The following is a 136505-nucleotide window of genomic DNA, read 5'->3' as shown; positions in this document are numbered from 1 at the left end:
TCTGGCTGGGCATGGCCCCCACTGAGCACCCCCTGGAACCCCTGGAGCCCCCGGAGCACCTCCAGAGCCACCCCCCACTCTCCCCAGATTCTGCCCGGGGAAGGGCCACTCTGGCTGGGCATGGCCTCCACTGAGCACCCCCTGGAGCCCCCGGAGCAACTCCAGAGCCACCCCCCACTCCTCCAGACTCTGCCCGGGGAAGGGCCACTCTGGCTGGGCATGGCCTCCACTGAGCACCCCCTGGAGCCCCTGGAGCCCCCGGAGCACCTCCAGAGCCACCCCCCACTCTCCCCAGATTCTGCCCGGGGAAGGGCCACTCTGGCTGGGCATGGCCTCCACTGAGCACCCCCTGGAGCCCCCGGAGCACCTCCAGAGCCACCCCCCACTCCTCCAGACTCACCCCGGGGAAGGGCCACTCTGGCTGGGCATGGCCTCCACTGAGCACCCCCTGGAGCCCCCGGAGCACCTCCAGAGCAACCCCCCACTCTCCCCAGACTCACCCCGGGGAAGGGCCACTCTGGCTGGGCATGGCCTCCGCTGAGCACCCCCTGGAACCCCTGGAGCCCCCGGAGCACCTCCAGAGCCACCCCCCACTCTCCCCAGATTCTGCCCGGGGAAGGGCCACTCTGGCTGGGCATGGCCTCCACTGAGCACCCCCTGGAGCCCCCGGAGCACCTCCAGAGCCACCCCCCACTCTCCCCAGACTATGCCCGGGGAAGGGCCACTCTGGCTGGGCATGGCCCCCACTGAGCACCCCCTGGAACCCCTGGAGCCCCCGGAGCACCTCCAGAGCCACCCCCCACTCTCCCCAGATTCTGCCCGGGGAAGGGCCACTCTGGCTGGGCATGGCCTCCACTGAGCACCCCCTGGAGCCCCCGGAGCACCTCCAGAGCCACCCCCCACTCCTCCAGACTCTGCCCTGTGAAGGGCCACTCTGGCTGGGCATGGCCTCCACTGAGCACCCCCTGGAGCCCCCGGAGCACCTCCAGAGCCACCCCCCACTCTCCCCAGACTCACCCCGGGGAAGGGCCACTCTGGCTGGGCATGGCCTCCGCTGAGCACCCCCTGGAACCCCTGGAGCCCCCGGAGCACCTCCAGAGCCACCCCCCACTCCTCCAGACTCACCCCGGGGAAGGGCCACTCTGGCTGGGCATGGCCCCCACTGAGCACCCCCTGGAACCCCTGGAGCCCCTCCAGAGCCACCCCGCATTCCCCCAAACTCAGTCTGGGGACGGGCCACTCTTCCCCGGGTTGCAGGCTCTGGGACTCCGGGGATGACCACCGGGGACCAGGCCCTCCCTTCGAACCCCGGGACCCACACTTAAGCACCCCCACACGGGCTACACACCCTTGTTTCAGCCCCCTGGAGGTCCGTGCCCTTGGTACTATACCATGGAAGTCCGTGCCCTTGGTACTCCGACTGGAGTACCAAGGGAACGGCCCAGCACTCACCACAGAGGCTCGCGCCGGCCCCGGCCCACCTTTCGTCCCCGGGTACCCACACTTAAGCACCCCAACACGAGCTACACACCCTTGGTGCAGCCCCCTGGAAGTCCGTGCCCTTGGTACTCTGAGCCACTTTAAAAGATAAAAAGCACCAGGACCCCAAGGCCCTGGCTCCCCTGTCCCCTACACCACACTTGGAGGCAGGGCCCTTGCCCTCCACTGGCTGCCCCCGCGCCCAATGTACTCCATAACCGAAGAAGAGAGGGGGACCCGGAGGCCGGCCTACTAGGGTAACAGGTTTAATTTAGAGCCGGGGCTCTGGACCACAAATGCCAACAACCCCGCAGTGCGCAGGAGCCTTCGAAGCTGGATGAAACCAGAACGGGGCCCTACGATGGCGGTGACCAGCCAGTTGATAGCAAAGTGAGCCCTGGACAGGAGCTGCATTTGACAAACTCAGAGACGAGGAAGGGACCGGAGTCGGACCAAATATATCATCTGGCGCTGTGTCCAGCGTGAGGGTGAGCCAGCGCAAATCAGGACCACAAATGCCAACAACCCCGCAGTGCGCAGGAGCCTTCGAAGCTGGATGAAACCAGAACGGGGCCCTACGATGGCGGTGACCAGCCAGTTGATAGCAAAGTGAGCCCTGGACAGGCGCTGCATTTGACAAACTCAGAGACGAGGAAGGGACCGGAGTCGGACCAAATATATCATCTGGCGCTGTGTCCAGCGTAAGGGTGAGCCAGCGCAAATCAGGACCACAAATGCCAACAACCCCGCAGTGCGCAGGAGCCTTCGAAGCTGGATGAAACCAGAACGGGGCCCTACGATGGCGGTGACCAGCCAGTTGATAGCAAAGTGAGCCCTGGACAGGCGCTGCATTTGACAAACTCAGAGACGAGGAAGGGACCGGAGTCGGACCAAATATATCATCTGGCGCTGTGTCCAGCGTAAGGGTGAGCCAGCGCAAATCAGGACCACAAATGCCAACAACCCCGCAGTGCGCAGGAGCCTTCGAAGCTGGATGAAACCAGAACGGGGCCCTACGATGGCGGTGACCAGCCAGTTGATAGCAAAGTGAGCCCTGGACAGGCGCTGCATTTGACAAACTCAGAGACGAGGAAGGGACCGGAGTCGGACCAAAAATATGCGCCGGCCCTGCCCCCCGCCCCGCGCAGAGCCATCGGACACGTTGAGGCTGAAGGGGACTGGCGCAGAGCCCTTGGGCCCAGGGGCTAAGCGCAGCCATCATCCTTCAAGCCGCGCCTCCTGCTGCGCGGGGGTGAGTGACAATGGGCTCGGACTGTGGTTCCGTCGGACGCGTTGAGGCTGAAGGAGACTGGCGCAGAGCCCCTGTAACAGGGGCTAAGCGCAGCCATCATCCTCCAAGCCGCGCGTCCTTCAGTGCGGGGGTGAGTGACAGTGGGCCTGGACTGTTGTTCCACCGGACGCGTTGAGGCTGAAGGGGACTGGTGCAGAGCCCCTGTGCCAGGGGCTAAGCGCAGCCATCATCCTCCAAGCCGCGCGTCCTTCTGCGCAGGGGTGAGTGACAGTGGACCCGGACTGTGTTCCCACCGGACGCGTTGAGGCTGAAGGGGACTGGCTCAGAGCCCCTGGCACAGGGGCTAAGCACAGCCATCATCCTTCAAGCCGCGCGTCCTTCAGTGCGGGGGTGAGTGACAGAGGGCCTGGACTGTTGTTCCACCGGACGCGTTGAGGCTGAAGGGGACTGGTGTAGAGCCCCTGTGCCAGGGGCTAAGCGCAGCCATCATCCTCCAAGCCGCGCGTCCTTCTGCGCAGGGGTGAGTGACAATGGACCCGGACTGTGTTCCCACCGGACGCGTTGAGGCTGAAGGGGACTGGCTCAGAGCCCCTGGCACAGGGGCTAAGCGCAGCCATCATCCTTCAAGCCGCGCGTCCTTCAGTGCGGGGGTGAGTGACGGTCCCATCTCCGGAGACAAGGGGCCAGGCGCGGGGGAAGCCAGTCAGACTGAAGCCCCGCGCCTGGTGGGACCTCTGTCTCGGCCTCGCTTCCAACGTGTCCGGCGTGAGGTTAGCCGGAGCAAACCACAGCCGCAAAATGTAAACAAACCCGCAGTGCGCAGGAGCCTTCGACGCTGGATAAAACCAGAACGGGGCCCTACGATGGCGGGTCTTGAGTGCCAATAGACCAAGCTCCTTGTCTGGTATACATAGAACCATGATTTGTACCATTTTCATGGTTGATTCATGGATGATCCCTGCTCCGCCTCACACGAGTTGGACGGCTGGGTGCCTTTTATCCATGAGGCACTGCACTGCCTCCGGCAGCCGAGTTCGGGGCCCGGTGAGGGCTCCAGGCTCCAGGGGCTCCGACCCGGAGCCTCCGACCCGCAGAAGGTGCTCCCTGGCCGGGCAAAGTCTGGCCGTGTGCGGGGTGGATGGCCCTGGGTCTGGGCGGCGCTAAGATCACGGAGCGGGTCACCTCCGCGTACAGCCCGTGGTCAGCGTGACACCGTGCTCTGCCCCGAGCAATCAGAGCAAACATGAAGCTTCTGGAAGTGCCCGGGAGTCTGGTAAAATCAAGCCGAAAATAGACCCTCTCATGCCGGGTCTGAGCGGCGCTTAGAGCCCGGAGGAGCGCGGAGCGCGGGGCTCCATTCAGAGCCTCCGTGATCCGCCTTACAACCAGCTCTCACCTCCGCGTACAGCCCGTGGTCAGCGTGACACCGTGCTCTGCCCCGAGCAATCAGAGCAAACAGGAAGCTTCTGGAAGTGCCCGGGAGTCTGGTAAAATCAAGCCGAAAATAGACCCTCTCATGCCGGGTCTGAGCGGCGCTTAGAGCCCGGAGGAGCGCGGGGCTCCATTCAGAGCCTCCGTGATCCGCCTTACAACCAGCTCTCACCTCCGCGTACAGCCCGTGGTCAGCGTGACACCGTGCTCTGCCCCGAGCAATCAGAGCAAACAGGAAGCTTCTGGAAGTGCCCGGGAGTCTGGTAAAATCAAGCCGAAAATAGACCCTCTCATGCCGGGTCTGAGCGGCGCTTAGAGCCCGGAGGAGCGCGGAGCGCGGGGCTCCATTCAGAGCCTCCGTGATCCGACGCTCACCTCCGCACCTCCGAACCATGACTTGACATTACGGCTGTGAAGGAGCCTTGGAAGCTGGATAAAACCAGAACGGGGCCCATCGATCGCGGTTCTCGTGTGCCCGTCAAACGAGCTCCTTGCCCGGTAGCCGCACAACCAGGAAATGTACCTGTTTCGATTGCGAAAAACGTCATTCTCAAAAACCGCCCGCCCCTCCCTCCCAGCATTACCATTTTGCACATTCCGCGTGAGAGCAGCGTAAGAATTTCTCGGGAGCAGCGTGATTTAGACCGGGAATTTTGAGCTGAACGCTTATTCCCACGAGCCCAAAAAACGACTAAGTCCAACGGTATATAGTGTACTATTGCCGAAAAACGACAGAGTCGCTCGGGTATAGTGTACTATTGCCGAAAAATGACAGAGTCTTTTCAGGTATAGTGTACTATTTCGGTTTTTACTCTAAGTCCCTCAGGGGCATATGGTGCTATACTATGATGGTCAGATCACCTCCAGGCCCCAGGGGAGTGCTTTTCTGGGGGCAAACAGTGCACTGATGATGGGGGATTATTTCATTTTGCTCATTTTGGTGTTTTTTCACATTTTAACCCATTTTCACCCCTTTTGCTCACAACTTCATACTACGGCCCGGAAAAACGACAGAGTCGCTCGGGTATAGTGTACTATTGCCGAAAAATGACAGAGTCTTTTCAGGTATAGTGTACTATTTCGGTTTTTACTCTAAGTCCCTCAGGGGCATATGGTGCTATACTATGATGGTCAGATCACCTCCAGGCCCCAGGGGAGTGCTTTTCTGGGGGCAAACAGTGCACTGATGATGGGGGATTATTTCATTTTGCTCATTTTGGTGTTTTTTCACATTTTAACCCATTTTCACACCTTTTGCTCACAACTTCATACTACGGCCCGGAAAAACGACAGAGTCCCTCGGGTATAGTGTACTATTGCCGAAAAACGACAGAGTCCCTCGGGTATAGTGTACTATTGCCGAAAAACGACAGAGTCCCTCGGGTATAGTGTACTATTGCCGAAAAACGACAGAGTCCCTCGGGTATAGTGTACTATTGCCGAAAAACGACAGAGTCCCTCGGGTATAGTGTACTATTGGCTGGAAGCTCGGTTTTTTTTCTAAGTCCAGCAGGGGTATATGGTACTATATTCTGGTGGTCAGATCACCTCCAGGCCCCAGGGGAGTGCTTTTCTGGGGGCAAACTGTGCACTGATGATGGGGGATTATTTCATTTTGCTCATTTTGGTGTTTTTTCACATTTTAACCCATTTTCACCCCTTTTGCTCACATCTTCAAACTCGGGCCCTGATTACAAGTTCTGACCAAATGATGACAAACACGGTATTTATTATGTATTTTTTTCATTTTTTTTATTTTTCCAACTTATACATCCATCATTGGTGCCAGGCAGGTTGTGGAGAAAGCAGTGAAGAAAGGAGAGAGCCATCACAGAAAAGATGTCCATCCAGGGTCAAGGTACCCTGCACTTTTACATATCCAAATGACAGCATTTAAAGTTTTTTAGCGTATGGTATCTCTCGTTGCATGGAACCGCACAGAGGCCAACGCCACACTGACGGCACCTGTACTTTGTTTGCCGCCTGCCTTTGGTACGAGAGCGGTCAGAGCACACGGCGCAGTCTGGACGTCCCTCTGCTTGACAAAGCCAATGACGCTCTGTGAGTCTCTGTGGCATTTCACCCTCCGGTCTTGAGCGCCTTTCTTGTTTTTTGGAGTGATCAGCCAGTAATGCATCAATAATGTTCTGAATGTAAACCTTTAAAGGTTTGTGTGGGCCTGGAGTGGATTTGGTGTATATGATGTGTGAGTTGACAATACTTATGCTTATAATGGCATTGAATATGCGATGATACCATTTCCGGGACCTGTGTGGAAAGAGGTATGTCTTCATCCTCTGGTCAGCAGTGTCCACTCCACCCATGTAGGCGTTGTACTGGTCGACACATACAGGTCTTTTGATGTCACGGAAGCCAGTGTCATCTGTCTTGGATCGGATCCTCCTCTGAACACAATCATTTCCATGGACTGTGGACAACATGGTGAGACGTTTAGTATCGTGCCAAGCACAAGCCAGGAGTTTTCCCTTTCTGCAAAAAACTGGGTCATCTCCTTTTTTCAGCTGTAAGACACTTTTACCAAGGCATTTTGGCATCCCCAACCTGGTAATCCTTACCGTTCCACACAGTCCAGTTTCCAAATCTGCTAATTCATTTGCAATTACAGGCGAGGTCTAGTAACTGTCCATGTAAATCTCGTGTCCTTTGCCCGTAAAGGGAGAAACCAACTCACGGACAACTGCGTGTGTTGCACTGATGTTGCTTGCATTATTTTTGTACTGTCCAGTGTGCATTGACCAGCGCAAAACATACCCTGAACAGCTTTCACTCAGGGCATACACTCTATAGCCATATTTGTCAGGTTTATTCGGAGAGTAACATTTTAGTGAAGATCTCCCCTTGAAAGCTATTGTCATTTCATCTAAAGAAAGCTCCTTGATTGGACTGTAAACTGCTGCAAATTTGGGAATAATCAAATCTATTATTGGGCGGACTTTGAACAGTTTATCGTGCCCGGGCTCGCCTGTTCTCACATAATCATTATTGTTGACAAAATGAAAGAACGAAAGAATGATTTCAAATCTGTTTCTTGACATTACATTTCCAAATCCAGGCGTTTGTGTAAGCCAAAATGTTCCCCAGTAATCCTCGATTTCAGGTTTCTCAACAAGGCCCATGGAGAGATGCAAAGCGAAGAAAGCTTTCATTTCGGTGACTGATAGATCATACCACTCAAGAAATCTTGAATGTGGCTTCAGAATCATAGGTGCCATACACTGATGTGCATATCTATTTGTCTCATCAGTAATGAAAGTCCAAAACTGATCGGTCAGAAAGAGTGACAGAATATCAAATGGATTAGCATCCGTCAGATCCATCTCTCCTGTGTAGCCAACTGGGTCTTCAAAAGGTTTGATCCATGCCTCAAATACCTCGACCTCTCTCAGCATGTCCCAGCTCTCATCCACCGGGCAAGTTTTACTGCAGCCACTGGTTCCACTGGTTCCTCGCCTCCGTCTGTCCTTTGCACCTGTCCGTTGTTTCGAAGTCCCTTCATCTCCACTTGGAAATCCATCGTCACTCTCGGGGAGATAATACCCTTCAGAGTCAGAATCTGCTGTAAATTGCATGCCACGTGTACTTCCTCCAGCCATTTTTTTCCTTACCGGATCTGCCCTGGATCATACCTGGCTAATAAAGGGAAGTTGCACCGAACCGACCAATGACTGAAGTGATTCATTTTCTACTATTATTTCATTAATTTCCTTGTACGGTAAAGTTGCATTTCTGCGACTTTGGCGCTTAAAGGGCCGCCATCTTCTGTATTTTTTGTAAATAAAGGTGGACAAAAATAAATAAATATTTGACAAACGCCAAGCCTAGCCCCAAGCCCCAAGGACTGATAACCCTTTAGGCGCCAGAGATTATGGATGAAATAAATGTATAAATAAAAAACTCCCTGAGATACAGAGAACTGAAGCCGGGGCACAGCTCTGGGTCGGCAGTGCCCCTGGAGGCCCGTAGAAGCTCCACACTCCAGTTGATTCTTGGATAAAAGGGCACCCAGCCGGTCTCGAACTCGCGTGAGGCGGAGCAGGGATCATCCACCCCGCTCACGGCCAGACTTTGCCCGGCCAGGGAGCACCTTCTGCGGGTCGGAGGCTCCGGGTCGGAGCCCCTGGAGCCTGGAGCCCTCACCGGGCCCCGAACTCGGCTGCCGGAGGCAGTGCAGTGCCTCATGGATAAAAGGGCACCCAGCCGGTCTCGAACTCGCGTGAGGCGGAGCAGGGATCATCCACCCCGCACACGGCCAGACTTTGCCCGGCCAGGGAGCACCTTCTGCGGGTCGGAGGCTCCGGGTCGGAGCCCCTGGAGCCTGGAGCCCTCACCGGGCCCCGAACTCGGCTGCCGGAGGCAGTGCAGTGCCTCATGGATAAAAGGGCACCCAGACGGTCTCGAACTCGCGTGAGGCGGAGCAGGGATCATCCACCCCGCACACGGCCAGACTTTGCCCGGCCAGGGAGCACCTTCTGCGGGTCGGAGGCTCCGGGTCGGAGCCCCTGGAGCCTGGAGCCCTCACCGGGCCCCGAACTCGGCTGCCGGAGGCAGTGCAGTGCCTCATGGATAAAAGGGCACCCAGCCGGTCTCGAACTCGCGTGAGGCGGAGCAGGGATCATCCACCCCGCACACGACCAGACTTTGCCCGGGGAAGGGCCACTCTGGCTGGGCATGGCCCCCACTGAGCACCCCCTGGAACCCCTGGAGCCCCCGGAGCACCTCCAGAGCCACCCCCCACTCCTCCAGACTCACCCCGGGGAAGGGCCACTCTGGCTGGGCATGGCCTCCACTGAGCACCCCCTGGAGCCCCCGGAGCACCTCCAGAGCCACCCCCCACTCTCCCCAGACTATGCCCGGGGAAGGGCCACTCTGGCTGGGCATGGCCTCCGCCGAGCACCCCCTGGAACCCCTCCAGAGCCACCCCCCACTCCTCCAGACTTTGCCCGGGGAAGGGCCACTCTGGCTGGGCATGGCCCCCACTGAGCACCCCCTGGAACCCCGGGAGCCCCCGGAGCACCTCCAGAGCCACCCCCCACTCCTCCAGACTCTGCCCGGGGAAGGGCCACTCTGGCTGGGCATGGCCTCCACTGAGCACCCCCTGGAGCCCCCGGAGCACCTCCAGAGCCACCCCCCACTCCTCCAGACTCTGCCCGGGGAAGGGCCACTCTGGCTGGGCATGGCCTCCACTGAGCACCCCCTGGAGCCCCCGGAGCACCTCCAGAGCCACCCCCCACTCTCCCCAGACTCACCCCGGGGAAGGGCCACTCTGGCTGGGCATGGCCTCCGCTGAGCACCCCCTGGAACCCCTGGAGCCCCCGGAGCACCTCCAGAGCCACCCCCGACTCTCCCCAGATTCTGCCCGGGGAAGGGCCACTCTGGCTGGGCATGGCCTCCACTGAGCACCCCCTGGAGCCCCCGGAGCACCTCCAGAGCCACCCCCCACTCTCCCCAGACTATGCCCGGGGAAGGGCCACTCTGGCTGGGCATGGCCCCCACTGAGCACCCCCTGGAACCCCTGGAGCCCCCGGAGCACCTCCAGAGCCACCCCCCACTCTCCCCAGATTCTGCCCGGGGAAGGGCCACTCTGGCTGGGCATGGCCTCCACTGAGCACCCCCTGGAGCCCCCGGAGCACCTCCAGAGCCACCCCCACTCTCCCCAGACTATGCCCGGGGAAGGGCCACTCTGGCTGGGCATGGCCCCCACTGAGCACCCCCTGGAACCCCTGGAGCCCCCGGAGCACCTCCAGAGCCACCCCCCACTCTCCCCAGATTCTGCCCGGGGAAGGGCCACTCTGGCTGGGCATGGCCTCCACTGAGCACCCCCTGGAGCCCCCGGAGCACCTCCAGAGCCACCCCCCACTCCTCCAGACTCTGCCCGGGGAAGGGCCACTCTGGCTGGGCATGGCCTCCACTGAGCACCCCCTGGAGCCCCTGGAGCCCCCGGAGCACCTCCAGAGCCACCCCCCACTCTCCCCAGATTCTGCCCGGGGAAGGGCCACTCTGGCTGGGCATGGCCTCCACTGAGCACCCCCTGGAGCCCCCGGAGCACCTCCAGAGCCACCCCCCACTCCTCCAGACTCACCCCGGGGAAGGGCCACTCTGGCTGGGCATGGCCTCCACTGAGCACCCCCTGGAGCCCCCGGAGCACCTCCAGAGCAACCCCCCACTCTCCCCAGACTCACCCCGGGGAAGGGCCACTCTGGCTGGGCATGGCCTCCGCTGAGCACCCCCTGGAACCCCTGGAGCCCCCGGAGCACCTCCAGAGCCACCCCCCACTCTCCCCAGATTCTGCCCGGGGAAGGGCCACTCTGGCTGGGCATGGCCTCCACTGAGCACCCCCTGGAGCCCCCGGAGCACCTCCAGAGCCACCCCCCACTCTCCCCAGACTATGCCCGGGGAAGGGCCACTCTGGCTGGGCATGGCCTCCGCCGAGCACCCCCTGGAACCCCTGGAGCCCCCGGAGCACCTCCAGAGCCACCCCCCACTCTCCCCAGATTCTGCCCGGGGAAGGGCCACTCTGGCTGGGCATGGCCTCCACTGAGCACCCCCTGGAGCCCCCGGAGCACCTCCAGAGCCACCCCCCACTCCTCCAGACTCTGCCCTGTGAAGGGCCACTCTGGCTGGGCATGGCCTCCACTGAGCACCCCCTGGAGCCCCTGGAGCCCCCGGAGCACCTCCAGAGCCACCCCCCACTCTCCCCAGATTCTGCCCGGGGAAGGGCCACTCTGGCTGGGCATGGCCTCCACTGAGCACCCCCTGGAGCCCCCGGAGCACCTCCAGAGCCACCCCCCACTCCTCCAGACTCACCCCGGGGAAGGGCCACTCTGGCTGGGCATGGCCTCCACTGAGCACCCCCTGGAGCCCCCGGAGCACCTCCAGAGCCACCCCCCACTCTCCCCAGACTCACCCCGGGGAAGGGCCACTCTGGCTGGGCATGGCCTCCGCTGAGCACCCCCTGGAACCCCTGGAGCCCCCGGAGCACCTCCAGAGCCACCCCCCACTCCTCCAGACTCACCCCGGGGAAGGGCCACTCTGGCTGGGCATGGCCCCCACTGAGCACCCCCTGGAACCCCTGGAGCCCCTCCAGAGCCACCCCGCATTCCCCCAAACTCAGTCTGGGGACGGGCCACTCTTCCCCGGGTTGCAGGCTCTGGGACTCCGGGGATGACCACCGGGGACCAGGCCCTCCCTTCGAACCCGGGGACCCACACTTAAGCACCCCCACACGGGCTACACACCCTTGTTTCAGCCCCCTGGAGGTCCGTGCCCTTGGTACTATACCATGGAAGTCCGTGCCCTTGGTACTCCGACTGGAGTACCAAGGGAACGGCCCAGCACTCACCACAGAGGCTCGCGCCGGCCCCGGCCCACCTTTCGTCCCCGGGTACCCACACTTAAGCACCCCAACACGAGCTACACACCCTTGGTGCAGCCCCCTGGAAGTCCGTGCCCTTGGTACTCTGAGCCACTTTAAAAGATAAAAAGCACCAGGACCCCAAGGCCCTGGCTCCCCTGTCCCCTACACCACACTTGGAGGCAGGGCCCTTGCCCTCCACTGGCTGCCCCCGCGCCCAATGTACTCCATAACCGAAGAAGAGAGGGGGACCCGGAGGCCGGCCTACTAGGGTAACAGGTTTAATTTAGAGCCGGGGCTCTGGACCACAAATGCCAACAACCCCGCAGTGCGCAGGAGCCTTCGAAGCTGGATGAAACCAGAACGGGGCCCTACGATGGCGGTGACCAGCCAGTTGATAGCAAAGTGAGCCCTGGACAGGAGCTGCATTTGACAAACTCAGAGACGAGGAAGGGACCGGAGTCGGACCAAATATATCATCTGGCGCTGTGTCCAGCGTGAGGGTGAGCCAGCGCAAATCAGGACCACAAATGCCAACAACCCCGCAGTGCGCAGGAGCCTTCGAAGCTGGATGAAACCAGAACGGGGCCCTACGATGGCGGTGACCAGCCAGTTGATAGCAAAGTGAGCCCTGGACAGGCGCTGCATTTGACAAACTCAGAGACGAGGAAGGGACCGGAGTCGGACCAAATATATCATCTGGCGCTGTGTCCAGCGTAAGGGTGAGCCAGCGCAAATCAGGACCACAAATGCCAACAACCCCGCAGTGCGCAGGAGCCTTCGAAGCTGGATGAAACCAGAACGGGGCCCTACGATGGCGGTGACCAGCCAGTTGATAGCAAAGTGAGCCCTGGACAGGCGCTGCATTTGACAAACTCAGAGACGAGGAAGGGACCGGAGTCGGACCAAATATATCATCTGGCGCTGTGTCCAGCGTAAGGGTGAGCCAGCGCAAATCAGGACCACAAATGCCAACAACCCCGCAGTGCGCAGGAGCCTTCGAAGCTGGATGAAACCAGAACGGGGCCCTACGATGGCGGTGACCAGCCAGTTGATAGCAAAGTGAGCCCTGGACAGGCGCTGCATTTGACAAACTCAGAGACGAGGAAGGGACCGGAGTCGGACCAAAAATATGCGCCGGCCCTGCCCCCCGCCCCGCGCAGAGCCATCGGACACGTTGAGGCTGAAGGGGACTGGCGCAGAGCCCTTGGGCCCAGGGGCTAAGCGCAGCCATCATCCTTCAAGCCGCGCCTCCTGCTGCGCGGGGGTGAGTGACAATGGGCTCGGACTGTGGTTCCGTCGGACGCGTTGAGGCTGAAGGAGACTGGCGCAGAGCCCCTGTAACAGGGGCTAAGCGCAGCTATCATCCTCCAAGCCGCGCGTCCTTCAGTGCGGGGGTGAGTGACAGTGGGCCTGGACTGTTGTTCCACCGGACGCGTTGAGGCTGAAGGGGACTGGTGCAGAGCCCCTGTGCCAGGGGCTAAGCGCAGCCATCATCCTCCAAGCCGCGCGTCCTTCTGCGCAGGGGTGAGTGACAGTGGACCCGGACTGTGTTCCCACCGGACGCGTTGAGGCTGAAGGGGACTGGCTCAGAGCCCCTGGCACAGGGGCTAAGCACAGCCATCATCCTTCAAGCCGCGCGTCCTTCAGTGCGGGGGTGAGTGACAGAGGGCCTGGACTGTTGTTCCACCGGACGCGTTGAGGCTGAAGGGGACTGGTGCAGAGCCCCTGTGCCAGGGGCTAAGCGCAGCCATCATCCTCCAAGCCGCGCGTCCTTCTGCGCAGGGGTGAGTGACAATGGACCCGGACTGTGTTCCCACCGGACGCGTTGAGGCTGAAGGGGACTGGCTCAGAGCCCCTGGCACAGGGGCTAAGCGCAGCCATCATCCTTCAAGCCGCGCGTCCTTCAGTGCGGGGGTGAGTGACGGTCCCATCTCCGGAGACAAGGGGCCAGGCGCGGGGGAAGCCAGTCAGACTGAAGCCCCGCGCCTGGTGGGACCTCTGTCTCGGCCTCGCTTCCAACGTGTCCGGCGTGAGGTTAGCCGGAGCAAACCACAGCCGCAAAATGTAAACAAACCCGCAGTGCGCAGGAGCCTTCGACGCTGGATAAAACCAGAACGGGGCCCTACGATGGCGGGTCTTGAGTGCCAATAGACCAAGCTCCTTGTCTGGTATACATAGAACCATGATTTGTACCATTTTCATGGTTGATTCATGGATGATCCCTGCTCCGCCTCACACGAGTTGGACGGCTGGGTGCCTTTTATCCATGAGGCACTGCACTGCCTCCGGCAACCGAGTTCGGGGCCCGGTGAGGGCTCCAGGCTCCAGGGGCTCCGACCCGGAGCCTCCGACCCGCAGAAGGTGCTCCCTGGCCGGGCAAAGTCTGGCCGTGTGCGGGGTGGATGGCCCTGGGTCTGGGCGGCGCTAAGATCACGGAGCGGGTCACCTCCGCGTACAGCCCGTGGTCAGCGTGACACCGTGCTCTGCCCCGAGCAATCAGAGCAAACATGAAGCTTCTGGAAGTGCCCGGGAGTCTGGTAAAATCAAGCCGAAAATAGACCCTCTCATGCCGGGTCTGAGCGGCGCTTAGAGCCCGGAGGAGCGCGGAGCGCGGGGCTCCATTCAGAGCCTCCGTGATCCGCCTTACAACCAGCTCTCACCTCCGCGTACAGCCCGTGGTCAGCGTGACACTGTGCTCTGCCCCGAGCAATCAGAGCAAACAGGAAGCTTCTGGAAGTGCCCGGGAGTCTGGTAAAATCAAGCCGAAAATAGACCCTCTCATGCCGGGTCTGAGCGGCGCTTAGAGCCCGGTGGAGCGCGGAGCGCGGGGCTCCATTCAGAGCCTCCGTGATCCGACGCTCACCTCCGCACCTCCGAACCATGACTTGACATTACGGCTGTGAAGGAGCCTTGGAAGCTGGATAAAACCAGAACGGGGCCCATCGATCGCGGTTCTCGTGTGCCCGTCAAACGAGCTCCTTGCCCGGTAGCCGCACAACCAGGAAATGTACCTGTTTCGATTGCGAAAAACGTCATTCTCAAAAACCGCCCGCCCCTCCCTCCCAGCATTACCATTTTGCACATTCCGCGTGAGAGCAGCGTAAGAATTTCTCGGGAGCAGCGTGATTTAGACCGGGAATTTTGAGCTGAACGCTTATTCCCACGAGCCCAAAAAACGACTAAGTCCAACGGTATATAGTGTACTATTGCCGAAAAACGACAGAGTCGCTCGGGTATAGTGTACTATTGCCGAAAAATGACAGAGTCTTTTCAGGTATAGTGTACTATTTCGGTTTTTACTCTAAGTCCCTCAGGGGCATATGGTGCTATACTATGATGGTCAGATCACCTCCAGGCCCCAGGGGAGTGCTTTTCTGGGGGCAAACAGTGCACTGATGATGGGGGATTATTTCATTTTGCTCATTTTGGTGTTTTTTCACATTTTAACCCATTTTCACCCCTTTTGCTCACAACTTCATACTACGGCCCGGAAAAACGACAGAGTCGCTCGGGTATAGTGTACTATTGCCGAAAAATGACAGAGTCTTTTCAGGTATAGTGTACTATTTCGGTTTTTACTCTAAGTCCCTCAGGGGCATATGGTGCTATACTATGATGGTCAGATCACCTCCAGGCCCCAGGGGAGTGCTTTTCTGGGGGCAAACAGTGCACTGATGATGGGGGATTATTTCATTTTGCTCATTTTGGTGTTTTTTCACATTTTAACCCATTTTCACACCTTTTGCTCACAACTTCATACTACGGCCCGGAAAAACGACAGAGTCCCTCGGGTATAGTGTACTATTGCCGAAAAACGACAGAGTCCCTCGGGTATAGTGTACTATTGCCGAAAAACGACAGAGTCCCTCGGGTATAGTGTACTATTGCCGAAAAACGACAGAGTCCCTCGGGTATAGTGTACTATTGCCGAAAAACGACAGAGTCCCTCGGGTATAGTGTACTATTGGCTGGAAGCTCGGTTTTTTTTCTAAGTCCAGCAGGGGTATATGGTACTATATTCTGGTGGTCAGATCACCTCCAGGCCCCAGGGGAGTGCTTTTCTGGGGGCAAACTGTGCACTGATGATGGGGGATTATTTCATTTTGCTCATTTTGGTGTTTTTTCACATTTTAACCCATTTTCACCCCTTTTGCTCACATCTTCAAACTCGGGCCCTGATTACAAGTTCTGACCAAATGATGACAAACACGGTATTTATTATGTATTTTTTTCATTTTTTTTATTTTTCCAACTTATACATCCATCATTGGTGCCAGGCAGGTTGTGGAGAAAGCAGTGAAGAAAGGAGAGAGCCATCACAGAAAAGATGTCCATCCAGGGTCAAGGTACCCTGCACTTTTACATATCCAAATGACAGCATTTAAAGTTTTTTAGCGTATGGTATCTCTCGTTGCATGGAACCGCACAGAGGCCAACGCCACACTGACGGCACCTGTACTTTGTTTGCCGCCTGCCTTTGGTACGAGAGCGGTCAGAGCACACGGCGCAGTCTGGACGTCCCTCTGCTTGACAAAGCCAATGACGCTCTGTGAGTCTCTGTGGCATTTCACCCTCCGGTCTTGAGCGCCTTTCTTGTTTTTTGGAGTGATCAGCCAGTAATGCATCAATAATGTTCTGAATGTAAACCTTTAAAGGTTTGTGTGGGCCTGGAGTGGATTTGGTGTATATGATGTGTGAGTTGACAATACTTATGCTTATAATGGCATTGAATATGCGATGATACCATTTCCGGGACCTGTGTGGAAAGAGGTATGTCTTCATCCTCTGGTCAGCAGTGTCCACTCCACCCATGTAGGCGTTGTACTGGTCGACACATACAGGTCTTTTGATGTCACGGAAGCCAGTGTCATCTGTCTTGGATCGGATCCTCCTCTGAACACAATCATTTCCATGGACTGTGGACAACATGGTGAGACGTTTAGTATCGTGCCAAGCACAAGCCAGGAGTTTTCCCTTTCTGCAAAAAACTGGGTCATCTCCTTTTTTCAGCTGTAAGACACTTTTACCAAGGCATTTTGGCATCCCCAACCTGGTAATCCTTACCGTTCCACACAGTCCAGTTTCCAAATCTGCTAATTCATTTGCAATTACAGGCGAGGTATAGTAACTGTCCATGTAAATCTCGTGTCCTTTGCCCGTAAAGGGAGAAACCAACTCACGGACAACTGCGTGTGTTGCACTGATGTTGCTTGCATTATTTTTGTACTGTCCAGTGTGCATTGACCAGCGCAAAACATACCCTGAACAGCTTTCACTCAGGGCATACACTCTATAGCCATATTTGTCAGGTTTATTCGGAGAGTAACATTTTAGTGAAGATCTCCCCTTGAAAGCTATTGTCATTTCATCTAAAGAAAGCTCCTTGATTGGACTGTAAACTGCTGCAAATTTGGGAATAATCAAATCTATTATTGGGCGGACTTTGAACAGTTTATCGTGCCCGGGCTCGCCTGTTCTCACATAATCATTATTGTTGACAAAATGAAAGAACGAAAGAATGATTTCAAATCTGTTTCTTGACATTACATTTCCAAATCCAGGCGTTTGTGTAAGCCAAAATGTTCCCCAGTAATCCTCGATTTCAGGTTTCTCAACAAGGCCCATGGAGAGATGCAAAGCGAAGAAAGCTTTCATTTCGGTGACTGATACATCATACCACTCAAGAAATCTTGAATGTGGCTTCAGAATCATAGGTGCCATACACTGATGTGCATATCTATTTGTCTCATCAGTAATGAAAGTCCAAAACTGATCGGTCAGAAAGAGTGACAGAATATCAAATGGATTAGCATCCGTCAGATCCATCTCTCCTGTGTAGCCAACTGGGTCTTCAAAAGGTTTGATCCATGCCTCAAATACCTCGACCTCTCTCAGCATGTCCCAGCTCTCATCCACCGGGCAAGTTTTACTGCAGCCACTGGTTCCACTGGTTCCTCGCCTCCGTCTGTCCTTTGCACCTGTCCGTTGTTTCGAAGTCCCTTCATCTCCACTTGGAAATCCATCGTCACTCTCGGGGAGATAATACCCTTCAGAGTCAGAATCTGCTGTAAATTGCATGCCACGTGTACTTCCTCCAGCCATTTTTTTCCTTACCGGATCTGCCCTGGATCATACCTGGCTAATAAAGGGAAGTTGCACCGAACCGACCAATGACTGAAGTGATTCATTTTCTACTATTATTTCATTAATTTCCTTGTACGGTAAAGTTGCATTTCTGCGACTTTGGCGCTTAAAGGGCCGCCATCTTCTGTATTTTTTGTAAATAAAGGTGGACAAAAATAAATAAATATTTGACAAACGCCAAGCCTAGCCCCAAGCCCCAAGGACTGATAACCCTTTAGGCGCCAGAGATTATGGATGAAATAAATGTATAAATAAAAAACTTCCTGAGATACAGAGAACTGAAGCCGGGGCACAGCTCTGGGTCGGCAGTGCCCCTGGAGGCCCGTAGAAGCTCCACACTCCAGTTGATTCTTGGATAAAAGGGCACCCAGCCGGTCTCGAACTCGCGTGAGGCGGAGCAGGGATCATCCACCCCGCTCACGGCCAGACTTTGCCCGGCCAGGGAGCACCTTCTGCGGGTCGGAGGCTCCGGGTCGGAGCCCCTGGAGCCTGGAGCCCTCACCGGGCCCCGAACTCGGCTGCCGGAGGCAGTGCAGTGCCTCATGGATAAAAGGGCACCCAGCCGGTCTCGAACTCGCGTGAGGCGGAGCAGGGATCATCCACCCCGCACACGGCCAGACTTTGCCCGGCCAGGGAGCACCTTCTGCGGGTCGGAGGCTCCGGGTCGGAGCCCCTGGAGCCTGGAGCCCTCACCGGGCCCCGAACTCGGCTGCCGGAGGCAGTGCAGTGCCTCATGGATAAAAGGGCACCCAGACGGTCTCGAACTCGCGTGAGGCGGAGCAGGGATCATCCACCCCGCACACGGCCAGACTTTGCCCGGCCAGGGAGCACCTTCTGCGGGTCGGAGGCTCCGGGTCGGAGCCCCTGGAGCCTGGAGCCCTCACCGGGCCCCGAACTCGGCTGCCGGAGGCAGTGCAGTGCCTCATGGATAAAAGGGCACCCAGCCGGTCTCGAACTCGAGTGAGGCGGAGCAGGGATCATCCACCCCGCACACGACCAGACTTTGCCCGGGGAAGGGCCACTCTGGCTGGGCATGGCCCCCACTGAGCACCCCCTGGAACCCCTGGAGCCCCCGGAGCACCTCCAGAGCCACCCCCCACTCCTCCAGACTCACCCCGGGGAAGGGCCACTCTGGCTGGGCATGGCCTCCATTGAGCACCCCCTGGAGCCCCCGGAGCACCTCCAGAGCCACCCCCCACTCTCCCCAGACTATGCCCGGGGAAGGGCCACTCTGGCTGGGCATGGCCTCCGCCGAGCACCCCCTGGAACCCCTCCAGAGCCACCCCCCACTCCTCCAGACTTTGCCCGGGGAAGGGCCACTCTGGCTGGGCATGGCCCCCACTGAGCACCCCCTGGAACCCCTGGAGCCCCCGGAGCACCTCCAGAGCCACCCCCCACTCCTCCAGACTCTGCCCGGGGAAGGGCCACTCTGGCTGGGCATGGCCTCCACTGAGCACCCCCTGGAGCCCCCGGAGCACCTCCAGAGCCACCCCCCACTCCTCCAGACTCTGCCCGGGGAAGGGCCACTCTGGCTGGGCATGGCCTCCACTGAGCACCCCCTGGAGCCCCCGGAGCACCTCCAGAGCCACCCCCCACTCTCCCCAGACTCACCCCGGGGAAGGGCCACTCTGGCTGGGCATGGCCTCCGCTGAGCACCCCCTGGAACCCCTGGAGCCCCCGGAGCACCTCCAGAGCCACCCCCGACTCTCCCCAGATTCTGCCCGGGGAAGGGCCACTCTGGCTGGGCATGGCCTCCACTGAGCACCCCCTGGAGCCCCCGGAGCACCTCCAGAGCCACCCCCCACTCTCCCCAGACTATGCCCGGGGAAGGGCCACTCTGGCTGGGCATGGCCCCCACTGAGCACCCCCTGGAACCCCTGGAGCCCCCGGAGCACCTCCAGAGCCACCCCCCACTCTCCCCAGATTCTGCCCGGGGAAGGGCCACTCTGGCTGGGCATGGCCTCCACTGAGCACCCCCTGGAGCCCCCGGAGCACCTCCAGAGCCACCCCCACTCTCCCCAGACTATGCCCGGGGAAGGGCCACTCTGGCTGGGCATGGCCCCCACTGAGCACCCCCTGGAACCCCTGGAGCCCCCGGAGCACCTCCAGAGCCACCCCCCACTCTCCCCAGATTCTGCCCGGGGAAGGGCCACTCTGGCTGGGCATGGCCTCCACTGAGCACCCCCTGGAGCCCCCGGAGCAACTCCAGAGCCACCCCCCACTCCTCCAGACTCTGCCCGGGGAAGGGCCACTCTGGCTGGGCATGGCCTCCACTGAGCACCCCCTGGAGCCCCTGGAGCCCCCGGAGCACCTCCAGAGCCACCCCCCACTCTCCCCAGATTCTGCCCGGGGAAGGGCCACTCTGGCTGGGCATGGCCTCCACTGAGCACCCCCTGGAGCCCCCGGAGCACCTCCAGAGCCACCCCCCACTCTCCCCAGACTATGCCCGGGGAAGGGCCACTCTGGCTGGGCATGGCCTCCGCCGAGCACCCCCTGGAACCCCTCCAGAGCCACCCCCCACTCCTCCAGACTTTGCCCGGGGAAGGGCCACTCTGGCTGGGCATGGCCCCCACTGAGCACCCCCTGGAACCCCTGGAGCCCCCGGAGCACCTCCAGAGCCACCCCCCACTCCTCCAGACTCACCCCGGGGAAGGGCCACTCTGGCTGGGCATGGCCTCCATTGAGCACCCCCTGGAGCCCCCGGAGCACCTCCAGAGCCACCCCCCACTCTCCCCAGACTATGCCCGGGGAAGGGCCACTCTGGCTGGGCATGGCCTCCGCCGAGCACCCCCTGGAACCCCTCCAGAGCCACCCCCCACTCCTCCAGACTTTGCCCGGGGAAGGGCCACTCTGGCTGGGCATGGCCCCCACTGAGCACCCCCTGGAACCCCTGGAGCCCCCGGAGCACCTCCAGAGCCACCCCCCACTCCTCCAGACTCTGCCCGGGGAAGGGCCACTCTGGCTGGGCATGGCCTCCACTGAGCACCCCCTGGAGCCCCCGGAGCACCTCCAGAGCCACCCCCCACTCCTCCAGACTCTGCCCGGGGAAGGGCCACTCTGGCTGGGCATGGCCTCCACTGAGCACCCCCTGGAGCCCCCGGAGCACCTCCAGAGCCACCCCCCACTCTCCCCAGACTCACCCCGGGGAAGGGCCACTCTGGCTGGGCATGGCCTCCGCTGAGCACCCCCTGGAACCCCTGGAGCCCCCGGAGCACCTCCAGAGCCACCCCCGACTCTCCCCAGATTCTGCCCGGGGAAGGGCCACTCTGGCTGGGCATGGCCTCCACTGAGCACCCCCTGGAGCCCCCGGAGCACCTCCAGAGCCACCCCCCACTCTCCCCAGACTATGCCCGGGGAAGGGCCACTCTGGCTGGGCATGGCCCCCACTGAGCACCCCCTGGAACCCCTGGAGCCCCCGGAGCACCTCCAGAGCCACCCCCCACTCTCCCCAGATTCTGCCCGGGGAAGGGCCACTCTGGCTGGGCATGGCCTCCACTGAGCACCCCCTGGAGCCCCCGGAGCACCTCCAGAGCCACCCCCACTCTCCCCAGACTATGCCCGGGGAAGGGCCACTCTGGCTGGGCATGGCCCCCACTGAGCACCCCCTGGAACCCCTGGAGCCCCCGGAGCACCTCCAGAGCCACCCCCCACTCTCCCCAGATTCTGCCCGGGGAAGGGCCACTCTGGCTGGGCATGGCCTCCACTGAGCACCCCCTGGAGCCCCCGGAGCAACTCCAGAGCCACCCCCCACTCCTCCAGACTCTGCCCGGGGAAGGGCCACTCTGGCTGGGCATGGCCTCCACTGAGCACCCCCTGGAGCCCCTGGAGCCCCCGGAGCACCTCCAGAGCCACCCCCCACTCTCCCCAGATTCTGCCCGGGGAAGGGCCACTCTGGCTGGGCATGGCCTCCACTGAGCACCCCCTGGAGCCCCCGGAGCACCTCCAGAGCCACCCCCCACTCCTCCAGACTCACCCCGGGGAAGGGCCACTCTGGCTGGGCATGGCCTCCACTGAGCACCCCCTGGAGCCCCCGGAGCACCTCCAGAGCAACCCCCCACTCTCCCCAGACTCACCCCGGGGAAGGGCCACTCTGGCTGGGCATGGCCTCCGCTGAGCACCCCCTGGAACCCCTGGAGCCCCCGGAGCACCTCCAGAGCCACCCCCCACTCTCCCCAGATTCTGCCCGGGGAAGGGCCACTCTGGCTGGGCATGGCCTCCACTGAGCACCCCCTGGAGCCCCCGGAGCACCTCCAGAGCCACCCCCCACTCTCCCCAGACTATGCCCGGGGAAGGGCCACTCTGGCTGGGCATGGCCCCCACTGAGCACCCCCTGGAACCCCTGGAGCCCCCGGAGCACCTCCAGAGCCACCCCCCACTCTCCCCAGATTCTGCCCGGGGAAGGGCCACTCTGGCTGGGCATGGCCTCCACTGAGCACCCCCTGGAGCCCCCGGAGCACCTCCAGAGCCACCCCCCACTCCTCCAGACTCTGCCCTGTGAAGGGCCACTCTGGCTGGGCATGGCCTCCACTGAGCACCCCCTGGAGCCCCCGGAGCACCTCCAGAGCCACCCCCCACTCTCCCCAGACTCACCCCGGGGAAGGGCCACTCTGGCTGGGCATGGCCTCCGCTGAGCACCCCCTGGAACCCCTGGAGCCCCCGGAGCACCTCCAGAGCCACCCCCCACTCCTCCAGACTCACCCCGGGGAAGGGCCACTCTGGCTGGGCATGGCCCCCACTGAGCACCCCCTGGAACCCCTGGAGCCCCTCCAGAGCCACCCCGCATTCCCCCAAACTCAGTCTGGGGACGGGCCACTCTTCCCCGGGTTGCAGGCTCTGGGACTCCGGGGATGACCACCGGGGACCAGGCCCTCCCTTCGAACCCGGGGACCCACACTTAAGCACCCCCACACGGGCTACACACCCTTGTTTCAGCCCCCTGGAGGTCCGTGCCCTTGGTACTATACCATGGAAGTCCGTGCCCTTGGTACTCCGACTGGAGTACCAAGGGAACGGCCCAGCACTCACCACAGAGGCTCGCGCCGGCCCCGGCCCACCTTTCGTCCCCGGGTACCCACACTTAAGCACCCCAACACGAGCTACACACCCTTGGTGCAGCCCCCTGGAAGTCCGTGCCCTTGGTACTCTGAGCCACTTTAAAAGATAAAAAGCACCAGGACCCCAAGGCCCTGGCTCCCCTGTCCCCTACACCACACTTGGAGGCAGGGCCCTTGCCCTCCACTGGCTGCCCCCGCGCCCAATGTACTCCATAACCGAAGAAGAGAGGGGGACCCGGAGGCCGGCCTACTAGGGTAACAGGTTTAATTTAGAGCCGGGGCTCTGGACCACAAATGCCAACAACCCCGCAGTGCGCAGGAGCCTTCGAAGCTGGATGAAACCAGAACGGGGCCCTACGATGGCGGTGACCAGCCAGTTGATAGCAAAGTGAGCCCTGGACAGGAGCTGCATTTGACAAACTCAGAGACGAGGAAGGGACCGGAGTCGGACCAAATATATCATCTGGCGCTGTGTCCAGCGTGAGGGTGAGCCAGCGCAAATCAGGACCACAAATGCCAACAACCCCGCAGTGCGCAGGAGCCTTCGAAGCTGGATGAAACCAGAACGGGGCCCTACGATGGCGGTGACCAGCCAGTTGATAGCAAAAGTGAGCCCTGGACAGGCGCTGCATTTGACAAACTCAGAGACGAGGAAGGGACCGGAGTCGGACCAAATATATCATCTGGCGCTGTGTCCAGCGTAAGGGTGAGCCAGCGCAAATCAGGACCACAAATGCCAACAACCCCGCAGTGCGCAGGAGCCTTCGAAGCTGGATGAAACCAGAACGGGGCCCTACGATGGCGGTGACCAGCCAGTTGATAGCAAAGTGAGCCCTGGACAGGCGCTGCATTTGACAAACTCAGAGACGAGGAAGGGACCGGAGTCGGACCAAATATATCATCTGGCGCTGTGTCCAGCGTAAGGGTGAGCCAGCGCAAATCAGGACCACAAATGCCAACAACCCCGCAGTGCGCAGGAGCCTTCGAAGCTGGATGAAACCAGAACGGGGCCCTACGATGGCGGTGACCAGCCAGTTGATAGCAAAGTGAGCCCTGGACAGGCGCTGCATTTGACAAACTCAGAGACGAGGAAGGGACCGGAGTCGGACCAAAAATATGCGCCGGCCCTGCCCCCCGCCCCGCGCAGAGCCATCGGACACGTTGAGGCTGAAGGGGACTGGCGCAGAGCCCTTGGGCCCAGGGGCTAAGCGCAGCCATCATCCTTCAAGCCGCGCCTCCTGCTGCGCGGGGGTGAGTGACAATGGGCTCGGACTGTGGTTCCGTCGGACGCGTTGAGGCTGAAGGAGACTGGCGCAGAGCCCCTGTAACAGGGGCTAAGCGCAGCCATCATCCTCCAAGCCGCGCGTCCTTCAGTGCGGGGGTGAGTGACAGTGGGCCTGGACTGTTGTTCCACCGGACGCGTTGAGGCTGAAGGGGACTGGTGCAGAGCCCCTGTGCCAGGGGCTAAGCGCAGCCATCATCCTCCAAGCCGCGCGTCCTTCTGCGCAGGGGTGAGTGACAGTGGACCCGGACTGTGTTCCCACCGGACGCGTTGAGGCTGAAGGGGACTGGCTCAGAGCCCCTGGCACAGGGGCTAAGCACAGCCATCATCCTTCAAGCCGCGCGTCCTTCAGTGCGGGGGTGAGTGACAGAGGGCCTGGACTGTTGTTCCACCGGACGCGTTGAGGCTGAAGGGGACTGGTGCAGAGCCCCTGTGCCAGGGGCTAAGCGCAGCCATCATCCTCCAAGCCGCGCGTCCTTCTGCGCAGGGGTGAGTGACAATGGACCCGGACTGTGTTCCCACCGGACGCGTTGAGGCTGAAGGGGACTGGCTCAGAGCCCCTGGCACAGGGGCTAAGCGCAGCCATCATCCTTCAAGCCGCGCGTCCTTCAGTGCGGGGGTGAGTGACGGTCCCATCTCCGGAGACAAGGGGCCAGGCGCGGGGGAAGCCAGTCAGACTGAAGCCCCGCGCCTGGTGGGACCTCTGTCTCGGCCTCGCTTCCAACGTGTCCGGCGTGAGGTTAGCCGGAGCAAACCACAGCCGCAAAATGTAAACAAACCCGCAGTGCGCAGGAGCCTTCGACGCTGGATAAAACCAGAACGGGGCCCTACGATGGCGGGTCTTGAGTGCCAATAGACCAAGCTCCTTGTCTGGTATACATAGAACCATGATTTGTACCATTTTCATGGTTGATTCATGGATGATCCCTGCTCCGCCTCACACGAGTTGGACGGCTGGGTGCCTTTTATCCATGAGGCACTGCACTGCCTCCGGCAGCCGAGTTCGGGGCCCGGTGAGGGCTCCAGGCTCCAGGGGCTCCGACCCGGAGCCTCCGACCCGCAGAAGGTGCTCCCTGGCCGGGCAAAGTCTGGCCGTGTGCGGGGTGGATGGCCCTGGGTCTGGGCGGCGCTAAGATCACGGAGCGGGTCACCTCCGCGTACAGCCCGTGGTCAGCGTGACACCGTGCTCTGCCCCGAGCAATCAGAGCAAACATGAAGCTTCTGGAAGTGCCCGGGAGTCTGGTAAAATCAAGCCGAAAATAGACCCTCTCATGCCGGGTCTGAGCGGCGCTTAGAGCCCGGAGGAGCGCGGAGCGCGGGGCTCCATTCAGAGCCTCCGTGATCCGCCTTACAACCAGCTCTCACCTCCGCGTACAGCCCGTGGTCAGCGTGACACCGTGCTCTGCCCCGAGCAATCAGAGCAAACAGGAAGCTTCTGGAAGTGCCCGGGAGTCTGGTAAAATCAAGCCGAAAATAGACCCTCTCATGCCGGGTCTGAGCGGCGCTTAGAGCCCGGAGGAGCGCGGGGCTCCATTCAGAGCCTCCGTGATCCGCCTTACAACCAGCTCTCACCTCCGCGTACAGCCCGTGGTCAGCGTGACACCGTGCTCTGCCCCGAGCAATCAGAGCAAACAGGAAGCTTCTGGAAGTGCCCGGGAGTCTGGTAAAATCAAGCCGAAAATAGACCCTCTCATGCCGGGTCTGAGCGGCGCTTAGAGCCCGGAGGAGCGCGGGGCTCCATTCAGAGCCTCCGTGATCCGCCTTACAACCAGCTCTCACCTCCGCGTACAGCCCGTGGTCAGCGTGACACCGTGCTCTGCCCCGAGCAATCAGAGCAAACAGGAAGCTTCTGGAAGTGCCCGGGAGTCTGGTAAAATCAAGCCGAAAATAGACCCTCTCATGCCGGGTCTGAGCGGCGCTTAGAGCCCGGTGGAGCGCGGAGCGCGGGGCTCCATTCAGAGGCTCCGTGATCCGCCTTACAACCAGCTCTCACCTCCGCGTACAGCCCGTGGTCAGCGTGACACCGTGCTCTGCCCCGAGCAATCAGAGCAAACAGGAAGCTTCTGGAAGTGCCCGGGAGTCTGGTAAAATCAAGCCGAAAATAGACCCTCTCATGCCGGGTCTGAGCGGGCGCTTAGAGCCCGGTGGAGCGCGGAGCGCGGGGCTCCATTCAGAGCCTCCGTGATCCGACGCTCACCTCCGCACCTCCGAACCATGACTTGACATTACGGCTGTGAAGGAGCCTTGGAAGCTGGATAAAACCAGAACGGGGCCCATCGATCGCGGTTCTCGTGTGCCCGTCAAACGAGCTCCTTGCCCGGTAGCCGCACAACCAGGAAATGTACCTGTTTCGATTGCGAAAAACGTCATTCTCAAAAACCGCCCGCCCCTCCCTCCCAGCATTACCATTTTGCACATTCCGCGTGAGAGCAGCGTAAGAATTTCTCGGGAGCAGCGTGATTTAGCCCGGGAATTTTGAGCTGAACGCTTATTCCCACGAGCCCAAAAAACGACTAAGTCCAACGGTATATAGTGTACTATTGCCGAAAAACGACAGAGTCGCTCTGGTATAGTGTACTATTGCCGAAAAATGACAGAGTCTTTTCAGGTATAGTGTACTATTTCGGTTTTTACTCTAAGTCCCTCAGGGGCATATGGTGCTATACTATGATGGTCAGATCACCTCCAGGCCCCAGGGGAGTGCTTTTCTGGGGGCAAACAGTGCACTGATGATGGGGGATTATTTCATTTTGCTCATTTTGGTGTTTTTTCACATTTTAACCCATTTTCACCCCATTTGCTCACAACTTCATACTACGGCCCGGAAAAACGACAGAGTCGCTCGGGTATAGTGTACTATTGCCGAAAAATGACAGAGTCTTTTCAGGTATAGTGTACTATTTCGGTTTTTACTCTAAGTCCCTCAGGGGCATATGGTGCTATACTCTGATGGTCAGATCACCTCCAGGCCCCAGGGGAGTGCTTTTCTAGGGGCAAACAGTGCACTGATGATGGGGGATTATTTCATTTTGCTCATTTTGGTGTTTTTTCACATTTTAACCCATTTTCACACCTTTTGCTCACAACTTCATACTACGGCCCGGAAAAACGACAGAGTCCCTCGGGTATAGTGTACTATTGCCGAAAAACGACAGAGTCCCTCGGGTATAGTGTACTATTGCCGAAAAACGACAGAGTCGCTCGGGTATAGTGTACTATTGCCGAAAAACGACAGAGTCGCTCGGGTATAGTGTACTATTGCCGAAAAATGACAGAGTCTTTTCAGGTATAGTGTACTATTTCGGTTTTTACTCTAAGTCCCTCAGGGGCATATGGTGCTATACTATGATGGTCAGATCACCTCCAGGCCCCAGGGGAGTGCTTTTCTGGGGGCAAACAGTGCACTGATGATGGGGGATTATTTCATTTTGCTCATTTTGGTGTTTTTTCACATTTTAACCCATTTTCACCCCTTTTGCTCACAACTTCATACTACGGCCCGGAAAAACGACAGAGTCGCTCGGGTATAGTGTACTATTGCCGAAAAATGACAGAGTCTTTTCAGGTATAGTGTACTATTTCGGTTTTTACTCTAAGTCCCTCAGGGGCATATGGTGCTATACTCTGATGGTCAGATCACCTCCAGGCCCCAGGGGAGTGCTTTTCTGGGGGCAAACAGTGCACTGATGATGGGGGATTATTTCATTTTGCTCATTTTGGTGTTTTTTCACATTTTAACCCATTTTCACCCCTTTTGCTCACAACTTCATACTACGGCCCGGAAAAACGACAGAGTCCCTCGGGTATAGTGTACTATTGCCGAAAAACGACAGAGTCTTTTCAGGCATAGTGTACTATTTCGGTTTTTACTCTAAGTCCCTCAGGGGCATATGGTGCTATACTATGATGGTCAGATCACCTCCAGGCCCCAGGGGAGTGCTTTTCTGGGGGCAAACAGTGCACTGATGATGGGGGATTATTTCATTTTGCTCATTTTGGTGTTTTTTCACATTTTAACCCATTTTCACCCCTTTTGCTCACAACTTCATACTACGGCCCGGAAAAACGACAGAGTCGCTCGGGTATAGTGTACTATTGCCGAAAAATGACAGAGTCTTTTCAGGTATAGTGTACTATTTCGGTTTTTACTCTAAGTCCCTCAGGGGCATATGGTGCTATACTATGATGGTCAGATCACCTCCAGGCCCCAGGGGAGTGCTTTTCTGGGGGCAAACAGTGCACTGATGATGGGGGATTATTTCATTTTGCTCATTTTGGTGTTTTTTCACATTTTAACCCATTTTCACCCCTTTTGCTCACAACTTCATACTACGGCCCGGAAAAACGACAGAGTCGCTCGGGTATAGTGTACTATTGCCGAAAAATGACAGAGTCTTTTCAGGTATAGTGTACTATTTCGGTTTTTACTCTAAGTCCCTCAGGGGCATATGGTGCTATACTCTGATGGTCAGATCACCTCCAGGCCCCAGGGGAGTGCTTTTCTGGGGGCAAACAGTGCACTGATGATGGGGGATTATTTCATTTTGCTCATTTTGGTGTTTTTTCACATTTTAACCCATTTTCACCCCTTTTGCTCACAACTTCATACTACGGCCCGGAAAAACGACAGAGTCCCTCGGGTATAGTGTACTATTGCCGAAAAACGACAGAGTCTTTTCAGGCATAGTGTACTATTTCGGTTTTTACTCTAAGTCCCTCAGGGGCATATGGTGCTATACTATGATGGTCAGATCACCTCCAGGCCCCAGGGGAGTGCTTTTCTGGGGGCAAACAGTGCACTGATTATGGGGGATTATTTCATTTTGCTCATTTTGGTGTTTTTTCACATTTTAACCCATTTTCACCCCTTTTGCTCACAACTTCATACTACGGCCCGGAAAAACGACAGAGTCGCTCGGGTATAGTGTACTATTGCCGAAAAATGACAGAGTCTTTTCAGGTATAGTGTACTATTTCGGTTTTTACTCTAAGTCCCTCAGGGGCATATGGTGCTATACTCTGATGGTCAGATCACCTCCAGGCCCCAGGGGAGTGCTTTTCTGGGGGCAAACAGTGCACTGATGATGGGGGATTATTTCATTTTGCTCATTTTGGTGTTTTTTCACATTTTAACCCATTTTCACCCCTTTTGCTCACAACTTCATACTACGGCCCGGAAAAACGACAGAGTCCCTCGGGTATAGTGTACTATTGCCGAAAAACGACAGAGTCTTTTCAGGCATAGTGTACTATTTCGGTTTTTACTCTAAGTCCCTCAGGGGCATATGGTGCTATACTATGATGGTCAGATCACCTCCAGGCCCCAGGGGAGTGCTTTTCTGGGGGCAAACAGTGCACTGATGATGGGGGATTATTTCATTTTGCTCATTTTGGTGTTTTTTCACATTTTAACCCATTTTCACCCCTTTTGCTCACAACTTCATACTACGGCCCGGAAAAACGACAGAGTCGCTCGGGTATAGTGTACTATTGCCGAAAAATGACAGAGTCTTTTCAGGTATAGTGTACTATTTCGGTTTTTACTCTAAGTCCCTCAGGGGCATATGGTGCTATACTATGATGGTCAGATCACCTCCAGGCCCCAGGGGAGTGCTTTTCTGGGGGCAAACAGTGCACTGATGATGGGGGATTATTTCATTTTGCTCATTTTGGTGTTTTTTCACATTTTAACCCATTTTCACCCCTTTTGCTCACAACTTCATACTACGGCCCGGAAAAACGACAGAGTCGCTCGGGTATAGTGTACTATTGCCGAAAAATGACAGAGTCTTTTCAGGTATAGTGTACTATTTCGGTTTTTACTCTAAGTCCCTCAGGGGCATATGGTGCTATACTCTGATGGTCAGATCACCTCCAGGCCCCAGGGGAGTGCTTTTCTGGGGGCAAACAGTGCACTGATGATGGGGGATTATTTCATTTTGCTCATTTTGGTGTTTTTTCACATTTTAACCCATTTTCACCCCTTTTGCTCACAACTTCATACTACGGCCCGGAAAAACGACAGAGTCCCTCGGGTATAGTGTACTATTGCCGAAAAACGACAGAGTCTTTTCAGGCATAGTGTACTATTTCGGTTTTTACTCTAAGTCCCTCAGGGGCATATGGTGCTATACTATGATGGTCAGATCACCTCCAGGCCCCAGGGGAGTGCTTTTCTGGGGGCAAACAGTGCACTGATTATGGGGGATTATTTCATTTTGCTCATTTTGGTGTTTTTTCACATTTTAACCCATTTTCACCCCTTTTGCTCACAACTTCATACTACGGCCCGGAAAAACGACAGAGTCCCTCGGGTATAGTGTACTATTGCCGAAAAACGACAGAGTCCCTCGGGTATAGTGTACTATTGCCGAAAAACGACAGAGTCCCTCGGGTATAGTGTACTATTGCCGAAAAACGACAGAGTCCCTCGGGTATAGTGTACTATTGCCGAAAAACGACAGAGTCCCTCGGGTATAGTGTACTATTGGCTGGAAGCTCGGTTTTTTCTCTAAGTCCAGCAGGGGTATATGGTACTATATTCTGGTGGTCAGATCACCTCCAGGCCCCAGGGGAGTGCTTTTCTGGGGGCAAACTGTGCACTGATGATGGGGGATTATTTCATTTTGCTCATTTTGGTGTTTTTTCACATTTTAACCCATTTTCACCCCTTTTGCTCACATCTTCAAACTCGGGCCCTGATTACAAGTTCTGACCAAATGATGACAAACACGGTATTTATTATGTATTTTTTTCATTTTTTTTATTTTTCCAACTTATACATCCATCATTGGTGCCAGGCAGGTTGTGGAGAAAGCAGTGAAGAAAGGAGAGAGCCATCACAGAAAAGATGTCCATCCAGGGTCAAGGTACCCTGCACTTTTACATATCCAAATGACAGCATTTAAAGTTTTTTAGCGTATGGTATCTCTCGTTGCATGGAACCGCACAGAGGCCAACGCCACACTGACGGCACCTGTACTTTGTTTGCCGCCTGCCTTTGGTACGAGAGCGGTCAGAGCACACGGCGCAGTCTGGACGTCCCTCTGCTTGACAAAGCCAATGACGCTCTGTGAGTCTCTGTGGCATTTCACCCTCCGGTCTTGAGCGCCTTTCTTGTTTTTTGGAGTGATCAGCCAGTAATGCATCAATAATGTTCTGAATGTAAACCTTTAAAGGTTTGTGTGGGCCTGGAGTGGATTTGGTGTATATGATGTGTGAGTTGACAATACTTATGCTTATAATGGCATTGAATATGCGATGATACCATTTCCGGGACCTGTGTGGAAAGAGGTATGTCTTCATCCTCTGGTCAGCAGTGTCCACTCCACCCACGTAGGCGTTGTACTGGTCGACACATACAGGTCTTTTGATGTCACGGAAGCCAGTGTCATCTGTCTTGGATCGGATCCTCCTCTGAACACAATCATTTCCATGGACTGTGGACAACATGGTGAGACGTTTAGTATCGTGCCAAGCACAAGCCAGGAGTTTTCCCTTTCTGCAAAAAACTGGGTCATCTCCTTTTTTCAGCTGTAAGACACTTTTACCAAGGCATTTTGGCATCCCCAACCTGGTAATCCTTACCGTCCCACACAGTCCAGTTTCCAAATCTGCTAATTCATTTGCAATTACAGGCGAGGTATAGTAACTGTCCATGTAAATCTCGTGTCCTTTGCCCGTAAAGGGAGAAACCAACTCACGGACAACTGCGTGTGTTGCACTGATGTTGCTTGCATTATTTTTGTACTGTCCAGTGTGCATTGACCAGCGCAAAACATACCCTGAACAGCTTTCACTCAGGGCATACACTCTATAGCCATATTTGTCAGGTTTATTCGGAGAGTAACATTTTAGTGAAGATCTCCCCTTGAAAGCTATTGTCATTTCATCTAAAGAAAGCTCCTTGATTGGACTGTAAACTGCTGCAAATTTGGGAATAATCAAATCTATTATTGGGCGGACTTTGAACAGTTTATCGTGCCCGGGCTCGCCTGTTCTCACATAATCATTATTGTTGACAAAATGAAAGAACGAAAGAATGATTTCAAATCTGTTTCTTGACATTACATTTCCAAATCCAGGCGTTTGTGTAAGCCAAAATGTTCCCCAGTAATCCTCGATTTCAGGTTTCTCAACAAGGCCCATGGAGAGATGCAAAGCGAAGAAAGCTTTCATTTCGGTGACTGATACATCATACCACTCAAGAAATCTTGAATGTGGCTTCAGAATCATAGGTGCCATACACTGATGTGCATATCTATTTGTCTCATCAGTAATGAAAGTCCAAAACTGATCGGTCAGAAAGAGTGACAGAATATCAAATGGATTAGCATCCGTCAGATCCATCTCTCCTGTGTAGCCAACTGGGTCTTCAAAAGGTTTGATCCATGCCTCAAATACCTCGACCTCTCTCAGCATGTCCCAGCTCTCATCCACCGGGCAAGTTTTACTGCAGCCACTGGTTCCACTGGTTCCTCGCCTCCGTCTGTCCTTTGCACCTGTCCGTTGTTTCGAAGTCCCTTCATCTCCACTTGGAAATCCATCGTCACTCTCGGGGAGATAATACCCTTCAGAGTCAGAATCTGCTGTAAATTGCATGCCACGTGTACTTCCTCCAGCCATTTTTTTCCTTACCGGATCTGCCCTGGATCATACCTGGCTAATAAAGGGAAGTTGCACCGAACCGACCAATGACTGAAGTGATTCATTTTCTACTATTATTTCATTAATTTCCTTGTACGGTAAAGTTGCATTTCTGCGACTTTGGCGCTTAAAGGGTTAAATACGTGGTGAGATGAATATCGTTTGGTTTTTCAAATCCAAAGGTAATGGCATTATGTATTCATGCAGGAGTAAACCAAATGGAGCTTTCGGTTTTCACTCAGCAAAAGAAATAATAATACAAATATTTGAGATTTGAATTCAAAGAAAGGATCACCTGTGTTCCTACGTACAGTTTGTTGAATGGGACTGTCTCAGAGCTGTGTGACCATCTTTCAAAGGACATCTTCAGTTCGTCTCAGTCACACCAACTTTGGACGGCTCAACCGAGATTACGCAGCTCCTGTGATTTCAGACATCTTTTGGTAACCAGCCAGGGCTGCATGGGCACCACAGCAATATTAAATGGCCCTCGTGTATCTACTGTAACTCTTTTGGAAGAAAGTGAAACCCAAGGATAAATCATTAGTCTGGTTGGAATTTTACTTCCACCAACACGTTTCCATAGGATATAGGAATGTGCCCTGACGAGGTGGCCGAGTGGTTAAGGCGATGGACTGCTAATCCATTGTGCTCTGCACGCGTGGGTTCGAATCCCATCCTTGTCGATGTAAGTACCTTGTTATTATACTCCACCAAAGAATTTAAGAGCGTACCACAAGGTTGATACTGATACTGCTTCAGCACATTAAACAACAGGACACTTAACGTGTCCCTGATTACTTCAGGGCTTTGTATGTTTACATTGGCTCTGTAAGTGCGAGCACATGAGCCAATGTAAACAGTCCTTTCTGTGAGTTCTCTCCCATCTTTTTCCATGATGAGTTCAAATGGTAGAGCATTGTCTATGGACCCCATAAATATGTTGAGACATCATCCATGAGAAAGAGCAGGAAACGGAACACAAATTCTTTCTTGGAGAAAACACAAGGAACATCCAGCAAACGTCCAGCGTTATAGTAACATCAGCCACATACAGGTGAAACAGAGGTACTCAGTTTTAGACTACACGCAGAGCCCCTGAGCTGCTCTTAAGGGATCTAAGGAGAAGGGATGAGGATTAGCTCAAATGCTACAGTGCTTGCTGAGAAAGCGAGAAGGATGCCCACATCCTCCAGCTGCCTTCTGGACTTTAAGCATCTTCCTTGGTGGAACGGCCCAGTTTCCACGAGATGGCCGAATGTTGACCCATAGATACTGGGGCTTCCCACCCGGCAAGCCACCTTTATCTGGTTGAGAACCATGGCCTCGGTTTTGGAGGTGCTGATTTTCATCCCAGCCTCTTCACACTCGGAATATACTATAGCTACTATATCTACTGTGTGACTTGAAATGACCTCAAAGACTGGGCTCACACTACATGAAAACGTTCATGAGACTGTAAGGGCAAGAGCACGGACACAGGTTGGCTATACACGGCTATAGTTTTTTACACTAGGTTATGTGCTGTCACCTTCGATAGCTCAGTTGGAAGAGCGGAGGACTGTAGTCTGCAATCCTGTAATCCTTAGGGCGCTGGTTCAAATCCGGCTCGAAGGATGTCCTTTTATCGGGTCCACGGTTCATACCCGGATGCCCCTGTGAGTTTGATGCTCTTTACGTAAACAGATTTTGTATTTCTTAAAAGACCAAATACAACAATGTCCTTCAGCAATATTTAGACTGCCCTTTGAACTGTATAGCCGTGTCTCAAGAGGACAAAAAGATGGCATTTAAGACATTTATTGTGGCCGTAGCTTTCAACACTTAGTGCCCCTCTGTCACCTTCGATAGCTCAGTTGGTACAGTGCTAGGCCCTCTTTCTTGGTTTCTTTAAGAAAATCCACATTGTTTGCAGATTTTAGCCATTTTTTGCAACATCTTTGCAATGACATTTTTTAATGCAAGGTGACTATTTCTTCAGAATCTGGGAGTTAAAATCCTATACTAGTAGGCCATTTGTATTTTTAAGATGCAAGATAAAAAAAAAAATGAAGTGCCCATTCGGTTTTACTCTTTCATCAATACTGCATCTTTTCCTGTTGTGTAAAACACTTTGAATTGCTTTGTGGACGAATTTTGCTCTACAACAGAACTTGCCTTACCTTGCCTTGTTATGTATGTTAAATACGTGGTGAGATGAATATCGTTTGGTTTTTCAAATCCAAAGGTAATGGCATTATGTATTCATGCAGGAGTAAACCAAATGGAGCTTTCGGTTTTCACTCAGCAAAAGAAATAATAATACAAATATTTGAGATTTGAATTCAAAGAAAGGATCACCTGTGTTCCTACGTACAGTTTGTTGAATGGGACTGTCTCAGAGCTGTGTGACCATCTTTCAAAGGACATCTTCAGTTCGTCTCAGTCACACCAACTTTGGACGGCTCAACCGAGATTACGCAGCTCCTGTGATTTCAGACATCTTTTGGTAACCAGCCAGGGCTGCATGGGCACCACAGCAATATTAAATGGCCCTCGTGTATCTACTGTAACTCTTTTGGAAGAAAGTGAAACCCAAGGATAAATCATTAGTCTGGTTGGAATTTTACTTCCACCAACACGTTTCCATAGGATATAGGAATGTGCACTGACGATGGGGCCGAGTGGTTAAGGCGATGGACTGCTAATCCATTGTGCTCTGCACGCGTGGGTTCGAATCCCATCCTCGTCGATGTAAGTACCTTGTTATTATACTCCACCAAAGAATTTAAGAGCGTACCACAAGGTTGATACTGATACTGCTTCAGCACATTAAACAACAGGACACTTAACGTGTCCCTGATTACTTCAGGGCTTTGTATGTTTACATTGGCTCTGTAAGTGCGAGCACATGAGCCAATGTAAACAGTCCTTTCTGTGAGTTCTCTCCCATCTTTTTCCATGATGAGTTCAAATGGTAGAGCATTGTCTATGGACCCCATAAATATGTTGAGACATCATCCATGAGAAAGAGCAGGAAACGGAACACAAATTCTTTCTTGGAGAAAACACAAGGAACATCCAGCAAACGTCCAGCGTTATAGTAACATCAGCCACATACAGGTGAAACAGAGGTACTCAGTTTTAGACTACACGCAGAGCCCCTGAGCTGCTCTTAAGGGATCTAAGGAGAAGGGATGAGGATTAGCTCAAATGCTACAGTGCTTGCTGAGAAAGCGAGAAGGATGCCCACATCCTCCAGCTGCCTTCTGGACTTTAAGCATCTTCCTTGGTGGAACGGCCCAGTTTCCACGAGATGGCCGAATGTTGACCCATAGATACTGGGGCTTCCCACCCGGCAAGCCACCTTTATCTGGTTGAGAACCATGGCCTCGGTTTTGGAGGTGCTGATTTTCATCCCAGCCTCTTCACACTCGGAATATACTATAGCTACTATATCTACTGTGTGACTTGAAATGACCTCAAAGACTGGGCTCACACTACATGAAAACGTTCATGAGACTGTAAGGGCAAGAGCACGGACACAGGTTGGCTATACACGGCTATAGTTTTTTACACTAGGTCATGTGCTGTCACCTTCGATAGCTCAGTTGGAAGAGGGGAGGACTGTAGTCTGCAATCCTGTAATCCTTAGGGCGCTGGTTCAAATCCGGCTCGAAGGATGTCCTTTTATCGGGTCCACGGTTCATACCCGGATGCCCCTGTGAGTTTGATGCTCTTTACGTAAACAGATTTTGTATTTCTTAAAAGACCAAATACAACAATGTCCTTCAGCAATATTTAGACTGCCCTTTGAACTGTATAGCCGTGTCTCAAGAGGACAAAAAGATGGCATTTAATACATTTATTGTGGCCGTAGCTTTCAACACTTAGTGCCCCTCTGTCACCTTCGATAGCTCAGTTGGTACAGTGCTAGGCCCTCTTTCTTGGTTTCTTTAAGAAAATCCACATTGTAAGCAGATTTTAGCCATTTTTTGCAACATCTTTGCAATGACATTTTTTAATGCAAGGTGACTATTTCTTCAGAATCTGGGAGTTAAAATCCTATACTAGTAGGCCATTTGTATTTTTAAGATGCAAGATAAAAAAAAAATGAAGTGCCCATTCGGTTTTACTCTTTCATCAATACTGCATCTTTTCCTGTTGTGTAAAACACTTTGAATTGCTTTGTGGACGAATTTTGCTCTACAACAGAACTTGCCTTACCTTGCCTTGTTATGTATGTTAAATACGTGGTGAGATGAATATCGTTTGGTTTTTCAAATCCAAAGGTAATGGCATTATGTATTCATGCAGGAGTAAACCAAATGGAGCTTTCGGTTTTCACTCAGCAAAAGAAATAATAATACAAATATTTGAGATTTGAATTCAAAGAAAGGATCACCTGTGTTCCTACGTACAGTTTGTTGAATGGGACTGTCTCAGAGCTGTGTGACCATCTTTCAAAGGACATCTTCAGTTCGTCTCAGTCACACCAACTTTGGACGGCTCAACCGAGATTACGCAGCTCCTGTGATTTCAGACATCTTTTGGCAACCAGCCAGGGCTGCATGGGCACCACAGCAATATTAAATGGCCCTCGTGTATCTACTGTAACTCTTTTGGAAGAAAGTGAAACCCAAGGATAAATCATTAGTCTGGTTGGAATTTTACTTCCACCAACACGTTTCCATAGGATATAGGAATGTGCACTGACGAGGTGGCCGAGTGGTTAAGGCGATGGACTGCTAATCCATTGTGCTCTGCACGCGTGGGTTCGAATCCCATCCTCGTCGATGTAAGTACCTTGTTATTATACTCCACCAAAGAATTTAAGAGCGTACCACAAGGTTGATACTGATACTGCTTCAGCACATTAAACAACAGGACACTTAACGTGTCCCTGATTACTTCAGGGCTTTGTATGTTTACATTGGCTCTGTAAGTGCGAGCACATGAGCCAATGTAAACAGTCCTTTCTGTGAGTTCTCTCCCATCTTTTTCCATGATGAGTTCAAATGGTAGAGCATTGTCTTTGGACCCCATAAATATGTTGAGACATCATCCATGAGAAAGAGCAGGAAACGGAACACAAATTCTTTCTTGGAGAAAACACAAGGAACATCCAGCAAACGTCCAGCGTTATAGTAACATCAGCCACATACAGGTGAAACAGAGGTACTCAGTTTTAGACTACACGCAGAGCCCCTGAGCTGCTCTTAAGGGATCTAAGGAGAAGGGATGAGGATTAGCTCAAATGCTACAGTGCTTGCTGAGAAAGCGAGAAGGATGCCCACATCCTCCAGCTGCCTTCTGGACTTTAAGCATCTTCCTTGGTGGAACGGCCCAGTTTCCACGAGATGGCCGAATGTTGACCCATAGATACTGGGGCTTCCCACCCGGCAAGCCACCTTTATCTGGTTGAGAACCATGGCCTCGGTTTTGGAGGTGCTGATTTTCATCCCAGCCTCTTCACACTCGGAATATACTATAGCTACTATATCTACTGTGTGACTTGAAATGACCTCAAAGACTGGGCTCACACTACATGAAAACGTTCATGAGACTGTAAGGGCAAGAGCACGGACACAGGTTGGCTATACACGGCTATAGTTTTTTACACTAGGTTATGTGCTGTCACCTTCGATAGCTCAGTTGGAAGAGGGGAGGACTGTAGTCTGCAATCCTGTAATCCTTAGGGCGCTGGTTCAAATCCGGCTCGAAGGATGTCCTTTTATCGGGTCCACGGTTCATACCCGGATGCCCCTGTGAGTTTGATGCTCTTTACGTAAACAGATTTTGTATTTCTTAAAAGACCAAATACAACAATGTCCTTCAGCAATATTTAGACTGCCCTTTGAACTGTATAGCCGTGTCTCAAGAGGACAAAAAGATGGCATTTAAGACATTTATTGTGGTCGTAGCTTTCAACACTTAGTGCCCCTCTGTCACCTTCGATAGCTCAGTTGGTACAGTGCTAGGCCCTCTTTCTTGGTTTCTTTAAGAAAATCCACATTGTTTGCAGATTTTAGCCATTTTTTTGCAACATCTTTGCAATGACATTTTTTAATGCAAGGTGACTATTTCTTCAGAATCTGGGAGTTAAAATCCTATACTAGTAGGCCATTTGTATTTTTAAGATGCAAGATTAAAAAAAAATGAAGTGCCCATTCGGTTTTACTCTTTCATCAATACTGCATCTTTTCCTGTTGTGTAAAACACTTTGAATTGCTTTGTGGACGAATTTTGCTCTACAACAGAACTTGCCTTACCTTGCCTTGTTATGTATGTTAAATACGTGGTGAGATGAATATCGTTTGGTTTTTCAAATCCAAAGGTAATGGCATTATGTATTCATGCAGGAGTAAACCAAATGGAGCTTTCGGTTTTCACTCAGCAAAAGAAATAATAATACAAATATTTGAGATTTGAATTCAAAGAAAGGATCACCTGTGTTCCTACGTACAGTTTGTTGAATGGGACTGTCTCAGAGCTGTGTGACCATCTTTCAAAGGACATCTTCAGTTCGTCTCAGTCACACCAACTTTGGACGGCTCAACCGAGATTACGCAGCTCCTGTGATTTCAGACATCTTTTGGTAACCAGCCAGGGCTGCATGGGCACCACAGCAATATGAAATGGCCCTCGTGTATCTACTGTAACTCTTTTGGAAGAAAGTGAAACCCAAGGATAAATCATTAGTCTGGTTGGAATTTTACTTCCACCAACACGTTTCCATAGGATATAGGAATGTGCACTGACGAGGTGGCCGAGTGGTTAAGGCGATGGACTGCTAATCCATTGTGCTCTGCACGCGTGGGTTCGAATCCCATCCTCGTCGATGTAAGTACCTTGTTATTATACTCCACCAAAGAATTTAAGAGCGTACCACAAGATTGATACTGATACTGCTTCAGCACATTAAACAACAGGACACTTAACGTGTCCCTGATTACTTCAGGGCTTTGTATGTTTACATTGGCTCTGTAAGTGCGAGCACATGAGCCAATGTAAACAGTCCTTTCTGTGAGTTCTCTCCCATCTTTTTCCATGATGAGTTCAAATGGTAGAGCATTGTCTATGGACCCCATAAATATGTTGAGACATCATCCATGAGAAAGAGCAGGAAACGGAACACAAATTCTTTCTTGGAGAAAACACAAGGAACATCCAGCAAACGTCCAGCGTTATAGTAACATCAGCCACATACAGGTGAAACAGAGGTACTCAGTTTTAGACTACACGCAGAGCCCCTGAGCTGCTCTTAAGGGATCTAAGGAGAAGGGATGAGGATTAGCTCAAATGCTACAGTGCTTGCTGAGAAAGCGAGAAGGATGCCCACATCCTCCAGCTGCCTTCTGGACTTTAAGCATCTTCCTTGGTGGAACGGCCCAGTTTCCACGAGATGGCCGAATGTTGACCCATAGATACTGGGGCTTCCCACCCGGCAAGCCACCTTTATCTGGTTGAGAACCATGGCCTCGGTTTTGGAGGTGCTGATTTTCATCCCAGCCTCTTCACACTCGGAATATACTATAGCTACTATATCTACTGTGTGACTTGAAATGACCTCAAAGACTGGGCTCACACTACATGAAAACGTTCATGAGACTGTAAGGGCAAGAGCACGGACACAGGTTGGCTATACACGGCTATAGTTTTTTACACTAGGTTATGTGCTGTCACCTTCGATAGCTCAGTTGGAAGAGCGGAGGACTGTAGTCTGCAATCCTGTAATCCTTAGGTCGCTGGTTCAAATCCGGCTCGAAGGATGTACTTTTATCGGGTCCACGGTTCATACCCGGATGCCCCTGTGAGTTTGATGCTCTTTACGTAAACAGATTTTGTATTTCTTAAAAGACCAAATACAACAATGTCCTTCAGCAATATTTAGACTGCCCTTTGAACTGTATAGCCGTGTCTCAAGAGGACAAAAAGATGGCATTTAAGACATTTATTGTGGTCGTAGCTTTCAACACTTAGTGCCCCTCTGTCACCTTCGATAGCTCAGTTGGTACAGTGCTAGGCCCTCTTTCTTGGTTTCTTTAAGAAAATCCACATTGTTTGCAGATTTTAGCCATTTTTTTGCAACATCTTTGCAATGACATTTTTTAATGCAAGGTGACTATTTCTTCAGAATCTGGGAGTTAAAATCCTATACTAGTAGGCCATTTGTATTTTTAAGATGCAAGATAAAAAAAAAATGAAGTGCCCATTCGGTTTTACTCTTTCATCAATACTGCATCTTTTCCTGTTGTGTAAAACACTTTGAATTGCTTTGTGGACGAATTTTGCTCTACAACAGAACTTGCCTTACCTTGCCTTGTTATGTATGTTAAATACGTGGTGAGATGAATATCGTTTGGTTTTTCAAATCCAAAGGTAATGGCATTATGTATTCATGCAGGAGTAAACCAAATGGAGCTTTCGGTTTTCACTCAGCAAAAGAAATAATAATACAAATATTTGAGATTTGAATTCAAAGAAAGGATCACCTGTGTTCCTACGTACAGTTTGTTGAATGGGACTGTCTCAGAGCTGTGTGACCATCTTTCAAAGGACATCTTCAGTTCGTCTCAGTCACACCAACTTTGGACGGCTCAACCGAGATTACGCAGCTCCTGTGATTTCAGACATCTTTTGGTAACCAGCCAGGGCTGCATGGGCACCACAGCAATATTAAATGGCCCTCGTGTATCTACTGTAACTCTTTTGGAAGAAAGTGAAACCCAAGGATAAATCATTAGTCTGGTTGGAATTTTACTTCCACCAACACGTTTCCATAGGATATAGGAATGTGCACTGACGAGGTGGCCGAGTGGTTAAGGCGATGAACTGCTAATCCATTGTGCTCTGCACGCGTGGGTTCGAATCCCATCCTCGTCGATGTAAGTACCTTGTTATTATACTCCACCAAAGAATTTAAGAGCGTACCACAAGGTTGATACTGATACTGCTTCAGCACATTAAACAACAGGACACTTAACGTGTCCCTGATTACTTCAACATACTTTGTATGTTTACATTGGCTCTGTAAGTGCGAGCACATGAGCCAATGTAAACAGTCCTTTCTGTGAGTTCTCTCCCATCTTTTTCCATGATGAGTTCAAATGGTAGAGCATTGTCTATGGACCCCATAAATATGTTGAGACATCATCCATGAGAAAGAGCAGGAAACGGAACACAAATTCTTTCTTGGAGAAAACACAAGGAACATCCAGCAAACGTCCAGCGTTATAGTAACATCAGCCACATACAGGTGAAACAGAGGTACTCAGTTTTAGACTACACGCAGAGCCCCTGAGCTGCTCTTAAGGGATCTAAGGAGAAGGGATGAGGATTAGCTCAAATGCTACAGTGCTTGCTGAGAAAGCGAGAAGGATGCCCACATCCTCCAGCTGCCTTCTGGACTTTAAGCATCTTCCTTGGTGGAACGGCCCAGTTTCCACGAGATGGCCGAATGTTGACCCATAGATACTGGGGCTTCCCACCCGGCAAGCCACCTTTATCTGGTTGAGAACCATGGCCTCGGTTTTGGAGGTGCTGATTTTCATCCCAGCCTCTTCACACTCGGAATATACTATAGCTACTATATCTACTGTGTGACTTGAAATGACCTCAAAGACTGGGCTCACACTACATGAAAACGTTCATGAGACTGTAAGGGCAAGAGCACGGACACAGGTTGGCTATACACGGCTATAGTTTTTTACACTAGGTTATGTGCTGTCACCTTCGATAGCTCAGTTGGAAGAGCGGAGGACTGTAGTCTGCAATCCTGTAATCCTTAGGTCGCTGGTTCAAATCCGGCTCGAAGGATGTACTTTTATCGGGTCCACGGTTCATACCCGGATGCCCCTGTGAGTTTGATGCTCTTTACGTAAACAGATTTTGTATTTCTTAAAAGACCAAATACAACAATGTCCTTCAGCAATATTTAGACTGCCCTTTGAACTGTATAGCCGTGTCTCAAGAGGACAAAAAGATGGCATTTAAGACATTTATTGTGGCCGTAGCTTTCAACACTTAGTGCCCCTCTGTCACCTTCGATAGCTCAGTTGGTACAGTGCTAGGCCCTCTTTCTTGGTTTCTTTAAGAAAATCCACATTGTTTGCAGATTTTAGCCATTTTTTGCAACATCTTTGCAATGACATTTTTTAATGCAAGGTGACTATTTCTTCAGAATCTGGGAGTTAAAATCCTATACTAGTAGGCCATTTGTATTTTTAAGATGCAAGATAAAAAAAAAATGAAGTGCCCATTCGGTTTTACTCTTTCATCAATACTGCATCTTTTCCTGTTGTGTAAAACACTTTGAATTGCTTTGTGGACGAATTTTGCTCTACAACAGAACTTGCCTTACCTTGCCTTGTTATGTATGTTAAATACGTGGTGAGATGAATATCGTTTGGTTTTTCAAATCCAAAGGTAATGGCATTATGTATTCATGCAGGAGTAAACCAAATGGAGCTTTCGGTTTTCACTCAGCAAAAGAAATAATAATACAAATATTTGAGATTTGAATTCAAAGAAAGGATCACCTGTGTTCCTACGTACAGTTTGTTGAATGGGACTGTCTCAGAGCTGTGTGACCATCTTTCAAAGGACATCTTCAGTTCGTCTCAGTCACACCAACTTTGGACGGCTCAACCGAGATTACGCAGCTCCTGTGATTTCAGACATCTTTTGGTAACCAGCCAGGGCTGCATGGGCACCACAGCAATATGAAATGGCCCTCGTGTATCTACTGTAACCCTTTTGGAAGAAAGTGAAACCCAAGGATAAATCATTAGTCTGGTTGGAATTTTACTTCCACCAACACGTTTCCATAGGATATAGGAATGTGCACTGACGAGGTGGCCGAGTGGTTAAGGCGATGGACTGCTAATCCATTGTGCTCTGCACGCGTGGGTTCGAATCCCATCCTCGTCGATGTAAGTACCTTGTTATTATACTCCACCAAAGAATTTAAGAGCGTACCACAAGGTTGATACTGATACTGCTTCAGCACATTAAACAACAGGACACTTAACGTGTCCCTGATTACTTCAGGGCTTTGTATGTTTACATTGGCTCTGTAAGTGCGAGCACATGAGCCAATGTAAACAGTCCTTTCTGTGAGTTCTCTCCCATCTTTTTCCATGATGAGTTCAAATGGTAGAGCATTGTCTATGGACCCCATAAATATGTTGAGACATCATCCATGAGAAAGAGCAGGAAACGGAACACAAATTCTTTCTTGGAGAAAACACAAGGAACATCCAGCAAACGTCCAGCGTTATAGTAACATCAGCCACATACAGGTGAAACAGAGGTACTCAGTTTTAGACTACACGCAGAGCCCCTGAGCTGCTCTTAAGGGATCTAAGGAGAAGGGATGAGGATTAGCTCAAATGCTACAGTGCTTGCTGAGAAAGCGAGAAGGATGCCCACATCCTCCAGCTGCCTTCTGGACTTTAAGCATCTTCCTTGGTGGAACGGCCCAGTTTCCACGAGATGGCCGAATGTTGACCCATAGATACTGGGGCTTCCCACCCGGCAAGCCACCTTTATCTGGTTGAGAACCATGGCCTCGGTTTTGGAGGTGCTGATTTTCATCCCAGCCTCTTCACACTCGGAATATACTATAGCTACTATATCTACTGTGTGACTTGAAATGACCTCAAAGACTGGGCTCACACTACATGAAAACGTTCATGAGACTGTAAGGGCAAGAGCACGGACACAGGTTGGCTATACACGGCTATAGTTTTTTACACTAGGTTATGTGCTGTCACCTTCGATAGCTCAGTTGGAAGAGCCGAGGACTGTAGTCTGCAATCCTGTAATCCTTAGGGCGCTGGTTCAAATCCGGCTCGAAGGATGTCCTTTTATCGGGTCCACGGTTCATACCCGGATGCCCCTGTGAGTTTGATGCTCTTTACGTAAACAGATTTTGTATTTCTTAAAAGACCAAATACAACAATGTCCTTCAGCAATATTTAGACTGCCCTTTGAACTGTATAGCCGTGTCTCAAGAGGACAAAAAGATGGCATTTAAGACATTTATTGTGGCCGTAGCTTTCAACACTTAGTGCCCCTCTGTCACCTTCGATAGCTCAGTTGGTACAGTGCTAGGCCCTCTTTCTTGGTTTCTTTAAGAAAATCCACATTGTTTGCAGATTTTAGCCATTTTTTTGCAACATCTTTGCAATGACATTTTTTAATGCAAGGTGACTATTTCTTCAGAATCTGGGAGTTAAAATCCTATACTAGTAGGCCATTTGTATTTTTAAGATGCAAGATAAAAAAAAAATGAAGTGCCCATTCGGTTTTACTCTTTCATCAATACTGCATCTTTTCCTGTTGTGTAAAACACTTTGAATTGCTTTGTGGACGAATTTTGCTCTACAACAGAACTTGCCTTACCTTGCCTTGTTATGTATGTTAAATACGTGGTGAGATGAATATCGTTTGGTTTTTCAAATCCAAAGGTAATGGCATTATGTATTCATGCAGGAGTAAACCAAATGGAGCTTTCGGTTTTCACTCAGCAAAAGAAATAATAATACAAATATTTGAGATTTGAATTCAAAGAAAGGATCACCTGTGTTCCTACGTACAGTTAGTTGAATGGGACTGTCTCAGAGCTGTGTGACCATCTTTCAAAGGACATCTTCAGTTCGTCTCAGTCACACCAACTTTGGACGGCTCAACCGAGATTACGCAGCTCCTGTGATTTCAGACATCTTTTGGTAACCAGCCAGGGCTGCATGGGCACCACAGCAATATTAAATGGCCCTCGTGTATCTACTGTAACTCTTTTGGAAGAAAGTGAAACCCAAGGATAAATCATTAGTCTGGTTGGAATTTTACTTCCACCAACACGTTTCCATAGGATATAGGAATGTGCACTGACGAGGTGGCCGAGTGGTTAAGGCGATGAACTGCTAATCCATTGTGCTCTGCACGCGTGGGTTCGAATCCCATCCTCGTCGATGTAAGTACCTTGTTATTATACTCCACCAAAGAATTTAAGAGCGTACCACAAGGTTGATACTGATACTGCTTCAGCACATTAAACAACAGGACACTTAACGTGTCCCTGATTACTTCAACATACTTTGTATGTTTACATTGGCTCTGTAAGTGCGAGCACATGAGCCAATGTAAACAGTCCTTTCTGTGAGTTCTCTCCCATCTTTTTCCATGATGAGTTCAAATGGTAGAGCATTGTCTATGGACCCCATAAATATGTTGAGACATCATCCATGAGAAAGAGCAGGAAACGGAACACAAATTCTTTCTTGGAGAAAACACAAGGAACATCCAGCAAACGTCCAGCGTTATAGTAACATCAGCCACATACAGGTGAAACAGAGGTACTCAGTTTTAGACTACACGCAGAGCCCCTGAGCTGCTCTTAAGGGATCTAAGGAGAAGGGATGAGGATTAGCTCAAATGCTACAGTGCTTGCTGAGAAAGCGAGAAGGATGCCCACATCCTCCAGCTGCCTTCTGGACTTTAAGCATCTTCCTTGGTGGAACGGCCCAGTTTCCACGAGATGGCCGAATGTTGACCCATAGATACTGGGGCTTCCCACCCGGCAAGCCACCTTTATCTGGTTGAGAACCATGGCCTCGGTTTTGGAGGTGCTGATTTTCATCCCAGCCTCTTCACACTCGGAATATACTATAGCTACTATATCTACTGTGTGACTTGAAATGACCTCAAAGACTGGGCTCACACTACATGAAAACGTTCATGAGACTGTAAGGGCAAGAGCACGGACACAGGTTGGCTATACACGGCTATAGTTTTTTACACTAGGTTATGTGCTGTCACCTTCGATAGCTCAGTTGGAAGAGCGGAGGACTGTAGTCTGCAATCCTGTAATCCTTAGGTCGCTGGTTCAAATCCGGCTCGAAGGATGTACTTTTATCGGGTCCACGGTTCATACCCGGATGCCCCTGTGAGTTTGATGCTCTTTACGTAAACAGATTTTGTATTTCTTAAAAGACCAAATACAACAATGTCCTTCAGCAATATTTAGACTGCCCTTTGAACTGTATAGCCGTGTCTCAAGAGGACAAAAAGATGGCATTTAAGACATTTATTGTGGCCGTAGCTTTCAACACTTAGTGCCCCTCTGTCACCTTCGATAGCTCAGTTGGTACAGTGCTAGGCCCTCTTTCTTGGTTTCTTTAAGAAAATCCACATTGTTTGCAGATTTTAGCCATTTTTTGCAACATCTTTGCAATGACATTTTTTAATGCAAGGTGACTATTTCTTCAGAATCTGGGAGTTAAAATCCTATACTAGTAGGCCATTTGTATTTTTAAGATGCAAGATAAAAAAAAAAATGAAGTGCCCATTCGGTTTTACTCTTTCATCAATACTGCATCTTTTCCTGTTGTGTAAAACACTTTGAATTGCTTTGTGGACGAATTTTGCTCTACAACAGAACTTGCCTTACCTTGCCTTGTTATGTATGTTAAATACGTGGTGAGATGAATATCGTTTGGTTTTTCAAATCCAAAGGTAATGGCATTATGTATTCATGCAGGAGTAAACCAAATGGAGCTTTCGGTTTTCACTCAGCAAAAGAAATAATAATACAAATATTTGAGATTTGAATTCAAAGAAAGGATCACCTGTGTTCCTACGTACAGTTTGTTGAATGGGACTGTCTCAGAGCTGTGTGACCATCTTTCAAAGGACATCTTCAGTTCGTCTCAGTCACACCAACTTTGGACGGCTCAACCGAGATTACGCAGCTCCTGTGATTTCAGACATCTTTTGGTAACCAGCCAGGGCTGCATGGGCACCACCGCAATATTAAATGGCCCTCGTGTATCTACTGTAACTCTTTTGGAAGAAAGTGAAACCCAAGGATAAATCATTAGTCTGGTTGGAATTTTTCTTCCACCAACACGTTTCCATAGGATATAGGAATGTGCACTGACGAGGTGGCCGAGTGGTTAAGGCGATGGACTGCTAATCCATTGTGCTCTGCACGCATGGGTTCGAATCCCATCCTCGTCGATGTAAGTACCTTTTTATTATACTCCACCAAAGAATTTAAGAGCGTACCACAAGGTGTATACTGATACTGCTTCAGCACATTAAACAACAGGACACTTAACGTGTCCCTGATTACTTCAGGGCTTTGTATGTTTACATTGGCTCTGTAAGTGCGAGCACATGAGCCAATGTAAACAGTCCTTTCTGTGAGTTCTCTCCCATCTTTTTCCATGATGAGTTCAAATGGTAGAGCATTGTCTATGGACCCCATAAATATGTTGAGACATCATCCATGAGAAAGAGCAGGAAACGGAACACAAATTCTTTCTTGGAGAAAACACAAGGAACATCCAGCAAACGTCCAGCGTTATAGTAACATCAGCCACATACAGGTGAAACAGAGGTACTCAGTTTTAGACTACACGCAGAGCCCCTGAGCTGCTCTTAAGGGATCTAAGGAGAAGGGATGAGGATTAGCTCAAATGCTACAGTGCTTGCTGAGAAAGCGAGAAGGATGCCCACATCCTCCAGCTGCCTTCTGGACTTTAAGCATCTTCCTTGGTGGAACGGCCCAGTTTCCACGAGATGGCCGAATGTTGACCCATAGATACTGGGGCTTCCCACCCGGCAAGCCACCTTTATCTGGTTGAGAACCATGGCCTCGGTTTTGGAGGTGCTGATTTTCATCCCAGCCTCTTCACACTCGGAATATACTATAGCTACTATATCTACTGTGTGACTTGAAATGACCTCAAAGACTGGGCTCACACTTCATGAAAACGTTCATGAGACTGTAAGGGCAAGAGCACGGACACAGGTTGGCTATACACGGCTATAGTTTTTTACACTAGGTTATGTGCTGTCACCTTCGATAGCTCAGTTGGAAGAGCGGAGGACTGTAGTCTGCAATCCTGTAATCCTTAGGGCGCTGGTTCAAATCCGGCTCGAAGGATGTCCTTTTATCGGGTCCACGGTTCATACCCGGATGCCCCTGTGAGTTTGATGCTCTTTACGTAAACAGATTTTGTATTTCTTAAAAGACCAAATACAACAATGTCCTTCAGCAATATTTAGACTGCCCTTTGAACTGTATAGCCGTGTCTCAAGAGGACAAAAAGATGGCATTTAAGACATTTATTGTGGCCGTAGCTTTCAACACTTAGTGCCCCTCTGTCACCTTCGATAGCTCAGTTGGTACAGTGCTAGGCCCTCTTTCTTGGTTTCTTTAAGAAAATCCACATTGTTTGCAGATTTTAGCCATTTTTTGCAACATCTTTGCAATGACATTTTTTAATGCAAGGTGACTATTTCTTCAGAATCTGGGAGTTAAAATCCTATACTAGTAGGCCATTTGTATTTTTAAGATGCAAGATAAAAAAAAAAATGAAGTGCCCATTCGGTTTTACTCTTTCATCAATACTGCATCTTTTCCTGTTGTGTAAAACACTTTGAATTGCTTTGTGGACGAATTTTGCTCTACAACAGAACTTGCCTTACCTTGCCTTGTTATGTATGTTAAATACGTGGTGAGATGAATATCGTTTGGTTTTTCAAATCCAAAGGTAATGGCATTATGTATTCATGCAGGAGTAAACCAAATGGAGCTTTCGGTTTTCACTCAGCAAAAGAAATAATAATACAAATATTTGAGATTTGAATTCAAAGAAAGGATCACCTGTGTTCCTACGTACAGTTTGTTGAATGGGACTGTCTCAGAGCTGTGTGACCATCTTTCAAAGGACATCTTCAGTTCGTCTCAGTCACACCAACTTTGGACGGCTCAACCGAGATTACGCAGCTCCTGTGATTTCAGACATCTTTTGGTAACCAGCCAGGGCTGCATGGGCACCACAGCAATATTAAATGGCCCTCGTGTATCTACTGTAACTCTTTTGGAAGAAAGTGAAACCCAAGGATAAATCATTAGTCTGGTTGGAATTTTACTTCCACCAACACGTTTCCATAGGATATAGGAATGTGCACTGACGAGGTGGCCGAGTGGTTAAGGCGATGGACTGCTAATCCATTGTGCTCTGCACGCGTGGGTTCGAATCCCATCCTCGTCGATGTAAGTACCTTGTTATTATACTCCACCAAAGAATTTAAGAGCGTACCACAAGGTTGATACTGATACTGCTTCAGCACATTAAACAACAGGACACTTAACGTGTCCCTGATTACTTCAGGGCTTTGTATGTTTACATTGGCTCTGTAAGTGCGAGCACATGAGCCAATGTAAACAGTCCTTTCTGTGAGTTCTCTCCCATCTTTTTCCATGATGAGTTCAAATGGTAGAGCATTGTCTATGGACCCCATAAATATGTTGAGACATCATCCATGAGAAAGAGCAGGAAACGGAACACAAATTCTTTCTTGGAGAAAACACAAGGAACATCCAGCAAACGTCCAGCGTTATAGTAACATCAGCCACATACAGGTGAAACAGAGGTACTCAGTTTTAGACTACACGCAGAGCCCCTGAGCTGCTCTTAAGGGATCTAAGGAGAAGGGATGAGGATTAGCTCAAATGCTACAGTGCTTGCTGAGAAAGCGAGAAGGATGCCCACATCCTCCAGCTGCCTTCTGGACTTTAAGCATCTTCCTTGGTGGAACGGCCCAGTTTCCACGAGATGGCCGAATGTTGACCCATAGATACTGGGGCTTCCCACCCGGCAAGCCACCTTTATCTGGTTGAGAACCATGGCCTCGGTTTTGGAGGTGCTGATTTTCATCCCAGCCTCTTCACAGTCGGAATATACTATAGCTACTATATCTACTGTGTGACTTGAAATGACCTCAAAGACTGGGCTCACACTACATGAAAACGTTCATGAGACTGTAAGGGCAAGAGCACGGACACAGGTTGGCTATACACGGCTATAGTTTTTTACACTATGTTATGTGCTGTCACCTTCGATAGCTCAGTTGGAAGAGGGGAGGACTGTAGTCTGCAATCCTGTAATCCTTAGGGCGCTGGTTCAAATCCGGCTCGAAGGATGTCCTTTTATCGGGTCCACGGTTCATACCCGGATGCCCCTGTGAGTTTGATGCTCTTTACGTAAACAGATTTTGTATTTCTTAAAAGACCAAATACAACAATGTCCTTCAGCAATATTTAGACTGCCCTTTGAACTGTATAGCCGTGTCTCAAGAGGACAAAAAGATGGCATTTAAGACATTTATTGTGGCCGTAGCTTTCAACACTTAGTGCCCCTCTGTCACCTTCGATAGCTCAGTTGGTACAGTGCTAGGCCCTCTTTCTTGGTTTCTTTAAGAAAATCCACATTGTAAGCAGATTTTAGCCATTTTTTGCAACATCTTTGCAATGACATTTTTTAATGCAAGGTGACTATTTCTTCAGAATCTGGGAGTTAAAATCCTATACTAGTAGGCCATTTGTATTTTTAAGATGCAAGATAAAAAAAAAATGAAGTGCCCATTCGGTTTTACTCTTTCATCAATACTGCATCTTTTCCTGTTGTGTAAAACACTTTGAATTGCTTTGTGGACGAATTTTGCTCTACAACAGAACTTGCCTTACCTTGCCTTGTTATGTATGTTAAATACGTGGTGAGATGAATATCGTTTGGTTTTTCAAATCCAAAGGTAATGGCATTATGTATTCATGCAGGAGTAAACCAAATGGAGCTTTCGGTTTTCACTCAGCAAAAGAAATAATAATACAAATATTTGAGATTTGAATTCAAAGAAAGGATCACCTGTGTTCCTACGTACAGTTTGTTGAATGGGACTGTCTCAGAGCTGTGTGACCATCTTTCAAAGGACATCTTCAGTTCGTCTCAGTCACACCAACTTTGGACGGCTCAACCGAGATTACGCAGCTCCTGTGATTTCAGACATCTTTTGGTAACCAGCCAGGGCTGCATGGGCACCACAGCAATATTAAATGGCCCTCGTGTATCTACTGTAACTCTTTTGGAAGAAAGTGAAACCCAAGGATAAATCATTAGTCTGGTTGGAATTTTACTTCCACCAACACGTTTCCATAGGATATAGGAATGTGCACTGACGAGGTGGCCGAGTGGTTAAGGCGATGGACTGCTAATCCATTGTGCTCTGCACGCGTGGGTTCGAATCCCATCCTCGTCGATGTAAGTACCTTGTTATTATACTCCACCAAAGAATTTAAGAGCGTACCACAAGGTTGATACTGATACTGCTTCAGCACATTAAACAACAGGACACTTAACGTGTCCCTGATTACTTCAGGGCTTTGTATGTTTACATTGGCTCTGTAAGTGCGAGCACATGAGCCAATGTAAACAGTCCTTTCTGTGAGTTCTCTCCCATCTTTTTCCATGATGAGTTCAAATGGTAGAGCATTGTCTATGGACCCCATAAATATGTTGAGACATCATCCATGAGAAAGAGCAGGAAACGGAACACAAATTCTTTCTTGGAGAAAACACAAGGAACATCCAGCAAACGTCCAGCGTTATAGTAACATCAGCCACATACAGGTGAAACAGAGGTACTCAGTTTTAGACTACACGCAGAGCCCCTGAGCTGCTCTTAAGGGATCTAAGGAGAAGGGATGAGGATTAGCTCAAATGCTACAGTGCTTGCTGAGAAAGCGAGAAGGATGCCCACATCCTCCAGCTGCCTTCTGGACTTTAAGCATCTTCCTTGGTGGAACGGCCCAGTTTCCACGAGATGGCCGAATGTTGACCCATAGATACTGGGGCTTCCCACCCGGCAAGCCACCTTTATCTGGTTGAGAACCATGGCCTCGGTTTTGGAGGTGCTGATTTTCATCCCAGCCTCTTCACACTCGGAATATACTATAGCTACTATATCTACTGTGTGACTTGAAATGACCTCAAAGACTGGGCTCACACTACATGAAAACGTTCATGAGACTGTAAGGGCAAGAGCACGGACACAGGTTGGCTATACACGGCTATAGTTTTTTACACTAGGTTATGTGCTGTCACCTTCGATAGCTCAGTTGGAAGAGGGGAGGACTGTAGTCTGCAATCCTGTAATCCTTAGGGCGCTGGTTCAAATCCGGCTCGAAGGATGTCCTTTTATCGGGTCCACGGTTCATACCCGGATGCCCCTGTGAGTTTGATGCTCTTTACGTAAACAGATTTTGTATTTCTTAAAAGACCAAATACAACAATGTCCTTCAGCAATATTTAGACTGCCCTTTGAACTGTATAGCCGTGTCTCAAGAGGACAAAAAGATGGCATTTAAGACATTTATTGTGGTCGTAGCTTTCAACACTTAGTGCCCCTCTGTCACCTTCGATAGCTCAGTTGGTACAGTGCTAGGCCCTCTTTCTTGGTTTCTTTAAGAAAATCCACATTGTTTGCAGATTTTAGCCATTTTTTTGCAACATCTTTGCAATGACATTTTTTAATGCAAGGTGACTATTTCTTCAGAATCTGGGAGTTAAAATCCTATACTAGTAGGCCATTTGTATTTTTAAGATGCAAGATAAAAAAAAAATGAAGTGCCCATTCGGTTTTACTCTTTCATCAATACTGCATCTTTTCCTGTTGTGTAAAACACTTTGAATTGCTTTGTGGACGAATTTTGCTCTACAACAGAACTTGCCTTACCTTGCCTTGTTATGTATGTTAAATACGTGGTGAGATGAATATTGTTTGGTTTTTCAAATCCAAAGGTAATGGCATTATGTATTCATGCAGGAGTAAACCAAATGGAGCTTTCGGTTTTCACTCAGCAAAAGAAATAATAATACAAATATTTGAGATTTGAATTCAAAGAAAGGATCACCTGTGTTCCTACGTACAGTTTGTTGAATGGGACTGTCTCAGAGCTGTGTGACCATCTTTCAAAGGACATCTTCAGTTCGTCTCAGTCACACCAACTTTGGACGGCTCAACCGAGATTACGCAGCTCCTGTGATTTCAGACATCTTTTGGTAACCAGCCAGGGCTGCATGGGCACCACAGCAATATGAAATGGCCCTCGTGTATCTACTGTAACTCTTTTGGAAGAAAGTGAAACCCAAGGATAAATCATTAGTCTGGTTGGAATTTTACTTCCACCAACACGTTTCCATAGGATATAGGAATGTGCACTGACGAGGTGGCCGAGTGGTTAAGGCGATGGACTGCTAATCCATTGTGCTCTGCACGCGTGGGTTCGAATCCCATCCTCGTCGATGTAAGTACCTTGTTATTATACTCCACCAAAGAATTTAAGAGCGTACCACAAGATTGATACTGATACTGCTTCAGCACATTAAACAACAGGACACTTAACGTGTCCCTGATTACTTCAGGGCTTTGTATGTTTACATTGGCTCTGTAAGTGCGAGCACATGAGCCAATGTAAACAGTCCTTTCTGTGAGTTCTCTCCCATCTTTTTCCATGATGAGTTCAAATGGTAGAGCATTGTCTATGGACCCCATAAATATGTTGAGACATCATCCATGAGAAAGAGCAGGAAACGGAACACAAATTCTTTCTTGGAGAAAACACAAGGAACATCCAGCAAACGTCCAGCGTTATAGTAACATCAGCCACATACAGGTGAAACAGAGGTACTCAGTTTTAGACTACACGCAGAGCCCCTGAGCTGCTCTTAAGGGATCTAAGGAGAAGGGATGAGGATTAGCTCAAATGCTACAGTGCTTGCTGAGAAAGCGAGAAGGATGCCCACATCCTCCAGCTGCCTTCTGGACTTTAAGCATCTTCCTTGGTGGAACGGCCCAGTTTCCACGAGATGGCCGAATGTTGACCCATAGATACTGGGGCTTCCCACCCGGCAAGCCACCTTTATCTGGTTGAGAACCATGGCCTCGGTTTTGGAGGTGCTGATTTTCATCCCAGCCTCTTCACACTCGGAATATACTATAGCTACTATATCTACTGTGTGACTTGAAATGACCTCAAAGACTGGGCTCACACTACATGAAAACGTTCATGAGACTGTAAGGGCAAGAGCACGGACACAGGTTGGCTATACACGGCTATAGTTTTTTACACTAGGTTATGTGCTGTCACCTTCGATAGCTCAGTTGGAAGAGCGGAGGACTGTAGTCTGCAATCCTGTAATTCTTAGGGCGCTGGTTCAAATCCGGCTCGAAGGATGTCCTTTTATCGGGTCCACGGTTCATACCCGGATGCCCCTGTGAGTTTGATGCTCTTTACGTAAACAGATTTTGTATTTCTTAAAAGACCAAATACAACAATGTCCTTCAGCAATATTTAGACTGCCCTTTGAACTGTATAGCCGTGTCTCAAGAGGACAAAAAGATGGCATTTAAGACATTTATTGTGGCCGTAGCTTTCAACACTTAGTGCCCCTCTGTCACCTTCGATAGCTCAGTTGGTACAGTGCTAGGCCCTCTTTCTTGGTTTCTTTAAGAAAATCCACATTGTTTGCAGATTTTAGCCATTTTTTGCAACATCTTTGCAATGACATTTTTTAATGCAAGGTGACTATTTCTTCAGAATCTGGGAGTTAAAATCCTATACTAGTAGGCCATTTGTATTTTTAAGATGCAAGATAAAAAAAAATGAAGTGCCCATTCGGTTTTACTCTTTCATCAATACTGCATCTTTTCCTGTTGTGTAAAACACTTTGAATTGCTTTGTGGACGAATTTTGCTCTACAACAGAACTTGCCTTACCTTGCCTTGTTATGTATGTTAAATACGTGGTGAGATGAATATCGTTTGGTTTTTCAAATCCAAAGGTAATGGCATTATGTATTCATGCAGGAGTAAACCAAATGGAGCTTTCGGTTTTCACTCAGCAAAAGAAATAATAATACAAATATTTGAGATTTGAATTCAAAGAAAGGATCACCTGTGTTCCTACGTACAGTTTGTTGAATGGGACTGTCTCAGAGCTGTGTGACCATCTTTCAAAGGACATCTTCAGTTCGTCTCAGTCACACCAACTTTGGACGGCTCAACCGAGATTACGCAGCTCCTGTGATTTCAGACATCTTTTGGTAACCAGCCAGGGCTGCATGGGCACCACAGCAATATTAAATGGCCCTCGTGTATCTACTGTAACTCTTTTGGAAGAAAGTGAAACCCAAGGATAAATCATTAGTCTGGTTGGAATTTTACTTCCACCAACACGTTTCCATAGGATATAGGAATGTGCACTGACGAGGTGGCCGAGTGGTTAAGGCGATGAACTGCTAATCCATTGTGCTCTGCACGCGTGGGTTCGAATCCCATCCTCGTCGATGTAAGTACCTTGTTATTATACTCCACCAAAGAATTTAAGAGCGTACCACAAGGTTGATACTGATACTGCTTCAGCACATTAAACAACAGGACACTTAACGTGTCCCTGATTACTTCAACATACTTTGTATGTTTACATTGGCTCTGTAAGTGCGAGCACATGAGCCAATGTAAACAGTCCTTTCTGTGAGTTCTCTCCCATCTTTTTCCATGATGAGTTCAAATGGTAGAGCATTGTCTATGGACCCCATAAATATGTTGAGACATCATCCATTATCTGGTTGAGAACCATGGCCTCGGTTTTGGAGGTGCTGATTTTCATCCCAGCCTCTTCACACTCGGAATATACTATAGCTACTATATCTACTGTGTGACTTGAAATGACCTCAAAGACTGGGCTCACACTACATGAAAACGTTCATGAGACTGTAAGGGCAAGAGCACGGACACAGGTTGGCTATACACGGCTATAGTTTTTTACACTAGGTTATGTGCTGTCACCTTCGATAGCTCAGTTGGAAGAGCGGAGGACTGTAGTCTGCAATCCTGTAATCCTTAGGGCGCTGGTTCAAATCCGGCTCGAAGGATGTCCTTTTATCGGGTCCACGGTTCATACCCGGATGCCCCTGTGAGTTTGATGCTCTTTACGTAAACAGATTTTGTATTTCTTAAAAGACCAAATACAACAATGTCCTTCAGCAATATTTAGACTGCCCTTTGAACTGTATAGCCGTGTCTCAAGAGGACAAAAAGATGGCATTTAAGACATTTATTGTGGCCGTAGCTTTCAACACTTAGTGCCCCTCTGTCACCTTCGATAGCTCAGTTGGTACAGTGCTAGGCCCTCTTTCTTGGTTTCTTTAAGAAAATCCACATTGTTTGCAGATTTTAGCCATTTTTTGCAACATCTTTGCAATGACATTTTTTAATGCAAGGTGACTATTTCTTCAGAATCTGGGAGTTAAAATCCTATACTAGTAGGCCATTTGTATTTTTAAGATGCAAGATAAAAAAATGAAGTGCCCATTCGGTTTTACTCTTTCATCAATACTGCATCTTTTCCTGTTGTGTAAAACACTTTGAATTGCTTTGTGGACGAATTTTGCTCTACAACAGAACTTGCCTTACCTTGCCTTGTTATGTATGTTAAATACGTGGTGAGATGAATATCGTTTGGTTTTTCAAATCCAAAGGTAATGGCATTATGTATTCATGCAGGAGTAAACCAAATGGAGCTTTCGGTTTTCACTCAGCAAAAGAAATAATAATACAAATATTTGAGATTTGAATTCAAAGAAAGGATCACCTGTGTTCCTACGTACAGTTTGTTGAATGGGACTGTCTCAGAGCTGTGTGACCATCTTTCAAAGGACATCTTCAGTTCGTCTCAGTCACACCAACTTTGGACGGCTCAACCGAGATTACGCAGCTCCTGTGATTTCAGACATCTTTTGGTAACCAGCCAGGGCTGCATGGGCACCACAGCAATATGAAATGGCCCTCGTGTATCTACTGTAACCCTTTTGGAAGAAAGTGAAACCCAAGGATAAATCATTAGTCTGGTTGGAATTTTACTTCCACCAACACGTTTCCATAGGATATAGGAATGTGCACTGACGAGGTGGCCGAGTGGTTAAGGCGATGGACTGCTAATCCATTGTGCTCTGCACGCGTGGGTTCGAATCCCATCCTCGTCGATGTAAGTACCTTGTTATTATACTCCACCAAAGAATTTAAGAGCGTACCACAAGGTTGATACTGATACTGCTTCAGCACATTAAACAACAGGACACTTAACGTGTCCCTGATTACTTCAGGGCTTTGTATGTTTACATTGGCTCTGTAAGTGCGAGCACATGAGCCAATGTAAACAGTCCTTTCTGTGAGTTCTCTCCCATCTTTTTCCATGATGAGTTCAAATGGTAGAGCATTGTCTATGGACCCCATAAATATGTTGAGACATCATCCATGAGAAAGAGCAGGAAACGGAACACAAATTCTTTCTTGGAGAAAACACAAGGAACATCCAGCAAACGTCCAGCGTTATAGTAACATCAGCCACATACAGGTGAAACAGAGGTACTCAGTTTTAGACTACACGCAGAGCCCCTGAGCTGCTCTTAAGGGATCTAAGGAGAAGGGATGAGGATTAGCTCAAATGCTACAGTGCTTGCTGAGAAAGCGAGAAGGATGCCCACATCCTCCAGCTGCCTTCTGGACTTTAAGCATCTTCCTTGGTGGAACGGCCCAGTTTCCACGAGATGGCCGAATGTTGACCCATAGATACTGGGGCTTCCCACCCGGCAAGCCACCTTTATCTGGTTGAGAACCATGGCCTCGGTTTTGGAGGTGCTGATTTTCATCCCAGCCTCTTCACACTCGGAATATACTATAGCTACTATATCTACTGTGTGACTTGAAATGACCTCAAAGACTGGGCTCACACTACATGAAAACGTTCATGAGACTGTAAGGGCAAGAGCACGGACACAGGTTGGCTATACACGGCTATAGTTTTTTACACTAGGTTATGTGCTGTCACCTTCGATAGCTCAGTTGGAAGAGCGGAGGACTGTAGTCTGCAATCCTGTAATCCTTAGGTCGCTGGTTCAAATCCGGCTCGAAGGATGTACTTTTATCGGGTCCACGGTTCATACCCGGATGCCCCTGTGAGTTTGATGCTCTTTACGTAAACAGATTTTGTATTTCTTAAAAGACCAAATACAACAATGTCCTTCAGCAATATTTAGACTGCCCTTTGAACTGTATAGCCGTGTCTCAAGAGGACAAAAAGATGGCATTTAAGACATTTATTGTGGCCGTAGCTTTCAACACTTAGTGCCCCTCTGTCACCTTCGATAGCTCAGTTGGTACAGTGCTAGGCCCTCTTTCTTGGTTTCTTTAAGAAAATCCACATTGTTTGCAGATTTTAGCCATTTTTTGCAACATCTTTGCAATGACATTTTTTAATGCAAGGTGACTATTTCTTCAGAATCTGGGAGTTAAAATCCTTTACTAGTAGGCCATTTGTATTTTTAAGATGCAAGATAAAAAAAAAATGAAGTGCCCATTCGGTTTTACTCTTTCATCAATACTGCATCTTTTCCTGTTGTGTAAAACACTTTGAATTGCTTTGTGGACGAATTTTGCTCTACAACAGAACTTGCCTTACCTTGCCTTGTTATGTATGTTAAATACGTGGTGAGATGAATATCGTTTGGTTTTTCAAATCCAAAGGTAATGGCATTATGTATTCATGCAGGAGTAAACCAAATGGAGCTTTCGGTTTTCACTCAGCAAAAGAAATAATAATACAAATATTTGAGATTTGAATTCAAAGAAAGGATCACCTGTGTTCCTACGTACAGTTTGTTGAATGGGACTGTCTCAGAGCTGTGTGACCATCTTTCAAAGGACATCTTCAGTTCGTCTCAGTCACACCAACTTTGGACGGCTCAACCGAGATTACGCAGCTCCTGTGATTTCAGACATCTTTTGGTAACCAGCCAGGGCTGCATGGACACCACAGCAATATTAAATGGCCCTCGTGTATCTACTGTAACCCTTTTGGAAGAAAGTGAAACCCAAGGATAAATCATTAGTCTGGTTGGAATTTTACTTCCACCAACACGTTTCCATAGGATATAGGAATGTGCACTGACGAGGTGGCCGAGTGGTTAAGGCGATGGACTGCTAATCCATTGTGCTCTGCACGCGTGGGTTCGAATCCCATCCTCGTCGATGTAAGTACCTTTTTATTATACTCCACCAAAGAATTTAAGAGCGTACCACAAGGTTGATACTGATACTGCTTCAGCACATTAAACAACAGGACACTTAACGTGTCCCTGATTACTTCAGGGCTTTGTATGTTTACATTGGCTCTGTAAGTGCGAGCACATGAGCCAATGTAAACAGTCCTTTCTGTGAGTTCTCTCCCATCTTTTTCCATGATGAGTTCAAATGGTAGAGCATTGTCTATGGACCCCATAAATATGTTGAGACATCATCCATGAGAAAGAGCAGGAAACGGAACACAAATTCTTTCTTGGAGAAAACACAAGGAACATCCAGCAAACGTCCAGCGTTATAGTAACATCAGCCACATACAGGTGAAACAGAGGTACTCAGTTTTAGACTACACGCAGAGCCCCTGAGCTGCTCTTAAGGGATCTAAGGAGAAGGGATGAGGATTAGCTCAAATGCTACAGTGCTTGCTGAGAAAGCGAGAAGGATGCCCACATCCTCCAGCTGCCTTCTGGACTTTAAGCATCTTCCTTGGTGGAACGGCCCAGTTTCCACGAGATGGCCGAATGTTGACCCATAGATACTGGGGCTTCCCACCCGGCAAGCCACCTTTATCTGGTTGAGAACCATGGCCTCGGTTTTGGAGGTGCTGATTTTCATCCCAGCCTCTTCACACTCGGAATATACTATAGCTACTATATCTACTGTGTGACTTGAAATGACCTCAAAGACTGGGCTCACACTACATGAAAACGTTCATGAGACTGTAAGGGCAAGAGCACGGACACAGGTTGGCTATACACGGCTATAGTTTTTTACACTAGGTTATGTGCTGTCACCTTCGATAGCTCAGTTGGAAGAGCGGAGGACTGTAGTCTGCAATCCTGTAATCCTTAGGTCGCTGGTTCAAATCCGGCTCGAAGGATGTACTTTTATCGGGTCCACGGTTCATACCCGGATGCCCCTGTGAGTTTGATGCTCTTTACGTAAACAGATTTTGTATTTCTTAAAAGACCAAATACAACAATGTCCTTCAGCAATATTTAGACTGCCCTTTGAACTGTATAGCCGTGTCTCAAGAGGACAAAAAGATGGCATTTAAGACATTTATTGTGGTCGTAGCTTTCAACACTTAGTGCCCCTCTGTCACCTTCGATAGCTCAGTTGGTACAGTGCTAGGCCCTCTTTCTTGGTTTCTTTAAGAAAATCCACATTGTTTGCAGATTTTAGCCATTTTTTGCAACATCTTTGCAATGACATTTTTTAATGCAAGGTGACTATTTCTTCAGAATCTGGGAGTTAAAATCCTATACTAGTAGGCCATTTGTATTTTTAAGATGCAAGATAAAAAAAAAATGAAGTGCCCATTCGGTTTTACTCTTTCATCAATACTGCATCTTTTCCTGTTGTGTAAAACACTTTGAATTGCTTTGTGGACGAATTTTGCTCTACAACAGAACTTGCCTTACCTTGCCTTGTTATGTATGTTAAATACGTGGTGAGATGAATATCGTTTGGTTTTTCAAATCCAAAGGTAATGGCATTATGTATTCATGCAGGAGTAAACCAAATGGAGCTTTCGGTTTTCACTCAGCAAAAGAAATAATAATACAAATATTTGAGATTTGAATTCAAAGAAAGGATCACCTGTGTTCCTACGTACAGTTTGTTGAATGGGACTGTCTCAGAGCTGTGTGACCATCTTTCAAAGGACATCTTCAGTTCGTCTCAGTCACACCAACTTTGGACGGCTCAACCGAGATTACGCAGCTCCTGTGAGTTCAGACATCTTTTGGTAACCAGCCAGGGCTGCATGGGCACCACAGCAATATGAAATGGCCCTCGTGTATCTACTGTAACTCTTTTGGAAGAAAGTGAAACCCAAGGATAAATCATTAGTCTGGTTGGAATTTTACTTCCACCAACACGTTTCCATAGGATATAGGAATGTGCACTGACGAGGTGGCCGAGTGGTTAAGGCGATGGACTGCTAATCCATTGTGCTCTGCATGCGTGGGTTCGAATCCCATCCTCGTCGATGTAAGTACCTTTTTATTATACTCCACCAAAGAATTTAAGAGCGTACCACAAGGTTGATACTGATACTGCTTCAGCACATTAAACAACAGGACACTTAACGTGTCCCTGATTACTTCAGGGCTTTGTATGTTTACATTGGCTCTGTAAGTGCGAGCACATGAGCCAATGTAAACAGTCCTTTCTGTGAGTTCTCTCCCATCTTTTTCCATGATGAGTTCAAATGGTAGAGCATTGTCTATGGACCCCATAAATATGTTGAGACATCATCCATGAGAAAGAGCAGGAAACGGAACACAAATTCTTTCTTGGAGAAAACACAAGGAACATCCAGCAAATGTCCAGCGTTATAGTAACATCAGCCACATACAGGTGAAACAGAGGTACTCAGTTTTAGACTACACGCAGAGCCCCTGAGCTGCTCTTAAGGGATCTAAGGAGAAGGGATGAGGATTAGCTCAAATGCTACAGTGCTTGCTGAGAAAGCGAGAAGGATGCCCACATCCTCCAGCTGCCTTCTGGACTTTAAGCATCTTCCTTGGTGGAACGGCCCAGTTTCCACGAGATGGCCGAATGTTGACCCATAGATACTGGGGCTTCCCACCCGGCAAGCCACCTTTATCTGGTTGAGAACCATGGCCTCGGTTTTGGAGGTGCTGATTTTCATCCCAGCCTCTTCACACTCGGAATATACTATAGCTACTATATCTACTGTGTGACTTGAAATGACCTCAAAGACTGGGCTCACACTACATGAAAACGTTCATGAGACTGTAAGGGCAAGAGCACGGACACAGGTTGGCTATACACGGCTATAGTTTTTTACACTAGGTTATGTGCTGTCACCTTCGATAGCTCAGTTGGAAGAGCGGAGGACTGTAGTCTGCAATCCTGTAATCCTTAGGTCGCTGGTTCAAATCCGGCTCGAAGGATGTACTTTTATCGGGTCCACGGTTCATACCCGGATGCCCCTGTGAGTTTGATGCTCTTTACGTAAACAGATTTTGTATTTCTTAAAAGACCAAATACAACAATGTCCTTCAGCAATATTTAGACTGCCCTTTGAACTGTATAGCCGTGTCTCAAGAGGACAAAAAGATGGCATTTAAGACATTTATTGTGGTCGTAGCTTTCAACACTTAGTGCCCCTCTGTCACCTTCGATAGCTCAGTTGGTACAGTGCTAGGCCCTCTTTCTTGGTTTCTTTAAGAAAATCCACATTGTTTGCAGATTTTAGCCATTTTTTGCAACATCTTTGCAATGACATTTTTTAATGCAAGGTGACTATTTCTTCAGAATCTGGGAGTTAAAATCCTATACTAGTAGGCCATTTGTATTTTTAAGATGCAAGATAAAAAAAAAATGAAGTGCCCATTCGGTTTTACTCTTTCATCAATACTGCATCTTTTCCTGTTGTGTAAAACACTTTGAATTGCTTTGTGGACGAATTTTGCTCTACAACAGAACTTGCCTTACCTTGCCTTGTTATGTATGTTAAATACGTGGTGAGATGAATATCGTTTGGTTTTTCAAATCCAAAGGTAATGGCATTATGTATTCATGCAGGAGTAAACCAAATGGAGCTTTCGGTTTTCACTCAGCAAAAGAAATAATAATACAAATATTTGAGATTTGAATTCAAAGAAAGGATCACCTGTGTTCCTACGTACAGTTTGTTGAATGGGACTGTCTCAGAGCTGTGTGACCATCTTTCAAAGGACATCTTCAGTTCGTCTCAGTCACACCAACTTTGGACGGCTCAACCGAGATTACGCAGCTCCTGTGAGTTCAGACATCTTTTGGTAACCAGCCAGGGCTGCATGGGCACCACAGCAATATGAAATGGCCCTCGTGTATCTACTGTAACTCTTTTGGAAGAAAGTGAAACCCAAGGATAAATCATTAGTCTGGTTGGAATTTTACTTCCACCAACACGTTTCCATAGGATATAGGAATGTGCACTGACGAGGTGGCCGAGTGGTTAAGGCGATGGACTGCTAATCCATTGTGCTCTGCATGCGTGGGTTCGAATCCCATCCTCGTCGATGTAAGTACCTTTTTATTATACTCCACCAAAGAATTTAAGAGCGTACCACAAGGTTGATACTGATACTGCTTCAGCACATTAAACAACAGGACACTTAACGTGTCCCTGATTACTTCAGGGCTTTGTATGTTTACATTGGCTCTGTAAGTGCGAGCACATGAGCCAATGTAAACAGTCCTTTCTGTGAGTTCTCTCCCATCTTTTTCCATGATGAGTTCAAATGGTAGAGCATTGTCTATGGACCCCATAAATATGTTGAGACATCATCCATGAGAAAGAGCAGGAAACGGAACACAAATTCTTTCTTGGAGAAAACACAAGGAACATCCAGCAAATGTCCAGCGTTATAGTAACATCAGCCACATACAGGTGAAACAGAGGTACTCAGTTTTAGACTACACGCAGAGCCCCTGAGCTGCTCTTAAGGGATCTAAGGAGAAGGGATGAGGATTAGCTCAAATGCTACAGTGCTTGCTGAGAAAGCGAGAAGGATGCCCACATCCTCCAGCTGCCTTCTGGACTTTAAGCATCTTCCTTGGTGGAACGGCCCAGTTTCCACGAGATGGCCGAATGTTGACCCATAGATACTGGGGCTTCCCACCCGGCAAGCCACCTTTATCTGGTTGAGAACCATGGCCTCGGTTTTGGAGGTGCTGATTTTCATCCCAGCCTCTTCACACTCGGAATATACTATAGCTACTATATCTACTGTGTGACTTGAAATGACCTCAAAGACTGGGCTCACACTACATGAAAACGTTCATGAGACTGTAAGGGCAAGAGCACGGACACAGGTTGGCTATACACGGCTATAGTTTTTTACACTAGGTTATGTGCTGTCACCTTCGATAGCTCAGTTGGAAGAGCGGAGGACTGTAGTCTGCAATCCTGTAATCCTTAGGTCGCTGGTTCAAATCCGGCTCGAAGGATGTACTTTTATCGGGTCCACGGTTCATACCCGGATGCCCCTGTGAGTTTGATGCTCTTTACGTAAACAGATTTTGTATTTCTTAAAAGACCAAATACAACAATGTCCTTCAGCAATATTTAGACTGCCCTTTGAACTGTATAGCCGTGTCTCAAGAGGACAAAAAGATGGCATTTAAGACATTTATTGTGGCCGTAGCTTTCAACACTTAGTGCCCCTCTGTCACCTTCGATAGCTCAGTTGGTACAGTGCTAGGCCCTCTTTCTTGGTTTCTTTAAGAAAATCCACATTGTTTGCAGATTTTAGCCATTTTTTTGCAACATCTTTGCAATGACATTTTTTAATGCAAGGTGACTATTTCTTCAGAATCTGGGAGTTAAAATCCTATACTAGTAGGCCATTTGTATTTTTAAGATGCAAGATAAAAAAAAAATGAAGTGCCCATTCGGTTTTACTCTTTCATCAATACTGCATCTTTTCCTGTTGTGTAAAACACTTTGAATTGCTTTGTGGACGAATTTTGCTCTACAACAGAACTTGCCTTACCTTGCCTTGTTATGTATGTTAAATACGTGGTGAGATGAATATCGTTTGGTTTTTCAAATCCAAAGGTAATGGCATTATGTATTCATGCAGGAGTAAACCAAATGGAGCTTTCGGTTTTCACTCAGCAAAAGAAATAATAATACAAATATTTGAGATTTGAATTCAAAGAAAGGATCACCTGTGTTCCTACGTACAGTTAGTTGAATGGGACTGTCTCAGAGCTGTGTGACCATCTTTCAAAGGACATCTTCAGTTCGTCTCAGTCACACCAACTTTGGACGGCTCAACCGAGATTACGCAGCTCCTGTGATTTCAGACATCTTTTGGTAACCAGCCAGGGCTGCATGGGCACCACAGCAATATTAAATGGCCCTCGTGTATCTACTGTAACTCTTTTGGAAGAAAGTGAAACCCAAGGATAAATCATTAGTCTGGTTGGAATTTTACTTCCACCAACACGTTTCCATAGGATATAGGAATGTGCACTGACGAGGTGGCCGAGTGGTTAAGGCGATGGACTGCTAATCCATTGTGCTCTGCACGCGTGGGTTCGAATCCCATCCTCGTGGATGTAAGTACCTTGTTATTATACTCCACCAAAGAATTTAAGAGCGTACCACAAGGTTGATACTGATACTGCTTCAGCACATTAAACAACAGGACACTTAACGTGTCCCTGATTACTTCAGGGCTTTGTATGTTTACATTGGCTCTGTAAGTGCGAGCACATGAGCCAATGTAAACAGTCCTTTCTGTGAGTTCTCTCCCATCTTTTTCCATGATGAGTTCAAATGGTAGAGCATTGTCTATGGACCCCATAAATATGTTGAGACATCATCCATGAGAAAGAGCAGGAAACGGAACACAAATTCTTTCTTGGAGAAAACACAAGGAACATCCAGCAAACGTCCAGCGTTATAGTAACATCAGCCACATACAGGTGAAACAGAGGTACTCAGTTTTAGACTACACGCAGAGCCCCTGAGCTGCTCTTAAGGGATCTAAGGAGAAGGGATGAGGATTAGCTCAAATGCTACAGTGCTTGCTGAGAAAGCGAGAAGGATGCCCACATCCTCCAGCTGCCTTCTGGACTTTAAGCATCTTCCTTGGTGGAACGGCCCAGTTTCCACGAGATGGCCGAATGTTGACCCATAGATACTGGGGCTTCCCACCCGGCAAGCCACCTTTATCTGGTTGAGAACCATGGCCTCGGTTTTGGAGGTGCTGATTTTCATCCCAGCCTCTTCACACTCGGAATATACTATAGCTACTATATCTACTGTGTGACTTGAAATGACCTCAAAGACTGGGCTCACACTACATGAACACGTTCATGAGACTGTAAGGGCAAGAGCACGGACACAGGTTGGCTATACACGGCTATAGTTTTTTACACTAGGTTATGTGCTGGCACCTTCGATAGCTCAGTTGGAAGAGCGGAGGACTGTATTCTGCAATCCTGTAATCCTTAGGTCGCTGGTTCAAATCCGGCTCGAAGGATGTGCTTTTATCGGGTCCACGGTTCATACCCGGATGCCCCTGTGAGTTTGATGCTCTTTACGTAAACAGATTTTGTATTTCTTAAAAGACCAAATACAACAATGTCCTTCAGCAATATTTAGACTGCCCTTTGAACTGTATAGCCGTGTCTCAAGAGGACAAAAAGATGGCATTTAAGACATTTATTGTGGTCGTAGCTTTCAACACTTAGTGCCCCTCCGTCACCTTCGATAGCTCAGTTGGTACAGTGCTAGGCCCTCTTTCTTGGTTTCTTTAAGAAAATCCACATTGTTTGCAGATTTTAGCCATTTTTTTGCAACATCTTTGCAATGACATTTTTTAATGCAAGGTGACTATTTCTTCAGAATCTGGGAGTTAAAATCCTATACTAGTAGGCCATTTGTATTTTTAAGATGCAAGATAAAAAAAAAATGAAGTGCCCATTCGGTTTTACTCTTTCATCAATACTGCATCTTTTCCTGTTGTGTAAAACACTTTGAATTGCTTTGTGGACGAATTTTGCTCTACAACAGAACTTGCCTTACCTTGCCTTGTTATGTATGTTAAATACGTGGTGAGATGAATATCGTTTGGTTTTTCAAATCCAAAGGTAATGGCATTATGTATTCATGCAGGAGTAAACCAAATGGAGCTTTCGGTTTTCACTCAGCAAAAGAAATAATAATACAAATATTTGAGATTTGAATTCAAAGAAAGGATCACCTGTGTTCCTACGTACAGTTTGTTGAATGGGACCGTCTCAGAGCTGTGTGACCATCTTTCAAAGGACATCTTCAGTTCGTCTCAGTCACACCAACTTTGGACGGCTCAACCGAGATTACGCAGCTCCTGTGATTTCAGACATCTTTTGGTAACCAGCCAGGGCTGCATGGGCACCACAGCAATATTAAATGGCCCTCGTGTATCTACTGTAACTCTTTTGGAAGAAAGTGAAACCCAAGGATAAATCATTAGTCTGGTTGGAATTTTACTTCCACCAACACGTTTCCATAGGATATAGGAATGTGCACTGACGAGGTGGCCGAGTGGTTAAGGCGATGGACTGCTAATCCATTGTGCTCTGCACGCGTGGGTTCGAATCCCATCCTCGTCGATGTAAGTACCTTGTTATTATACTCCACCAAAGAATTTAAGAGCGTACCACAAGGTTGATACTGATACTGCTTCAGCACATTAAACAACAGGACACTTCAGGGCTTTGTATGTTTACATTGGCTCTGTAAGTGCGAGCACATGAGCCAATGTAAACAGTCCTTTCTGTGAGTTCTCTCCCATCTTTTTCCATGATGAGTTCAAATGGTAGAGCATTGTCTATGGACCCCATAAATATGTTGAGACATCATCCATGAGAAAGAGCAGGAAACGGAACACAAATTCTTTCTTGGAGAAAACACAAGGAACATCCAGCAAACGTCCAGCGTTATAGTAACATCAGCCACATACAGGTGAAACAGAGGTACTCAGTTTTAGACTACACGCAGAGCCCCTGAGCTGCTCTTAAGGGATCTAAGGAGAAGGGATGAGGATTAGCTCAAATGCTACAGTGCTTGCTGAGAAAGCGAGAAGGATGCCCACATCCTCCAGCTGCCTTCTGGACTTTAAGCATCTTCCTTGGTGGAACGGCCCAGTTTCCACGAGATGGCCGAATGTTGACCCATAGATACTGGGGCTTCCCACCCGGCAAGCCACCTTTATCTGGTTGAGAACCATGGCCTCGGTTTTGGAGGTGCTGATTTTCATCCCAGCCTCTTCACACTCGGAATATACTATAGCTACTATATCTACTGTGTGACTTGAAATGACCTCAAAGACTGGGCTCACACTACATGAACACGTTCATGAGACTGTAAGGGCAAGAGCACGGACACAGGTTGGCTATACACGGCTATAGTTTTTTACACTAGGTTATGTGCTGGCACCTTCGATAGCTCAGTTGGAAGAGCGGAGGACTGTATTCTGCAATCCTGTAATCCTTAGGTCGCTGGTTCAAATCCGGCTCGAAGGATGTGCTTTTATCGGGTCCACGGTTCATACCCGGATGCCCCTGTGAGTTTGATGCTCTTTACGTAAACAGATTTTGTATTTCTTAAAAGACCAAATACAACAATGTCCTTCAGCAATATTTAGACTGCCCTTTGAACTGTATAGCCGTGTCTCAAGAGGACAAAAAGATGGCATTTAAGACATTTATTGTGGTCGTAGCTTTCAACACTTAGTGCCCCTCCGTCACCTTCGATAGCTCAGTTGGTACAGTGCTAGGCCCTCTTTCTTGGTTTCTTTAAGAAAATCCACATTGTTTGCAGATTTTAGCCATTTTTTTGCAACATCTTTGCAATGACATTTTTTAATGCAAGGTGACTATTTCTTCAGAATCTGGGAGTTAAAATCCTATACTAGTAGGCCATTTGTATTTTTAAGATGCAAGATAAAAAAAAAATGAAGTGCCCATTCGGTTTTACTCTTTCATCAATACTGCATCTTTTCCTGTTGTGTAAAACACTTTGAATTGCTTTGTGGACGAATTTTGCTCTACAACAGAACTTGCCTTACCTTGCCTTGTTATGTATGTTAAATACGTGGTGAGATGAATATCGTTTGGTTTTTCAAATCCAAAGGTAATGGCATTATGTATTCATGCAGGAGTAAACCAAATGGAGCTTTCGGTTTTCACTCAGCAAAAGAAATAATAATACAAATATTTGAGATTTGAATTCAAAGAAAGGATCACCTGTGTTCCTACGTACAGTTTGTTGAATGGGACCGTCTCAGAGCTGTGTGACCATCTTTCAAAGGACATCTTCAGTTCGTCTCAGTCACACCAACTTTGGACGGCTCAACCGAGATTACGCAGCTCCTGTGATTTCAGACATCTTTTGGTAACCAGCCAGGGCTGCATGGGCACCACAGCAATATTAAATGGCCCTCGTGTATCTACTGTAACTCTTTTGGAAGAAAGTGAAACCCAAGGATAAATCATTAGTCTGGTTGGAATTTTACTTCCACCAACACGTTTCCATAGGATATAGGAATGTGCACTGACGAGGTGGCCGAGTGGTTAAGGCGATGGACTGCTAATCCATTGTGCTCTGCACGCGTGGGTTCGAATCCCATCCTCGTCGATGTAAGTACCTTGTTATTATACTCCACCAAAGAATTTAAGAGCGTACCACAAGGTTGATACTGATACTGCTTCAGCACATTAAACAACAGGACACTTCAGGGCTTTGTATGTTTACATTGGCTCTGTAAGTGCGAGCACATGAGCCAATGTAAACAGTCCTTTCTGTGAGTTCTCTCCCATCTTTTTCCATGATGAGTTCAAATGGTAGAGCATTGTCTATGGACCCCATAAATATGTTGAGACATCATCCATGAGAAAGAGCAGGAAACGGAACACAAATTCTTTCTTGGAGAAAACACAAGGAACATCCAGCAAACGTCCAGCGTTATAGTAACATCAGCCACATACAGGTGAAACAGAGGTACTCAGTTTTAGACTACACGCAGAGCCCCTGAGCTGCTCTTAAGGGATCTAAGGAGAAGGGATGAGGATTAGCTCAAATGCTACAGTGCTTGCTGAGAAAGCGAGAAGGATGCCCACATCCTCCAGCTGCCTTCTGGACTTTAAGCATCTTCCTTGGTGGAACGGCCCAGTTTCCACGAGATGGCCGAATGTTGACCCATAGATACTGGGGCTTCCCACCCGGCAAGCCACCTTTATCTGGTTGAGAACCATGGCCTCGGTTTTGGAGGTGCTGATTTTCATCCCAGCCTCTTCACACTCGGAATATACTATAGCTACTATATCTACTGTGTGACTTGAAATGACCTCAAAGACTGGGCTCACACTACATGAACACGTTCATGAGACTGTAAGGGCAAGAGCACGGACACAGGTTGGCTATACACGGCTATAGTTTTTTACACTAGGTGATGTGCTGGCACCTTCGATAGCTCAGTTGGAAGAGCGGAGGACTGTAGTCTGCAATCCTGTAATCCTTAGGTCGCTGGTTCAAATCCGGCTCGAAGGATGTACTTTTATCGGGTCCACGGTTCATACCCGGTTGCCCCTGTGAGTTTGATGCTCTTTACGTAAACAGATTTTGTATTTCTTAAAAGACCAAATACAACAATGTCCTTCAGCAATATTTAGACTGCCCTTTGAACTGTATAGCCGTGTCTCAAGAGGACAAAAAGATGGCATTTAAGACATTTATTGTGGTCGTAGCTTTCAACACTTAGTGCCCCTCTGTCACCTTCGATAGCTCAGTTGGTACAGTGCTAGGCCCTCTTTCTTGGTTTCTTTAAGAAAATCCACATTGTTTGCAGATTTTAGCCATTTTTTTGCAACATCTTTGCAATGACATTTTTTAATGCAAGGTGACTATTTCTTCAGAATCTGGGAGTTAAAATCCTATACTAGTAGGCCATTTGTATTTTTAAGATGCAAGATAAAAAAAAATGAAGTGCCCATTCGGTTTTACTCTTTCATCAATACTGCATCTTTTCCTGTTGTGTAAAACACTTTGAATTGCTTTGTGGACGAATTTTGCTCTACAACAGAACTTGCCTTACCTTGCCTTGTTATGTATGTTAAATACGTGGTGAGATGAATATCGTTTGGTTTTTCAAATCCAAAGGTAATGGCATTATGTATTCATGCAGGAGTAAACCAAATGGAGCTTTCGGTTTTCACTCAGCAAAAGAAATAATAATACAAATATTTGAGATTTGAATTCAAAGAAAGGATCACCTGTGTTCCTACGTACAGTTTGTTGAATGGGACTGTCTCAGAGCTGTGTGACCATCTTTCAAAGGACATCTTCAGTTCGTCTCAGTCACACCAACTTTGGACGGCTCAACCGAGATTACGCAGCTCCTGTGATTTCAGACATCTTTTGGTAACCAGCCAGGGCTGCATGGGCACCACAGCAATATTAAATGGCCCTCGTGTATCTACTGTAACTCTTTTGGAAGAAAGTGAAACCCAAGGATAAATCATTAGTCTGGTTGGAATTTTACTTCCACCAACACGTTTCCATAGGATATAGGAATGTGCACTGACGAGGTGGCCGAGTGGTTAAGGCGATGGACTGCTAATCCATTGTGCTCTGCACACGTGGGTTCGAATCCCATCCTCGTCGATGTAAGTACCTTGTTATTATACTCCACCAAAGAATTTAAGAGCGTACCACAAGGTTGATACTGATACTGCTTCAGCACATTAAACAACAGGACACTTAACGTGTCCCTGATTACTTCAGGGCTTTGTATGTTTACATTGGCTCTGTAAGTGCGAGCACATGAGCCAATGTAAACAGTCCTTTCTGTGAGTTCTCTCCCATCTTTTTCCATGATGAGTTCAAATGGTAGAGCATTGTCTATGGACCCCATAAATATGTTGAGACATCATCCATGAGAAAGAGCAGGAAACGGAACACAAATTCTTTCTTGGAGAAAACACAAGGAACATCCAGCAAACGTCCAGCGTTATAGTAACATCAGCCACATACAGGTGAAACAGAGGTACTCAGTTTTAGACTACACGCAGAGCCCCTGAGCTGCTCTTAAGGGATCTAAGGAGAAGGGATGAGGATTAGCTCAAATGCTACAGTGCTTGCTGAGAAAGCGAGAAGGATGCCCACATCCTCCAGCTGCCTTCTGGACTTTAAGCATCTTCCTTGGTGGAACGGCCCAGTTTCCACGAGATGGCCGAATGTTGACCCATAGATACTGGGGCTTCCCACCCGGCAAGCCACCTTTATCTGGTTGAGAACCATGGCCTCGGTTTTGGAGGTGCTGATTTTCATCCCAGCCTCTTCACACTCGGAATATACTATAGCTACTATATCTACTGTGTGACTTGAAATGACCTCAAAGACTGGGCTCACACTACATGAACACGTTCATGAGACTGTAAGGGCAAGAGCACGGACACAGGTTGGCTATACACGGCTATAGTTTTTTACACTAGGTGATGTGCTGGCACCTTCGATAGCTCAGTTGGAAGAGCGGAGGACTGTAGTCTGCAATCCTGTAATCCTTAGGTCGCTGGTTCAAATCCGGCTCGAAGGATGTACTTTTATCGGGTCCACGGTTCATACCCGGTTGCCCCTGTGAGTTTGATGCTCTTTACGTAAACAGATTTTGTATTTCTTAAAAGACCAAATACAACAATGTCCTTCAGCAATATTTAGACTGCCCTTTGAACTGTATAGCCGTGTCTCAAGAGGACAAAAAGATGGCATTTAAGACATTTATTGTGGTCGTAGCTTTCAACACTTAGTGCCCCTCTGTCACCTTCGATAGCTCAGTTGGTACAGTGCTAGGCCCTCTTTCTTGGTTTCTTTAAGAAAATCCACATTGTTTGCAGATTTTAGCCATTTTTTTGCAACATCTTTGCAATGACATTTTTTAATGCAAGGTGACTATTTCTTCAGAATCTGGGAGTTAAAATCCTATACTAGTAGGCCATTTGTATTTTTAAGATGCAAGATAAAAAAAAAATGAAGTGCCCATTCGGTTTTACTCTTTCATCAATACTGCATCTTTTCCTGTTGTGTAAAACACTTTGAATTGCTTTGTGGACGAATTTTGCTCTACAACAGAACTTGCCTTACCTTGCCTTGTTATGTATGTTAAATACGTGGTGAGATGAATATCGTTTGGTTTTTCAAATCCAAAGGTAATGGCATTATGTATTCATGCAGGAGTAAACCAAATGGAGCTTTCGGTTTTCACTCAGCAAAAGAAATAATAATACAAATATTTGAGATTTGAATTCAAAGAAAGGATCACCTGTGTTCCTACGTACAGTTTGTTGAATGGGACTGTCTCAGAGCTGTGTGACCATCTTTTAAAGGACATCTTCAGTTCGTCTCAGTCACACCAACTTTGGACGGCTCAACCGAGATTACGCAGCTCCTGTGATTTCAGACATCTTTTGGTAACCAGCCAGGGCTGCATGGGCACCACAGCAATATTAAATGGCCCTCGTGTATCTACTGTAACTCTTTTGGAAGAAAGTGAAACCCAAGGATAAATCATTAGTCTGGTTGGAATTTTACTTCCACCAACACGTTTCCATAGGATATAGGAATGTGCACTGACGAGGTGGCCGAGTGGTTAAGGCGATGGACTGCTAATCCATTGTGCTCTGCACGCGTGGGTTCGAATCCCATCCTCGTCGATGTAAGTACCTTGTTATTATACTCCACCAAAGAATTTAAGAGCGTACCACAAGGTTGATACTGATACTGCTTCAGCACATTAAACAACAGGACACTTAACGTGTCCCTGATTACTTCAGGGCTTTGTATGTTTACATTGGCTCTGTAAGTGCGAGCACATGAGCCAATGTAAACAGTCCTTTCTGTGAGTTCTCTCCCATCTTTTTCCATGATGAGTTCAAATGGTAGAGCATTGTCTATGGACCCCATAAATATGTTGAGACATCATCCATGAGAAAGAGCAGGAAACGGAACACAAATTCTTTCTTGGAGAAAACACAAGGAACATCCAGCAAACGTCCAACGTTATAGTAACATCAGCCACATACAGGTGAAACAGAGGTACTCAGTTTTAGACTACACGCAGAGCCCCTGAGCTGCTCTTAAGGGATCTAAGGAGAAGGGATGAGGATTAGCTCAAATGCTACAGTGCTTGCTGAGAAAGCGAGAAGGATGCCCACATCCTCCAGCTGCCTTCTGGACTTTAAGCATCTTCCTTGGTGGAACGGCCCAGTTTCCACGAGATGACCGAATGTTGACCCATAGATACTGGGGCTTCCCACCCGGCAAGCCACCTTTATCTGGTTGAGAACCATGGCCTCGGTTTTGGAGGTGCTGATTTTCATCCCAGCCTCTTCACACTCGGAATATACTATAGCTACTATATCTACTGTGTGACTTGAAATGACCTCAAAGACTGGGCTCACACTACATGAAAACGTTCATGAGACTGTAAGGGCAAGAGCACGGACACAGGTTGGCTATACACGGCTATAGTTTTTTACAGTAGGTTATGTGCTGTCACCTTCGATAGCTCAGTTGGAAGAGCGGAGGACTGTAGTCTGCAATCCTGTAATCCTTAGGTCGCTGGTTCAAATCCGGCTCGAAGGATGTACTTTTATCGGGTCCACGGTTCATACCCGGATGCCCCTGTGAGTTTGATGCTCTTTACGTAAACAGATTTTGTATTTCTTAAAAGACCAAATACAACAATGTCCTTCAGCAATATTTAGACTGCCCTTTGAACTGTATAGCCGTGTCTCAAGAGGACAAAAAGATGGCATTTAAGACATTTATTGTGGTCGTAGCTTTCAACACTTAGTGCCCCTCTGTCACCTTCGATAGCTCAGTTGGTACAGTGCTAGGCCCTCTTTCTTGGTTTCTTTAAGAAAATCCACATTGTTTGCAGATTTTAGCCATTTTTTGCAACATCTTTGCAATGACATTTTTTAATGCAAGGTGACTATTTCTTCAGAATCTGGGAGTTAAAATCCTATACTAGTAGGCCATTTGTATTTTTAAGATGCAAGATAAAAAAAAAATGAAGTGCCCATTCGGTTTTACTCTTTCATCGATACTGCATCTTTTCCTGTTGTGTAAAACACTTTGAATTGCTTTGTGGACGAATTTTGCTCTACAACAGAACTTGCCTTACCTTGCCTTGTTATGTATGTTAAATACGTGGTGAGATGAATATCGTTTGGTTTTTCAAATCCAAAGGTAATGGCATTATGTATTCATGCAGGAGTAAACCAAATGGAGCTTTCGGTTTTCACTCAGCAAAAGAAATAATAATACAAATATTTGAGATTTGAATTCAAAGAAAGGATCACCTGTGTTCCTACGTACAGTTTGTTGAATGGGACTGTCTCAGAGCTGTGTGACCATCTTTCAAAGGACATCTTCAGTTCGTCTCAGTCACACCAACTTTGGACGGCTCAACCGAGATTACGCAGCTCCTGTGATTTCAGACATCTTTTGGTAACCAGCCAGGGCTGCATGGGCACCACAGCAATATGAAATGGCCCTCGTGTATCTACTGTAACCCTTTTGGAAGAAAGTGAAACCCAAGGATAAATCATTAGTCTGGTTGGAATTTTACTTCCACCAACACGTTTCCATAGGATATAGAAATGTGCACTGACGAGGTGGCCGAGTGGTTAAGGCGATGGACTGCTAATCCATTGTGCTCTGCACGCGTGGGTTCGAATCCCATCCTTGTCGATATAAGTACCTTATACTCCACCAAAGAATATAACCCTTTAGGCGCCAGAGATTATGGATGAAATAAATGTATAAATAAAAAACTTCCTGAGATACAGAGAACTGAAGCCGGGGCACAGCTCTGGGTCGGCAGTGCCCCTGGAGGCCCGTAGAAGCTCCACACTCCAGTTGATTCTTGGATAAAAGGGCACCCAGCCGGTCTCGAACTCGCGTGAGGCGGAGCAGGGATCATCCACCCCGCACACGGCCAGACTTTGCCCGGCCAGGGAGCACCTTCTGCGGGTCGGAGGCTCCGGGTCGGAGCCCCTGGAGCCTGGAGCCCTCACCGGGCCCCGAACTCGGCTGCCGGAGGCAGTGCAGTGCCTCATGGATAAAAGGGCACCCAGCCGGTCTCGAACTCGCGTGAGGCGGAGCAGGGATCATCCACCCCGCACACGGCCAGACTTTGCCCGGCCAGGGAGCACCTTCTGCGGGTCGGAGGCTCCGGGTCGGAGCCCCTGGAGCCTGGAGCCCTCACCGGGCCCCGAACTCGGCTGCCGGAGGCAGTGCAGTGCCTCATGGATAAAAGGGCACCCAGCCGGTCTCGAACTCGCGTGAGGCGGAGCAGGGATCATCCACCCCGCACACGGCCAGACTTTGCCCGGCCAGGGAGCACCTTCTGCGGGTCGGAGGCTCCGGGTCGGAGCCCCTGGAGCCTGGAGCCCTCACCGGGCCCCGAACTCGGCTGCCGGAGGCAGTGCAGTGCCTCATGGATAAAAGGGCACCCAGCCGGTCTCGAACTCGCGTGAGGCGGAGCAGGGATCATCCACCCCGCACACGGCCAGACTTTGCCCGGCCAGGGAGCACCTTCTGCGGGTCAGAGGCTCCGGGTCGGAGCCCCTGGAGCCTGGAGCCCTCACCGGGCCCCGAACTCGGCTGCCGGAGGCAGTGCAGTGCCTCATGGATAAAAGGGCACCCAGCCGGTCTCGAACTCGCGTGAGGCGGAGCAGGGATCATCCACCCCGCACACGGCCAGACTTTGCCCGGCCAGGGAGCACCTTCTGCGGGTCGGAGGCTCCGGGTCGGAGCCCCTGGAGCCTGGAGCCCTCACCGGGCCCCGAACTCGGCTGCCGGAGGCAGTGCAGTGCCTCATGGATAAAAGGGCACCCAGCCGGTCTCGAACTCGCGTGAGGCGGAGCAGGGATCATCCACCCCGCACACGGCCAGACTTTGCCCGGCCAGGGAGCACCTTCTGCGGGTCGGAGGCTCCGGGTCGGAGCCCCTGGAGCCTGGAGCCCTCACCGGGCCCCGAACTCGGCTGCCGGAGGCAGTGCAGTGCCTCATGGATAAAAGGGCACCCAGCCGGTCTCGAACTCGCGTGAGGCGGAGCAGGGATCATCCACCCCGCACACGACCAGACTTTGCCCGGGGAAGGGCCACTCTGGCTGGGCATGGCCCCCACTGAGCACCCCCTGGAACCCCTGGAGCCCCCGGAGCACCTCCAGAGCCACCCCCCACTCCTCCAGACTCTGCCCGGGGAAGGGCCACTCTGGCTGGGCATGGCCTCCGCCGAGCACCCCCTGGAGCCCCCGGAGCACCTCCAGAGCCACCCCCCACTCCTCCAGACTCTGCCCGGGGAAGGGACACTCTGGCTGGGCATGGCCTCCACTGAGCACCCCCTGAAGCCCCCGGAGCACCTCCAGAGCCACCCCCCACTCTCCCCAGACTATGCCCGGGGAAGGGACACTCTGGCTGGGCATGGCCTCCACTGAGCACCCCCTGGAGCCCCCGGAGCACCTCCAGAGCCACCCCAGACTATGCCCGGGGAAGGGCCACTCTGGCTGGGCATGGCCTCCGCCGAGCACCCCCTGGAGCCCCCGGAGCACCTCCAGAGCCACCCCCCACTCCTCCAGACTCTGCCCGGGGAAGGGACACTCTGGCTGGGCATGGCCTCCACTGAGCACCCTCTGGAGCCCCCAGAGCACCTCCAGAACCACCCCCCACTCTCCCCAGACTATGCCCGGGGAAGGGCCACTCTGGCTGGGCATGGCCTCCGCTGAGCACCCCCTGGAGCCCCCGGAGCACCTCCAGAGCCACCCCCCACTCTCCCCAGACTCACCCCGGGGAAGGGCCACTCTGGCTGGGCATGGCCCCCACTGAGCACCCCCTGGAACCCCTGGAGCCCCCGGAGCACCTCCAGAGCCACCCCCCACTCCTCCAGACTCTGCCCGGGGAAGGGCCACTCTGGCTGGGCATGGCCTCCGCCGAGCACCCCCTGGAGCCCCCGGAGCACCTCCAGAGCCACCCCCCACTCCTCCAGACTCTGCCCGGGGAAGGGCCACTCTGGCTGGGCATGGCCTCCACTGAGCACCCCCTGAAGCCCCCGGAGCACCTCCAGAGCCACCCCCCACTCCTCCAGACTCACCCCGGGGAAGGGCAACTCTGGCTGGGCATGGCCTCCGCTGAGCACCCCCTGGAACCCCTGGAGCCCCCGGAGCACCTCCAGAGTCACCCCCCACTCTCCCCAGACTATGCCCGGGGAAGGAACACTCTGGCTGGGCATGGCCTCCACTGAGCACCCCCTGGAGCCCCCGGAGCACCTCCAGAGCCACCCCCCACTCTCCCCAGACTATGCCCGGGGAAGGGCCACTCTGGCTGGGCATGGCCTCCGCCGAGCACCCCCTGGAGCCCCCGGAGCACCTCCAGAGCCACCCCCCACTCCTCCAGACTCTGCCCGGGGAAGGGACACTCTGGCTGGGCATGGCCTCCACTGAGCACCCTCTGGAGCCCCCAGAGCACCTCCAGAGCCACCCCCCACTCTCCCCAGACTATGCCCGGGGAAGGGCCACTCTGGCTGGGCATGGCCTCCGCTGAGCACCCCCTGGAGCCCCCGGAGCACCTCCAGAGCCACCCCCCACTCTCCCCAGACTCACCCCGGGGAAGGGCCACTCTGGCTGGGCATGGCCCCCACTGAGCACCCCCTGGAACCCCTGGAGCCCCCGGAGCACCTCCAGAGCCACCCCCCACTCCTCCAGACTCTGCCCGGGGAAGGGCCACTCTGGCTGGGCATGGCCTCCGCCGAGCACCCCCTGGAGCCCCCGGAGCACCTCCAGAGCCACCCCCCACTCCTCCAGACTCTGCCCGGGGAAGGGCCACTCTGGCTGGGCATGGCCTCCACTGAGCACCCCCTGAAGCCCCCTGAGCACCTCCAGAGCCACCCCCCACTCCTCCAGACTCACCCCGGGGAAGGGCAACTCTGGCTGGGCATGGCCTCCGCTGAGCACCCCCTGGAACCCCTGGAGCCCCCGGAGCACCTCCAGAGCCACCCCCCACTCCTCCAGACTCTGCCCGGGGAAGGGCCACTCTGGCTGGGCATGGCCTCCACTGAGCACCCCCTGGAGCCCCCGGAGCACCTCCAGAGCCACCCCCCACTCTCCCCAGACTATGCCCGGGGAAGGGCCACTCTGGCTGGGCATGGCCTCCGCCGAGCACCCCCTGGAACCCCTGGAGCCCCCGGAGCACCTCCAGAGCCACCCCCCACTCCTCCAGACTCTGCCCGGGGAAGGGCCACTCTGGCTGGGCATGGCCTCCACTGAGCACCCCCTGGAGCCCCCGGAGCACCTCCAGAGCCACCCCCCACTCTCCCCAGACTATGCCCGGGGAAGGGCCACTCTGGCTGGGCATGGCCTCCGCCGAGCACCCCCTGGAACCCCTGGAGCCCCCGGAGCACCTCCAGAGCCACCCCCCACTCCTCCAGACTCTGCCCGGGGAAGGGCCACTCTGGCTGGGCATGGCCTCCACTGAGCACCCCCTGGAGCCCCAGGAGCACCTCCAGAGCCACCCCCCACTCTCCCCAGACTATGCCCGGGGAAGGGCCACTCTGGCTGGGCATGGCCTCCACCGAGCACCCCCTGGAACCCCTGGAGCCCCCGGAGCACCTCCAGAGCCACCCCCCACTCCTCCAGACTCTGCACGGGGAAGGGACACTCTGGCTGGGCATGGCCTCCACTGAGCACCCCCTGGAGCCCCCGGAGCACCTCCAGAGCCACCCCCCACTCTCCCCAGACTATGCCCGGGGAAGGGCCACTCTGGCTGGGCATGGCCTCCGCCGAGCACCCCCTGGAACCCCTGGAGCCCCTCCAGAGCCACCCCCCACTCCTCCAGACTCACCCCGGGGAAGGGCAACTCTGGCTGGGCATGGCCCCCACTGAGCACCCCCTGGAACCCCTGGAGCCCCCGGAGCACCTCCAGAGCCACCCCCCACTCTCCCCAGATTCTGCCCGGGGAAGGGCCACTCTGGCTGGGCATGGCCTCCGCCGAGCACCCCCTGGAACCCCTGGAGCCCCTCCAGAGCCACCCCGCATTCCCCCAAACTCAGTCTGGGGACGGGCCACTCTTCCCCGGGTTGCAGGCTCTGGGACTCCGGGGATGACCACCGGGGACCAGGCCCTCCCTTCGAACCCGGGGACCCACACTTAAGCACCCCCACACGGGCTACACACCCTTGTTTCAGCCCCCTGGAGGTCCGTGCCCTTGGTACTATACCATGGAAGTCCGTGCCCTTGGTACTCCGACTGGAGTACCAAGGGAACGGCCCAGCACTCACCACAGAGGCTCGCGCCGGCCCCGGCCCACCTTTCGTCCCCGGGTACCCACACTTAAGCACCCCAACACGAGCTACACACCCTTGGTGCAGCCCCCTGGAAGTCCGTGCCCTTGGTACTCTGAGCCACTTTAAAAGATAAAAAGCACCAGGACCCCAAGGCCCTGGCTCCCCTGTCCCCTACACCACACTTGGAGGCAGGGCCCTTGCCCTCCACTGGCTGCCCCCGCGCCCAATGTACTCCATAACCGAAGAAGAGAGGGGGACCCGGAGGCCGGCCTACTAGGGTAACAGGTTTAATTTAGAGCCGGGGCTCTGGACCACAAATGCCAACAACCCCGCAGTGCGCAGGAGCCTTCGAAGCTGGATGAAACCAGAACGGGGCCCTACGATGGCGGTGACCAGCCAGTTGATAGCAAAGTGAGCCCTGGACAGGAGCTGCATTTGACAAACTCAGAGACGAGGAAGGGACCGGAGTCGGACCAAATATATCATCTGGCGCTGTGTCCAGCGTGAGGGTGAGCCAGCGCAAATCAGGACCACAAATGCCAACAACCCCGCAGTGCGCAGGAGCCTTCGAAGCTGGATGAAACCAGAACGGGGCCCTACGATGGCGGTGACCAGCCAGTTGATAGCAAAGTGAGCCCTGGACAGGCGCTGCATTTGACAAACTCAGAGACGAGGAAGGGACCGGAGTCGGACCAAATATATCATCTGGCGCTGTGTCCAGCGTAAGGGTGAGCCAGCGCAAATCAGGACCACAAATGCCAACAACCCCGCAGTGCGCAGGAGCCTTCGAAGCTGGATGAAACCAGAACGGGGCCCTACGATGGCGGTGACCAGCCAGTTGATAGCAAAGTGAGCCCTGGACAGGAGCTGCATTTGACAAACTCAGAGACGAGGAAGGGACCGGAGTCGGACCAACTATATCATCTGGCGCTGTGTCCAGCGTAAGGGTGAGCCAGCGCAAATCAGGACCACAAATGCCAACAACCCCGCAGTGCGCAGGAGCCTTCGAAGCTGGATGAAACCAGAACGGGGCCCTACGATGGCGGTGACCAGCCAGTTGATAGCAAAGTGAGCCCTGGACAGGCGCTGCATTTGACAAACTCAGAGACGAGGAAGGGACCGGAGTCGGACCAAATATATCATCTGGCGCTGTGTCCAGCGTAAGGGTGAGCCAGCGCAAATCAGGACCACAAATGCCAACAACCCCGCAGTGCGCAGGAGCCTTCGAAGCTGGATGAAACCAGAACGGGGCCCTACGATGGCGGTGACCAGCCAGTTGATAGCAAAGTGAGCCCTGGACAGGCGCTGCATTTGACAAACTCAGAGACGAGGAAGGGACCGGAGTCGGACCAAAAATATGCGCCGGCCCTGCCCCCCGCCCCGCGCAGAGCCATCGGACACGTTGAGGCTGAAGGGGACTGGCGCAGAGCCCTTGGGCCCAGGGGCTAAGCGCAGCCATCATCCTTCAAGCCGCGCCTCCTGCTGCGCGGGGGTGAGTGACAATGGGCTCGGACTGTGGTTCCGTCGGACGCGTTGAGGCTGAAGGAGACTGGCGCAGAGCCCCTGTAACAGGGGCTAAGCGCAGCCATCATCCTCCAAGCCGCGCGTCCTTCAGTGCGGGGGTGAGTGACAGTGGGCCTGGACTGTTGTTCCACCGGACGCGTTGAGGCTGAAGGGGACTGGTGCAGAGCCCCTGTGCCAGGGGCTAAGCGCAGCCATCATCCTGCAAGCCGCGCGTCCTTCTGCGCAGGGGTGAGTGACAGTGGACCCGGACTGTGTTCCCACCGGACGCGTTGAGGCTGAAGGGGACTGGCTCAGAGCCCCTGGCACAGGGGCTAAGCACAGCCATCATCCTTCAAGCCGCGCGTCCTTCAGTGCGGGGGTGAGTGACAGAGGGCCTGGACTGTTGTTCCACCGGACGCGTTGAGGCTGAAGGGGACTGGTGCAGAGCCCCTGTGCCAGGGGCTAAGCGCAGCCATCATCCTCCAAGCCGCGCGTCCTTCTGCGCAGGGGTGAGTGACAATGGACCCGGACTGTGTTCCCACCGGACGCGTTGAGGCTGAAGGGGACTGGCTCAGAGCCCCTGGCACAGGGGCTAAGCGCAGCCATCATCCTCCAAGCCGCGCGTCCTTCAGTGCGGGGGTGAGTGACAGTGGGCCTGGACTGTTGTTCCACCGGACGCGTTGAGGCTGAAGGGGACTGGTGCAGAGCCCCTGTGCCAGGGGCTAAGCGCAGCCATCATCCTCCAAGTCGCGCGTCCTTCTGCGCAGGGGTGAGTGACAGTGGACCCGGACTGTGTTCCCACCGGACGCGTTGAGGCTGAAGGGGACTGGCTCAGAGCCCCTGGCACAGGGGCTAAGCACAGCCATCATCCTTCAAGCCGCGCGTCCTTCAGTGCGGGGGTGAGTGACAGAGGGCCTGGACTGTTGTTCCACCGGACGCGTTGAGGCTGAAGGGGACTGGTGCAGAGCCCCTGTGCCAGGAGCTAAGCGCAGCCATCATCCTCCAAGCCGCGCGTCCTTCTGCGCAGGGGTGAGTGACAATGGACCCGGACTGTGTTCCCACCGGACGCGTTGAGGCTGAAGGGGACTGGCTCAGAGCCCCTGGCACAGGGGCTAAGCGCAGCCATCATCCTTCAAGCCGCGCGTCCTTCAGTGCGGGTGTGAGTGACGGTCCCATCTCCGGAGACAAGGGGCCAGGCGCGGGGGAAGCCAGTCAGACTGAAGCCCCGCGCCTGGTGGGACCTCTGTCTCGGCCTCGCTTCCAACGTGTCCGGCGTGAGGTTAGCCGGAGCAAACCACAGCCGCAAAATGTAAACAAACCCGCAGTGCGCAGGAGCCTTCGAAGCTGGATAAAACCAGAACGGGGCCCTACGATGGCGGGTCTTGAGTGCCAATAGACCAAGCTCCTTGTCTGGTATACATAGAACCATGATTTGTACCATTTTCATGGTTGATTCACGGATGATCCCTGCTCCGCCTCACGCGAGTTGGACGGCTGGGTGCCTTTTATCCATGAGGCACTGCACTGCCTCCGGCAGCCGAGTTCGGGGCCCGGTGAGGGCTCCAGGCTCCAGGGGCTCCGACCCGGAGCCTCCGACCCGCAGAAGGTGCTCCCTGGCCGGGCAAAGTCTGGCCGTATGCGGGGTGGATGGCCCTGGGTCTGGGCGGCGCTAAGATCACGGAGCGGGTCACCTCCGCGTACAGCCCGTGGTCAGCGTGACACCGTGCTCTGCCCCGAGCAATCAGAGCAAACAGGAAGCTTCTGGAAGTGCCCGGGAGTCTGGTAAAATCAAGCCGAAAATAGACCCTCTCATGCCGGGTCTGAGCGGCGCTTAGAGCCCGGAGGAGCGCGGAGCGCGGGGCTCCATTCAGAGGCTCCGTGATCCGCCTTACAACCAGCTCTCACCTCCGCGTACAGCCCGTGGTCAGCGTGACACCGTGCTCTGCCCCGAGCAATCAGAGCAAACAGGAAGCTTCTGGAAGTGCCCGGGAGTCTGGTAAAATCAAGCCGAAAATAGACCCTCTCATGCCGGGTCTGAGCGGCGCTTAGAGCCCGGTGGAGCGCGGAGCGCGGGGCTCCATTCAGAGGCTCCGTGATCCGCCTTACAACCAGCTCTCACCTCCGCGTACAGCCCGTGGTCAGCGTGACACCGTGCTCTGCCCCGAGCAATCAGAGCAAACAGGAAGCTTCTGGAAGTGCCCGGGAGTCTGGTAAAATCAAGCCGAAAATAGACCCTCTCATGCCGGGTCTGAGCGGCGCTTAGAGCCCGGAGGAGCGCGGAGCGCGGGGCTCCATTCAGAGGCTCCGTGATCCGACGCTCACCTCCGCACCTCCGAACCATGACTTGACATTACGGCTGTGAAGGAGCCTTGGAAGCTGGATAAAACCAGAACGGGGCCCATCGATCGCGGTTCTCGTGTGCCCGTCAAACGAGCTCCTTGCCCGGTATCCGCACAACCAGGAAATGTACCTGTTTCGATTGCGAAAAACGTCATTCTCAAAAACCGCCCGCCCCTCCCTCCCAGCATTACCATTTTGCACATTCCGCGTGAGAGCAGCGTAAGAATTTCTCGGGAGCAGCGTGATTTAGCCCGGGAATTTTGAGCTGAACGCTTATTCCCACGAGCCCAAAAAACGACTAAGTCCAACGGTATATAGTGTACTATTGCCGAAAAACGACAGAGTCGCTCTGGTATAGTGTACTATTGCCGAAAAATGACAGAGTCTTTTCAGGTATAGTGTACTATTTCGGTTTTTACTCTAAGTCCCTCAGGGGCATATGGTGCTATACTATGATGGTCAGATCACCTCCAGGCCCCAGGGGAGTGCTTTTCTGGGGGCAAACAGTGCACTGATGATGGGGGATTATTTCATTTTGCTCATTTTGGTGTTTTTTCACATTTTAACCCATTTTCACCCCATTTGCTCACAACTTCATACTACGGCCCGGAAAAACGACAGAGTCGCTCGGGTATAGTGTACTATTGCCGAAAAATGACAGAGTCTTTTCAGGTATAGTGTACTATTTCGGTTTTTACTCTAAGTCCCTCAGGGGCATATGGTGCTATACTCTGATGGTCAGATCACCTCCAGGCCCCAGGGGAGTGCTTTTCTAGGGGCAAACAGTGCACTGATGATGGGGGATTATTTCATTTTGCTCATTTTGGTGTTTTTTCACATTTTAACCCATTTTCACCCCTTTTGCTCACAACTTCATACTACGGCCCGGAAAAACGACAGAGTCCCTCGGGTATAGTGTACTATTGCCGAAAAACGACAGAGTCCCTCGGGTATAGTGTACTATTGCCGAAAAACGACAGAGTCCCTCGGGTATAGTGTACTATTGCCGAAAAACGACAGAGTCCCTCGGGTATAGTGTACTATTGCCGAAAAACGACAGAGTCCCTCGGGTATAGTGTACTATTGCCGAAAAACGACAGAGTCCCTCGGGTATAGTGTACTATTGCCGAAAAACGACAGAGTCCCTCGGGTATAGTGTACTATTGCCGAAAAACGACAGAGTCCCTCGGGTATAGTGTACTATTGCCGAAAAACGACAGAGTCCCTCGGGTATAGTGTACTATTGGCTGGAAGCTCGGTTTTTTTTCTAAGACCAGCAGGGGTATATGGTACTATATTCTGGTGGTCAGATCACCTCCAGGCCCCAGGGGAGTGCTTTTCTGGGGGCAAACTGTGCACTGATGATGGGGGATTATTTCATTTTGCTCATTTTGGTGTTTTTTCACATTTTAACCCATTTTCACCCCTTTTGCTCACATCTTCAACTCGGGCCCTGATTACAAGTTCTGACCAAATGATGACAAACACGGTATTTATTATGTATTTTTTTCATTTTTTTTATTTTTCCAACTTATACATCCATCATTGGTGCCAGGCAGGTTGTGGAGAAAGCAGTGAAGAAAGGAGAGAGCCATCACAGAAAAGATGTCCATCCAGGGTCAAGGTACCCTGCACTTTTACATATCCAAATGACAGCATTTAAAGTTTTTTAGCGTATGGTATCTCTCGTTGCATGGAACCGCACAGAGGCCAACGCCACACTGACGGCACCTGTACTTTGTTTGCCGCCTGCCTTTGGTACGAGAGCGGTCAGAGCACACGGCGCAGTCTGGACGTCCCTCTGCTTGACAAAGCCAATGACGCTCTGTGAGTCTCTGTGGCATTTCACCCTCCGGTCTTGAGCGCCTTTCTTGTTTTTTGGAGTGATCAGCCAGTAATGCATCAATAATCTTCTGAATGTAAACCTTTAAAGGTTTGTGTGGGCCTGGAGTGGATTTGGTGTATATGATGTGTGAGTTGACAATACTTATGCTTATAATGGCATTGAATATGCGATGATACCATTTCCGGGACCTGTGTGTAAAGAGGTATGTCTTCATCCTCTGGTCAGCAGTGTCCACTCCACCCATGTAGGCGTTGTACTGGTCGACACATACAGGTCTTTTGATGTCACGGAAGCCAGTGTCATCTGTCTTGGATCGGATCCTCCTCTGAACACAATCATTTCCATGGACTGTGGACAACATGGTGAGACGTTTAGTATCGTGCCAAGCACAAGCCAGGAGTTTTCCCTTTCTGCAAAAAACTGGGTCATCTCCTTTTTTCAGCTGTAAGACACTTTTACCAAGGCATTTTGGCATCCCCAACCTGGTAATCCTTACCGTCCCACACAGTCCAGTTTCCAAATCTGCTAATTCATTTGCAATTACAGGCGAGGTATAGTAACTGTCCATGTAAATCTCGTGTCCTTTGCCCGTAAAGGGAGAAACCAACTCACGGACAACTGCGTGTGTTGCACTGATGTTGCTTGCATTATTTTTGTACTGTCCAGTGTGCATTGACCAGCGCAAAACATACCCTGAACAGCTTTCACTCAGGGCATACACTCTATAGCCATATTTGTCAGGTTTATTCGGAGAGTAACATTTTAGTGAAGATCTCCCCTTGAAAGCTATTGTCATTTCATCTAAAGAAAGCTCCTTGATTGGACTGTAAACTGCTGCAAATTTGGGAATAATCAAATCTATTATTGGGCGGACTTTGAACAGTTTATCGTGCCCGGGCTCGCCTGTTCTCACATAATCATTATTGTTGACAAAATGAAAGAACGAAAGAATGATTTCAAATCTGTTTCTTGACATTACATTTCCAAATCCAGGCGTTTGTGTAAGCCAAAATGTTCCCCAGTAATCCTCGATTTCAGGTTTCTCAACAAGGCCCATGGAGAGATGCAAAGCGAAGAAAGCTTTCATTTCGGTGACTGATACATCATACCACTCAAGAAATCTTGAATGTGGCTTCAGAATCATAGGTGCCATACACTGATGTGCATATCTATTTGTCTCATCAGTAATGAAAGTCCAAAACTGATCGGTCAGAAAGAGTGACAGAATATCAAAAGGATTAGCATCCGTCAGATCCATCTCTCCTGTGTAGCCAACTGGGTCTTCAAAAGGTTTGATCCATGCCTCAAATACCTCGACCTCTCTCAGCATGTCCCAGCTCTCATCCACCGGGCAAGTTTTACTGCAGCCACTGGTTCCACTGGTTCCTCGCCTCCGTCTGTCCTTTGCACCTGTCCGTTGTTTCGAAGTCCCTTCATCTCCACTTGGAAATCCATCGTCACTCTCGGGGAGATAATACCCTTCAGAGTCAGAATCTGCTGTAAATTGCATGCCACGTGTACTTCCTCCAGCCATTTTTTTCCTTACCGGATCTGCCCTGGATCATACCTGGCTAATAAAGGGAAGTTGCACCGAACCGACCAATGACTGAAGTGATTCATTTTCTACTATTATTTCATTAATTTCCTTGTACGGTAAAGTTGCATTTCTGCGACTTTGGCGCTTAAAGGGTTAGAATACAGAGTTTTTGGTTTCAATACCTTATCATCTGCTGCCATCTTCTGTATTTTTTGTAAATAAAGGTGGACAAAAATAAATAAATATTTGACAAACGCCAAGCCTAGCCCCAAGCCCCAAGGACTGATAACCCTTTAGGCGCCAGAGATTATGGATGAAATAAATGTATAAATAAAAAACTTCCTGAGATACAGAGAACTGAAGCCGGGGCACAGCTCTGGGTCGGCAGTGCCCCTGGAGGCCCGTAGAAGCTCCACACTCCAGTTGATTCTTGGATAAAAGGGCACCCAGCCGGTCTCGAACTCGCGTGAGGCGGAGCAGGGATCATCCACCCCGCACACGGCCAGACTTTGCCCGGCCAGGGAGCACCTTCTGCGGGTCGGAGGCTCCGGGTCGGAGCCCCTGGAGCCTGGAGCCCTCACCGGGCCCCGAACTCGGCTGCCGGAGGCAGTGCAGTGCCTCATGGATAAAAGGGCACCCAGCCGGTCTCGAACTCGCGTGAGGCGGAGCAGGGATCATCCACCCCGCACAAGGCCAGACTTTGCCCGGCCAGGGAGCACCTTCTGCGGGTCGGAGGCTCCGGGTCGGAGCCCCTGGAGCCTGGAGCCCTCACCGGGCCCCGAACTCGGCTGCCGGAGGCAGTGCAGTGCCTCATGGATAAAAGGGCACCCAGCCGGTCTCGAACTCGCGTGAGGCGGAGCAGGGATCATCCACCCCGCACACGGCCAGACTTTGCCCGGCCAGGGAGCACCTTCTGCGGGTCGGAGGCTCCGGGTCGGAGCCCCTGGAGCCTGGAGCCCTCACCGGGCCCCGAACTCGGCTGCCGGAGGCAGTGCAGTGCCTCATGGATAAAAGGGCACCCAGCCGGTCTCGAACTCGCGTGAGGCGGAGCAGGGATCATCCACCCCGCACACGGCCAGACTTTGCCCGGCCAGGGAGCACCTTCTGCGGGTCGGAGGCTCCGGGTCGGAGCCCCTGGAGCCTGGAGCCCTCACCGGGCCCCGAACTCGGCTGCCGGAGGCAGTGCAGTGCCTCATGGATAAAAGGGCACCCAGCCGGTCTCGAACTCGCGTGAGGCGGAGCAGGGATCATCCACCCCGCACACGGCCAGACTTTGCCCGGCCAGGGAGCACCTTCTGCGGGTCAGAGGCTCCGGGTCGGAGCCCCTGGAGCCTGGAGCCCTCACCGGGCCCCGAACTCGGCTGCCGGAGGCAGTGCAGTGCCTCATGGATAAAAGGGCACCCAGCCGGTCTCGAACTCGCGTGAGGCGGAGCAGGGATCATCCACCCCGCACACGGCCAGACTTTGCCCGGCCAGGGAGCACCTTCTGCGGGTCGGAGGCTCCGGGTCGGAGCCCCTGGAGCCTGGAGCCCTCACCGGGCCCCGAACTCGGCTGCCGGAGGCAGTGCAGTGCCTCATGGATAAAAGGGCACCCAGCCGGTCTCGAACTCGCGTGAGGCGGAGCAGGGATCATCCACCCCGCACACGGCCAGACTTTGCCCGGCCAGGGAGCACCTTCTGCGGGTCGGAGGCTCCGGGTCGGAGCCCCTGGAGCCTGGAGCCCTCACCGGGCCCCGAACTCGGCTGCCGGAGGCAGTGCAGTGCCTCATGGATAAAAGGGCACCCAGCCGGTCTCGAACTCGCGTGAGGCGGAGCAGGGATCATCCACCCCGCACACGACCAGACTTTGCCCGGGGAAGGGCCACTCTGGCTGGGCATGGCCCCCACTGAGCACCCCCTGGAACCCCTGGAGCCCCCGGAGCACCTCCAGAGCCACCCCCCACTCCTCCAGACTCTGCCCGGGGAAGGGCCACTCTGGCTGGGCATGGCCTCCGCCGAGCACCCCCTGGAGCCCCCGGAGCACCTCCAGAGCCACCCCCCACTCCTCCAGACTCTGCCCGGGGAAGGGACACTCTGGCTGGGCATGGCCTCCACTGAGCACCCCCTGAAGCCCCCGGAGCACCTCCAGAGCCACCCCCCACTCTCCCCAGACTATGCCCGGGGAAGGGACACTCTGGCTGGGCATGGCCTCCACTGAGCACCCCCTGGAGCCCCCGGAGCACCTCCAGAGCCACCCCCCACTCTCCCCAGACTATGCCCGGGGAAGGGCCACTCTGGCTGGGCATGGCCTCCGCCGAGCACCCCCTGGAGCCCCCGGAGCACCTCCAGAGCCACCCCCCACTCCTCCAGACTCTGCCCGGGGAAGGGACACTCTGGCTGGGCATGGCCTCCACTGAGCACCCTCTGGAGCCCCCAGAGCACCTCCAGAGCCACCCCCCACTCTCCCCAGACTATGCCCGGGGAAGGGCCACTCTGGCTGGGCATGGCCTCCGCTGAGCACCCCCTGGAGCCCCCGGAGCACCTCCAGAGCCACCCCCTACTCTCCCCAGACTCACCCCGGGGAAGGGCCACTCTGGCTGGGCATGGCCCCCACTGAGCACCCCCTGGAACCCCTGGAGCCCCCGGAGCACCTCCAGAGCCACCCCCCACTCCTCCAGACTCTGCCCGGGGAAGGGCCACTCTGGCTGGGCATGGCCTCCGCCGAGCACCCCCTGGAGCCCCCGGAGCACCTCCAGAGCCACCCCCCACTCCTCCAGACTCTGCCCGGGGAAGGGCCACTCTGGCTGGGCATGGCCTCCACTGAGCACCCCCTGAAGCCCCCGGAGCACCTCCAGAGCCACCCCCCACTCCTCCAGACTCACCCCGGGGAAGGGCAACTCTGGCTGGGCATGGCCTCCGCTGAGCACCCCCTGGAACCCCTGGAGCCCCCGGAGCACCTCCAGAGCCACCCCCCACTCCTCCAGACTCTGCCCGGGGAAGGGCCACTCTGGCTGGGCATGGCCTCCACTGAGCACCCCCTGGAGCCCCCGGAGCACCTCCAGAGCCACCCCCCACTCTCCCCAGACTATGCCCGGGGAAGGGCCACTCTGGCTGGGCATGGCCTCCGCCGAGCACCCCCTGGAACCCCTGGAGCCCCCGGAGCACCTCCAGAGCCACCCCCAACTCCTCCAGACTCTGCCCGGGGAAGGGCCACTCTGGCTGGGCATGGCCTCCACTGAGCACCCCCTGCAGCCCCCGGAGCACCTCCAGAGCCACCCCCCACTCTCCCCAGACTATGCCCGGGGAAGGGCCACTCTGGCTGGGCATGGCCTCCACCGAGCACCCCCTGGAACCCCTGGAGCCCCCGGAGCACCTCCAGAGCCACCCCCCACTCCTCCAGACTCTGCACGGGGAAGGGACACTCTGGCTGGGCATGGCCTCCACTGAGCACCCCCTGGAGCCCCCGGAGCACCTCCAGAGCCACCCCCCACTCTCCCCAGACTATGCCCGGGGAAGGGCCACTCTGGCTGGGCATGGCCTCCGCCGAGCACCCCCTGGAACCCCTGGAGCCCCTCCAGAGCCACCCCCCACTCCTCCAGACTCACCCCGGGGAAGGGCAACTCTGGCTGGGCATGGCCCCCACTGAGCACCCCCTGGAACCCCTGGAGCCCCCGGAGCACCTCCAGAGCCACCCCCCACTCTCCCCAGATTCTGCCCGGGGAAGGGCCACTCTGGCTGGGCATGGCCTCCGCCGAGCACCCCCTGGAACCCCTGGAGCCCCTCCAGAGCCACCCCGCATTCCCCCAAACTCAGTCTGGGGACGGGCCACTCTTCCCCGGGTTGCAGGCTCTGGGACTCCGGGGATGACCACCGGGGACCAGGCCCTCCCTTCGAACCCGGGGACCCACACTTAAGCACCCCCACACGGGCTACACACCCTTGTTTCAGCCCCCTGGAGGTCCGTGCCCTTGGTACTATACCATGGAAGTCCGTGCCCTTGGTACTCCGACTGGAGTACCAAGGGAACGGCCCAGCACTCACCACAGAGGCTCGCGCCGGCCCCGGCCCACCTTTCGTCCCCGGGTACCCACACTTAAGCACCCCAACACGAGCTACACACCCTTGGTGCAGCCCCCTGGAAGTCCGTGCCCTTGGTACTCTGAGCCACTTTAAAAGATAAAAAGCACCAGGACCCCAAGGCCCTGGCTCCCCTGTCCCCTACACCACACTTGGAGGCAGGGCCCTTGCCCTCCACTGGCTGCCCCCGCGCCCAATGTACTCCATAACCGAAGAAGAGAGGGGGACCCGGAGGCCGGCCTACTAGGGTAACAGGTTTAATTTAGAGCCGGGGCTCTGGACCACAAATGCCAACAACCCCGCAGTGCGCAGGAGCCTTCGAAGCTGGATGAAACCAGAACGGGGCCCTACGATGGCGGTGACCAGCCAGTTGATAGCAAAGTGAGCCCTGGACAGGAGCTGCATTTGACAAACTCAGAGACGAGGAAGGGACCGGAGTCGGACCAAATATATCATCTGGCGCTGTGTCCAGCGTGAGGGTGAGCCAGCGCAAATCAGGACCACAAATGCCAACAACCCCGCAGTGCGCAGGAGCCTTCGAAGCTGGATGAAACCAGAACGGGGCCCTACGATGGCGGTGACCAGCCAGTTGATAGCAAAGTGAGCCCTGGACAGGCGCTGCATTTGACAAACTCAGAGACGAGGAAGGGACCGGAGTCGGACCAAATATATCATCTGGCGCTGTGTCCAGCGTAAGGGTGAGCCAGCGCAAATCAGGACCACAAATGCCAACAACCCCGCAGTGCGCAGGAGCCTTCGAAGCTGGATGAAACCAGAACGGGGCCCTACGATGGCGGTGACCAGCCAGTTGATAGCAAAGTGAGCCCTGGACAGGAGCTGCATTTGACAAACTCAGAGACGAGGAAGGGACCGGAGTCGGACCAAATATATCATCTGGCGCTGTGTCCAGCGTAAGGGTGAGCCAGCGCAAATCAGGACCACAAATGCCAACAACCCCGCAGTGCGCAGGAGCCTTCGAAGCTGGATGAAACCAGAACGGGGCCCTACGATGGCGGTGACCAGCCAGTTGATAGCAAAGTGAGCCCTGGACAGGCGCTGCATTTGACAAACTCAGAGACGAGGAAGGGACCGGAGTCGGACCAAATATATCATCTGGCGCTGTGTCCAGCGTAAGGGTGAGCCAGCGCAAATCAGGACCACAAATGCCAACAACCCCGCAGTGCGCAGGAGCCTTCGAAGCTGGATGAAACCAGAACGGGGCCCTACGATGGCGGTGACCAGCCAGTTGATAGCAAAGTGAGCCCTGGACAGGAGCTGCATTTGACAAACTCAGAGACGAGGAAGGGACCGGAGTCGGACCAACTATATCATCTGGCGCTGTGTCCAGCGTAAGGGTGAGCCAGCGCAAATCAGGACCACAAATGCCAACAACCCCGCAGTGCGCAGGAGCCTTCGAAGCTGGATGAAACCAGAACGGGGCCCTACGATGGCGGTGACCAGCCAGTTGATAGCAAAGTGAGCCCTGGACAGGCGCTGCATTTGACAAACTCAGAGACGAGGAAGGGACCGGAGTCGGACCAAATATATCATCTGGCGCTGTGTCCAGCGTAAGGGTGAGCCAGCGCAAATCAGGACCACAAATGCCAACAACCCCGCAGTGCGCAGGAGCCTTCGAAGCTGGATGAAACCAGAACGGGGCCCTACGATGGCGGTGACCAGCCAGTTGATAGCAAAGTGAGCCCTGGACAGGCGCTGCATTTGACAAACTCAGAGACGAGGAAGGGACCGGAGTCGGACCAAAAATATGCGCCGGCCCTGCCCCCCGCCCCGCGCAGAGCCATCGGACACGTTGAGGCTGAAGGGGACTGGCGCAGAGCCCTTGGGCCCAGGGGCTAAGCGCAGCCATCATCCTTCAAGCCGCGCCTCCTGCTGCGCGGGGGTGAGTGACAATGGGCTCGGACTGTGGTTCCGTCGGACGCGTTGAGGCTGAAGGAGACTGGCGCAGAGCCCCTGTAACAGGGGCTAAGCGCAGCCATCATCCTCCAAGCCGCGCGTCCTTCAGTGCGGGGGTGAGTGACAGTGGGCCTGGACTGTTGTTCCACCGGACGCGTTGAGGCTGAAGGGGACTGGTGCAGAGCCCCTGTGCCAGGGGCTAAGCGCAGCCATCATCCTCCAAGCCGCGCGTCCTTCTGCGCAGGGGTGAGTGACAGTGGACCCGGACTGTGTTCCCACCGGACGCGTTGAGGCTGAAGGGGACTGGCTCAGAGCCCCTGGCACAGGGGCTAAGCACAGCCATCATCCTTCAAGCCGCGCGTCCTTCAGTGCGGGGGTGAGTGACAGAGGGCCTGGACTGTTGTTCCACCGGACGCGTTGAGGCTGAAGGGGACTGGTGCAGAGCCCCTGTGCCAGGGGCTAAGCGCAGCCATCATCCTCCAAGCCGCGCGTCCTTCTGCGCAGGGGTGAGTGACAATGGACCCGGACTGTGTTCCCACCGGACGCGTTGAGGCTGAAGGGGACTGGCTCAGAGCCCCTGGCACAGGGGCTAAGCGCAGCCATCATCCTCCAAGCCGCGCGTCCTTCAGTGCGGGGGTGAGTGACAGTGGGCCTGGACTGTTGTTCCACCGGACGCGTTGAGGCTGAAGGGGACTGGTGCAGAGCCCCTGTGCCAGGGGCTAAGCGCAGCCATCATCCTCCAAGTCGCGCGTCCTTCTGCGCAGGGGTGAGTGACAGTGGACCCGGACTGTGTTCCCACCGGACGCGTTGAGGCTGAAGGGGACTGGCTCAGAGCCCCTGGCACAGGGGCTAAGCACAGCCATCATCCTTCAAGCCGCGCGTCCTTCAGTGCGGGGGTGAGTGACAGAGGGCCTGGACTGTTGTTCCACCGGACGCGTTGAGGCTGAAGGGGACTGGTGCAGAGCCCCTGTGCCAGGAGCTAAGCGCAGCCATCATCCTCCAAGCCGCGCGTCCTTCTGCGCAGGGGTGAGTGACAATGGACCCGGACTGTGTTCCCACCGGACGCGTTGAGGCTGAAGGGGACTGGCTCAGAGCCCCTGGCACAGGGGCTAAGCGCAGCCATCATCCTTCAAGCCGCGCGTCCTTCAGTGCGGGTGTGAGTGACGGTCCCATCTCCGGAGACAAGGGGCCAGGCGCGGGGGAAGCCAGTCAGACTGAAGCCCCGCGCCTGGTGGGACCTCTGTCTCGGCCTCGCTTCCAACGTGTCCGGCGTGAGGTTAGCCGGAGCAAACCACAGCCGCAAAATGTAAACAAACCCGCAGTGCGCAGGAGCCTTCGAAGCTGGATAAAACCAGAACGGGGCCCTACGATGGCGGGTCTTGAGTGCCAATAGACCAAGCTCCTTGTCTGGTATACATAGAACCATGATTTGTACCATTTTCATGGTTGATTCACGGATGATCCCTGCTCCGCCTCACGCGAGTTGGACGGCTGGGTGCCTTTTATCCATGAGGCACTGCACTGCCTCCGGCAGCCGAGTTCGGGGCCCGGTGAGGGCTCCAGGCTCCAGGGGCTCCGACCCGGAGCCTCCGACCCGCAGAAGGTGCTCCCTGGCCGGGCAAAGTCTGGCCGTATGCGGGGTGGATGGCCCTGGGTCTGGGCGGCGCTAAGATCACGGAGCGGGTCACCTCCGCGTACAGCCCGTGGTCAGCGTGACACCGTGCTCTGCCCCGAGCAATCAGAGCAAACAGGAAGCTTCTGGAAGTGCCCGGGAGTCTGGTAAAATCAAGCCGAAAATAGACCCTCTCATGCCGGGTCTGAGCGGCGCTTAGAGCCCGGAGGAGCGCGGAGCGCGGGGCTCCATTCAGAGGCTCCGTGATCCGCCTTACAACCAGCTCTCACCTCCGCGTACAGCCCGTGGTCAGCGTGACACCGTGCTCTGCCCCGAGCAATCAGAGCAAACAGGAAGCTTCTGGAAGTGCCCGGGAGTCTGGTAAAATCAAGCCGAAAATAGACCCTCTCATGCCGGGTCTGAGCGGCGCTTAGAGCCCGGTGGAGCGCGGAGCGCGGGGCTCCATTCAGAGGCTCCGTGATCCGCCTTACAACCAGCTCTCACCTCCGCGTACAGCCCGTGGTCAGCGTGACACCGTGCTCTGCCCCGAGCAATCAGAGCAAACAGGAAGCTTCTGGAAGTGCCCGGGAGTCTGGTAAAATCAAGCCGAAAATAGACCCTCTCATGCCGGGTCTGAGCGGCGCTTAGAGCCCGGAGGAGCGCGGAGCGCGGGGCTCCATTCAGAGGCTCCGTGATCCGACGCTCACCTCCGCACCTCCGAACCATGACTTGACATTACGGCTGTGAAGGAGCCTTGGAAGCTGGATAAAACCAGAACGGGGCCCATCGATCGCGGTTCTCGTGTGCCCGTCAAACGAGCTCCTTGCCCGGTATCCGCACAACCAGGAAATGTACCTGTTTCGATTGCGAAAAACGTCATTCTCAAAAACCGCCCGCCCCTCCCTCCCAGCATTACCATTTTGCACATTCCGCGTGAGAGCAGCGTAAGAATTTCTCGGGAGCAGCGTGATTTAGCCCGGGAATTTTGAGCTGAACGCTTATTCCCACGAGCCCAAAAAACGACTAAGTCCAACGGTATATAGTGTACTATTGCCGAAAAACGACAGAGTCGCTCTGGTATAGTGTACTATTGCCGAAAAATGACAGAGTCTTTTCAGGTATAGTGTACTATTTCGGTTTTTACTCTAAGTCCCTCAGGGGCATATGGTGCTATACTCTGATGGTCAGATCACCTCCAGGCCCCAGGGGAGTGCTTTTCTGGGGGCAAACAGTGCACTGATGATGGGGGATTATTTCATTTTGCTCATTTTGGTGTTTTTTCACATTTTAACCCATTTTCACCCCTTTTGCTCACAACTTCATACTACGGCCCGGAAAAACGACAGAGTCCCTCGGGTATAGTGTACTATTGCAGAAAAACGACAGAGTCTTTTCAGGCATAGTGTACTATTTCGGTTTTTACTCTAAGTCCCTCAGGGGCATATGGTGCTATACTCTGATGGTCAGATCACCTCCAGGCCCCATTGGAGTGCTTTTCTGGGGGCAAACAGTGCACTGATGATGGGGGATTATTTAATTTTGCTCATTTTGGTGTTTTTTCACATTTTAACCCATTTTCACCCCTTTTGCTCACAACTTCATACTACGGCCCGGAAAAACGACATATATAGTGTACTATTGCCGAAAAACGACAGAGTCCCTCGGGTATAGTGTACTATTGCCGAAAAACGACAGAGTCCCTCGGGTATAGTGTACTATTGCCGAAAAACGACAGAGTCCCTCGGGTATAGTGTACTATTGCCGAAAAACGACAGAGTCCCTCGGGTATAGTGTACTATTGCCGAAAAACGACAGAGTCCCTCGGGTATAGTGTACTATTGCCGAAAAACGACAGAGTCCCTCGGGTATAGTGTACTATTGCCGAAAAACGACAGAGTCCCTCGGGTATAGTGTACTATTGCCGAAAAACGACAGAGTCCCTCGGGTATAGTGTACTATTGGCTGGAAGCTCGGTTTTTTTTCTAAGACCAGCAGGGGTATATGGTACTATATTCTGGTGGTCAGATCACCTCCAGGCCCCAGGGGAGTGCTTTTCTGGGGGCAAACTGTGCACTGATGATGGGGGATTATTTCATTTTGCTCATTTTGGTGTTTTTTCACATTTTAACCCATTTTCACCCCTTTTGCTCACATCTTCAAACTCGGGCCCTGATTACAAGTTCTGACCAAATGATGACAAACACGGTATTTATTATGTATTTTTTTCATTTTTTTTATTTTTCCAACTTATACATCCATCATTGGTGCCAGGCAGGTTGTGGAGAAAGCAGTGAAGAAAGGAGAGAGCCATCACAGAAAAGATGTCCATCCAGGGTCAAGGTACCCTGCACTTTTACATATCCAAATGACAGCATTTAAAGTTTTTTAGCGTATGGTATCTCTCGTTGCATGGAACCGCACAGAGGCCAACGCCACACTGACGGCACCTGTACTTTGTTTGCCGCCTGCCTTTGGTACGAGAGCGGTCAGAGCACACGGCGCAGTCTGGACGTCCCTCTGCTTGACAAAGCCAATGACGCTCTGTGAGTCTCTGTGGCATTTCACCCTCCGGTCTTGAGCGCCTTTCTTGTTTTTTGGAGTGATCAGCCAGTAATGCATCAATAATCTTCTGAATGTAAACCTTTAAAGGTTTGTGTGGGCCTGGAGTGGATTTGGTGTATATGATGTGTGAGTTGACAATACTTATGCTTATAATGGCATTGAATATGCGATGATACCATTTCCGGGACCTGTGTGTAAAGAGGTATGTCTTCATCCTCTGGTCAGCAGTGTCCACTCCACCCATGTAGGCGTTGTACTGGTCGACACATACAGGTCTTTTGATGTCACGGAAGCCAGTGTCATCTGTCTTGGATCGGATCCTCCTCTGAACACAATCATTTCCATGGACTGTGGACAACATGGTGAGACGTTTAGTATCGTGCCAAGCACAAGCCAGGAGTTTTCCCTTTCTGCAAAAAACTGGGTCATCTCCTTTTTTCAGCTGTAAGACACTTTTACCAAGGCATTTTGGCATCCCCAACCTGGTAATCCTTACCGTTCCACACAGTCCAGTTTCCAAATCTGCTAATTCATTTGCAATTACAGGCGAGGTATAGTAACTGTCCATGTAAATCTCGTGTCCTTTGCCCGTAAAGGGAGAAACCAACTCACGGACAACTGCGTGTGTTGCACTGATGTTGCTTGCATTATTTTTGTACTGTCCAGTGTGCATTGACCAGCGCAAAACATACCCTGAACAGCTTTCACTCAGGGCATACACTCTATAGCCATATTTGTCAGGTTTATTCGGAGAGTAACATTTTAGTGAAGATCTCCCCTTGAAAGCTATTGTCATTTCATCTAAAGAAAGCTCCTTGATTGGACTGTAAACTGCTGCAAATTTGGGAATAATCAAATCTATTATTGGGCGGACTTTGAACAGTTTATCGTGCCCGGGCTCGCCTGTTCTCACATAATCATTATTGTTGACAAAATGAAAGAACGAAAGAATGATTTCAAATCTGTTTCTTGACATTACATTTCCAAATCCAGGCGTTTGTGTAAGCCAAAATGTTCCCCAGTAATCCTCGATTTCAGGTTTCTCAACAAGGCCCATGGAGAGATGCAAAGCGAAGAAAGCTTTCATTTCGGTGACTGATACATCATACCACTCAAGAAATCTTGAATGTGGCTTCAGAATCATAGGTGCCATACACTGATGTGCATATCTATTTGTCTCATCAGTAATGAAAGTCCAAAACTGATCGGTCAGAAAGAGTGACAGAATATCAAATGGATTAGCATCCGTCAGATCCATCTCTCCTGTGTAGCCAACTGGGTCTTCAAAAGGTTTGATCCATGCCTCAAATACCTCGACCTCTCTCAGCATGTCCCAGCTCTCATCCACCGGGCAAGTTTTACTGCAGCCACTGGTTCCACTGGTTCCTCGCCTCCGTCTGTCCTTTGCACCTGTCCGTTGTTTCGAAGTCCCTTCATCTCCACTTGGAAATCCATCGTCACTCTCGGGGAGATAATACCCTTCAGAGTCAGAATCTGCTGTAAATTGCATGCCACGTGTACTTCCTCCAGCCATTTTTTTCCTTACCGGATCTGCCCTGGATCATACCTGGCTAATAAAGGGAAGTTGCACCGAACCGACCAATGACTGAAGTGATTCATTTTCTACTATTATTTCATTAATTTCCTTGTACGGTAAAGTTGCATTTCTGCGACTTTGGCGCTTAAAGGGTTAGAATACAGAGTTTTTGGTTTCAATACCTTATCATCTGCTGCCATCTTCTGTATTTTTTGTAAATAAAGGTGGACAAAAATAAATAAATATTTGACAAACGCCAAGCCTAGCCCCAAGCCCCAAGGACTGATAACCCTTTAGGCGCCAGAGATTATGGATGAAATAAATGTATAAATAAAAAACTTCCTGAGATACAGAGAACTGAAGCCGGGGCACAGCTCTGGGTCGGCAGTGCCCCTGGAGGCCCGTAGAAGCTCCACACTCCAGTTGATTCTTGGATAAAAGGGCACCCAGCCGGTCTCGAACTCGCGTGAGGCGGAGCAGGGATCATCCACCCCGCACACGGCCAGACTTTGCCCGGCCAGGGAGCACCTTCTGCGGGTCGGAGGCTCCGGGTCGGAGCCCCTGGAGCCTGGAGCCCTCACCGGGCCCCGAACTCGGCTGCCGGAGGCAGTGCAGTGCCTCATGGATAAAAGGGCACCCAGCCGGTCTCGAACTCGCGTGAGGCGGAGCAGGGATCATCCACCCCGCACACGGCCAGACTTTGCCCGGCCAGGGAGCACCTTCTGCGGGTCGGAGGCTCCGGGTCGGAGCCCCTGGAGCCTGGAGCCCTCACCGGGCCCCGAACTCGGCTGCCGGAGGCAGTGCAGTGCCTCATGGATAAAAGGGCACCCAGCCGGTCTCGAACTCGCGTGAGGCGGAGCAGGGATCATCCACCCCGCACACGGCCAGACTTTGCCCGGCCAGGGAGCACCTTCTGCGGGTCAGAGGCTCCGGGTCGGAGCCCCTGGAGCCTGGAGCCCTCACCGGGCCCCGAACTCGGCTGCCGGAGGCAGTGCAGTGCCTCATGGATAAAAGGGCACCCAGCCGGTCTCGAACTCGCGTGAGGCGGAGCAGGGATCATCCACCCCGCACACGGCCAGACTTTGCCCGGCCAGGGAGCACCTTCTGCGGGTCGGAGGCTCCGGGTCGGAGCCCCTGGAGCCTGGAGCCCTCACCGGGCCCCGAACTCGGCTGCCGGAGGCAGTGCAGTGCCTCATGGATAAAAGGGCACCCAGCCGGTCTCGAACTCGCGTGAGGCGGAGCAGGGATCATCCACCCCGCACACGGCCAGACTTTGCCCGGCCAGGGAGCACCTTCTGCGGGTCAGAGGCTCCGGGTCGGAGCCCCTGGAGCCTGGAGCCCTCACCGGGCCCCGAACTCGGCTGCCGGAGGCAGTGCAGTGCCTCATGGATAAAAGGGCACCCAGCCGGTCTCGAACTCGCGTGAGGCGGAGCAGGGATCATCCACCCCGCACACGGCCAGACTTTGCCCGGCCAGGGAGCACCTTCTGCGGGTCGGAGGCTCCGGGTCGGAGCCCCTGGAGCCTGGAGCCCTCACCGGGCCCCGAACTCGGCTGCCGGAGGCAGTGCAGTGCCTCATGGATAAAAGGGCACCCAGCCGGTCTCGAACTCGCGTGAGGCGGAGCAGGGATCATCCACCCCGCACACGGCCAGACTTTGCCCGGCCAGGGAGCACCTTCTGCGGGTCGGAGGCTCCGGGTCGGAGCCCCTGGAGCCTGGAGCCCTCACCGGGCCCCGAACTCGGCTGCCGGAGGCAGTGCAGTGCCTCATGGATAAAAGGGCACCCAGCCGGTCTCGAACTCGCGTGAGGCGGAGCAGGGATCATCCACCCCGCACACGACCAGACTTTGCCCGGGGAAGGGCCACTCTGGCTGGGCATGGCCCCCACTGAGCACCCCCTGGAACCCCTGGAGCCCCCGGAGCACCTCCAGAGCCACCCCCCACTCCTCCAGACTCTGCCCGGGGAAGGGCCACTCTGGCTGGGCATGGCCTCCGCCGAGCACCCCCTGGAGCCCCCGGAGCACCTCCAGAGCCACCCCCCACTCCTCCAGACTCTGCCCGGGGAAGGGACACTCTGGCTGGGCATGGCCTCCACTGAGCACCCCCTGAAGCCCCCGGAGCACCTCCAGAGCCACCCCCCACTCTCCCCAGACTATGCCCGGGGAAGGGACACTCTGGCTGGGCATGGCCTCCACTGAGCACCCTCTGGAGCCCCCAGAGCACCTCCAGAGCCACCCCCCACTCTCCCCAGACTATGCCCGGGGAAGGGCCACTCTGGCTGGGCATGGCCTCCGCTGAGCACCCCCTGGAGCCCCCGGAGCACCTCCAGAGCCACCCCCCACTCTCCCCAGACTCACCCCGGGGAAGGGCCACTCTGGCTGGGCATGGCCCCCACTGAGCACCCCCTGGAACCCCTGGAGCCCCCGGAGCACCTCCAGAGCCACCCCCCACTCCTCCAGACTCTGCCCGGGGAAGGGCCACTCTGGCTGGGCATGGCCTCCGCCGAGCACCCCCTGGAGCCCCCGGAGCACCTCCAGAGCCACCCCCCACTCCTCCAGACTCTGCCCGGGGAAGGGCCACTCTGGCTGGGCATGGCCTCCACTGAGCACCCCCTGAAGCCCCCGGAGCACCTCCAGAGCCACCCCCCACTCCTCCAGACTCACCCCGGGGAAGGGCAACTCTGGCTGGGCATGGCCTCCGCTGAGCACCCCCTGGAACCCCTGGAGCCCCCGGAGCACCTCCAGAGCCACCCCCCACTCCTCCAGACTCTGCCCGGGGAAGGGCCACTCTGGCTGGGCATGGCCTCCACTGAGCACCCCCTGGAGCCCCCGGAGCACCTCCAGAGCCACCCCCCACTCTCCCCAGACTATGCCCGGGGAAGGGCCACTCTGGCTGGGCATGGCCTCCGCCGAGCACCCCCTGGAACCCCTGGAGCCCCCGGAGCACCTCCAGAGCCACCCCCAACTCCTCCAGACTCTGCCCGGGGAAGGGCCACTCTGGCTGGGCATGGCCTCCACTGAGCACCCCCTGCAGCCCCCGGAGCACCTCCAGAGCCACCCCCCACTCTCCCCAGACTATGCCCGGGGAAGGGCCACTCTGGCTGGGCATGGCCTCCACCGAGCACCCCCTGGAACCCCTGGAGCCCCCGGAGCACCTCCAGAGCCACCCCCCACTCCTCCAGACTCTGCACGGGGAAGGGACACTCTGGCTGGGCATGGCCTCCACTGAGCACCCCCTGGAGCCCCCGGAGCACCTCCAGAGCCACCCCCCACTCTCCCCAGACTATGCCCGGGGAAGGGCCACTCTGGCTGGGCATGGCCTCCGCCGAGCACCCCCTGGAACCCCTGGAGCCCCTCCAGAGCCACCCCCCACTCCTCCAGACTCACCCCGGGGAAGGGCAACTCTGGCTGGGCATGGCCCCCACTGAGCACCCCCTGGAACCCCTGGAGCCCCCGGAGCACCTCCAGAGCCACCCCCCACTCTCCCCAGATTCTGCCCGGGGAAGGGCCACTCTGGCTGGGCATGGCCTCCGCCGAGCACCCCCTGGAACCCCTGGAGCCCCTCCAGAGCCACCCCGCATTCCCCCAAACTCAGTCTGGGGACGGGCCACTCTTCCCCGGGTTGCAGGCTCTGGGACTCCGGGGATGACCACCGGGGACCAGGCCCTCCCTTCGAACCCGGGGACCCACACTTAAGCACCCCCACACGGGCTACACACCCTTGTTTCAGCCCCCTGGAGGTCCGTGCCCTTGGTACTATACCATGGAAGTCCGTGCCCTTGGTACTCCGACTGGAGTACCAAGGGAACGGCCCAGCACTCACCACAGAGGCTCGCGCCGGCCCCGGCCCACCTTTCGTCCCCGGGTACCCACACTTAAGCACCCCAACACGAGCTACACACCCTTGGTGCAGCCCCCTGGAAGTCCGTGCCCTTGGTACTCTGAGCCACTTTAAAAGATAAAAAGCACCAGGACCCCAAGGCCCTGGCTCCCCTGTCCCCTACACCACACTTGGAGGCAGGGCCCTTGCCCTCCACTGGCTGCCCCCGCGCCCAATGTACTCCATAACCGAAGAAGAGAGGGGGACCCGGAGGCCGGCCTACTAGGGTAACAGGTTTAATTTAGAGCCGGGGCTCTGGACCACAAATGCCAACCACCCCGCAGTGCGCAGGAGCCTTCGAAGCTGGATGAAACCAGAACGGGGCCCTACGATGGCGGTGACCAGCCAGTTGATAGCAAAGTGAGCCCTGGACAGGAGCTGCATTTGACAAACTCAGAGACGAGGAAGGGACCGGAGTCGGACCAAATATATCATCTGGCGCTGTGTCCAGCGTGAGGGTGAGCCAGCGCAAATCAGGACCACAAATGCCAACAACCCCGCAGTGCGCAGGAGCCTTCGAAGCTGGATGAAACCAGAACGGGGCCCTACGATGGCGGTGACCAGCCAGTTGATAGCAAAGTGAGCCCTGGACAGGCGCTGCATTTGACAAACTCAGAGACGAGGAAGGGACCGGAGTCGGACCAAATATATCATCTGGCGCTGTGTCCAGCGTAAGGGTGAGCCAGCGCAAATCAGGACCACAAATGCCAACAACCCCGCAGTGCGCAGGAGCCTTCGAAGCTGGATGAAACCAGAACGGGGCCCTACGATGGCGGTGACCAGCCAGTTGATAGCAAAGTGAGCCCTGGACAGGAGCTGCATTTGACAAACTCAGAGACGAGGAAGGGACCGGAGTCGGACCAAATATATCATCTGGCGCTGTGTCCAGCGTAAGGGTGAGCCAGCGCAAATCAGGACCACAAATGCCAACAACCCCGCAGTGCGCAGGAGCCTTCGAAGCTGGATGAAACCAGAACGGGGCCCTACGATGGCGGTGACCAGCCAGTTGATAGCAAAGTGAGCCCTGGACAGGCGCTGCATTTGACAAACTCAGAGACGAGGAAGGGACCGGAGTCGGACCAAATATATCATCTGGCGCTGTGTCCAGCGTAAGGGTGAGCCAGCGCAAATCAGGACCACAAATGCCAACAACCCCGCAGTGCGCAGGAGCCTTCGAAGCTGGATGAAACCAGAACGGGGCCCTACGATGGCGGTGACCAGCCAGTTGATAGCAAAGTGAGCCCTGGACAGGCGCTGCATTTGACAAACTCAGAGACGAGGAAGGGACCGGAGTCGGACCAAAAATATGCGCCGGCCCTGCCCCCCGCCCCGCGCAGAGCCATCGGACACGTTGAGGCTGAAGGGGACTGGCGCAGAGCCCTTGGGCCCAGGGGCTAAGCGCAGCCATCATCCTTCAAGCCGCGCCTCCTGCTGCGCGGGGGTGAGTGACAATGGGCTCGGACTGTGGTTCCGTCGGACGCGTTGAGGCTGAAGGAGACTGGCGCAGAGCCCCTGTAACAGGGGCTAAGCGCAGCCATCATCCTCCAAGCCGCGCGTCCTTCAGTGCGGGGGTGAGTGACAGTGGGCCTGGACTGTTGTTCCACCGGACGCGTTGAGGCTGAAGGGGACTGGTGCAGAGCCCCTGTGCCAGGGGCTAAGCGCAGCCATCATCCTCCAAGCCGCGCGTCCTTCTGCGCAGGGGTGAGTGACAGTGGACCCGGACTGTGTTCCCACCGGACGCGTTGAGGCTGAAGGGGACTGGCTCAGAGCCCCTGGCACAGGGGCTAAGCACAGCCATCATCCTTCAAGCCGCGCGTCCTTCAGTGCGGGGGTGAGTGACAGAGGGCCTGGACTGTTGTTCCACCGGACGCGTTGAGGCTGAAGGGGACTGGTGCAGAGCCCCTGTGCCAGGGGCTAAGCGCAGCCATCATCCTCCAAGCCGCGCGTCCTTCTGCGCAGGGGTGAGTGACAATGGACCCGGACTGTGTTCCCACCGGACGCGTTGAGGCTGAAGGGGACTGGCTCAGAGCCCCTGGCACAGGGGCTAAGCGCAGCCATCATCCTCCAAGCCGCGCGTCCTTCAGTGCGGGGGTGAGTGACAGTGGGCCTGGACTGTTCTTCCACCGGACGCGTTGAGGCTGAAGGGGACTGGTGCAGAGCCCCTGTGCCAGGGGCTAAGCGCAGCCATCATCCTCCAAGTCGCGCGTCCTTCTGCGCAGGGGTGAGTGACAGTGGACCCGGACTGTGTTCCCACCGGACGCGTTGAGGCTGAAGGGGACTGGCTCAGAGCCCCTGGCACAGGGGCTAAGCACAGCCATCATCCTTCAAGCCGCGCGTCCTTCAGTGCGGGGGTGAGTGACAGAGGGCCTGGACTGTTGTTCCACCGGACGCGTTGAGGCTGAAGGGGACTGGTGCAGAGCCCCTGTGCCAGGAGCTAAGCGCAGCCATCATCCTCCAAGCCGCGCGTCCTTCTGCGCAGGGGTGAGTGACAATGGACCCGGACTGTGTTCCCACCGGACGCGTTGAGGCTGAAGGGGACTGGCTCAGAGCCCCTGGCACAGGGGCTAAGCGCAGCCATCATCCTTCAAGCCGCGCGTCCTTCAGTGCGGGTGTGAGTGATGGTCCCATCTCCGGAGACAAGGGGCCAGGCGCGGGGGAAGCCAGTCAGACTGAAGCCCCGCGCCTGGTGGGACCTCTGTCTCGGCCTCGCTTCCAACGTGTCCGGCGTGAGGTTAGCCGGAGCAAACCACAGCCGCAAAATGTAAACAAACCCGCAGTGCGCAGGAGCCTTCGAAGCTGGATAAAACCAGAACGGGGCCCTACGATGGCGGGTCTTGAGTGCCAATAGACCAAGCTCCTTGTCTGGTATACATAGAACCATGATTTGTACCATTTTCATGGTTGATTCACGGATGATCCCTGCTCCGCCTCACGCGAGTTGGACGGCTGGGTGCCTTTTATCCATGAGGCACTGCACTGCCTCCGGCAGCCGAGTTCGGGGCCCGGTGAGGGCTCCAGGCTCCAGGGGCTCCGACCCGGAGCCTCCGACCCGCAGAAGGTGCTCCCTGGCCGGGCAAAGTCTGGCCGTATGCGGGGTGGATGGCCCTGGGTCTGGGCGGCGCTAAGATCACGGAGCGGGTCACCTCCGCGTACAGCCCGTGGTCAGCGTGACACCGTGCTCTGCCCCGAGCAATCAGAGCAAACAGGAAGCTTCTGGAAGTGCCCGGGAGTCTGGTAAAATCAAGCCGAAAATAGACCCTCTCATGCCGGGTCTGAGCGGCGCTTAGAGCCCGGAGGAGCGCGGAGCGCGGGGCTCCATTCAGAGGCTCCGTGATCCGCCTTACAACCAGCTCTCACCTCCGCGTACAGCCCGTGGTCAGCGTGACACCGTGCTCTGCCCCGAGCAATCAGAGCAAACAGGAAGCTTCTGGAAGTGCCCGGGAGTCTGGTAAAATCAAGCCGAAAATAGACCCTCTCATGCCGGGTCTGAGCGGCGCTTAGAGCCCGGTGGAGCGCGGAGCGCGGGGCTCCATTCAGAGGCTCCGTGATCCGCCTTACAACCAGCTCTCACCTCCGCGTACAGCCCGTGGTCAGCGTGACACCGTGCTCTGCCCCGAGCAATCAGAGCAAACAGGAAGCTTCTGGAAGTGCCCGGGAGTCTGGTAAAATCAAGCCGAAAATAGACCCTCTCATGCCGGGTCTGAGCGGCGCTTAGAGCCCGGAGGAGCGCGGAGCGCGGGGCTCCATTCAGAGGCTCCGTGATCCGACGCTCACCTCCGCACCTCCGAACCATGACTTGACATTACGGCTGTGAAGGAGCCTTGGAAGCTGGATAAAACCAGAACGGGGCCCATCGATCGCGGTTCTCGTGTGCCCGTCAAACGAGCTCCTTGCCCGGTATCCGCACAACCAGGAAATGTACCTGTTTCGATTGCGAAAAACGTCATTCTCAAAAACCGCCCGCCCCTCCCTCCCAGCATTACCATTTTGCACATTCCGCGTGAGAGCAGCGTAAGAATTTCTCGGGAGCAGCGTGATTTAGCCCGGGAATTTTGAGCTGAACGCTTATTCCCACGAGCCCAAAAAACGACTAAGTCCAACGGTATATAGTGTACTATTGCCGAAAAACGACAGAGTCGCTCTGGTATAGTGTACTATTGCCGAAAAATGACAGAGTCTTTTCAGGTATAGTGTACTATTTCGGTTTTTACTCTAAGTCCCTCAGGGGCATATGGTGCTATACTATGATGGTCAGATCACTTCCAGGCCCCAGGGGAGTGCTTTTCTGGGGGCAAACAGTGCACTGATGATGGGGGATTATTTCATTTTGCTCATTTTGGTGTTTTTTCACATTTTAACCCATTTTCACCCCATTTGCTCACAACTTCATACTACGGCCCGGAAAAACGACAGAGTCGCTCGGGTATAGTGTACTATTGCCGAAAAATGACAGAGTCTTTTCAGGTATAGTGTACTATTTCGGTTTTTACTCTAAGTCCCTCAGGGGCATATGGTGCTATACTCTGATGGTCAGATCACCTCCAGGCCCCAGGGGAGTGCTTTTCTGGGGGCAAACAGTGCACTGATGATGGGGGATTATTTCATTTTGCTCATTTTGGTGTTTTTTCACATTTTAACCCATTTTCACCCCTTTTGCTCACAACTTCATACTACGGCCCGGAAAAACGACAGAGTCCCTCGGGTATAGTGTACTATTGCAGAAAAACGACAGAGTCTTTTCAGGCATAGTGTACTATTTCGGTTTTTACTCTAAGTCCCTCAGGGGCATATGGTGCTATACTCTGATGGTCAGATCACCTCCAGGCCCCATTGGAGTGCTTTTCTGGGGGCAAACAGTGCACTGATGATGGGGGATTATTTAATTTTGCTCATTTTGGTGTTTTTTCACATTTTAACCCATTTTCACCCCTTTTGCTCACAACTTCATACTACGGCCCGGAAAAACGACAGAGTCCCTCGGGTATAGTGTACTATTGCCGAAAAACGACAGAGTCCCTCGGGTATAGTGTACTATTGCCGAAAAACGACAGAGTCCCTCGGGTATAGTGTACTATTGCCGAAAAACGACAGAGTCCCTCGGGTATAGTGTACTATTGCCGAAAAACGACAGAGTCCCTCGGGTATAGTGTACTATTGCCGAAAAACGACAGAGTCCCTCGGGTATAGTGTACTATTGCCGAAAAACGACAGAGTCCCTCGGGTATAGTGTACTATTGCCGAAAAACGACAGAGTCCCTCGGGTATAGTGTACTATTGCCGACAAACGACAGAGTCCCTCGGGTATAGTGTACTATTGGCTGGAAGCTCGGTTTTTTTTCTAAGACCAGCAGGGGTATATGGTACTATATTCTGGTGGTCAGATCACCTCCAGGCCCCAGGGGAGTGCTTTTCTGGGGGCAAACTGTGCACTGATGATGGGGGATTATTTCATTTTGCTCATTTTGGTGTTTTTTCACATTTTAACCCATTTTCACCCCTTTTGCTCACATCTTCAAACTCGGGCCCTGATTACAAGTTCTGACCAAATGATGACAAACACGGTATTTATTATGTATTTTTTTCATTTTTTTTATTTTTCCAACTTATACATCCATCATTGGTGCCAGGCAGGTTGTGGAGAAAGCAGTGAAGAAAGGAGAGAGCCATCACAGAAAAGATGTCCATCCAGGGTCAAGGTACCCTGCACTTTTACATATCCAAATGACAGCATTTAAAGTTTTTTAGCGTATGGTATCTCTCGTTGCATGGAACCGCACAGAGGCCAACGCCACACTGACGGCACCTGTACTTTGTTTGCCGCCTGCCTTTGGTACGAGAGCGGTCAGAGCACACGGCGCAGTCTGGACGTCCCTCTGCTTGACAAAGCCAATGACGCTCTGTGAGTCTCTGTGGCATTTCACCCTCCGGTCTTGAGCGCCTTTCTTGTTTTTTGGAGTGATCAGCCAGTAATGCATCAATAATCTTCTGAATGTAAACCTTTAAAGGTTTGTGTGGGCCTGGAGTGGATTTGGTGTATATGATGTGTGAGTTGACAATACTTATGCTTATAATGGCATTGAATATGCGATGATACCATTTCCGGGACCTGTGTGGAAAGAGGTATGTCTTCATCCTCTGGTCAGCAGTGTCCACTCCACCCATGTAGGCGTTGTACTGGTCGACACATACAGGTCTTTTGATGTCACGGAAGCCAGTGTCATCTGTCTTGGATCGGATCCTCCTCTGAACACAATCATTTCCATGGACTGTGGACAACATGGTGAGACGTTTAGTATCGTGCCAAGCACAAGCCAGGAGTTTTCCCTTTCTGCAAAAAACTGGGTCATCTCCTTTTTTCAGCTGTAAGACACTTTTACCAAGGCATTTTGGCATCCCCAACCTGGTAATCCTTACCGTCCCACACAGTCCAGTTTCCAAATCTGCTAATTCATTTGCAATTACAGGCGAGGTATAGTAACTGTCCATGTAAATCTCGTGTCCTTTGCCCGTAAAGGGAGAAACCAACTCACGGACAACTGCGTGTGTTGCACTGATGTTGCTTGCATTATTTTTGTACTGTCCAGTGTGCATTGACCAGCGCAAAACATACCCTGAACAGCTTTCACTCAGGGCATACACTCTATAGCCATATTTGTCAGGTTTATTCGGAGAGTAACATTTTAGTGAAGATCTCCCCTTGAAAGCTATTGTCATTTCATCTAAAGAAAGCTCCTTGATTGGACTGTAAACTGCTGCAAATTTGGGAATAATCAAATCTATTATTGGGCGGACTTTGAACAGTTTATCGTGCCCGGGCTCGCCTGTTCTCACATAATCATTATTGTTGACAAAATGAAAGAACGAAAGAATGATTTCAAATCTGTTTCTTGACATTACATTTCCAAATCCAGGCGTTTGTGTAAGCCAAAATGTTCCCCAGTAATCCTCGATTTCAGGTTTCTCAACAAGGCCCATGGAGAGATGCAAAGCGAAGAAAGCTTTCATTTCGGTGACTGATACATCATACCACTCAAGAAATCTTGAATGTGGCTTCAGAATCATAGGTGCCATACACTGATGTGCATATCTATTTGTCTCATCAGTAATGAAAGTCCAAAACTGATCGGTCAGAAAGAGTGACAGAATATCAAATGGATTAGCATCCGTCAGATCCATCTCTCCTGTGTAGCCAACTGGGTCTTCAAAAGGTTTGATCCATGCCTCAAATACCTCGACCTCTCTCAGCATGTCCCAGCTCTCATCCACCGGGCAAGTTTTACTGCAGCCACTGGTTCCACTGGTTCCTCGCCTCCGTCTGTCCTTTGCACCTGTCCGTTGTTTCGAAGTCCCTTCATCTCCACTTGGAAATCCATCGTCACTCTCGGGGAGATAATACCCTTCAGAGTCAGAATCTGCTGTAAATTGCATGCCACGTGTACTTCCTCCAGCCATTTTTTTCCTTACCGGATCTGCCCTGGATCATACCTGGCTAATAAAGGGAAGTTGCACCGAACCGACCAATGACTGAAGTGATTCATTTTCTACTATTATTTCATTAATTTCCTTGTACGGTAAAGTTGCATTTCTGCGACTTTGGCGCTTAAAGGGTTAAGAGCGTACCACAAGGTTGATACTGATACTGCTTCAGCACATTAAACAACAGGACACTTAACGTGTCCCTGATTACTTCAACATACTTTGTATGTTTACATTGGCTCTGTAAGTGCGAGCACATGAGCCAATGTAAACAGTCCTTTCTGTGAGTTCTCTCCCATCTTTTTCCATGATGAGTTCAAATGGTAGAGCATTGTCTATGGACCCCATAAATATGTTGAGACATCATCCATGAGAAAGAGCAGGAAACGGAACACAAATTCTTTCTTGGAGAAAACACAAGGAACATCCAGCAAACGTCCAGCATTATAGTAACATCAGCCACATACAGGTGAAACAGAGGTACTCAGTTTTAGACTACACGCAGAGCCCCTGAGCTGCTCTTAAGGGATCTAAGGAGAAGGGATGAGGATTAGCCCAAATGCTACAGTGCTTGCTGAGAAAGCGAGAAGGATGCCCACATTCTCCAGCTGCCTTCTGGACTTTAAGCATCTTCCTTGGTGGAACGGCCCAGTTTCCACGAGATGGCCGAATGTTGACCCATAGATACTGGGGCTTCCCACCCGGCAAGCCACCTTTATCTGGTTGAGAACCATGGCCTCGGTTTTGGAGGTGCTGATTTTCATCCCAGCCTCTTCACACTCGGAATATACTATAGCTACTATATCTACTGTGTGACTTGAAATGACCTCAAAGACTGGGCTCACACTACATGAAAACGTTCATGAGACTGTAAGGGCAAGAGCACGGACACAGGTTGGCTATACACGGCTATAGTTTTTTACACTAGGTTCTGTGCTGTCACCTTCGATAGCTCAGTTGGAAGAGCGGAGGACTGTAGTCTGCAATCCTGTAATCCTTAGGTCGCTGGTTCAAATCCGGCTCGAAGGATGTACTTTTATCGGGTCCACGGTTCATACCCGGATGCCCCTGTGAGTTTGATGCTCTTTACGTAAACAGATTTTGTATTTCTTAAAAGACCAAATACAACAATGTCCTTCAGCAATATTTAGACTGCCCTTTGAACTGTATAGCCGTGTCTCAAGAGGACAAAAAGATGGCATTTAAGACATTTATTGTGGTCGTAGCTTTCAACACTTAGTGCCCCTCTGTCACCTTCGATAGCTCAGTTGGTACAGTGCTAGGCCCTCTTTCTTGGTTTCTTTAAGAAAATCCACATTGTTTGCAGATTTTAGCCATTTTTTTGCAACATCTTTGCAATGACATTTTTTAATGCAAGGTGACTATTTCTTCAGAATCTGGGAGTTAAAATCCTATACTAGTAGGCCATTTGTATTTTTAAGATGCAAGATAAAAAAAAAATGAAGTGCCCATTCGGTTTTACTCTTTCATCAATACTGCATCTTTTCCTGTTGTGTAAAACACTTTGAATTGCTTTGTGGACGAATTTTGCTCTACAACAGAACTTGCCTTACCTTGCCTTGTTATGTATGTTAAATACGTGGTGAGATGAATATCGTTTGGTTTTTCAAATCCAAAGGTAATGGCATTATGTATTCATGCAGGAGTAAACCAAATGGAGCTTTCGGTTTTCACTCAGCAAAAGAAATAATAATACAAATATTTGAGATTTGAATTCAAAGAAAGGATCACCTGTGTTCCTACGTACAGTTTGTTGAATGGGACTGTCTCAGAGCTGTGTGACCATCTTTCAAAGGACATCTTCAGTTCGTCTCAGTCACACCAACTTTGGACGGCTCAACCGAGATTACGCAGCTCCTGTGATTTCAGACATCTTTTGGTAACCAGCCAGGGCTGCATGGGCACCACAGCAATATTAAATGGCCCTCGTGTATCTACTGTAACTCTTTTGGAAGAAAGTGAAACCCAAGGATAAATCATTAGTCTGGTTGGAATTTTACTTCCACCAACACGTTTCCATAGGATATAGGAATGTGCACTGACGAGGTGGCCGAGTGGTTAAGGCGATGGACTGCTAATCCATTGTGCTCTGCACGCGTGGGTTCGAATCCCATCCTCGTCGATGTAAGTACCTTGTTATTATACTCCACCAAAGAATTTAAGAGCGTACCACAAGGTTGATACTGATACTGCTTCAGCACATTAAACAACAGGACACTTAACGTGTCCCTGATTACTTCAGGGCTTTGTATGTTTACATTGGCTCTGTAAGTGCGAGCACATGAGCCAATGTAAACAGTCCTTTCTGTGAGTTCTCTCCCATCTTTTTCCATGATGAGTTCAAATGGTAGAGCATTGTCTATGGACCCCATAAATATGTTGAGACATCATCCATGAGAAAGAGCAGGAAACGGAACACAAATTCTTTCTTGGAGAAAACACAAGGAACATCCAGCAAACGTCCAGCATTATAGTAACATCAGCCACATACAGGTGAAACAGAGGTACTCAGTTTTAGACTACACGCAGAGCCCCTGAGCTGCTCTTAAGGGATCTAAGGAGAAGGGATGAGGATTAGCCCAAATGCTACAGTGCTTGCTGAGAAAGCGAGAAGGATGCCCACATTCTCCAGCTGCCTTCTGGACTTTAAGCATCTTCCTTGGTGGAACGGCCCAGTTTCCACGAGATGGCCGAATGTTGACCCATAGATACTGGGGCTTCCCACCCGGCAAGCCACCTTTATCTGGTTGAGAACCATGGCCTCGGTTTTGGAGGTGCTGATTTTCATCCCAGCCTCTTCACACTCGGAATATACTATAGCTACTATATCTACTGTGTGACTTGAAATGACCTCAAAGACTGGGCTCACACTACATGAAAACGTTCATGAGACTGTAAGGGCAAGAGCACGGACACAGGTTGGCTATACACGGCTATAGTTTTTTACACTAGGTTATGTGCTGTCACCTTCGATAGCTCAGTTGGAAGAGCGGAGGACTGTAGTCTGCAATCCTGAAATCCTTAGGTCGCTGGTTCAAATCCGGCTTGAAGGATGTACTTTTATCGGGTCCACGGTTCATACCCGGATGCCCCTGTGAGTTTGATGCTCTTTACGTAAACAGATTTTGTATTTCTTAAAAGACCAAATACAACAATGTCCTTCAGCAATATTTAGACTGCCCTTTGAACTGTATAGCCGTGTCTCAAGAGGACAAAAAGATGGCATTTAAGACATTTATTGTGGTCGTAGCTTTCAACACTTAGTGCCCCTCTGTCACCTTCGATAGCTCAGTTGGTACAGTGCTAGGCCCTCTTTCTTGGTTTCTTTAAGAAAATCCACATTGTTTGCAGATTTTAGCCATTTTTTTGCAACATCTTTGCAATGACATTTTTTAATGCAAGGTGACTATTTCTTCAGAATCTGGGAGTTAAAATCCTATACTAGTAGGCCATTTGTATTTTTAAGATGCAAGATAAAAAAAAAATGAAGTGCCCATTCGGTTTTACTCTTCATCAATACTGCATCTTTTCCTGTTGTGTAAAACACTTTGAATTGCTTTGTGGACGAATTTTGCTCTACAACAGAACTTGCCTTACCTTGCCTTGTTATGTATGTTAAATACGTGGTGAGATGAATATCGTTTGGTTTTTCAAATCCAAAGGTAATGGCATTATGTATTCATGCAGGAGTAAACCAAATGGAGCTTTCGGTTTTCACTCAGCAAAAGAAATAATAATACAAATATTTGAGATTTGAATTCAAAGAAAGGATCACCTGTGTTCCTACGTACAGTTTGTTGAATGGGACTGTCTCAGAGCTGTGTGACCATCTTTCAAAGGACATCTTCAGTTCGTCTCAGTCACACCAACTTTGGACGGCTCAACCGAGATTACGCAGCTCCTGTGATTTCAGACATCTTTTGGTAACCAGCCAGGGCTGCATGGGCACCACAGCAATATTAAATGGCCCTCGTGTATCTACTGTAACTCTTTTGGAAGAAAGTGAAACCCAAGGATAAATCATTAGTCTGGTTGGAATTTTACTTCCACCAACACGTTTCCATAGGATATAGGAATGTGCACTGACGAGGTGGCCGAGTGGTTAAGGTGATGGACTGCTAATCCATTGTGCTCTGCACGCGTGGGTTCGAATCCCATCCTTGTCCATATAAGTACCTTGTTATTATACTCCACCAAAGAATTTAAGAGCGTACCACAAGGTTGATACTGATACTGCTTCAGCACATTAAACAACAGGACACTTAACGTGTCCCTGATTACTTCAGGGCTTTGTATGTTTACATTGGCTCTGTAAGTGCGAGCACATGAGCCAATGTAAACAGTCCTTTCTGTGAGTTCTCTCCCATCTTTTTCCATGATGAGTTCAAATGGTAGAGCATTGTCTATGGACCCCATAAATATGTTGAGACATCATCCATGAGAAAGAGCAGGAAACGGAACACAAATTCTTTCTTGGAGAAAACACAAGGAACATCCAGCAAACGTCCAGCATTATAGTAACATCAGCCACATACAGGTGAAACAGAGGTACTCAGTTTTAGACTACACGCAGAGCCCCTGAGCTGCTCTTAAGGGATCTAAGGAGAAGGGATGAGGATTAGCCCAAATGCTACAGTGCTTGCTGAGAAAGCGAGAAGGATGCCCACATTCTCCAGCTGCCTTCTGGACTTTAAGCATCTTCCTTGGTGGAACGGCCCAGTTTCCACGAGATGGCCGAATGTTGACCCATAGATACTGGGGCTTCCCACCCGGCAAGCCACCTTTATCTGGTTGAGAACCATGGCCTCGGTTTTGGAGGTGCTGATTTTCATCCCAGCCTCTTCACACTCGGAATATACTATAGCTACTATATCTACTGTGTGACTTGAAATGACCTCAAAGACTGGGCTCACACTACATGAAAACGTTCATGAGACTGTAAGGGCAAGAGCACGGACACAGGTTGGCTATACACGGCTATAGTTTTTTACACTAGGTTATGTGCTGTCACCTTCGATAGCTCAGTTGGAAGAGCGGAGGACTGTAGTCAGCAATCCTGTAATCCTTAGGTCGCTGGTTCAAATCCGGCTCGAAGGATGTACTTTTATCGGGTCCACGGTTCATACCCGGATGCCCCTGTGAGTTTGATGCTCTTTACGTAAACAGATTTTGTATTTCTTAAAAGACCAAATACAACAATGTCCTTCAGCAATATTTAGACTGCCCTTTGAACTGTATAGCCGTGTCTCAAGAGGACAAAAAGATGGCATTTAAGACATTTATTGTGGTCGTAGCTTTCAACACTTAGTGCCCCTCTGTCACCTTCGATAGCTCAGTTGGTACAGTGCTAGGCCCTCTTTCTTGGTTTCTTTAAGAAAATCCACATTGTTTGCAGATTTTAGCCATTTTTTTGCAACATCTTTGCAATGACATTTTTTAATGCAAGGTGACTATTTCTTCAGAATCTGGGAGTTAAAATCCTATACTAGTAGGCCATTTGTATTTTTAAGATGCAAGATAAAAAAAAAATGAAGTGCCCATTCGGTTTTACTCTTTCATCAATACTGCATCTTTTCCTGTTGTGTAAAACACTTTGAATTGCTTTGTGGACGAATTTTGCTCTACAACAGAACTTGCCTTACCTTGCCTTGTTATGTATGTTAAATACGTGGTGAGATGAATATCGTTTGGTTTTTCAAATCCAAAGGTAATGGCATTATGTATTCATGCAGGAGTAAACCAAATGGAGCTTTCGGTTTTCACTCAGCAAAAGAAATAATAATACAAATATTTGAGATTTGAATTCAAAGAAAGGATCACCTGTGTTCCTACGTACAGTTTGTTGAATGGGACTGTCTCAGAGCTGTGTGACCATCTTTCAAAGGACATCTTCAGTTCGTCTCAGTCACACCAACTTTGGACGGCTCAACCGAGATTACGCAGCTCCTGTGATTTCAGACATCTTTTGGTAACCAGCCAGGGCTGCATGGGCACCATAGCAATATTAAATGGCCCTCGTGTATCTACTGTAACTCTTTTGGAAGAAAGTGAAACCCAAGGATAAATCATTAGTCTGGTTGGAATTTTACTTCCACCAACACGTTTCCATAGGATATAGGAATGTGCACTGACGAGGTGGCCGAGTGGTTAAGGCGATGGACTGCTAATCCATTGTGCTCTGCACGCGTGGGTTCGAATCCCATCCTCGTCGATGTAAGTACCTTGTTATTATACTCCACCAAAGAATTTAAGAGCGTACCACAAGGTTGATACTGATACTGCTTCAGCACATTAAACAACAGGACACTTAACGTGTCCCTGATTACTTCAGGGCTTTGTATGTTTACATTGGCTCTGTAAGTGCGAGCACATGAGCCAATGTAAACAGTCCTTTCTGTGAGTTCTCTCCCATCTTTTTCCATGATGAGTTCAAATGGTAGAGCATTGTCTATGGACCCCATAAATATGTTGAGACATCATCCATGAGAAAGAGCAGGAAACGGAACACAAATTCTTTCTTGGAGAAAACACAAGGAACATCCAGCAAACGTCCAGCGTTATAGTAACATCAGCCACATACAGGTGAAACAGAGGTACTCAGTTTTAGACTACACGCAGAGCCCCTGAGCTGCTCTTAAGGGATCTAAGGAGAAGGGATGAGGATTAGCTCAAATGCTACAGTGCTTGCTGAGAAAGCGAGAAGGATGCCCACATCCTCCAGCTGCCTTCTGGACTTTAAGCATCTTCCTTGGTGGAACGGCCCAGTTTCCACGAGATGGCCGAATGTTGACCCATAGATACTGGGGCTTCCCACCCGGCAAGCCACCTTTATCTGGTTGAGAACCATGGCCTCGGTTTTGGAGGTGCTGATTTTCATCCCAGCCTCTTCACACTCGGAATATACTATAGCTACTATATCTACTGTGTGACTTGAAATGACCTCAAAGACTGGGCTCACACTACATGAAAACGTTCATGAGACTGTAAGGGCAAGAGCACGGACACAGGTTGGCTATACACGGCTATAGTTTTTTACACTAGGTTATGTGCTGTCACCTTCGATAGCTCAGTTGGAAGAGCGGAGGACTGTAGTCTGCAATCCTGTAATCCTTAGGTCGCTGGTTCAAATCCGGCTCGAAGGATGTACTTTTATCGGGTCCACGGTTCATACCCGGATGCCCCTGTGAGTTTGATGCTCTTTACGTAAACAGATTTTGTATTTCTTAAAAGACCAAATACAACAATGTCCTTCAGCAATATTTAGACTGCCCTTTGAACTGTATAGCCGTGTCTCAAGAGGACAAAAAGATGGCATTTAAGACATTTATTGTGGTCGTAGCTTTCAACACTTAGTGCCCCTCTGTCACCTTCGATAGCTCAGTTGGTACAGTGCTAGGCCCTCTTTCTTGGTTTCTTTAAGAAAATCCATATTGTTTGCAGATTTTAGCCATTTTTTTGCAACATCTTTGCAATGACATTTTCTAATGCAAGGTGACTATTTCTTCAGAATCTGGGAGTTAAAATCCTATACTAGTAGGCCATTTGTATTTTTAAGATGCAAGGTAAAAAAAAAATGAAGTGCCCATTCGGTTTTACTCTTTCATCAATACTGCATCTTTTCCTGTTGTGTAAAACACTTTGAATTGCTTTGTGGACGAATTTTGCTCTACAACAGAACTTGCCTTACCTTGCCTTGTTATGTATGTTAAATACGTGGTGAGATGAATATCGTTTGGTTTTTCAAATCCAAAGGTAATGGCATTATGTATTCATGCAGGAGTAAACCAAATGGAGCTTTCGGTTTTCACTCAGCAAAAGAAATAATAATACAAATATTTGAGATTTGAATTCAAAGAAAGGATCACCTGTGTTCCTACGTACAGTTTGTTGAATGGGACTGTCTCAGAGCTGTGTGACCATCTTTCAAAGGACATCTTCAGTTCGTCTCAGTCACACCAACTTTGGACGGCTCAACCGAGATTACGCAGCTCCTGTGATTTCAGACATCTTTTGGTAACCAGCCAGGGCTGCATGGGCACCACAGCAATATGAAATGGCCCTCGTGTATCTACTGTAACCCTTTTGGAAGAAAGTGAAACCCAAGGATAAATCATTAGTCTGGTTGGAATTTTACTTCCACCAACACGTTTCCATAGGATATAGGAATGTGCACTGACGGGGTGGCCGAGTGGTTAAGGCGATGGACTGCTAATCCATTGTGCTCTGCACGCGTGGGTTCGAATCCCATCCTCGTCGATGTAAGTACCTTGTTATTATACTCCACCAAAGAATTTAAGAGCGTACCACAAGGTTGATACTGATACTGCTTCAGCACATTAAACAACAGGACACTTAACGTGTCCCTGATTACTTCAGGGCTTTGTATGTTTACATTGGCTCTGTAAGTGCGAGCACATGAGCCAATGTAAACAGTCCTTTCTGTGAGTTCTCTCCCATCTTTTTCCATGATGAGTTCAAATGGTAGAGCATTGTCTATGGACCCCATAAATATGTTGAGACATCATCCATGAGAAAGAGCAGGAAACGGAACACAAATTCTTTCTTGGAGAAAACACAAGGAACATCCAGCAAACGTCCAGCGTTATAGTAACATCAGCCACATACAGGTGAAACAGAGGTACTCAGTTTTAGACTACACGCAGAGCCCCTGAGCTGCTCTTAAGGGATCTAAGGAGAAGGGATGAGGATTAGCTCAAATGCTACAGTGCTTGCTGAGAAAGCGAGAAGGATGCCCACATCCTCCAGCTGCCTTCTGGACTTTAAGCATCTTCCTTGGTGGAACGGCCCAGTTTCCACGAGATGGCCGAATGTTGACCCATAGATACTGGGGCTTCCCACCCGGCAAGCCACCTTTATCTGGTTGAGAACCATGGCCTCGGTTTTGGAGGTGCTGATTTTCATCCCAGCCTCTTCACACTCGGAATATACTATAGCTACTATATCTACTGTGTGACTTGAAATGACCTCAAAGACTGGGCTCACACTACATGAAAACGTTCATGAGACTGTAAGGGCAAGAGCACGGACACAGGTTGGCTATACACGGCTATAGTTTTTTACACTAGGTTATGTGCTGTCACCTTCGATAGCTCAGTTGGAAGAGCGGAGGACTGTAGTCTGCAATCCTGTAATCCTTAGGTCGCTGGTTCAAATCCGGCTCGAAGGATGTACTTTTATCGGGTCCACGGTTCATACCCGGATGCCCCTGTGAGTTTGATGCTCTTTACGTAAACAGATTTTGTATTTCTTAAAAGACCAAATACAACAATGTCCTTCAGCAATATTTAGACTGCCCTTTGAACTGTATAGCCGTGTCTCAAGAGGACAAAAAGATGGCATTTAAGACATTTATTGTGGTCGTAGCTTTCAACACTTAGTGCCCCTCTGTCACCTTCGATAGCTCAGTTGGTACAGTGCTAGGCCCTCTTTCTTGGTTTCTTTAAGAAAATCCATATTGTTTGCAGATTTTAGCCATTTTTTTGCAACATCTTTGCAATGACATTTTCTAATGCAAGGTGACTATTTCTTCAGAATCTGGGAGTTAAAATCCTATACTAGTAGGCCATTTGTATTTTTAAGATGCAAGGTAAAAAAAAAATGAAGTGCCCATTCGGTTTTACTCTTTCATCAATACTGCATCTTTTCCTGTTGTGTAAAACACTTTGAATTGCTTTGTGGACGAATTTTGCTCTACAACAGAACTTGCCTTACCTTGCCTTGTTATGTATGTTAAATACGTGGTGAGATGAATATCGTTTGGTTTTTCAAATCCAAAGGTAATGGCATTATGTATTCATGCAGGAGTAAACCAAATGGAGCTTTCGGTTTTCACTCAGCAAAAGAAATAATAATACAAATATTTGAGATTTGAATTCAAAGAAAGGATCACCTGTGTTCCTACGTACAGTTTGTTGAATGGGACTGTCTCAGAGCTGTGTGACCATCTTTCAAAGGACATCTTCAGTTCGTCTCAGTCACACCAACTTTGGACGGCTCAACCGAGATTACGCAGCTCCTGTGATTTCAGACATCTTTTGGTAACCAGCCAGGGCTGCATGGGCACCACAGCAATATGAAATGGCCCTCGTGTATCTACTGTAACCCTTTTGGAAGAAAGTGAAACCCAAGGATAAATCATTAGTCTGGTTGGAATTTTACTTCCACCAACACGTTTCCATAGGATATAGGAATGTGCACTGACGGGGTGGCCGAGTGGTTAAGGCGATGGACTGCTAATCCATTGTGCTCTGCACGCGTGGGTTCGAATCCCATCCTCGTCGATATAAGTACCTTGTTATTATACTCCACCAAAGAATTTAAGAGCGTACCACAAGGTTGATACTGATACTGCTTCAGCACATTAAACAACAGGACACTTAACGTGTCCCTGATTACTTCAGGGCTTTGTATGTTTACACTGGCTCTGTAAGTGCGAGCACATGAGCCAATGTAAACAGTCCTTTCTGTGAGTTCTCTCCCATCTTTTTCCATGATGAGTTCAAATGGTAGAGCATTGTCTATGGACCCCATAAATATGTTGAGACATCATCCATGAGAAAGAGCAGGAAACGGAACACAAATTCTTTCTTGGAGAAAACACAAGGAACATCCAGCAAACGTCCAGCGTTATAGTAACATCAGCCACATACAGGTGAAACAGAGGTACTCAGTTTTAGACTACACGCAGAGCCCCTGAGCTGCTCTTAAGGGATCTAAGGAGAAGGGATGAGGATTAGCTCAAATGCTACAGTGCTTGCTGAGAAAGCGAGAAGGATGCCCACATTCTCCAGCTGCCTTCTGGACTTTAAGCATCTTCCTTGGTGGAACGGCCCAGTTTCCACGAGATGGCCGAATGTTGACCCATAGATACTGGGGCTTCCCACCCGGCAAGCCACCTTTATCTGGTTGAGAACCATGGCCTCGGTTTTGGAGGTGCTGATTTTCATCCCAGCCTCTTCACACTCGGAATATACTATAGCTACTATATCTACTGTGTGACTTGAAATGACCTCAAAGACTGGGCTCACACTACATGAAAACGTTCATGAGACTGTAAGGGCAAGAGCACGGACACAGGTTGGCTATACACGGCTATAGTTTTTTACACTAGGTTATGTGCTGTCACCTTCGATAGCTCAGTTGGAAGAGCGGAGGACTGTAGTCTGCAATCCTGTAATCCTTAGGTCGCTGGTTCAAATCCGGCTCGAAGGATGTACTTTTATCGGGTCCACGGTTCATACCCGGATGCCCCTGTGAGTTTGATGCTCTTTACGCAAACAGATTTTGTATTTCTTAAAAGACCAAATACAACAATGTCCTTCAGCAATATTTAGACTGCCCTTTGAACTGTATAGCCGTGTCTCAAGAGGACAAAAAGATGGCATTTAAGACATTTATTGTGGTCGTAGCTTTCAACACTTAGTGCCCCTCTGTCACCTTCGATAGCTCAGTTGGTACAGTGCTAGGCCCTCTTTCTTGGTTTCTTTAAGAAAATCCATATTGTTTGCAGATTTTAGCCATTTTTTTGCAACATCTTTGCAATGACATTTTCTAATGCAAGGTGACTATTTCTTCAGAATCTGGGAGTTAAAATCCTATACTAGTAGGCCATTTGTATTTTTAAGATGCAAGATAAAAAAAAAATGAAGTGCCCATTCGGTTTTACTCTTTCATCAATACTGCATCTTTTCCTGTTGTGTAAAACACTTTGAATTGCTTTGTGGACGAATTTTGCTCTACAACAGAACTTGCCTTACCTTGCCTTGTTATGTATGTTAAATACGTGGTGAGATGAATATCGTTTGGTTTTTCAAATCCAAAGGTAATGGCATTATGTATTCATGCAGGAGTAAACCAAATGGAGCTTTCGGTTTTCACTCAGCAAAAGAAATAATAATACAAATATTTGAGATTTGAATTCAAAGAAAGGATCACCTGTGTTCCTACGTACAGTTTGTTGAATGGGACTGTCTCAGAGCTGTGTGACCATCTTTCAAAGGACATCTTCAGTTCGTCTCAGTCACACCAACTTTGGACGGCTCAACCGAGATTACGCAGCTCCTGTGATTTCAGACATCTTTTGGTAACCAGCCAGGGCTGCATGGGCACCACAGCAATATGAAATGGCCCTCGTGTATCTACTGTAACCCTTTTGGAAGAAAGTGAAACCCAAGGATAAATCATTAGTCTGGTTGGAATTTTACTTCCACCAACACGTTTCCATAGGATATAGGAATGTGCACTGACGAGGTGGCCGAGTGGTTAAGGCGATGGACTGCTAATCCATTGTGCTCTGCACGTGTGGGTTAGAATCCCATCCTCGTCGATATAAGTACCTTGTTATTATACTCCACCAAAGAATTTAAAAGCGTACCACAAGGTTGATACTGATACTGCTTCAGCACATTAAAAACTGATACTGCTTCAGCACATTAAACACTTACTTCAACATACTTTGTATGTTTACATTGGCTCTGTAAGTGCGAGCACATGAGCCAATGTAAACAGTCCTTTCTGTGAGTTCTCTCCCATCTTTTTCCATGATGAGTTCAAATGGTAGAGCATTGTCTATGGACCCCATAAATATGTTGAGACATCATCCATGAGAAAGAGCAGGAAACGGAACACAAATTCTTTCTTGGAGAAAACACAAGGAACATCCAGCAAACGTCCAGCGTTATAGTAACATCAGCCACATACAGGTGAAACAGAGGTACTCAGTTTTAGACTACACGCAGAGCCCCTGAGCTGCTCTTAAGGGATCTAAGGAGAAGGGATGAGGATTAGCTCAAATGCTACAGTGCTTGCTGAGAAAGCGAGAAGGATGCCCACATTCTCCAGCTGCCTTCTGGACTTTAAGCATCTTCCTTGGTGGAACGGCCCAGTTTCCACGAGATGGCCGAATGTTGACCCATAGATACTGGGGCTTCCCACCCGGCAAGCCACCTTTATCTGGTTGAGAACCATGGCCTCGGTTTTGGAGGTGCTGATTTTCATCCCAGCCTCTTCACACTCGGAATATACTATAGCTACTATATCTACTGTGTGACTTGAAATGACCTCAAAGACTGGGCTCACACTACATGAAAACGTTCATGAGACTGTAAGGGCAAGAGCACGGACACAGGTTGGCTATACACGGCTATAGTTTTTTACACTAGGTTATGTGCTGTCACCTTCGATAGCTCAGTTGGAAGAGCGGAGGACTGTAGTCTGCAATCCTGTAATCCTTAGGTCGCTGGTTCAAATCCGGCTCGAAGGATGTACTTTTATCGGGTCCACGGTTCATACCCGGATGCCCCTGTGAGTTTGATGCTCTTTACGTAAACAGATTTTGTATTTCTTAAAAGACCAAATACAACAATGTCCTTCAGCAATATTTAGACTGCCCTTTGAACTGTATAGCCGTGTCTCAAGAGGACAAAAAGATGGCATTTAAGACATTAATTGTGGTCGTAGCTTTCAACACTTAGTGCCCCTCTGTCACCTTCGATAGCTCAGTTGGTACAGTGCTAGGCCCTCTTTCTTGGTTTCTTTAAGAAAATCCATATTGTTTGCAGATTTTAGCCATTTTTTTGCAACATCTTTGCAATGACATTTTCTAATGCAAGGTGACTATTTCTTCAGAATCTGGGAGTTAAAATCCTATACTAGTAGGCCATTTGTATTTTTAAGATGCAAGATAAAAAAAAAATGAAGTGCCCATTCGGTTTTACTCTTTCATCAATACTGCATCTTTTCCTGTTGTGTAAAACACTTTGAATTGCTTTGTGGACGAATTTTGCTCTACAACAGAACTTGCCTTACCTTGCCTTGTTATGTATGTTAAATACGTGGTGAGATGAATATCGTTTGGTTTTTCAAATCCAAAGGTAATGGCATTATGTATTCATGCAGGAGTAAACCAAATGGAGCTTTCGGTTTTCACTCAGCAAAAGAAATAATAATACAAATATTTGAGATTTGAATTCAAAGAAAGGATCACCTGTGTTCCTACGTACAGTTTGTTGAATGGGACTGTCTCAGAGCTGTGTGACCATCTTTCAAAGGACATCTTCAGTTCGTCTCAGTCACACCAACTTTGGACGGCTCAACCGAGATTACGCAGCTCCTGTGATTTCAGACATCTTTTGGTAACCAGCCAGGGCTGCATGGGCACCACAGCAATATGAAATGGCCCTCGTGTATCTACTGTAACTCTTTTGGAAGAAAGTGAAACCCAAGGATAAATCATTAGTCTGTTTGGAATTTTACTTCCACCAACACGTTTCCATAGGATATAGGAATGTGCACTGACGAGGTGGCCGAGTGGTTAAGGCAATGGACTGCTAATCCATTGTGCTCTGCACGCGTGGGTTCGAATCCCATCCTCGTCGATATAAGTTCCTTGTTATTATACTCCACCAAAGAATTTAAGAGCGTACCACAAGGTTGATACTGATACTGCTTCAGCACAATAACCCTTTAGGCGCCAGAGATTATGGATGAAATAAATGTATAAATAAAAAACTTCCTGAGATACAGAGAACTGAAGCCGGGGCACAGCTCTGGGTCGGCAGTGCCCCTGGAGGCCCGTAGAAGCTCCACACTCCAGTTGATTCTTGGATAAAAGGGCACCCAGCCGGTCTCGAACTCGCGTGAGGCGGAGCAGGGATCATCCACCCCGCACACGGCCAGACTTTGCCCGGCCAGGGAGCACCTTCTGCGGGTCGGAGGCTCCGGGTCGGAGCCCCTGGAGCCTGGAGCCCTCACCGGGCCCCGAACTAGGCTGCCGGAGGCAGTGCAGTGCCTCATGGATAAAAGGGCACCCAGCCGGTCTCGAACTCGCGTGAGGCGGAGCAGGGATCATCCACCCCGCACACGGCCAGACTTTGCCCGGCCAGGGAGCACCTTCTGCGGGTCGGAGGCTCCGGGTCGGAGCCCCTGGAGCCTGGAGCCCTCACCGGGCCCCGAACTCGGCTGCCGGAGGCAGTGCAGTGCCTCATGGATAAAAGGGCACCCAGCCGGTCTCGAACTCGCGTGAGGCGGAGCAGGGATCATCCACCCCGCACACGGCCAGACTTTGCCCGGCCAGGGAGCACCTTCTGCGGGTCGGAGGCTCCGGGTCGGAGCCCCTGGAGCCTGGAGCCCTCACCGGGCCCCGAACTCGGCTGCCGGAGGCAGTGCAGTGCCTCATGGATAAAAGGGCACCCAGCCGGTCTCGAACTCGCGTGAGGCGGAGCAGGGATCATCCACCCCGCACACGGCCAGACTTTGCCCGGCCAGGGAGCACCTTCTGCGGGTCGGAGGCTCCGGGTCGGAGCCCCTGGAGCCTGGAGCCCTCACCGGGCCCCGAACTCGGCTGCCGGAGGCAGTGCAGTGCCTCATGGATAAAAGGGCACCCAGCCGGTCTCGAACTCGCGTGAGGCGGAGCAGGGATCATCCACCCCGCACACGGCCAGACTTTGCCCGGCCAGGGAGCACCTTCTGCGGGTCGGAGGCTCCGGGTCGGAGCCCCTGGAGCCTGGAGCCCTCACCGGGCCCCGAACTCGGCTGCCGGAGGCAGTGCAGTGCCTCATGGATAAAAGGGCACCCAGCCGGTCTCGAACTCGCGTGAGGCGGAGCAGGGATCATCCACCCCGCACACGGCCAGACTTTGCCCGGCCAGGGAGCACCTTCTGCGGGTCGGAGGCTCCGGGTCGGAGCCCCTGGAGCCTGGAGCCCTCACCGGGCCCCGAACTCGGCTGCCGGAGGCAGTGCAGTGCCTCATGGATAAAAGGGCACCCAGCCGGTCTCGAACTCGCGTGAGGCGGAGCAGGGATCATCCACCCCGCACACGGCCAGACTTTGCCCGGCCAGGGAGCACCTTCTGCGGGTCGGAGGCTCCGGGTCGGAGCCCCTGGAGCCTGGAGCCCTCACCGGGCCCCGAACTCGGCTGCCGGAGGCAGTGCAGTGCCTCATGGATAAAAGGGCACCCAGCCGGTCTCGAACTCGCGTGAGGCGGAGCAGGGATCATCCACCCCGCACACGGCCAGACTTTGCCCGGCCAGGGAGCACCTTCTGCGGGTCGGAGGCTCCGGGTCGGAGCCCCTGGAGCCTGGAGCCCTCACCGGGCCCCGAACTCGGCTGCCGGAGGCAGTGCAGTGCCTCATGGATAAAAGGGCACCCAGCCGGTCTCGAACTCGCGTGAGGCGGAGCAGGGATCATCCACCCCGCACACGGCCAGACTTTGCCCGGCCAGGGAGCACCTTCTGCGGGTCGGAGGCTCCGGGTCGGAGCCCCTGGAGCCTGGAGCCCTCACCGGGCCCCGAACTCGGCTGCCGGAGGCAGTACAGTGCCTCATGGATAAAAGGGCACCCAGCCGGTCTCGAACTCGCGTGAGGCGGAGCAGGGATCATCCACCCCGCACACGGCCAGACTTTGCCCGGCCAGGGAGCACCTTCTGCGGGTCGGAGGCTCCGGGTCGGAGCCCCTGGAGCCTGGAGCCCTCACCGGGCCCCGAACTCGGCTGCCGGAGGCAGTGCAGTGCCTCATGGATAAAAGGGCACCCAGCCGGTCTCGAACTCGCGTGAGGCGGAGCAGGGATCATCCACCCCGCACACGGCCAGACTTTGCCCGGGGAAGGGCCACTCTGGCTGGGCATGGCCCCCACTGAGCACCCCCTGGAACCCCTGGAGCCCCCGGAGCACCTCCAGAGCCACCCCCCACTCCTCCAGACTCTGCCCGGGGAAGGGCCTCTCTGGCTGGGCATGGCCTCCGCCGAGCACCCCCTGGAGCCCCCGGAGCACCTCCAGAGCCACCCCCCACTCCTCCAGACTCTGCCCGGGGAAGGGACACTCTGGCTGGGCATGGCCTCCACTGAGCACCCCCTGAAGCCCCCGGAGCACCTCCAGAGCCACCCCCCACTCTCCCCAGACTATGCCCGGGGAAGGGACACTCTGGCTGGGCATGGCCTCCACTGAGCACCCCCTGGAGCCCCCGGAGCACCTCCAGAGCCACCCCCCACTCTCCCCAGACTATGCCCGGGGAAGGGCCACTCTGGCTGGGCATGGCCTCCGCCGAGCACCCCCTGGAGCCCCCGGAGCACCTCCAGAGCCACCCCCCACTCCTCCAGACTCTGCCCGGGGAAGGGACACTCTGGCTGGGCATGGCCTCCACTGAGCACCCTCTGGAGCCCCCAGAGCACCTCCAGAGCCACCCCCCACTCTCCCCAGACTATGCCCGGGGAAGGGCCACTCTGGCTGGGCATGGCCTCCGCTGAGCACCCCCTGGAGCCCCCGGAGCACCTCCAGAGCCACCCCCCATTCTCCCCAGACTCACCCCGGGGAAGGGCCACTCTGGCTGGGCATGGCCTCCGCTGAGCACCCCCTGGAACCCCTGGAGCCCCCGGAGCACCTCCAGAGCCACCCCCCACTCCTCCAGACTCTGCCCGGGGAAGGGACACTCTGGCTGGGCATGGCCTCCACTGAGCACCCCCTGGAGCCCCCGGAGCACCTCCAGAGCCACCCCCCACTCTCCCCAGACTATGCCCGGGGAAGGGCCACTCTGGCTGGGCATGGCCTCCGCCGAGCACCCCCTGGAGCCCCCGGAGCACCTCCAGAGCCACCCCCCACTCCTCCAGACTCTGCCCGGGGAAGGGACACTCTGGCTGGGCATGGCCTCCACTGAGCACCCCCTGGAGCCCCCGGAGCACCTCCAGAGCCACCCCCCACTCTCCCCAGACTATGCCCGGGGAAGGGCCACTCTGGCTGGGCATGGCCTCCGCCGAGCACCCCCTGGAGCCCCCGGAGCACCTCCAGAGCCACCCCCCACTCCTCCAGACTCTGCCCGGGGAAGGGACACTCTGGCTGGGCATGGCCTCCACTGAGCACCCCCTGAAGCCCCCGGAGCACCTCCAGAGCCACCCCCCACTCTCCCCAGACTATGCCCGGGGAAGGGCCACTCTGGCTGGGCATGGCCTCCACTGAGCACCCCCTGGAGCCCCCGGAGCACCTCCAGAGCCACCCCCCACTCTCCCCAGACTATGCCCGGGGAAGGGCCACTCTGGCTGGGCATGGCCTCCGCCGAGCACCCCCTGGAACCCCTGGAGCCCCTCCAGAGCCACCCCCCACTCCTCCAGACTCACCCCGGGGAAGGGCCACTCTGGCTGGGCATGGCCTCCGCCGAGCACCCCCCTGGAACCCCTGGAGCCCCTCCAGAGCCACCCCCCACTCCTCCAGACTCACCCCGGGGAAGGGCAACTCTGGCTGGGCATGGCCTCCGCTGAGCACCCCCTGGAACCCCTGGAGCCCCCGGAGCACCTCCAGAGCCACCCCCCACTCCTCCAGACTCTGCCCGGGGAAGGGCCACTCTGGCTGGGCATGGCCTCCGCCGAGCACCCCCTGGAACCCCTGGAGCCCCCGGAGCACCTCCAGAGCCACCCCCCACTCCTCCAGACTCTGCCCGGGGAAGGGCCACTCTGGCTGGGCATGGCCTCCACTGAGCACCCTCTGGAGCCCCCAGAGCACCTCCAGAGCCACCCCCCACTCTCCCCAGACTATGCCCGGGGAAGGGCCACTCTGGCTGGGCATGGCCTCCGCCGAGCACCCCCTGGAGCCCCCGGAGCACCTCCAGAGCCACCCCCCACTCCTCCAGACTCTGCCCGGGGAAGGGACACTCTGGCTGGGCATGGCCTCCACTGAGCACCCTCTGGAGCCCCCAGAGCACCTCCAGAGCCACCCCCCACTCTCCCCAGACTATGCCCGGGGAAGGGCCACTCTGGCTGGGCATGGCCTCCGCTGAGCACCCCCTGGAGCCCCCGGAGCACCTCCAGAGCCACCCCCCACTCTCCCCAGACTCACCCCGGGGAAGGGCCACTCTGGCTGGGCATGGCCTCCGCTGAGCACCCCCTGGAACCCCTGGAGCCCCCGGAGCACCTCCAGAGCCACCCCCCACTCCTCCAGACTCTGCCCGGGGAAGGGACACTCTGGCTGGGCATGGCCTCCACTGAGCACCCCCTGGAGCCCCCGGAGCACCTCCAGAGCCACCCCCCACTCTCCCCAGACTATGCCCGGGGAAGGGCCACTCTGGCTGGGCATGGCCTCCGCCGAGCACCCCCTGGAGCCCCCGGAGCACCTCCAGAGCCACCCCCCACTCCTCCAGACTCTGCCCGGGGAAGGGACACTCTGGCTGGGCATGGCCTCCACTGAGCACCCCCTGGAGCCCCCGGAGCACCTCCAGAGCCACCCCCCACTCTCCCCAGACTATGCCCGGGGAAGGGCCACTCTGGCTGGGCATGGCCTCCGCCGAGCACCCCCTGGAGCCCCCGGAGCACCTCCAGAGCCACCCCCCACTCCTCCAGACTCTGCCCGGGGAAGGGACACTCTGGCTGGGCATGGCCTCCACTGAGCACCCCCTGAAGCCCCCGGAGCACCTCCAGAGCCACCCCCCACTCTCCCCAGACTATGCCCGGGGAAGGGCCACTCTGGCTGGGCATGGCCTCCACAGAGCACCCCCTGGAGCCCCCGGAGCACCTCCAGAGCCACCCCCCACTCTCCCCAGACTATGCCCGGGGAAGGGCCACTCTGGCTGGGCATGGCCTCCGCCGAGCACCCCCTGGAACCCCTGGAGCCCCTCCAGAGCCACCCCCCACTCCTCCAGACTCACCCCGGGGAAGGGCCACTCTGGCTGGGCATGGCCTCCGCCGAGCACCCCCCTGGAACCCCTGGAGCCCCTCCAGAGCCACCCCCCACTCCTCCAGACTCACCCCGGGGAAGGGCAACTCTGGCTGGGCATGGCCTCCGCTGAGCACCCCCTGGAACCCCTGGAGCCCCCGGAGCACCTCCAGAGCCACCCCCCACTCCTCCAGACTCTGCCCGGGGAAGGGCCACTCTGGCTGGGCATGGCCTCCGCCGAGCACCCCCTGGAACCCCTGGAGCCCCCGGAGCACCTCCAGAGCCACCCCCCACTCCTCCAGACTCTGCCCGGGGAAGGGCCACTCTGGCTGGGCATGGCCTCCACTGAGCACCCCCTGGAGCCCCCGGAGCACCTCCAGAGCCACCCCCCACTCTCCCCAGACTATGCCCGGGGAAGGGCCACTCTGGCTGGGCATGGCCTCCGCCGAGCACCCCCTGGAACCCCTGGAGCCCCCGGAGCACCTCCAGAGCCACCCCCCACTCCTCCAGACTCTGCACGGGGAAGGGACACTCTGGCTGGGCATGGCCTCCACTGAGCACCCCCTGGAGCCCCCGGAGCACCTCCAGAGCCACCCCCCACTCTCCCCAGACTATGCCCGGGGAAGGGCCACTCTGGCTGGGCATGGCCTCCGCTGAGCACCCCCTGGAACCCCTGGAGCCCCCGGAGCACCTCCAGAGCCACCCCCCACTCTCCCCAGACTATGCCCGGGGAAGGGCCACTCTGGCTGGGCATGGCCTCCGCCGAGCACCCCCTGGAACCCCTGGAGCCCCTCCAGAGCCACCCCCCACTCCTCCAGACTCACCCCGGGGAAGGGCAACTCTGGCTGGGCATGGCCCCCACTGAGCACCCCCTGGAACCCCTGGAGCCCCCGGAGCACCTCCAGAGCCACCCCCCACTCTCCCCAGATTCTGCCCGGGGAAGGGCCACTCTGGCTGGGCATGGCCTCCGCCGAGCACCCCCTGGAACCCCTGGAGCCCCTCCAGAGCCACCCCGCATTCCCCCAAACTCAGTCTGGGGACGGGCCACTCTTCCCCGGGTTGCAGGCTCTGGGACTCCGGGGATGACCACCGGGGACCAGGCCCTCCCTTCGAACCCGGGGACCCACACTTAAGCACCCCCACACGGGCTACACACCCTTGTTTCAGCCCCCTGGAGGTCCGTGCCCTTGGTACTATACAATGGAAGTCCGTGCCCTTGGTACTCCGACTGGAGTACCAAGGGAACCACCCAGCACTCACCACAGAGGCTCGCGCCGGCCCCGGCCCACCTTTCGTCCCCGGGTACCCACACTTAAGCACCCCAACACGAGCTACACACCCTTGGTGCAGCCCCCTGGAAGTCCGTGCCCTTGGTACTCTGAGCCACTTTAAAAGATAAAAAGCACCAGGACCCCAAGGCCCTGGCTCCCCTGTCCCCTACACCACACTTGGAGGCAGGGCCCTTGCCCTCCACTGGCTGCCCCCGCGCCCAATGTACTCCATAACCGAAGAAGAGAGGGGGACCCGGAGGCCGGCCTACTAGGGTAACAGGTTTAATTTAGAGCCGGGGCTCTGGACCACAAATGCCAACAACCCCGCAGTGCGCAGGAGCCTTCGAAGCTGGATGAAACCAGAACGGGGCCCTACGATGGCGGTGACCAGCCAGTTGATAGCAAAGTGAGCCCTGGACAGGAGCTGCATTTGACAAACTCAGAGACGAGGAAGGGACCGGAGTCGGACCAAATATATCATCTGGCGCTGTGTCCAGCGTGAGGGTGAGCCAGCGCAAATCAGGACCACAAATGCCAACAACCCCGCAGTGCGCAGGAGCCTTCGAAGCTGGATGAAACCAGAACGGGGCCCTACGATGGCGGTGACCAGCCAGTTGATAGCAAAGTGAGCCCTGGACAGGCGCTGCATTTGACAAACTCAGAGACGAGGAAGGGACCGGAGTCGGACCAAATATATCATCTGGCACTGTGTCCAGCGTAAGGGTGAGCCAGCGCAAATCAGGACCACAAATGCCAACAACCCCGCAGTGCGCAGGAGCCTTCGAAGCTGGATGAAACCAGAACGGGGCCCTACGATGGCGGTGACCAGCCAGTTGATAGCAAAGTGAGCCCTGGACAGGAGCTGCATTTGACAAACTCAGAGACGAGGAAGGGACCGGAGTCGGACCAAATATATCATCTGGCGCTGTGTCCAGCGTAAGGGTGAGCCAGCGCAAATCAGGACCACAAATGCCAACAACCCCGCAGTGCGCAGGAGCCTTCGAAGCTGGATGAAACCAGAACGGGGCCCTACGATGGCGGTGACCAGCCAGTTGATAGCAAAGTGAGCCCTGGACAGGCGCTGCATTTGACAAACTCAGAGACGAGGAAGGGACCGGAGTCGGACCAAATATATCATCTGGCGCTGTGTCCAGCATAAGGGTGAGCCAGCGCAAATCAGGACCACAAATGCCAACAACCCCGCAGTGCGCAGGAGCCTTCGAAGCTGGATGAAACCAGAACGGGGCCCTACGATGGCGGTGACCAGCCAGTTGATAGCAAAGTGAGCCCTGGACAGGCGCTGCATTTGACAAACTCAGAGACGAGGAAGGGACCGGAGTCGGACCAAATATATCATCTGGCACTGTGTCTAGCGTAAGGGTGAGCCAGCGCAAATCAGGACCACAAATGCCAACAACCCCGCAGTGCGCAGGAGCCTTCGAAGCTGGATGAAACCAGAACGGGGCCCTACGATGGCGGTGACCAGCCAGTTGATAGCAAAGTGAGCCCTGGACAGGAGCTGCATTTGACAAACTCAGAGACGAGGAAGGGACCGGAGTCGGACCAAATATATCATCTGGCGCTGTGTCCAGCGTAAGGGTGAGCCAGCGCAAATCAGGACCACAAATGCCAACAACCCCGCAGTGCGCAGGAGCCTTCGAAGCTGGATGAAACCAGAACGGGGCCCTACGATGGCGGTGACCAGCCAGTTGATAGCAAAGTGAGCCCTGGACAGGCGCTGCATTTGACAAACTCAGAGACGAGGAAGGGACCGGAGTCGGACCAAATATATCATCTGGCGCTGTGTCCAGCGTAAGGGTGAGCCAGCGCAAATCAGGACCACAAATGCCAACAACCCCGCAGTGCGCAGGAGCCTTCGAAGCTGGATGAAACCAGAACGGGGCCCTACGATGGCGGTGACCAGCCAGTTGATAGCAAAGTGAGCCCTGGACAGGCGCTGCATTTGACAAACTCAGAGACGAGGAAGGGACCGGAGTCGGACCAAATATATGCGCCGGCCCTGCCCCCCGCCCAGCGCAGAGCCATCGGACACGTTGAGGCTGAAGGGGACTGGCGCAGAGCCCTTGGGCCCAGGGGCTAAGCGCAGCCATCATCCTTCAAGCCGCGCCTCCTGCTGCGCGGGGGTGAGTGACAATGGGCTCGGACTGTGGTTCCGTCGGACGCGTTGAGGCTGAAGGAGACTGGCGCAGAGCCCCTGTAACAGGGGCTAAGCGCAGCCATCATCCTCCAAGCCGCGCGTCCTTCAGTGCGGGGGTGAGTGACAGTGGGCCTGGACTGTTGTTCCACCGGACGCGTTGAGGCTGAAGGGGACTGGTGCAGAGCCCCTGTGCCAGGGGCTAAGCGCAGCCATCATCCTCCAAGCCGCGCGTCCTTCTGCGCAGGGGTGAGTGACAGTAGACCCGGACTGTGTTCCCACCGGACGCGTTCAGGCTGAAGGGGACTGGCTCAGAGCCCCTGGCACAGGGGCTAAGCACAGCCATCATCCTTCAAGCCGCGCGTCCTTCAGTGCGGGGGTGAGTGACAGAGGGCCTGGACTGTTGTTCCACCGGACGCGTTGAGGCTGAAGGGGACTGGCTCAGAGCCCCTGGCACAGGGGCTAAGCGCAGCCATCATCCTTCAAGCCGCGCGTCCTTCAGTGCGGGTGTGAGTGACGGTCCCATCTCCGGAGACAAGGGGCCAGGCGCGGGGGAAGCCAGTCAGACTGAAGCCCCGCGCCTGGTGGGACCTCTGTCTCGGCCTCGCTTCCAACGTGTCCGGCGTGAGGTTAGCCGGAGCAAACCACAGCCGCAAAATGTAAACAAACCCGCAGTGCGCAGGAGCCTTCGAAGCTGGATAAAACCAGAACGGGGCCCTACGATGGCGGGTCTTGAGTGCCAATAGACCAAGCTCCTTGTCTGGTATACATAGAACCATGATTTGTACCATTTTCATGGTTGATTCACGGATGATCCCTGCTCCGCCTCACGCGAGTTGGACGGCTGGGTGCCTTTTATCCATGAGGCACTGCACTGCCTCCGGCAGCCGAGTTCGGGGCCCGGTGAGGGCTCCAGGCTCCAGGGGCTCCGACCCGGAGCCTCCGACCCGCAGAAGGTGCTCCCTGGCCGGGCAAAGTCTGGCCGTATGCGGGGTGGATGGCCCTGGGTCTGGGCGGCGCTAAGATCACGGAGCGGGTCACCTCCGCGTACAGCCCGTGGTCAGCGTGACACCGTGCTCTGCCCCGAGCAATCAGAGCAAACAGGAAGCTTCTGGAAGTGCCCGGGAGTCTGGTAAAATCAAGCCGAAAATAGACCCTCTCATGCCGGGTCTGAGCGGCGCTTAGAGCCCGGAGGAGCGCGGAGCGCGGGGCTCCATTCAGAGGCTCCGTGATCCGCCTTACAACCAGCTCTCACCTCCGCGTACAGCCCGTGGTCAGCGTGACACCGTGCTCTGCCCCGAGCAATCAGAGCAAACAGGAAGCTTCTGGAAGTGCCCGGGAGTCTGGTAAAATCAAGCCGAAAATAGACCCTCTCATGCCGGGTCTGAGCGGCGCTTAGAGCCCGGTGGAGCGCGGAGCGCGGGGCTCCATTCAGAGGCTCCGTGATCCGACGCTCACCTCCGCACCTCCGAACCATGACTTGACATTACGGCTGTGAAGGAGCCTTGGAAGCTGGATAAAACCAGAACGGGGCCCATCGATCGCGGTTCTCGTGTGCCCGTCAAACGAGCTCCTTGCCCGGTATCCGCACAACCAGGAAATGTACCTGTTTCGATTGCGAAAAACGTCATTCTCAAAAACCGCCCGCCCCTCCCTCCCAGCATTACCATTTTGCACATTCCGCGTGAGAGCAGCGTAAGAATTTCTCGGGAGCAGCGTGATTTAGCCCGGGAATTTTGAGCTGAACGCTTATTCCCACGAGCCCAAAAAACGACTAAGTCCAACGGTATATAGTGTACTATTGCCGAAAAACGACAGAGTCGCTCTGGTATAGTGTACTATTGCCGAAAAATGACAGTCTTTTCAGGTATAGTGTACTATTTCGGTTTTTACTCTAAGTCCCTCAGGGGCATATGGTGCTATACTATGATGGTCAGATCACCTCCAGGCCCCAGGGGAGTGCTTTTCTGGGGGCAAACAGTGCACTGATGATGGGGGATTATTTCATTTTGCTCATTTTGGTGTTTTTTCACATTTTAACCCATTTTCACCCCATTTGCTCACAACTTCATACTACGGCCCGGAAAAACGACAGAGTCGCTCGGGTATAGTGTACTATTGCCGAAAAATGACAGAGTCTTTTCAGGTATAGTGTACTATTTCGGTTTTTACTCTAAGTCCCTCAGGGGCATATGGTGCTATACTCTGATGGTCAGATCACCTCCAGGCCCCAGGGGAGTGCTTTTCTGGGGGCAAACAGTGCACTGATGATGGGGGATTATTTCATTTTGCTCATTTTGGTGTTTTTTCACATTTTAACCCATTTTCACCCCTTTTGCTCACAACTTCATACTACGGCCCGGAAAAACGACAGAGTCCCTCGGGTATAGTGTACTATTGCAGAAAAACGACAGAGTCTTTTCAGGCATAGTGTACTATTTCGGTTTTTACTCTAAGTCCCTCAGGGGCATATGGTGCTATACTCTGATGGTCAGATCACCTCCAGGCCCCATTGGAGTGCTTTTCTGGGGGCAAACAGTGCACTGATGATGGGGGATTATTTAATTTTGCTCATTTTGGTGTTTTTTCACATTTTAACCCATTTTCACCCCTTTTGCTCACAACTTCATACTACGGCCCGGAAAAACGAC

At 52.1% G+C, this 136505-nt stretch overlaps 57 non-coding genes across 57 annotated transcripts; all 57 read left to right on the top strand.

Annotated features, from left to right (window-relative positions):
* The first annotated feature begins 33267 nt into the window (after positions 1-33267).
* trnas-gcu (transfer RNA serine (anticodon GCU)) lies at positions 33268-33349 on the top strand. Its single transcript has one exon. It is a non-coding gene; the product is annotated as a tRNA-Ser (tRNA).
* An 844-nt stretch (positions 33350-34193) lies between these two features.
* On the top strand, positions 34194-34280 carry trnay-gua (transfer RNA tyrosine (anticodon GUA)). The gene is given in 2 exon segments: positions 34194-34230; positions 34245-34280. It is a non-coding gene; the product is annotated as a tRNA-Tyr (tRNA).
* Positions 34281-35312: 1032 nt separating this feature from the next.
* On the top strand, positions 35313-35394 carry trnas-gcu (transfer RNA serine (anticodon GCU)). Its single transcript has one exon. It is a non-coding gene; the product is annotated as a tRNA-Ser (tRNA).
* Positions 35395-36238: 844 nt separating this feature from the next.
* On the top strand, positions 36239-36325 carry trnay-gua (transfer RNA tyrosine (anticodon GUA)). Its single transcript is given in 2 exon segments — positions 36239-36275; positions 36290-36325. It is a non-coding gene; the product is annotated as a tRNA-Tyr (tRNA).
* Positions 36326-37356: 1031 nt separating this feature from the next.
* trnas-gcu (transfer RNA serine (anticodon GCU)) lies at positions 37357-37438 on the top strand. Its single transcript has one exon. It is a non-coding gene; the product is annotated as a tRNA-Ser (tRNA).
* An 844-nt stretch (positions 37439-38282) lies between these two features.
* trnay-gua (transfer RNA tyrosine (anticodon GUA)) lies at positions 38283-38369 on the top strand. Its single transcript is given in 2 exon segments — positions 38283-38319; positions 38334-38369. It is a non-coding gene; the product is annotated as a tRNA-Tyr (tRNA).
* Positions 38370-39401: 1032 nt separating this feature from the next.
* trnas-gcu (transfer RNA serine (anticodon GCU)) lies at positions 39402-39483 on the top strand. The gene has a single exon. It is a non-coding gene; the product is annotated as a tRNA-Ser (tRNA).
* Positions 39484-40327: 844 nt separating this feature from the next.
* trnay-gua (transfer RNA tyrosine (anticodon GUA)) lies at positions 40328-40414 on the top strand. Its single transcript is given in 2 exon segments — positions 40328-40364; positions 40379-40414. It is a non-coding gene; the product is annotated as a tRNA-Tyr (tRNA).
* A 1032-nt stretch (positions 40415-41446) lies between these two features.
* On the top strand, positions 41447-41528 carry trnas-gcu (transfer RNA serine (anticodon GCU)). Its single transcript has one exon. It is a non-coding gene; the product is annotated as a tRNA-Ser (tRNA).
* An 846-nt stretch (positions 41529-42374) lies between these two features.
* trnay-gua (transfer RNA tyrosine (anticodon GUA)) lies at positions 42375-42461 on the top strand. The gene is given in 2 exon segments: positions 42375-42411; positions 42426-42461. It is a non-coding gene; the product is annotated as a tRNA-Tyr (tRNA).
* Positions 42462-43492: 1031 nt separating this feature from the next.
* On the top strand, positions 43493-43574 carry trnas-gcu (transfer RNA serine (anticodon GCU)). The gene has a single exon. It is a non-coding gene; the product is annotated as a tRNA-Ser (tRNA).
* An 844-nt stretch (positions 43575-44418) lies between these two features.
* On the top strand, positions 44419-44505 carry trnay-gua (transfer RNA tyrosine (anticodon GUA)). Its single transcript is given in 2 exon segments — positions 44419-44455; positions 44470-44505. It is a non-coding gene; the product is annotated as a tRNA-Tyr (tRNA).
* A 1032-nt stretch (positions 44506-45537) lies between these two features.
* trnas-gcu (transfer RNA serine (anticodon GCU)) lies at positions 45538-45619 on the top strand. The gene has a single exon. It is a non-coding gene; the product is annotated as a tRNA-Ser (tRNA).
* An 846-nt stretch (positions 45620-46465) lies between these two features.
* Positions 46466-46552, top strand: trnay-gua (transfer RNA tyrosine (anticodon GUA)). Its single transcript is given in 2 exon segments — positions 46466-46502; positions 46517-46552. It is a non-coding gene; the product is annotated as a tRNA-Tyr (tRNA).
* A 1032-nt stretch (positions 46553-47584) lies between these two features.
* trnas-gcu (transfer RNA serine (anticodon GCU)) lies at positions 47585-47666 on the top strand. Its single transcript has one exon. It is a non-coding gene; the product is annotated as a tRNA-Ser (tRNA).
* Positions 47667-48510: 844 nt separating this feature from the next.
* On the top strand, positions 48511-48597 carry trnay-gua (transfer RNA tyrosine (anticodon GUA)). The gene is given in 2 exon segments: positions 48511-48547; positions 48562-48597. It is a non-coding gene; the product is annotated as a tRNA-Tyr (tRNA).
* A 1032-nt stretch (positions 48598-49629) lies between these two features.
* trnas-gcu (transfer RNA serine (anticodon GCU)) lies at positions 49630-49711 on the top strand. The gene has a single exon. It is a non-coding gene; the product is annotated as a tRNA-Ser (tRNA).
* An 844-nt stretch (positions 49712-50555) lies between these two features.
* Positions 50556-50642, top strand: trnay-gua (transfer RNA tyrosine (anticodon GUA)). The gene is given in 2 exon segments: positions 50556-50592; positions 50607-50642. It is a non-coding gene; the product is annotated as a tRNA-Tyr (tRNA).
* A 1031-nt stretch (positions 50643-51673) lies between these two features.
* trnas-gcu (transfer RNA serine (anticodon GCU)) lies at positions 51674-51755 on the top strand. Its single transcript has one exon. It is a non-coding gene; the product is annotated as a tRNA-Ser (tRNA).
* Positions 51756-52599: 844 nt separating this feature from the next.
* Positions 52600-52686, top strand: trnay-gua (transfer RNA tyrosine (anticodon GUA)). Its single transcript is given in 2 exon segments — positions 52600-52636; positions 52651-52686. It is a non-coding gene; the product is annotated as a tRNA-Tyr (tRNA).
* A 1032-nt stretch (positions 52687-53718) lies between these two features.
* On the top strand, positions 53719-53800 carry trnas-gcu (transfer RNA serine (anticodon GCU)). Its single transcript has one exon. It is a non-coding gene; the product is annotated as a tRNA-Ser (tRNA).
* An 844-nt stretch (positions 53801-54644) lies between these two features.
* Positions 54645-54731, top strand: trnay-gua (transfer RNA tyrosine (anticodon GUA)). Its single transcript is given in 2 exon segments — positions 54645-54681; positions 54696-54731. It is a non-coding gene; the product is annotated as a tRNA-Tyr (tRNA).
* Positions 54732-55761: 1030 nt separating this feature from the next.
* On the top strand, positions 55762-55843 carry trnas-gcu (transfer RNA serine (anticodon GCU)). Its single transcript has one exon. It is a non-coding gene; the product is annotated as a tRNA-Ser (tRNA).
* A 501-nt stretch (positions 55844-56344) lies between these two features.
* Positions 56345-56431, top strand: trnay-gua (transfer RNA tyrosine (anticodon GUA)). The gene is given in 2 exon segments: positions 56345-56381; positions 56396-56431. It is a non-coding gene; the product is annotated as a tRNA-Tyr (tRNA).
* A 1028-nt stretch (positions 56432-57459) lies between these two features.
* Positions 57460-57541, top strand: trnas-gcu (transfer RNA serine (anticodon GCU)). Its single transcript has one exon. It is a non-coding gene; the product is annotated as a tRNA-Ser (tRNA).
* Positions 57542-58385: 844 nt separating this feature from the next.
* trnay-gua (transfer RNA tyrosine (anticodon GUA)) lies at positions 58386-58472 on the top strand. The gene is given in 2 exon segments: positions 58386-58422; positions 58437-58472. It is a non-coding gene; the product is annotated as a tRNA-Tyr (tRNA).
* A 1031-nt stretch (positions 58473-59503) lies between these two features.
* On the top strand, positions 59504-59585 carry trnas-gcu (transfer RNA serine (anticodon GCU)). Its single transcript has one exon. It is a non-coding gene; the product is annotated as a tRNA-Ser (tRNA).
* Positions 59586-60429: 844 nt separating this feature from the next.
* trnay-gua (transfer RNA tyrosine (anticodon GUA)) lies at positions 60430-60516 on the top strand. The gene is given in 2 exon segments: positions 60430-60466; positions 60481-60516. It is a non-coding gene; the product is annotated as a tRNA-Tyr (tRNA).
* Positions 60517-61547: 1031 nt separating this feature from the next.
* Positions 61548-61629, top strand: trnas-gcu (transfer RNA serine (anticodon GCU)). Its single transcript has one exon. It is a non-coding gene; the product is annotated as a tRNA-Ser (tRNA).
* An 844-nt stretch (positions 61630-62473) lies between these two features.
* trnay-gua (transfer RNA tyrosine (anticodon GUA)) lies at positions 62474-62560 on the top strand. The gene is given in 2 exon segments: positions 62474-62510; positions 62525-62560. It is a non-coding gene; the product is annotated as a tRNA-Tyr (tRNA).
* Positions 62561-63591: 1031 nt separating this feature from the next.
* trnas-gcu (transfer RNA serine (anticodon GCU)) lies at positions 63592-63673 on the top strand. The gene has a single exon. It is a non-coding gene; the product is annotated as a tRNA-Ser (tRNA).
* Positions 63674-64517: 844 nt separating this feature from the next.
* trnay-gua (transfer RNA tyrosine (anticodon GUA)) lies at positions 64518-64604 on the top strand. Its single transcript is given in 2 exon segments — positions 64518-64554; positions 64569-64604. It is a non-coding gene; the product is annotated as a tRNA-Tyr (tRNA).
* Positions 64605-65636: 1032 nt separating this feature from the next.
* trnas-gcu (transfer RNA serine (anticodon GCU)) lies at positions 65637-65718 on the top strand. The gene has a single exon. It is a non-coding gene; the product is annotated as a tRNA-Ser (tRNA).
* An 844-nt stretch (positions 65719-66562) lies between these two features.
* Positions 66563-66649, top strand: trnay-gua (transfer RNA tyrosine (anticodon GUA)). Its single transcript is given in 2 exon segments — positions 66563-66599; positions 66614-66649. It is a non-coding gene; the product is annotated as a tRNA-Tyr (tRNA).
* Positions 66650-67681: 1032 nt separating this feature from the next.
* trnas-gcu (transfer RNA serine (anticodon GCU)) lies at positions 67682-67763 on the top strand. Its single transcript has one exon. It is a non-coding gene; the product is annotated as a tRNA-Ser (tRNA).
* An 825-nt stretch (positions 67764-68588) lies between these two features.
* trnay-gua (transfer RNA tyrosine (anticodon GUA)) lies at positions 68589-68675 on the top strand. The gene is given in 2 exon segments: positions 68589-68625; positions 68640-68675. It is a non-coding gene; the product is annotated as a tRNA-Tyr (tRNA).
* A 1032-nt stretch (positions 68676-69707) lies between these two features.
* trnas-gcu (transfer RNA serine (anticodon GCU)) lies at positions 69708-69789 on the top strand. The gene has a single exon. It is a non-coding gene; the product is annotated as a tRNA-Ser (tRNA).
* Positions 69790-70614: 825 nt separating this feature from the next.
* Positions 70615-70701, top strand: trnay-gua (transfer RNA tyrosine (anticodon GUA)). Its single transcript is given in 2 exon segments — positions 70615-70651; positions 70666-70701. It is a non-coding gene; the product is annotated as a tRNA-Tyr (tRNA).
* Positions 70702-71732: 1031 nt separating this feature from the next.
* On the top strand, positions 71733-71814 carry trnas-gcu (transfer RNA serine (anticodon GCU)). The gene has a single exon. It is a non-coding gene; the product is annotated as a tRNA-Ser (tRNA).
* An 844-nt stretch (positions 71815-72658) lies between these two features.
* trnay-gua (transfer RNA tyrosine (anticodon GUA)) lies at positions 72659-72745 on the top strand. The gene is given in 2 exon segments: positions 72659-72695; positions 72710-72745. It is a non-coding gene; the product is annotated as a tRNA-Tyr (tRNA).
* A 1032-nt stretch (positions 72746-73777) lies between these two features.
* Positions 73778-73859, top strand: trnas-gcu (transfer RNA serine (anticodon GCU)). Its single transcript has one exon. It is a non-coding gene; the product is annotated as a tRNA-Ser (tRNA).
* Positions 73860-74703: 844 nt separating this feature from the next.
* Positions 74704-74790, top strand: trnay-gua (transfer RNA tyrosine (anticodon GUA)). The gene is given in 2 exon segments: positions 74704-74740; positions 74755-74790. It is a non-coding gene; the product is annotated as a tRNA-Tyr (tRNA).
* A 1031-nt stretch (positions 74791-75821) lies between these two features.
* On the top strand, positions 75822-75903 carry trnas-gcu (transfer RNA serine (anticodon GCU)). Its single transcript has one exon. It is a non-coding gene; the product is annotated as a tRNA-Ser (tRNA).
* A 35794-nt stretch (positions 75904-111697) lies between these two features.
* trnay-gua (transfer RNA tyrosine (anticodon GUA)) lies at positions 111698-111784 on the top strand. The gene is given in 2 exon segments: positions 111698-111734; positions 111749-111784. It is a non-coding gene; the product is annotated as a tRNA-Tyr (tRNA).
* Positions 111785-112816: 1032 nt separating this feature from the next.
* trnas-gcu (transfer RNA serine (anticodon GCU)) lies at positions 112817-112898 on the top strand. The gene has a single exon. It is a non-coding gene; the product is annotated as a tRNA-Ser (tRNA).
* An 844-nt stretch (positions 112899-113742) lies between these two features.
* On the top strand, positions 113743-113829 carry trnay-gua (transfer RNA tyrosine (anticodon GUA)). The gene is given in 2 exon segments: positions 113743-113779; positions 113794-113829. It is a non-coding gene; the product is annotated as a tRNA-Tyr (tRNA).
* A 1031-nt stretch (positions 113830-114860) lies between these two features.
* On the top strand, positions 114861-114942 carry trnas-gcu (transfer RNA serine (anticodon GCU)). Its single transcript has one exon. It is a non-coding gene; the product is annotated as a tRNA-Ser (tRNA).
* An 844-nt stretch (positions 114943-115786) lies between these two features.
* trnay-gua (transfer RNA tyrosine (anticodon GUA)) lies at positions 115787-115873 on the top strand. Its single transcript is given in 2 exon segments — positions 115787-115823; positions 115838-115873. It is a non-coding gene; the product is annotated as a tRNA-Tyr (tRNA).
* A 1032-nt stretch (positions 115874-116905) lies between these two features.
* trnas-gcu (transfer RNA serine (anticodon GCU)) lies at positions 116906-116987 on the top strand. The gene has a single exon. It is a non-coding gene; the product is annotated as a tRNA-Ser (tRNA).
* An 844-nt stretch (positions 116988-117831) lies between these two features.
* Positions 117832-117918, top strand: trnay-gua (transfer RNA tyrosine (anticodon GUA)). Its single transcript is given in 2 exon segments — positions 117832-117868; positions 117883-117918. It is a non-coding gene; the product is annotated as a tRNA-Tyr (tRNA).
* A 1032-nt stretch (positions 117919-118950) lies between these two features.
* trnas-gcu (transfer RNA serine (anticodon GCU)) lies at positions 118951-119032 on the top strand. The gene has a single exon. It is a non-coding gene; the product is annotated as a tRNA-Ser (tRNA).
* Positions 119033-119876: 844 nt separating this feature from the next.
* Positions 119877-119963, top strand: trnay-gua (transfer RNA tyrosine (anticodon GUA)). The gene is given in 2 exon segments: positions 119877-119913; positions 119928-119963. It is a non-coding gene; the product is annotated as a tRNA-Tyr (tRNA).
* Positions 119964-120995: 1032 nt separating this feature from the next.
* On the top strand, positions 120996-121077 carry trnas-gcu (transfer RNA serine (anticodon GCU)). The gene has a single exon. It is a non-coding gene; the product is annotated as a tRNA-Ser (tRNA).
* Positions 121078-121921: 844 nt separating this feature from the next.
* On the top strand, positions 121922-122008 carry trnay-gua (transfer RNA tyrosine (anticodon GUA)). Its single transcript is given in 2 exon segments — positions 121922-121958; positions 121973-122008. It is a non-coding gene; the product is annotated as a tRNA-Tyr (tRNA).
* A 1032-nt stretch (positions 122009-123040) lies between these two features.
* On the top strand, positions 123041-123122 carry trnas-gcu (transfer RNA serine (anticodon GCU)). The gene has a single exon. It is a non-coding gene; the product is annotated as a tRNA-Ser (tRNA).
* Positions 123123-123971: 849 nt separating this feature from the next.
* trnay-gua (transfer RNA tyrosine (anticodon GUA)) lies at positions 123972-124058 on the top strand. The gene is given in 2 exon segments: positions 123972-124008; positions 124023-124058. It is a non-coding gene; the product is annotated as a tRNA-Tyr (tRNA).
* A 1032-nt stretch (positions 124059-125090) lies between these two features.
* Positions 125091-125172, top strand: trnas-gcu (transfer RNA serine (anticodon GCU)). The gene has a single exon. It is a non-coding gene; the product is annotated as a tRNA-Ser (tRNA).
* The last annotated feature ends 11333 nt before the right edge of the window (positions 125173-136505 follow it).

The sequence above is a fragment of the Eucyclogobius newberryi genome, unplaced genomic scaffold (genome assembly GCF_026437365.1).
Source record: "Eucyclogobius newberryi isolate DKJ021-1_F unplaced genomic scaffold, fEucNew1.0.hap1 SCAF_6, whole genome shotgun sequence".
NCBI lineage: Eukaryota > Metazoa > Chordata > Actinopteri > Gobiiformes > Gobiidae > Eucyclogobius > Eucyclogobius newberryi.
Note: the sequence above shows the minus strand (reverse complement) of the source record. Positions and strands in the feature narration are given on the sequence as shown.